General features: G+C 43.3%; 6 protein-coding genes and 1 long non-coding RNA gene across 19 annotated transcripts; 2 read left to right on the top strand and 5 right to left on the bottom strand.

The window, feature by feature from the left end:
* Nucleotides 1–814: 814 nt before the first annotated feature.
* LOC124401083 (scavenger receptor cysteine-rich type 1 protein M130-like) lies at nt 815–10,726 on the bottom strand. The gene is made up of 20 exons (XM_046873061.1): nt 10,507–10,726; nt 9,649–9,957; nt 7,600–7,914; nt 7,238–7,485; nt 7,145–7,166; nt 6,767–7,087; nt 6,286–6,618; nt 5,904–6,206; nt 5,776–5,817; nt 5,167–5,472; nt 5,020–5,076; nt 4,797–4,928; nt 4,565–4,663; nt 3,330–3,392; nt 2,960–3,025; nt 2,772–2,849; nt 2,507–2,569; nt 2,345–2,407; nt 1,907–1,972; nt 815–1,523 (listed from the first exon to the last, which is right to left on the bottom strand). The coding sequence occupies exons 1-20, from the start codon at nt 10,592–10,594 to the stop codon at nt 1,408–1,410; spliced, it is 3,090 nt and encodes a 1,029-aa protein (XP_046729017.1). The 5' UTR covers nt 10,595–10,726; the 3' UTR covers nt 815–1,407.
* Nucleotides 10,727–35,936: 25,210 nt separating this feature from the next.
* LOC124400868 lies at nt 35,937–38,156 on the bottom strand. The gene is made up of 4 exons (XM_046872695.1): nt 38,007–38,156; nt 36,900–36,990; nt 36,749–36,812; nt 35,937–36,658 (listed from the first exon to the last, which is right to left on the bottom strand). Exons 1-4 carry the CDS (start codon nt 38,083–38,085, stop codon nt 36,269–36,271), a joined length of 624 nt encoding a protein of 207 aa, XP_046728651.1. The 5' UTR covers nt 38,086–38,156; the 3' UTR covers nt 35,937–36,268.
* A 25,002-nt stretch (nt 38,157–63,158) lies between these two features.
* On the bottom strand, nt 63,159–66,357 carry LOC124401082. The gene is made up of 5 exons (XM_046873060.1): nt 66,250–66,357; nt 66,001–66,116; nt 64,095–64,378; nt 63,803–63,984; nt 63,159–63,191 (listed from the first exon to the last, which is right to left on the bottom strand). The coding sequence occupies exons 1-5, from the start codon at nt 66,355–66,357 to the stop codon at nt 63,159–63,161; spliced, it is 723 nt and encodes a 240-aa protein (XP_046729016.1).
* A 9,480-nt stretch (nt 66,358–75,837) lies between these two features.
* Nucleotides 75,838–85,454, bottom strand: LOC124400855 (myelin-associated glycoprotein-like). 8 transcript variants are annotated; one of them, XM_046872674.1, is made up of 12 exons: nt 84,119–84,785; nt 83,623–83,786; nt 83,316–83,490; nt 81,847–81,913; nt 81,278–81,634; nt 80,859–81,182; nt 80,519–80,776; nt 76,622–76,906; nt 76,420–76,519; nt 76,291–76,309; nt 76,077–76,155; nt 75,838–75,978 (listed from the first exon to the last, which is right to left on the bottom strand). In XM_046872674.1, the coding sequence occupies exons 4-12, from the start codon at nt 81,890–81,892 to the stop codon at nt 75,950–75,952; spliced, it is 1,497 nt and encodes a 498-aa protein (XP_046728630.1). In that variant the 5' UTR covers nt 81,893–81,913; nt 83,316–83,490; nt 83,623–83,786; nt 84,119–84,785; the 3' UTR covers nt 75,838–75,949. The 8 variants fall into 8 exon arrangements, with proteins under 8 accessions (XP_046728630.1, XP_046728633.1, XP_046728631.1 ...); XM_046872677.1 differs by lacking the exon at nt 83,623–83,786; XM_046872675.1 differs by lacking the exons at nt 83,316–83,490; nt 83,623–83,786; nt 84,119–84,785 and adding an exon at nt 84,799–85,454.
* Nucleotides 85,455–86,333: 879 nt separating this feature from the next.
* cpsf6 (cleavage and polyadenylation specific factor 6) lies at nt 86,334–98,107 on the top strand. 3 transcript variants are annotated; one of them, XM_046872682.1, is made up of 10 exons: nt 86,334–86,487; nt 87,920–88,129; nt 88,613–88,716; nt 89,039–89,178; nt 89,341–89,514; nt 89,597–90,083; nt 90,182–90,297; nt 90,472–90,625; nt 90,710–90,906; nt 97,192–98,107. In XM_046872682.1, exons 1-9 carry the CDS (start codon nt 86,428–86,430, stop codon nt 90,897–90,899), a joined length of 1,635 nt encoding a protein of 544 aa, XP_046728638.1. In that variant the 5' UTR covers nt 86,334–86,427; the 3' UTR covers nt 90,900–90,906; nt 97,192–98,107. The 3 variants fall into 3 exon arrangements, with proteins under 3 accessions (XP_046728638.1, XP_046728637.1, XP_046728636.1); XM_046872681.1 differs by having other exon boundaries at nt 89,039–89,184; nt 90,713–90,906; XM_046872680.1 differs by having other exon boundaries at nt 89,039–89,184.
* Nucleotides 98,108–114,955: 16,848 nt separating this feature from the next.
* On the top strand, nt 114,956–134,011 carry si:dkey-97m3.1 (fatty acyl-CoA reductase 1). The gene is given in 14 exon segments (XM_046872698.1): nt 114,956–114,976; nt 118,316–118,530; nt 122,453–122,628; nt 125,086–125,180; nt 125,183–125,227; nt 125,310–125,346; nt 128,158–128,335; nt 128,510–128,554; nt 129,272–129,390; nt 130,210–130,277; nt 131,913–132,084; nt 132,782–132,911; nt 133,010–133,137; nt 133,238–134,011. Coding segments are annotated over 13 exon segments (1,545 nt in total). The 5' UTR covers nt 114,956–114,976; nt 118,316–118,341; the 3' UTR covers nt 133,401–134,011.
* LOC124400893 lies at nt 125,523–129,559 on the bottom strand. 4 transcript variants are annotated; one of them, XR_006928477.1, is made up of 9 exons: nt 129,397–129,559; nt 127,257–127,354; nt 127,072–127,215; nt 126,988–127,029; nt 126,830–126,949; nt 125,986–126,503; nt 125,836–125,943; nt 125,692–125,793; nt 125,523–125,638 (listed from the first exon to the last, which is right to left on the bottom strand). It is a non-coding gene; the product is annotated as an uncharacterized LOC124400893 (long non-coding RNA). The 4 variants fall into 4 exon arrangements; XR_006928478.1 differs by having other exon boundaries at nt 129,401–129,559; XR_006928476.1 differs by lacking the exon at nt 129,397–129,559 and having other exon boundaries at nt 127,257–127,601.
* Nucleotides 134,012–138,638: the final 4,627 nt, after the last annotated feature.

Genomic DNA, 138,638 nt, shown 5'->3' with positions numbered 1-138,638 from the left:
GCAAATTAAAGCATGAAAATATAAAATATAAACTTTTTCTCATTCTGAAAGCTAAAAATCTTATTTGTTGTATATTTGCTTGTACTGTGGTTGTGACAAATAACATCTCGAATCCTGAATCTATAGTTTATTAGGATTTAATATTAAAATGAACCTTCAATAACTTATTTCAAAGTGAGATTATTGCAAAAGTGAGATAAGTATCCTGAGGAATTCCAAAGGAAATCTGAGAAAACGTCATGAAGCCTGTCTACTGTTAGACAAAGTGAAAACTGCTACATTTGAGTTTATAAAATAATAAAATGGAGTGGAAACTGCATTTATTTTTGACATATTCCCATGCTACATTTACACACATATCCCAGTGTTTGACTAACGCCTGGAAAGATTCGGCATAAAAAATTGTCAGTTTGCATGATCCCTAGGGCAGCATGCTCCACTTCATCATCAGGAAACAACTACGACTGGGGTCAACACTGATCAACTAATGGCCATCACTAAAACATTTACAAAACAGTCTTTTGTAAATATCTGACAGTTTTAGAAACTTCATCATTACATGTTCCATTACATGTTCCATTACATGTTCCATTACATGTTCCATTACATGTTCCATTACATGTTCCATTACATGTTCCATTACATGTTCCATTACATGTTCCATTACATGTTCCATTACATGTTCCATTAATGAATACACATATTCAATTTATGTTTATTTGTATTATGATTTTAATAATGAACATTGTCTCAGAGCAGCTTTACACAGATAAACTGGTGATAAAAATAAATAAGATGTTCTTTATAAGTGTCCCTGATGAACAAGTCAGTGGAGACTGTGGTAAAGGAAAAACTCCCTGAGATGCAGAAGGAAGAAACCAACGAAACCGACCTTGTACTTACGATAATAACATATATTAGATGCATCAAACAATGCAATATAGGAAGCTATTTAATTAGCATATTCAATAATAGAATTCTGGAATACAATTAATTTCTATAGTTTGGAGTTAAAAACACAGAATTGAACAGAAATGTAAATGTGTCTTTGTTTGAACTGAATAAAAAAGTATAGTTTTAAGGAATAAAAAGCTTTTTGTTAGTTGTGAAGTGGTTTATAGTCACTAACACATTTCTAAACACACTGAATAAGAAGTTGATGAATGGAAAACATGAAGATGAAAATCAGAGCAGTTTTGATGAAAGAATTGTTGTGATAAATGAGTTGTGGTGTGACAGTGATATTGAAGTTGACTTATAGCATTAAAAGTGTAGGAAAGGAAAAGCTGGAGATTTTGCATGAAGTCATATGAAAGGGGATTGAACTCTCACTACTCTATTTACTAATAACTAGGGGGAGAATCAACACCATTCAGAAAACATGACATTATTGGAAGTAGAATCAAATCATTTTTTGTCTTTGTAAAAGTTGAAATGTAATTTCCTGAGAAAAGGCCTTTGGTGGCGTGTCTCAGTCACATGGTCCCTGTTTTTCTGAGATTTCTCCTCCACCTCATCACATTCTGGAAAAGAAATACATTGAGCTCTTGAATAGATGGTTTGGATTGTAGTCATTGTGATGGAACACCTTCAGAATCCAGTCAATGAGGCACCGTGTAGGAACGTGTTTAAGAAGATTTTCATCATGTGTAAAAAAGGATCTTTATCAATTCAGCTTTCTTCATATAAACACAGGACATGTGTAGAAGATGGAGAAGGAAATGAGACAGAAATCTAGAACTTCTCTAAACTGTTTCATAAATATGGCTGCACTTGTTCAATGACAGAATGGAGATTATAAAACACAAAGCTGATCTTTATATTATATATGGTCTAGAATAAAGCCTCGCTTTAACTTCACTGCTTTTACACTCATGTACATTAGCAGAATAAACACCTCACTTACTTCCTGTCTCTCCTACATCCTGTTCCTCACTGATCACATCATCATCATCATCTTCATCTTCATCTTCTGGAGTGTGTAGTGAAGAAAGAAATGAAGAAGTAATAAATGACTGTGTGTGTTGCTGTTATAGTAAAATACTGAGTTACAGGGTGGTGTGATGAAGCTGAGTTACTGTTACCACACTAACGTTGATCATTTCACTTTAACTGCACGTCCCCAAGTCTTTTATTCCTCTTATACCAATTTACCAACAATTACACTTTTTCCACACAGGAAACAATTCAATGTGCTCATTTTGATCCATTTATAGTTACAGATGATGTTGTAGTTCTTCAGAAAAACAAGTTCCTTCCTTTTCTCACTTATTTCATAGCAGCTAGAAACAGTGGTTCCCTCATCAGCTTTTCTTTCCTTTTGTATATTTGCAGAAAAACTGACCTGTGATGATGTTTGGGTTTGTTTCAGCAGTAACTGCATCATCATAGTTCTCACACACGTCCTCTGTCAGAATGGAGAGATAAAAGCTATTCAATCCACATGAAGGTCATTAATGATCATTTGGATGCTTGTGGATGAAATACGCTCACATTCTTATCATACCTGTCAGTAGAACTGACTTCTGATCAGCTGTAATGGCGTCATCATAATTCTCAGCTTCATCCTCTACACCAAAACACAGAGATTTCAAGCTATTTCAAGTGGACTGAAGTGGCAGTTTGTACACTGTGGATTTGATGACACGATGCAAAATGACATGGTACATGTCAAAAATCTCAGTCCACACAAAGCAATAAACAAACGTATTTGCAGTGTGTGTGTTTCATTTCTACTGCTTTCTAAAACAAATCCCAAAACAGAAGCACACCATCCACGTTATCAGGGATCGGTCCAGCAGTGACGGCATCATCGTAGTCCTCTGGTGCCTCCACTCTTCCTGTAGCACCTAAATGAAAGAAAAGCAGAGGGTCTGTACAAACAGCTCCATCACATTCTGACCTCATGCTTTAATGTCAACTCACTACATTGATGTGATCAGTTAACAACTGCACCCACTTATGAAGTCACTGGTGTCGATGACATCATCATAATCCTCAGCCTTTTCTCCAATCCCAGACTTTACTGGAAAAAGAACAATTTGTTTGTTTTGGCTTTTATTTCAACACATTTCTACTCAATAAAATCCTGATCCAAAGAAGCTTTGATCCATTTGATAAGAGGATTTCAGAAGCTTCAAGTAAGATCAGGTTGATTGGGAGATGTGATGTGTCAGCATTAAAACACTGGAGTTCCTGTAATTCTTCTCTACAATACATCAAAATCAGACCTCAGAAAGGACACATTTAGTCATTTCTGATTTGGAATTGCAGTTCTAATAGCTTTCAGTTCATGGAGTTCCACAAACTCACACTCTGTTCTTTTTTACCTGAGAGAAGCTCATCATCCACATGCTCATACCCAGAATACTGTTCTTCAGAGAGGAGACTTCCTGTTAGAGGAGAGCAGGAGAGTCATGTGACGTGTTCAGAACAGCAGAACAGATTATCACACACACACACACACACACACACACACACACTCACATACACACACTGCGAGTGATTGGGGATGCACCTGTACAGGAAATCAGGCACACACACACTTTATGTGGCATCACTAGGTATCTTAATGCTACTGTTCATTTCCACTCATATATTTAGTTATTTGTGTCTTAAATGGCTTACACACACACACACACACACACACACACACACACACACACACACACGCACACACACACACTCACATACACACACTGCAGTGATTGGGGATGCACCTGTACAGGAAGGCACACACACACACACACACACACACACACACACACACACACACATACATTGCAAGGCACTGAGTTGCACCTGCACCGGAAAACAGTCACCTATAGTATATTTTGACTCACACACATTTAGCTATTTCTATTTTAATACACTTATCATATCCCCCACACACACACACACACACACACTTCCTCTGTTTTTCTCTCACACACACAAACATGCAAAAACACTATTTATTGGGACATTTAATAACCAATATGGTTTATTAGGACGCAGCCTTTTAATCATTTGTCCACAAACATACACGTCACACACGCACACACACACACACACACACACACACACACACACACACACACACTTGCATGTGCACTAACCCGAGTTTGAATAGATGTTTATCAGCAGAATCGTGTCTCTACACCACATGTACTTTACCTGCACATTTCCTCTCACACACATTTTGTTTATTTTGACTGATTTGTTGTAAAGAAATAAATTCACACTGAAAAAATATTATTTTAAACACATTGTGAATTGAGGTGTGTATTTTGCATACAGTGAATTATTATTATTATTAGTCCTTTTTTTTTTTGCATTAACTCAACTCAACTAAAGCTTTATTGTCATTGTTCAACATACACATTATACAAAAGTACAAAATGTCCTTGCGAACAGACAAAGGTGCATAGACTGTGAACAGTAAGAGTAAACATTAGAGATAAATAAAGAGTTAAAGTAATAGAAATATGAGGTTAGAATGTAAGTAGTCTAAGTATTAAATTTCAGCTCCAAGATGAAATGGAATACAATAAGTGGGATGTAGAACAGTCCACATATCACTCACCTCTTTGAGTGGAGCTCGTGATTCTTCTAGTGATGTATCTGTGGTTGATCTCCTCATAGACTGCCTCAGGCTGAGTCTTACGCCTCCTCTTAGAGACCACTGGGAGTGGAGATTAATAATCATAATCATAATAATAATAATAATAATAATAATAATAATAATAATAATAATAAATTTGATATAAAATGTATTTGATGTTGAACAGAAAAGAAAATGTGTGAATGTGCTGTACCTCTCCTGAGCACTCTGTTCTGGTAAAACAGTACCACCAGAAGCACTAAGGCCAGGAAGAGCAGCGTCCCCAACACAAAGAGAACCAGTGGAGGGGTGGATGGAGGTGATGTTGATGTTCCTGTTCTTCTGGCTGGAATGAAATTATAGAAGAGAATCTCCACAGGACAGTGTTTTCATAAAGATGTAGAAAAATGGTGAACAGGAAGATTGTAATATTGTACCTGTTGTGGTGGAGATTGTTGTTGATTTGGTTGTAGAAGTGGTGGATGCAGATACGTCTGTAACAGAAATCCATTTAAAATTGTCTGTTTTTAACCCTGGGAGAAAAGTGTAATGAGTGGAGACAGAATGCTGAAAAGTTAGCACACCCCTCTGACCTGCACAGGTGACTCCAGCATGAGAGCAGTCAGTGTGTTTCTTCAGGGAATGATGACAGTCCCACAGGTGAATCTCATCCCCTCGACACTTCACTCTGTTCAGCCAGACAGTCCCTTCACCAGGAACAAACCTATCAGCACTCAGCGCCGACCCACAGCCCAGCTGTCTGCACACCACCTGAGCGTTACTGATGTTCCACTGATCATCACAAACGGAGCCCCATGTAGCGTTATGATACACCTCCAACCTCCCAGAGCAGCTTCCCTTTCCTCCACTCAGCCTGAGAGACCAGTGTTCTACATCACACACATCACACATGAGGAAACACACCAAAGCTAAACAACATCTCCAGTCACACACCTCATTACAACACCATGATACATCAACATAAACGCATCATCTATTAAAGACTTTAAGTTTTACTCTTCAGGGCAGAGGAGTTTTGTTCACATTAGGTTTAGAAATGCAATCATGTCTTTGTTCTCTGTGGTATGAAGGAAATAAAGCAATACAGAACATGCTGTTATGGGAAATTTATGCATGGAATCAGTAAGAATTTCCTTGGCAACTGACTGATGTAACAGATTTTGTGTCCTTACTTGTGCAATGAGTCCCTCGAGTACGAAGAGAAGTTCCAACATCTGCAGAAATAAAATTAATTAAACCAATTTTTTTCTCATTCTTCCTACAACAATCTATAAAAGTAGTAGAGAGAGAATCTTCCTACCTCTGCAGGTGATATAAACAAAATTATGATTGTCACAGCTGTTCTGTCCCCAGGGTGAAGATGGACACTGCCACAGATTAGAGTCATGTTTCCTACACTTCAGATAATCCAGCCAGTTAGGAGCAGATTTTACTCGAGCTTCAGTGTTTTTCAGACTTCCACCTGTTCCACAGTTCAGCTCTCGACACACCATGTTTACTGTTTCATCATCCATCTGATTGTGACACACATTTCCCCAGGTTCCATTGTAGAACACTTCCAGATTCCCCTCACAGCCCCCCGTGAGTCGGATCTCTTTAAACTCTGGTGGGAGAAGGATGATTTATACACTTCTACATATTGAATATATTTAACAGGTTTATTCTCAGTCATCACACTGTACCTGAGCACACAACTCCTACGTCCTCCTGGTGTCCACATTCACCCTCTTCACACAGCTGAAATCTGCAGTTCCACAGGGACGTCTCATTCCCCTCACACTCCACCTCATTCAGCCATATGGACCCAGTTCCAGGACCAAACCAGGCTGGTGTGTGGGTACTGAGGGCCCGTCCACACTGCAGCTGTCTGCACACCACATCTGCATCCTCAATACCCCAAGAGTCATCACACACTGTTCCCCATGAACCACTGTGAAAAACCTCCAGCCTTCCTGCACAGTCTCCTCCAGAACCTACCAGCCTGATGGAGCTGTGGGTGGAGTTAAAGATTCCTGCTGTATGACCAAAAACATGCAAAAATGAATATATTTTAGCTTTTTATATTTAATAAATTACAATACTTTATTAAGGTTGTTAGCAGTTGCTTATTTGTAGCTGTTGGTGATTTGTAGGTGTTGTGTTTGTAACTGCTGTTCTGTTTACCTGAGCAGGTGATGTACAGATGTTCTCCAGAGGTACAGTTGACAGCTTGTGCACTGCTGCAGTTCCCCAGATGAGCTTCACTCCCAGAGCAGCTGAAAGCCGTTACACACATGTGTTTGTGTTCAGTGGTGGATGGAGATGAACGGTAGTTCAGCACAGAGCCACAGCCCAGCTGTCTGCAGAGCACAGACGCCTCAGACAGACTCCACGAGTCCAGGAGAACTTTCCTCCAGTCCTGCCTGAAATAAATCTCCACCTCCCCCTGACACTCGCTCCGTCCAGACAACCGCACTCGCCCCTCATGAAACGCCATGGATGATCCTGAAGCAGAAGAACATCACTGAAATATTCTAATGAACACTGACTTTATTCACTAACGTGGTGTGCGTGATGTTAATATCTCACCGTTACAGATCACTCCAGCATCGTGTTTATGAGAACATGCAGCTCGACTCCATGATGAGATGCCACATTGTGATAGGTGTGTCTCATTCCCTGACAATCAAACACATCAGCCCAGATGTGGCCACTCCCCTCCACAAACCAGTCCACCTCCACTACAGCCACAGCACTCCCACAATCCAGCTGTGCACAGAGAACATCTGCAGCTCTCATATCCCAGCCTACAGCACAAACTGTGCCCCACTCACTGAGGTACTGGAGCTCCACTCGACCAGAACAGGAGTCTGATCCGTTCACCAGCCGAGCCTCTGTGTGACCTGAACAAACAGCCGAGAGCTCAGTGAAAGAGGAACATCAACAAAGACACCTCAAAGTTTGATTGACAGGAACGTGGTCTCTATTTAAACAGAAGTTCAATCATGATACTTTACCAGAACATATTAATCCCACATCATTGTGATGGGAGCAGTTTGAGTGTTTGAGTGAAGATGATGATGGACAGAAGTAAATTTCAGATTCATTTCCTTTACACTGAAGCTCCTCTGTCCACACCTGACCCTCCCCTCGACCAAAAGCAGCTGATCCCAGAACCTTCACAGGAATCCCACACTCCTGCTCTCGACACACAACCTCTGCATCCTGCTGGTCAAAGTCAGCATCACACACTGTGGACCAGGAACCTCCATGAAACACCTCCAATCTTCCAGAACATCGGTGAGGACCAGCAGTGAGTCTGGAATTCCGACCTGTGTGTTATTTCATTCTGTAAATTTTATGCATGTTTTCAGGAAAATCAAGTATTAAGAAATCATTCCAATTAAATATTCAAATAAAGATCAATAAATATTTATTTTCAAGTTTATTTTCAGGTTGTGCAGTTAATAACATTGTATTAATAAATGAGGTGTTCAAATTCAAATCCATTAAAAAAACTTTAGTATAAAAGTGGAAGTGTAAATTAACAAAATATTCACACGGATAAAATGAACCAACTGTAGACAATAAACGCAACCAATAACAAATCTTTGAACTCGCACAGCACACTGCACTTTACATTTTATTTTACACCACACCATACCGCACACGGACACTTTACACCACACCATACCGCACACGGACACTTTACACCACACCATACCGCACACGGACACTTTACACCACACCATACCGCACACGGACACTTTACACCACACCATACCGCACACGGACACTTTATGGACAATCACAAGACCACCTTAAATTGTTTACTGTTTTACTGCTTACTGCCATACGCATTTTCTGTATATACATCTTTTCTCTCATAAATATCTTTATATATTCTTATATATTATATAGTTTTTATACTTTATTTATCTGCCTTCTTTTTCTTTGTTTTATGTTTCACCCTATTCTATTTCCTCAAGCCGGACCATCGTAAAAAGCATTTAACTGCATGTCGTACCCTGTGTGTGTGTATGTGACAAATAAAATTTGATCTGATTTGATTTAAAAAGGGGCATTTCCACATAAAATTGTCATGAAATAAGGCTCTCAGTGACAAGCCCAAAATGGTTTGTTAATAGAAATGAGACACAGCTATGTTAAAGTGACTTATGAGGCCTAGACACCAAAAGAATCTTGAAAAAAGAATCTCTGTAATGTAGTGCAGTCTCAGGCCAGTGCAAGTGAAAGGTTTTTTATTAATAAAACAGGCTGACAAATCCAAATAGTTAGGCAAAGGCATAAACATAGAACAAATCAGCAAAACACACGTCCAGGGCAAAAGAACAATGAGAATAAGAAAATTAAAGCAATATCAAAACCAGGACAACCAGTAAGGCTGGGTTTGAACCTGTAGCAAAACACTGAGCAATCAGTGAACAGTTTATAACCTCATAACCAACAATAGAGCTATAATGATTAAATGATTAAATTAAATAATTGGTGGCACCCATGTGAGGTTGCCTTCTCAAGATTTCTTTCATATACCATCTAATAGGCTTGCTCATTACAAGTCAAGTCAAGATAAGTTTACAGATACATTTATGGGGACTAATCAATGATGCAGAAACCCATATTTGTGATTATTTCTGTAAAGCTTTAGGACAATGTCCATGGTTAAAAGTTTACTATACGTTTATTTTTGTATATTGTATGACATTATATTATACAATTCCATTATATTTTTAAGTTAATTGAATTATACAATATTTACAGGGTAAAAAGAAACACAGGGGTATATGCACAAACACACACACTAATCAAATGGATAAATGGAAACAGCTGTCGACAATAAGGACATGTATGAAGACAACCCATTGCAGGACATGACATGAATCAAAGCAAAATCACCCATGGGTACATAAAGACAAAATTAAAAGTCAGAGGCACTCAGCATAGGGGGGATGAGCATTTATTCATTGGTACAATTCTAATTAGTCAATTAATTCAAAACAAAGATATAAATAATGTAATGGTTTTCTATAAATCAAGCAGTTTACCTGAGCAGGTGGCTCCAGCATCTTCGTTTAGACCACAGTCATGCTTTCCCCACCCATCTGAATTACACTCCTTCAGTGCAGACTCTGATCCACTACAGTGCACATTATCCATCCAGATTAGTCCTGATCCTTTTCCAAAGTAAGCAGAAACTGGTGCATCTACAACTTCCCCACAGTGCAGTTCTCTACACACCACTGCAGCATCAAACGTATCCCAGTAATCATCACACACTGTTCCCCACTGTCCATCATGAAGAACCTCCACTCTCCCAGCACAGCGACTTCCACCATCCACCAACCTCACACTGTCTGAGAGAGAGAATTCATTACACACACACACACACACACACACACTCACACTGAGAGAGAGATTTATTACACACACACACACACACACACACACACACACACACACTGAGAGAATTTATTACACACACACACACACAACACACACACTGAGAGAGAGAATTTTTACACACACACACACACACAACACACACACTGAGAGAGAGAAGTTATTCCACACACACACACTCACACTGTATGAGAGAATTTATTACACACACACACACACACACACACACACACACACACACACACACACACACAATAAATGATGTGTAAACTCTAAAGATGAATCTGGAGCTGATTGTATAAGTGAGTGGTGAGAAAAGCCCTGAGGATGATGTGTACGCTCATGTACAGCTTTTTCAATTCCATACAAATCAAACACTTTGACTGTTTCTAAAGTTGCCATCAGTCCAGGAACATTTCTCCCATTTGCTGATGAAAAATGGTGTGTAGTGTTCAAGTGAGAAGTGTGTGATGTTTTAGTGTGAAGAATCAGTGTGTACTTACCAGCTGCTGTGAGTGTGAGTGTGGATGAGAGAAGAAGAAAAGTCAGACACATTTCCATCTCCCTCCTCGTTCTACACCATGTGTTCATCTCCACTCGCCCAGAGAGACTGAGAGAAGTGTGTCCCCTCACTCAGCCCCCTACAGAGAGAGAGAGAGAGAGAGACACCAATCACACTCACTGTTACCTTATTAGAAAGACGAGAGGAAATCATCACACAGCCTCAATAACAAATCAGGCAGGCGTCTTTCACTTTCTCCATATATATCAAAAGAACATCAGCGCTGATCAACAGAGCTCCACCTCCCGTCTCTGAGGAGTGGGAGTGATGAACAGATCTCCACCTCCCGTCTCTGAGGCGTGAGAGTAATGAACAGATCTCCACCTCCCGTCTCTGAGGAGTGAGAGTGATGAACAGAGCTCCACCTCCCGTCTCTGAGGCGTGAGAGTGATGAACAGATCTCCACCTCCCGTCTCTGAGGCGTGAGAGTGATGAACAGATCTCCACCTCCCGTCTCTGAGGCGTGGGAGCGATGAACAGAGCTCCACCTCCCGTCTCTGAGGCGTGGGAGCGATGAACGGATCTCCACCTCCCGTCTCTGAGGCGTGGGAGCGATGAACGGATCTCCACCTCCCGTCTCTGAGCTGTGGGAGTGATGAACAGATCTCCACCTCCCGTCTCTGAGGCGTGAGAGTGATGAACAGATCTCCACCTCCCGTCTCTGAGGCGTGAGAGTGATGAACAGATCTCCACCTCCCGTCTCTGAGGCGTGGGAGTGATGAACAGATCTCCACCTCCCGTCTCTGAGGCGTGAGAGTGATGAACAGATCTCCACCTCCCGTCTCTGAGGCGTGAGAGTGATGAACAGAGCTCCACCTCCGTCTCTGAGGCGTGAGGTGATGAACAGATCTCCACCTCCCGTCTCTGAGGCGTGAGTGATGAACAGATCTCCACCTCCCGTCTCTGAGGCGTGAGTGATGAACAGATCTCCACCTCCTGTCTCTGAGGCGTGGGAGTGATGAACAGATCTCCACCTCCCGTTTCACACCTATTCATGTTCTTATTATATTATTTAAACGACTTGTTTTTTACTACATTTTAAAGAATTTCTGAGAATTATGCAATAATTTTTTTTCTATTTAAATATCTGTACTTGCATTTTGTGTGCACACAAACACACTCATACATATTAATAGTTTTAATAATAAAACATTTCTGAATTATTTCTGAATTTCTGAATCCATAACAGAGCAGTAAAGTTTCCAAACTGAGTTTTCTGTTCAGTGAAGTAATGTTCTTCTCGTAACTGACTTGCTGAGGGTGCTGTTAAGACATACTTCTCCTCACCCTCTCTGTGTTGGCATTCAGAAAGTGGAACTAGGTGAAGAGTCAATGGTTAAGATGGCTGAGGTCCTTCATTATCTCCTTGGTCCACCAAAACTTTCTGTAAATAAACTTCAGGTCAGAGATCTCAGTGTGAATAGTATGCTCAGCTGATTGAAGAACCCTCTGGAGAGCTCAACTCTCCTGCTTGGTGTATTTCTACACCAGACTGTAATGTTTAGAGTCAGGCTGCTCTTGATGGTGCAGGAGCAAATGTTCCTAAGCACCTTAAGGGGCATTCCAAAACCTTATGGCAGCTAATGTAGAACAGATGCTGGTGGCTTCTTTGCCATACTGTTGGTATGACAGTATTATGGCATGTCTTGCATGATGATAGCACCAAAAACTGTTCATTATTTCTACTGGGGTTCTATTAATCATCAGTGAGTGGTAGATCCTTTCATGTTCTGTGCTAAAGTACAAACCCGATTCCAAAAAAGTTGGGACACTGTACAAATTGTCAATAAAAAGTAATGCAATAATTTACAAATCTCATAAACATATTTTATTCACAAAGGAATATAGATAAAATATCAAATGTTGAAAGACATTTTGAAATGTCATGCCAAATATTGTCTCATTTTGGATTTCATGAGACACATTCCAAAAAAAGTTGGGACAGGTAGCAATAAGAGGCTGGAAAAGTGAAATGTACATATAAGGAACAGCTGGAGGAGCAATTTGCAGATTATTAGGTTGATTGGCAACATGATTGGGTATAAAAAGAGCCTCTCAGAGGGGCAGTGTCTTTCAGAAGTCAAGATGGGCAGAGGATCACCAGTTCCCCCAATGCTGCTGAAATAGTGGGGCAACATCAGAAAGGAGTTTCTCAGAGAAAAATTGCAAAGAGTTTAAGTTCTCATCATCTACAGTGCATCATATCATCCAAAGATTCAGAGAATCTGGAACGATCTCTGTGAGTAAGGGTGAAGGCCGGAAAACCATACTGGATGCTGGTGATATTCAGGCCCTTAGACGCCACTGCATCACATACAGGAATGCTGCTGTAATGGAAATCACAACATGGACTCAGGAACACTTCCAGAAAACATTGTCAGTGAACACAATCCACCGTGCCATTCGCCGTCACCTACTTAAACTCTATAGGTCAGAAAAGAAGCTGTATCTAAACATGATCCAGAAGCTCAGGTGTTTTCTCAGGACTGAGGCTCATTTAAAATGGACTGTGGCAAAGTGGAAAACTGTTCTGTGGTCAGACGAATCAAAATCTGAAGTTCTTTTTGGAAAACTGGGACACCATGTCATCCGGACTAAAGAGGATCAGGACAACCCAAGTTGTTCTCAGCACTCAGTTCAGAAGCCTGCATCTCTGATGGTATGGGGTTGCATGAGTGTGTGTGGCATGGGCAGCTTACACATCTGGAAAGGGACCATCAATGCTGAAAGGTATATCCAAGTTCTAGAACAACGTATGCCCCCATCCAGACGTCGTCTCTTTCAGGGAAGACCTCGCATTTTCCAACATGACAATGCCAGACCACATACTGCATCAGTTACAACATCATGGCTGTGTAGAAGAAGAATCCAGGTACTGAAATGTCCAGTCTGCAGTCCAGATCTTTCAGCCATAGAAAACATTTGGCACACCATAAAGAGGAAAATGCGACAAAGAAGACCTGAGACAGTTGAGCAACTAGAAGCCTGTATTAGACAAGAATGGGGGAACATTCCTAATCCTAAACTTGAGCAGCTTGTCTCCTCAGTCCCCAGACGTGTACAGACTGTTATAAAGAGAAGAGAGGACGCCACACAGTGGAGACACGGCCTTGTCCCAACTATTTTTAGATGTGTTAATGTCATGAAATTTAAAATCAACTTATTTTTTCCCTTAAAATTAGACATTTTCTCAGTTTAAACATTTGATATGTCGTCTATGTTGTATTTTGAATAAAATATTGAAATATTGAAACCATTTCCTTCTGGTTTTATTCACAATTTTTTACAGTCTCCCAACTTTTTTGGAATCGGGTTTGTACATAACCAGCTCTTTTGTCTTGCTGACATATATCAGAAGGTTGTTCTCATAATGATGGATAAACCACTGAATGGTCTTACGCTGCCAGTGTATGGCTCTCAGGTCCAGCAAAGCCTTCTCTGTTGGCATGATCAGAAACACTGACTTATGTATTTCTATATTTTCATACTTAATTACATTTTAAACACAGAAATACAGTGAGGAAAATAAGTATTTGAACACGCTGCTATTTTGCAAGTTCTCCCACTTAGAAATCATGGAGGGTCTGAAATTGTCATCGTAGGTGCATGTCCACTGTGAGAGACATAATCTAAAAAAAAATCCAGAAATCACAATATATGATTTTTTAACTATTTATTTGTATGATACAGCTGCAAATAAGTATTTCCTGCATCCTCTACTTTCTGTTGGTTCCAACATGTTTAGTCAGTTGTTCTCCGTTGTTAGCGATAATCTTATCTGTAAGAAGTGTAAGTTAGTTTGCTTTTTGATGGAGAAGATCTTGGCTTTATAGGAGTGCATCCAGAGTCTAGAGAGAAGTAGTGAGTGCGAGAGCAGTCCAGGTTCTGCAGGGGAAAGTCTGGAGGCCATAGGTGGAGTTGGCATTCCCCCGGTTTTGGCATTAGAGCCCTCTCAGCTGGGCGATTGGTTGACGACTCTGCGGCATACTCGCAAAGCCAAGCTAATGCTAAGGCTCGTCCACGGGAGCACCATTCCTCTCCGCTTCACGTGTCCAACAAGTTTGCTCTCCTCAGTAAAGCACCCGCTGAGAAACCTGAAAAAACTCTGGTTATAGGAGACTATATTCTGAGGCACGTGAAATTAGCTAGACCTTTAGGGGTACCAGCAGCACAGGTTATGTGTATACCGGGAGCCAGGGCGCCAGACATAGCAGGTCAGTTTAGGTTTTTAGGAAAGCACAGGTTATCTAAGTTTTTCACACAGAAGCTAATGATATACGCCTTCGATAGTCAGAGGTTACTAAGAGTAATATTATAGAGGTGTGTATAGTAGCGAAGGCTATTTTGGATGCAGAAACATGCTCTGGCCCCATCCCAATGCTATGTGGCAATGTAGCCTACAGCAGGTTATGGTCGCTGAACTGCTGGATGTCTGAGTGGTGCTCCAAAAATAGTGTGGGCTTTATAAATAATTGGAGCAATGAGGGCAAGGCTGGTCTGTTAGGGTTCCATCCCACTCAGGAAGGCGCTGCTCTCATTTCTTGTAGTATAGGTCATAGTCTCAAAACAGCACTAGATTTTAATATAATGTGTTTGACAGAAACGTGGAATAAACTGAATAAATATGTAGATTAAATGAGGCGAGTCCTCCTGGTGTAGTTCCATACACCAACCCCGTCTAAATGGCAGAGGAGGCGGAGTCACAGCTATTTATAATAATAATCTAAACGTCACACAAAAGACTAAACACAAATGGAAAACATTTGAAGCTCTTTACACCAACATAAAATATTCAGTGTCCGAAAGCAGGTCCAGTCAGTCAATTCCACTAATTATTATTTATAGACCCCCAGGGGCCCGACTCTGATTTTCTGATAGAATTTGCAGATTTCATTACAAATTTAGCTCCTTCTTTACACAAAGCATTAATTGTTGGAGACTTTAATATTCATTTTGATAATCAGGAAGACTCCTTAAGAGCAGCAGTTGTGTCCATTCTAGATTCAGTAGAATTAATCAGAATGTTATAGGAGCCACTTACAGTGGAGACACACTCTCGATTTGTTGTTAACATTTGGATAAAAAAGAAAAAATTTATTCATAATTCCACAGTCTGAAGCTATTTTAGATCATTGCCTCTTTTTTTTTTAAACTGCCTCAGTCTGCATTAGTACCTCACCACTTTACCGTGTTAAACACATTCACGTCAGCTACAGCATCGAGTTTTATCAATAATCTTCCAGAAATTACGGTATTAGATAGATCTCCGTCAGACCCCGCAGAGCTCGACTGGGCCACTGAATACCCAGAATCAACGTTACGTTACACTCTAGATGATGGAGCTCCACTCAAGACCAAAATGATCAGGGAGAAAAAATCAGCACAGTGGTATAATGATCATACACACACCTTAAAACAGACCACTCGAAAATTACAATGTAAATGGAGTCAAACAAAATGAACAGTATTTGAAACAGCATGGAAGGAGAATCTCCTGAGTTCTAGAAAATCTCTTAGTGCTGCTGATCAGCATATTTCTCCACCCTCATAGAAAATAACAAGCAGAATCCTAGATTTTTATTCTGTACTGCAGCAAAATGAACAGGAAATAAAAGCACTGCACTCACATGCACACCATCAATAGGTAGTAATGATTTCATCAACTTTTTAATAATAAAATTAAAAAAACATCAGGCAAGAAATCCAGAGGATTAAAATAAATCTAGAGTATTTTATAAATAACCCTGTAGACAACAGTGTCAGATAGATAGATAGATAGATAGATAGATAGATAGATAGATAGATAGATAGATAGATAGATAGATAGATAGATAGATAGATAGATAGATAGATAGATAGATAGATAGATAGATAGATAGATAGATAGAACTTTATTGTAATTGCATAGTACAGGTACACAGCAACGAAATGCAGTTTGTCATCTACCAGAAGTGCAAAATGTAGCAATCGTGCAAAAGTCCAGATAAACATCTAGCATATTTACAGCAAGTGGTATAAATAAAGCATATGTACAGTGAATAAATATAAAGGCTATTACAGTGCAGAGATGTGTGGACATCATTAAGAATTACAGAATTACAGAAATAGTTCTAAGGCGATGGCATTGAAGAGAAACTTAAAGCTGAAGACTTGTTCTACCTCAGTTTCATTGATGTTGACTGGTAGATGTCTCCTGCTGTTGGATTTCCGAAAGTCCACAATGAGCTCTTTGGTCTTTGTGGCATTGAGGGTCAGGTTGTTGGTGGCCTGTAGACCGATTCGTTGTTGTTGTTGATCTTGCCGACCACGGTGGTGTCATCGGCATACTTGATGAAGATGTTGGAGTTATACAGAGGAGCACAATCGTGGGTAAACAGGGAATAGAGTAATGGGCTCAGAACACAGCCCTGCAGGATGCCAGTGTTCAGAATGAGGGTGGAGGATACCTGGTTTCGCAACATAACAGATTGAGTTCTGTTGGTGAGAAAGGCCAGAATCCATCTGCAAGTGGAGGTGCAGATACCCAGGTCACTGAGCTTAGTGATCAGTACAGTGGGGAGAACTGTATTGAATGCAGAGCTAAAGTCAATGAACAGCATTCTGATGTTGGTGTTGCTTTTATCCAGGTGGGCTGAATGGACAGCTGTGGAAACTGCATCCTCTGTTGACCTGTTCCGGCGATAGGTATACTGGTGTGGGTCCAGTGTGGGTGGTAGACCCACAGTGAGGTGATTCAGGACCAGCTTCTTAAAGCACTTCGGCAGCCGAGTAGACGAATAGATGTCCATTGTTGGGAGTGAAAGTGGGCTGTAAGCAGTAGAAGAGTCTGTGGTTGAGGTCAAATGTCCTGTGCTTTGGTCGAAATGAGCAAAAAAAGTGATTGAGTTCATCCGGTTGGAAGACACTGCTGGTTGGTTGAGTGTTTGTAGTCTGTGACGGACTGGATGCCTTTCCACATGCATCTGGGGTCAGAGTTGTGGAAGTGCTCTTCTATGTGGAGTTTGAATATGAGTTTTGCTTTCCTGATGCCTCTTTTCAGGTTGGCCCCTGTTGTAGTCCTCTGCACTGCCAGATTTAAAAGCAGCATCTCTTGCTTTCAACAGGAGACGGACTTCAGAGTTCATCCACGGCTTCTGGTTAGGAAAGAATTTCACATGTTTGACGGTAGTGACATTGTCAATGCATGTGTTAATATGGTTTAAAACAGATGATGTGTAAATGTCCATGTCTGTGTAAGAGTCCAGTGTGGCCTGTGAGGCAAACATGTTCCAGTCAGTATCCTGAAACTGTTGCTGTAGAGAAGAAATGGCCCCCTCTGGCCATACCTTTACTGTCCTCATAGCTGGTTTTACACGTTTGATCAGTGGTGTGTATTTGGGTAGCATGAACAAAGAGAGGTGATCAGACTGACCCAAGTGGGGGAGGGGAATAGCTGTGTATGCCCCAGGTATGTTAGTGTATACCTGGTCCAGTGTTTTGTCCCCTCTGGTAGAGCAGGAGACATTGCTGTGAAATTTTGGAAGAACAGATCTCAGGTTGGAGTGGTCAAAATCTCCAGCAACAACGATAGCTCCTTCAGGGTGTGCAGACTGCTGTTTGCTGATAGCTGCATGCAGTTCCTCCATAGCTAGCTTAGCATTAGCATCCAGCGGAATATACACCGAAGTCACAACAATGGCTGAGAATTCTCTCGGTAAATAAAATAGTCTGCACTTAATCATCAAATACACTAAATGAACAGAGGAATGACTTTCAGTAACAGTAGAGTCCGTGCACCATGATGTTTTGAAATAAATGCAAAGACCTCCATCTCTGCGCTTAAAAGAGTTCTCTGCCGTCCTGTCCGCCCGGAAAACACTACGACCCACGAACTCAATGGCGCTGCTGGGAATGTTGTCGTTTAACCATGTTTCCGTAAAAATCATGATATTACATTCCTTAATCCGCTTGTTTGATGTTATCCAGAGCAGCAGCTCATCCATTTTGTACATTAGCAAGGAAGATCCTTTGTTTACGATCTCGGCGCCGGCGCTGTGTTCTCGCTGTCGGCCGAGCTGGATCAGCGGTCTGCAGTGTTCAGTCAATCAATTACAAAGTTTTACTCCTAATCAAGAGAACGACTTAATTTCATTTATTTCCTCATCAAAATCATCAACCTGCATTCTCGATCCCTCGCCTACAAGTTTCCTCAAACAGATCATTCCAGAGGGATTTGAACCTGTTTTAAAATAATAAACTTTTCCAATAAGCACTGGTTTTGTACCTAAATCCTTCAAACTGCAGTTTTCAACCCCTCTAACATCACGCTATTCACCCTCTTTTACAAAATCACAGCAAAAACCAAAAATACTAAATAAAAAATATTAATTTGGACTTATCACAATAAAGGACAGTTTTCTACTGATCTAATGTCCATTCCTTGTGTTTCTTGGGCTAAGCAAGTCTCTTCTGCATCTTCTAAAAAAGTCTTTGCCACAACTATAAATATGAAGGCCTGACCATGAAGTTTTCTCTTGAAGTAATGATGCTCTGTCTTTTCTTTTTCCTTCACAGAGTGTTTCTTGCAATAATGTGAATTGGTAAAATTGATTGTCTGAAGCACATTAAAAATGCAAGAAATGTCATAAATGAACTCTTGACATGACTTACCTCTGAACTTAAAGCTATTCCAGGTGACAACTACACTATAGGATTCAGCATTGATGGGGCCTTTCCAAATGTTCAGGCTGCCCATTCCAGAGTCACTAATGCCCTGCCATACCATCAGAGATGCGGCTTTTTGAAATGAGCACTGATGAAAAGCAAGATGGTCCCTCTTCTCTTTAGTCTAGAGGACATGGTGTCCATGGTTTACAAAAAAAATTAGAATTTTGATTTGTTTTTGTCAGCCCGCTTGAGCACTTCAGGCATTACCGCCTCAATCACAGAGGAAACGCCCACTCCCAACCAGCTACACGGATATGGCGTCTAATTTTCTGGCACTTATAAGGACGCCTGAATCCTCCAGACAGTGCCAGATTGTCTTTAGGCTTGCCCTGATCACTCTCCAGCGTATTCTCTGTTTTGTTTGTTCTTTTGTTTCTGACCTGATCATTCTGTGCTCCGGTTTCCGAAAATGCCCGTGCTGAACGCGCTCCGGTTTCCGACTCGGCTCTGATCTGCTCGCGCTGAACGCGCTCCGGTTTCCGGCTCGGGTCTACTCTGCTTGCACTGAACGCGCTCCGGTTTCCGACTCGGCTCTGATCTGCTCGCTGAACGCGCTCCGGTTTCCGACTCGGCTCTGATCTGCTCGCTGAACGCGCTCCGGTTTCCGACTCGGCTCTGCTCGCTGAACACGCGTTCGGTTTCCGGCTCGCGCTGAACGCGCTCCGTTCCGGCTCGAATCCTCACCCTCCGCACATCGGCTCCTGAATCGGCTCCCTGAATCGGCTCCCTGAATCGACTCCCTGAATTGACTCCCTGAATCGGCTTCCCAATTCAGCTCTGCACAGCTTTTCTCCCCTGCTTCTTTTGCATCTGCCTTGGATCCTATAACCTGAACTTTCTGACAGAACAATCTGGCCAACATGGATCCTGTGGATGTACCTGCCTCTAGCGCCGCTTTAACGGCCTTGTCTCGCCGACAAGCGGCGCAGGAGCAACAAATACAAAACCTCTCTACTGGTGTGCAGGAAATCATGGGATTTTTGCACACACGTTTTGGTGACCGACTCACCACAGGTGCTTCGCCGCCATCATCATCTGCTGCCCCGGCCCGGCAGGCCCCTGCTCCTTCTACCGCCCCTTCAGCTATGCGTGAGCCTCAGCTCGCGCAGCCAGCCCGGTTTTCGGGCGACCCTGACTCCTGCCGATCGTTTATTATGCAGTGCGACCTGATTTTTAGCATGCAGCCCTCCCAATTCGGTACAGAGCGCTCCAAGGTGGCCTACGTCATTTCCCTCCTGTCAGGCCGAGCCCTAAGGTGGGCCACTGCGGAGTGGGAAAGCCAATCAGCCAACTGCAGATCGTTCGCCGCCTTTTCTGCTGAACTCCGTAAGGTCTTCGGCACGTCTACGCCACGCCAAGATGCCGCCCGCTCCCTGGTCTACTGACAGCAGATGGGATTGCATCGCCCTTTATGATACTTTCCTCCAGGGCCTCTCCTCTGCTGTTAAGGACGAACTTGCCACTCGTGATCCACCACAGGATCTGGATTCACTGATCTCACTGGCTACACGCATCGATCGGCGCATAAAGGAACGCCGCCGGGAGCGTGGTTACCCCGCTCAGAGCCTGGATCCTCACAGTCCTTTAACTGCGAGCGGTTCCCCACCTCGTGTTTCGGGTTCTGGCACCCGTTCTTTCTCTCCGCCGCAAGACATGGAGATAGGACGCCACCACCTGACCCCCGCTGAGAAGGAGAAGCATCGGTCTTTAGGTCTATGCCTCTACTGCGGAGGTAAAGGGCACATGGCCGCATCCTGCCCAGTAAAAGGCAAGGCTCGTCGGTAAAGGAGGGAGCACCCACGAGCCATTCCTTCCCCGCTCCCTCCAAACCCATTATCTTGGTCCACCTTCGGGTTGGCCCCGTAGGCACGGAATTGGCTGCATTCGTCGACTCTGGGGCTGATGCCGAATTCATCGACCTCAAGCTTGCCCAGCAACTGCTGGTTCCCATGGAACCCCTACCTGAAGCTCTGCTGATCAGAGCCCTGGACGGCAGCCTTTTAGGCCGGGCAACGCACTCTGCTCATGTCGGTGGGGGAACGACATCAGGAGTGGCTTTCCTTCCTGGTCATCTCCTCTCCCCAAGCCCCCATTATGCTCGGGTTCCCTTGGCTTCAGAAACACAACCCACGTGTTGATTGGATGACAGGGCGTATTCTTGATTGGGGTGTGCATTGCTTCGGCCACTGCCTTGCTCTCCCTCCACCCAAACCACTGCCGGCTGTCACTCCTGAGCACTCTGATTTAGCATCGGTTCCTGAGATCTATCATGGCCTTGCGCGCGTGTTCAGTAAGGCCTTGGCTACCTCCCTGCCTCCCCACCGGCACTTCGACTGTGCCATCGAACTGCATCCTGGAGCCAGTCCCCCTAGGGGGCGCCTGTATCAGTTATCAGCCCCGGAGAGGACTGCCATGAACCAGTATATCTGGGAGTCCCTGGCAGCAGGTATCATCCGACCATCCTCCTCCCCAGCTGGGGCGGGTTTCTTCTTTGTCGAAAAGAAGGATAAGTCCCTATGCCCATGTATTGACTACCGGGGTCTTAACGCGATCACTGTCCGGAACCGTTATCCCTTGCCGCTTATGGCCTCGGCTTTCGAGCTCCTGCATGGTGCCACGATCTTCACTAAGCTGGATCTACGCAACGCGTACCACCTGGTGCGTATCAGGGAGGGGGATGAATGGAAGACCGCCTTCAATACCCCAGCCGGTCATTACGAGTACCTTGTCATGCCGTTCGGCCTTACCAACGCTCCGGCCGTCTTTCAGGCTCTAGTCAACGAGGTCCTCCGTGACATGCTCAATACGTTTGTGTTTGTCTACCTAGATGATATTCTGATCTTCTCCCACTCCATAGATGAACACGTCCGGCACGGGCGTCAGGTTTAGGAGAGACTTCTCAAGAACGGGCTCTACGTAAAACCCGAGAAGTGTGAGTTCCACACCTCACAGACCTCGTTCCTGGGATACCTGCTTTCAGCCGGTAATATCCGGATGGACCCTGTCGGCTCAACCCCCGACAGGCTAGATGGGGCCTTTTCTTTGGCCGCTTCCAGTTCTCTCTTTCCTACCGGCCTGGGAGCCGGAATGTCAAGCCTCTCTAGGGTTCATGCCCAGAGACCATCCTTGCCAAGTCTGTGTCGGTCCACACCCTTAGTCTCGCTTTGGAGGAGCGTGTCAAGAATGCCCAAGACAGGGGCCCTGTCCCCGAGGGTTGCCCCACTGGTCTCCTGTTCGTCCCCAAAGGGTCTCCGCTCTGGAGTTCTTCAGTGGTGTCACAACTCCCTGTTCTTCTGTCACCCCGGTCAGCCACGCACCTTGTCTCTGGTCAAGGCACGCTTCTGGTGGCCTTCCGTAGTAAAGGACACCCGGGACTTTGTCGCAGCCTGCCCCGACTGTGCCCAACACAAGAACCCTCGTGGCCACCCCCAAGGTCTTCTTCGGCCCCTTCCCATTCCGAAACGCCCGTGGTCGCACATCGCCATGGACTTTGTTACCGGCTGCCCATTTCCAGTGGCAACACGGTTGTCATGACGGTCATTGATCGGTTTTCTAAGATGGGCCACTTCATCGCTCTACCCAAGCTGCCATCTGCCAAGGAAACCGCCAAGCTGGCCCTCCAGCACATATTCCGCCTTCATGGTTTCCCCAGAGATATCGTCTCGGACCACGGACCCCAATTCTCGGCGCAGTTTTGGAGGGAGTTCTGCCGCTTCCTGGGCATCTCGACCAGCCTCTCATCTGGGTTTCACCCCCAGACGAACGGACAGACCGAGAGACTTAACCAGGACCTTGAAACCGGTCTCTGCCTCCTTTGCAGTCGGGAACCCTCCTCCTGGTCGGACAAACTTTTATGGATTGAGTATGCCCATAACACTCTTCCCACTGCTGCCACGGGACTTGCGCCCTTCCAGGTGGTCCGCCATTTCTTCTGCCGCCCTTTTCTTCCGACGCTGCCGTCGAGGCTGAAGAGTGGCCCGAGAAGCCCTGCTCAAGAATGGCATAAGGCTTTGCCAGGGGGCCAACCGTAGGCGGCGCCTAGCCCCCCGCTACCGTGCCGGGCAACGAGTGTGGCTCTCTACTCGGGACCTTCCCCTTAAGGCCACCTGTCGGAAGCTCGCCCCACGCTTCATCAGCCCCTTCCCCATTTCCAAGGTCGTCAATCCCGTGGCCCTCCGACTCAGGCTCCCCAGGGCGCTCCGGGTCCACCCTACGTTTCATGTGTCTAGGGTTCGACCCGTTCAGGCCTGCTCCCTGGTGCCCTCCGCCAGACCCCCTCCGCCCGCCCGGGTCATTGATGGGGTCCTGCCTACCGTCGCCGCCTGCTCCGCTCCCGTCGTCGTGGTCGGGGCCTCCAGTACCTTGTGGATTGGGTCCTATGGTCCTGAGGAACGCTCCTGGGTCCCCTCCCGCTTTATCCTGGACCCTGACCTGATTGCTGGCTTTCATCGGGCCCACCCGGGGCAGCCTGTTGGGGCGTCCAGGGCCGCCCTGGACGGGGGGGTACTGTCAGCCTGCTTGAGCACTTCAGGCATTACCGCCTCAATCACCGAGGAAACGCCCACTCCCAACCAGCTGCACGGATATGGCGTCTAATTTTCTGGCACTTATAAGGACGCCTGAATCCTCCAGACAGTGCCAGATTGTCTTTAGGCTTGCCCTGATCACTCTCCAGCGTATTCTCTGTTTTGTTTGATCTTTTGTTTCTGACCTGATCATTCTGTCCTCTGGACGCGCTCCGGTTTCCGACTCGGCTCTGCTCGCGCTAAACGCGCGCTGAACGCGCTCCCGTTTCCAGCTCGGAATCCTCACCCTCCGCGCACATCGGCTCCCTGAATCGGCTCCCTGAATCGACTCCCTGAATCGACTCCCTGAATCGGCTTCCCGATTCAGCTCTGCACAGCTTTTCTCCCCTGCTTCTTTTGCATCTGCCTTGGATCCTATAACCTGAACTTTCTGACAGTTTTAGCAGAGAACAGTTTTCCACTTTGCCTCAGTACATTTTAAATGAGCTTTGACCCAGAGATGATGGCGGTCTTTCTGGATTAATTCACACATTCCTTCTTCTTTGAATGATTTAACCTGCATTAGTGGATGACATGGCAAAGTGTGTTCATAGACAATGAGGTGAGGTGTTAATGAGCCCATTTAGTGATTTCCATTACAGAATCATGACTGGAAAAGCTCCCTGAGATGGTATGAGGAAGAACCTTGAGAGGAACCAGACCCAAAAAGGAATCATCCTCATCTGGCTGGCATCAAAAGTCTATTCATTACATTTCCATTATTGTTGAGGTGGACTGTTCAGTGATGGAGATGTGAATGCAAACTGTGGCCCTGAGCACATTGTAGCAGACTATTGATATTATTTAATTGTGGCTGTTGCTTCACCTATCTGCTTCATTGGCTTTGCTCCACACTCTGGACTCACCACTGACATTACACTATTCACCATCTTTATGACAACAAAATCACAGCAGGTAAAACCAAAAATACAAAATTAAAATACTAAATTTGAACTTATCACACTAAAGGACAGTTTTCCACTGATCTAATGTCCATTCCTTGTGTTTCTTGGCCTAAGCAAGTCTCTTCTGCATCGTCTAAAGAAAGTCTTTCTTTGGCACAACTATAAATATGAAGGCCTTGCCATGAAGTTTTGATGCTCTGTCTTTTCTTTTTCCTTCACAGAGTGTTTCTTGTAATAATGTATACTTTCTTTCGGCTTCTCCCATTAAGGGTCGCCACAGAGGATCATCAGTATTCATGATCCGCATGTTCGATTTGGCACGTTTTTACGCTGGATGCCCTTCCTAACGCACCCTTCCCCATTTATCTGGGCTTGGGACCGGCACTAACAGTGCACTGGCTTGTGCAACCCGGGGATCAAACCTGTGTAATCATGTAAATTGGTAAAATTGATGGTCTGAAGCACATTAAAAATGCACGAAATGTCATAAATGAACTCTTGACATGACTCACCTCTGAAGTGAAAGCTATTCCAGGTGACAACCTCCTGAATCTGATGAGTTTGCTGAATATGCCAAGCTGGAATCAAAGCTAAAATATAAAACATGTTCTGGGTTATTTAACAAGTTTTTGTTTACTACTTAATTATGAATGTTAATTTCATAGTTCATAATGTTCAATTTCACAAAGGTTATTTCATAGTTTGTACATTAATACTGTAGAATCCAATGTTGAAATTAATGTAGAAAAACAGTGGAGAAGGTACTGTACTGAGTTGTACTGTAGGAATACATATTAAAGCATTTTTCAAATGGCATAGTATAATTAGATAGATTTAATAAATTATAAAAAGGAATTAAATTTGAACTAATTAAAAAAGTCATTAAAATATCACTAAAATGATGTTAAATTAATGTGAATTTTTTTGTTTATAAAAAAAAGAATGATGTATAAAACAAATGTGTATATGATTTCAATTAAATAATGACAACTCATTTTTATTTAATAAGAAAAATATAATATCCTGCTTTTACTTTTTAATCATAAAACAGAAATATACAAAAACACAATTTATAATTCATCTCTACTTTTATTCTCCAAATGAATGTAAATGGTTATTTTGTTTTGTTTAAAAACAAAATCATTCTAAGCCAGTGTAATGTGTTGCAGTTACATCAAACTGTTCACACTGCTCCTCACTGGAGTCAAAATCACAGTAAAATCAGTTTAAGAAAAATCTCTGGCCATTATATAAACCCCACCTGTCATACCACACCCCGAATATAAACCACACTCTGATATAAACCACACCCCGAATATAAACCACACCCTGATATAAACCACACCCTGAAATAAACCACACTCTGATATAAACCACACCCCAAATATAAACCACACTCTGATATAAACCACACCCGAATATAAACCACACTGATATAAACCACACCCTGAAATAAACCACACTCTGATATAAACCACACCCCAAATATAAACCACACCTGATATAAACCACACCCTGAAATAAACCACACCCTGAAATAAACCACACTCTGATATAAACCACACCTGAAATAAACCACACCCTGATATAAACCACAGAATATAAACCACACCCCAAATATAAACCACACCCTGATATAAACCACACCCTGAAATAAACCACACCCTGAAATAAACCACACTCTGATATAAATAACACCCCAAATATAAACCACACCCTGATATAAACCACACCCGAATATAAACCACACCCTGATATAAACCACACCCCAATATAAACCACACCCTGAAATAAACCACACTCTGATATAAACAACACCCCAAATATAAGCCACACCCTGAAATAAACCACACTCTGATATAAACCACACTGATATAAACCACACCCTGATATAAACCACACCCGAATATAAACCACACCCTGATATAAACCACACCTGAAATAAACCACACCCTGATATAAACAACACCCCAAATATAAACTACACCCTGATATAAAACACACTGTAATATAAACCACACTCTAATAAAAACCACACACTGATATAAACAACACCCCTAATATAAACCACACCCTGATATAAACCACACCCCAAATATAAACCACACACAAAATACAAACCATACCCATTATAAACCACACCCCAAATATAAACCACACCCTGAAATAAGACAAATCAAATCAAATCAAATTTTATTCATCACATACACATACATACAGGGTAAGACATGCAGTGAAATGCTTTATACGACGGTCCGGCAAGAGGGGAATAGGGTGGGGGGAAAGAAAAAAGCAGATAAATAAAGTATAAAAACTATATAAAGTAGAATATAAGGTATAAGGATATATATAAAAATAGGTATGTAATCAAAGAGAGAAAAATGTATATACAAAGAAAATCCTTATGGCAGTAGACGGTGAAACAGTAAACAGTGTGTACCAAAGTGTAAACAATAGACAATTTTAGTGGTGGGTTGTCCATAAAGTGTCCGTGTGCAGTATGGTGCGGTGTAAGGGTCCGTAAGTGTAGTGTCCGTGTGCGGTATGGTGTGGTGTAAGCGTCCGTAAGTGTCCATGTGCGGTACAGAGTGTCCATAAAGTGGCCGTGTGCATAAAGTGTCCGTGTGCAGAATGGTGTGGTATAAAATAAATAATATAAAGTGCACTTTGCTGTGCAAGTCCAGAGTTTAAAGTGACATGGTGCGAGAGGTGAGGTATGTACAGAGAAGAAGTGTGATGATGGAGAGAGTGGATCAGCTTTTAGATCCTGGGTGTTTCCTGGTTTAAACACCGAATGGCCTGCGGGAAGAAGCTCCTTCTCATTCACTCTGTGTTCGCTTTCAAGGAGCGGAAGCGTTTCCCTGAACGCAACAAAGAGAAGAGTCCATTGTTGGGATGGCTGAGGTCCTTCACAATCTTCCTGGCTCTGGTTCTGCACCGCGTGCTGTAGATGTCCTGCAGGTCAGGGAGCTTGGTGTGGATGGTACGTTCAGCTGAACGCACCACCCTCTGGAGGGCTCGCCTGTCCTGCATGGTGCTGTTCCCGAACCAGGAAGTGATGCTACCCGTCAGAACGCTCTCAATGGTGCAGGTGTAGAAAGTCTTTAGCACCTGAGAGGGTAGTTTAAAGTCCCTTAAGCATCTCAGATGGTACAGACGCTGCCGGGCCTTCTTCACCAGGGTGTTAGTGTGACAGGACCAAGACAGGTCCTGTGTGATGTGAACACCCAGGTTCCGGAAACTGTCCACTCTTTCCACTGGAGACCTATAACTTAGAGGTAAGTGTGGAGGGAATTATGATGTTAAACGCTGAACTGTAGTCTACGAACAACATCTTTGCATAATTCCCATTTCTTTCCTCCAGGTGGCTCATCATGGTGTGGGGGAGATGCACAATGGCGTCCTCAGTAGAGCGGTTCTGACGGTACGCAAACTGTAATGGGTCCAGTGTGTCTCTGACCAGTCTCTCAAAGCACTTCATCACTACTGAGGTCAGGGCTACAGGGCAATAGTCATTGAGGCAGGCGAGCTGGGGTTTCTTCGGGACAGGAACAATGGTGGACTGTTTAAAACATGAGGGGACAACAGACTGTTCCAGTGAGAGGTTGAATATCTCAGTGAACACCGGTGCTAGCTGGTCAGCGCAAGCTTTCAGAACCCGACCTGTGATGCCATCTGGTCCCGCTGCCTTCCTGGTATTCACTCTCTTGAATGCCCTCCTCACGTCATGCTCCGAGATGGTAAATGTGTTTACCTCTCCGGCTCTCTCGGCATGCACGCTGGTTGTGCCGCTAGCACCGCTAGCGTGGTTAGCTGCAGCCTCGAAACGAGCGTAAAAGGTGTTTAGCTGGTCTGCCAGAGAAGCGTCCGCATTCACCATTCTAGAAGATGGTGTTTTATAGTCTGTTATTGTCCTTAGTCCCTGCCACAGCTTCTGGTTGGGAAACGTTCTGATGGTGGTTTTCTGCACGGTATCATCCGCTAGTTTCCCGATGAATCCCACAACCGCTTCCGTAAACATGTTGACGTCATCAGAGCTGCGCCGGAACATGTCCCAGTCTGCGTCATCCAGAGCATCCTGCAAAGCGGCCACCAATTGGTCAGTCCAGCGCGCGACCTCCCTCTGAACCGGAGCTTCCTGTTTCAGCCTTTGTTTGTAAACAGGCATAAGGAAGATGACGGCATGGTCCGATTTTCCAAACGGTGGACGTGGTTGTGCCTTGTAGCTGTTCTTCAGTGTTGTATAGCAGTGGTCCAGTGTTCTTTCGCCCCTGGTGGGGCAGGTGATGTGCTGATAAAAGTTTGGGAGTGCGCGCTTGTGGTTGGCACTGTTGAAATCTCCAACCACAATGAGCGCAGCGTTTCGATGCTGTGTTTGGTGAAGAGTTAGTGTCTCATGTAAGTCCCATACTGCAGTGTCCATGTCCGCTTGAGGTGGAATATAAACGGCACTGACTATGACCGAACTGAATTCCCGAGGTAGATAAAAGGGCCGACATTTGATGGTCAGTAGTTCCAGGTTTGGTGTGCAGGAGCGTGAAAGAGGAACAATGCTCGCGCCGTCGCACCAGTGGTTGTTCACCATCAGACACACTCCACCTAAAAACGCAGTGTCCACGCTCTGAATCACGTGTAAAATACGCCCAGTAGGCAAGTCGTGATGTCATCAGCGGGCAACGTCATGTAAACCAGGAAGCTACAAAATGGCTGAGCGATGGTAGCAACATTAGCTTCTGATTGTTTAGGTAAGCGATTTGCGTGTGAGTCTGTGCAACCATGGCTAGAAAACAAACAAACTTTTCTTGTCCCTCCTTCCCCTGTTTTATTACAGGGGGAGACACACATGGGCTTTGTGTTGTTAGTTTGGGAGTAAAGCATGCTCAACAGAGACGATCCGTGCTGTAGCCATGTGGCTATACGCACTCTTCCCCTCCCGGAGATCACTCTTCGATGAGAGGGATCTCCCTCGAGGCTCAGGTACCTCTCTCGCCGAGGTGAAGCGGCGCCGAAGGTCGTGGGGCTCGCAGGCCAACCTAGCAGAAGGCATGAAGACGAATGAGTCCTCTCCAACCTCCCCTGTTGGGCCAAACTCCTGTTCCCCAAGGAAAGCATTCACTCTGGCGTTGTCTTCTCCCGGCACGTGCAACGCGGAGCTCCGAGTCTCTTCCTCTGAGGAGGGAGAAATCTTGGAAGCTAGCGAGCTCACGGACTCCTCGCAGCCTGTGTTGTTCGAAGAGCTCCTGGAGGTAATGACGCGAGACAATAGCTTGGCCCGGATCATGGGCCCATGGGCCCCAGGTGACGCTCTAGGCCCTGTTCCTACTGAAACTGAACTTGAGTTTCTCTGCTGTGTTTATTGATGCACTGGCTTCTTCTTCTTCTTCTTTCGGCTGCTCCCATTAGGGGTCGCCACAGCGGATCATCCGTCTCCATACCACCCTGTCCTCTACATCTGCCTCTTTTACACCAACTACCTGCATGTCTTCCCTCACCACATCCATGAACCTCCTCCTTGGACTTCCTCTTTTCCTCCTACCTGGTGGCTTCATCCTCAGCATTCTCCTACCAATATAATTTATGTCCCTCCTCTGCACATGTCCAAACCATCTCAATCTCGCCTCCCACACCTTGTCACCAAAACATCCTACATGCGCTGTCCCTCTAATAAACTCATTTCTAATCTTATCCATCCTCGTCACTCCCAACGAAAACCTCAACATCTTCAGCTCTGCTACCTCCAGCTCCACTTCCTGTCTTTTACTCAATGCCACTGTCTCTAATCCATACAACATCGCAGGTCCACCACAGTCCTATAAACTTTCCCTTTCAATTTTGCAGATACTCTATCACAAATCACTCCTGCTATCACTCTTCTCCACTCACTCCACCCTGCCTGCACTCTTTTCTTTACTTCTCTAACACACTCTCCATTACTTTGCACTGTTGACCCCAGGTACCTGAATTCCTCCACCTTCTGAAGCTCTTCTCCTGCAACCGCACCCTCCACTGCCCTCCCTCTCATTCACACACATGTACTCTGTCTTACTCCTACTGAGTTTCATTCCCCTTCTCTCCAGCGCATATCTCCACCTCTCCAGGCTCTTCTCAACCTGCTCCCTACTCTCACCACAAATCACAATATCATCCGCAAACATCATAGTCCAGGAGACTCCTGTCTGACCTCGTCCGTCAACCTGTCCATCACCACTGCAAACAGGAAAGGGCTCAGGGCCGATCCTTGATGCAGTCCAACCTTCACCCTGAACCAGTCTGTCGTTCCTACTGCACACTTCACTGCCGTCACACTGTCCTTATACATGTCCTGCACCACCCTCACATACTTCTCTGACACACCTGACTTCCTCATACAATACCACAACTCCTCTCTTGGCACCCTGTCGACGCCTTCTCTAAATCCACAAATACACAATGCAATTCCTTCTGTCCTTCTCTATACTTCTCCATCAACATTCTCAAAGCAAATAAAGCATCTGTGGTGCTCTTCCTCGGCAGGAAACCATACTGTTGCTCACAGATGGTCACCACTTCTCTCAGCCTGGCTTCCACTACTCTTTCCCATAACTTCATGGTGTGACTGATCAACTTTATTCCCCTGTAGTTACTGCAGGTCTGCACATCTCCTTTATGCTTAACGATCGGTACCAGCACACTTCTTCTCCATTCCTCAGGCATCTTCTCACCTTCCAAAATCCTGTTAAACAATCTGGTCAAAACCCACTGCCATCTCTCTAAACATCTCCACGCTTCTACCGGTATGTCATCTGGTCCAACCGACTTTCCACTCTTCATCCTCTTAATCGCTGCTCTCACTTCCTCCTTACTTATCCTATCTACATCCTGCTTCACCAACTCCACATCATCCAACCTTCTCTCTCTCTGATTTTCCTCATTTATCAGCTGCTCAAAATACTCCCTCCACCTTCTCAACACACTCTCCTCACTAGTCAACACATTTCCTCTCCATCCTTTACTGCTCTAACTTGCAGTACATCCTTCCAGCTCGGTCCCTCTGCCTGGCAATCGGTACAAATCCTTTTCTCCTTCCTTAGTGTCCAACCTCTCATACAGCTCCTCATATGCCTTTTCCTTGGCTTTCGCCACATCCCTCTTAACCTGCTGCCGTATCTCCTTGTACTCCTGCCTAATTTCCTCATCACTCAGTCTTCCTTTCTATTTCCAGATGTCACACCAAGTACTTTTCTAGCTGCCTCCTCATCACTCCTGCAGTAGTTGCCCAATCATCCAACACCTCCTTAACACCACTGAGCCTCTCTCTGACCTCTTCCCTGAACCTCACACTACACTCTTCCTCCTTCAGTTTCCAACATCTTATTCTTCTTTCAGTCCTCACTCTCCTCATCTTCTTCTTCGCCTCCAAAACCATCCTACAGACCACCATCCTATGCTGTCTAGCTACACTGTCCCCTGCCAACACCTTACAGTCGCCAATCTCCTTCAGGTTGCATCTCCTGCATAGCACATAGTCCACCTGTGTGCACCTTCCTCCACTCTTATACGCCACCCTATGATCCTCCTTCTTCTTAAAATAAGTGTTCACCACTGCCATTTCCATCCTTTTAGCAAAATCTACCACCATCTGCCCTTCCACATTCCTCTCCTTAAAACCATACCTACCCATCACCTCCTCATCACCTCTGTTCCCTTCACCTACATGCCCATTAAAGTCCGCCCTAATCACCAACCATTCTTTCCTAGGTACACCATCTACCACTTCATCTAATTCACTCCAGAATCTTTCCTTCTCCTCCATCTCACAGCCAACTTGTGGAGCATAGGCACTGATGACATTTATCATCATCCTTCAACTTCCACCTTCACGATCATCACCCTATCAGAAACTCTTCACCTCCACTACACTCTTACTGTACTCTTCCTTCAGAATCACCCCTACACCATTTCTCTTCCATCCACACCATGATAAAACAGTTTAAACCACCTCCAATGTTCCTGGCCTTACTCCCTTTCCACTTGGTCTCCTGAACACACAGCATATCTACCTTTCTCCTCTCCATCATATCAGCTCCCTCTCTCCCTTTACCGTCATAGTACCAACATTTAAAGTACCAACCCTAACCTCCACTCTCCTCCACTTCTCCTTTTCCTGCCGTCTCTGTAGACGTGTTCCTCCTCTCCTTCTCCTCCTTCGGCCAACAGTAGCCCAATTTCCACCAGTACCCTGTCGGCTAACGATACCTGTGGCGGTTGTTGTTAACCCGGGCCTCGACCGATCCGGTATGAAATTCTCATTTGTGATCCGTGATATTTGATTTGGCACATGTTTTACGCTGGATGCCCTTCCTAACGCAACCTCCCCATTTACCCGGGCTTGGGACCGGCACTAAGAATGCACTGGCTTGTGCATCCATAATGGCTGTGTTTTTATTGATGCACTGGCAAAAAAAAAAAAAGATTAACAAATTGTTGATCTTTTGTCACTTGATGAAACTGAATTTGCCAAATCTCTAAAGCTGCATCATACAAATAAATAGTTTAAAAATCATATATTGTGATTTCTGGATTTTTTTTTTAGATTATGTCTCTCACAGTGGACATGCACCTACGATGACAATTTCAGACCCTCCATGATTTCTAAGTGGGAGAACTTGCAAAATAGCAGAGTGGTCAAATACTTATTTTCCTCACTGTTTAAGTAAACATCTGTACAGTGAATAAATATAAAGTCTATAGCAGTGCAGAGACGTGTGGACATTGTTGAGAAGTACAGATAAATGGTTCTAAGGCGATGTATAGCCTCACATATATATATATATATATATATATATATATATATATATATATATATATATATATATATGTAGTAGACTTGTTTATTCAGCTTGCACATTTCTTTTTCAATGCCATAATCTTAGAACCATTTCTCTGTACTTCTCAACAATGTCCACACGTCTCTGCACAGCTACAGCCTATATATTTATATACACACACACACATTATATACACATATACGTGAATGTAAAATGTTGGGCAGAATGTACAGAAAGGATATAAAGATACACAAATAAAATAGTGCAGATGCATGTAAACCACAATATATGTGGAGAACGAGGAGTATAAAAGATATACTGTAATATGTACATTGTATGTATAATTGTATAGAAGTTATATACAGTGTTTATACAGTGATCTAACGGTGTAGTGTAGAGTTCAGTAGTGTGATGGTGATGGTGGATGGAAGGAATCCGTCACTGAACCTGCTGGTTCTGGTGCTATGTTCCTGTATCTCCTTCATGATGGAAGGAGGTTAAACAGTTTATGACTGGGATGTGAAGAGTCCTTGATGATGTTGTGAGCTCTGCACAGACATCTGCTGTGGTGAAGGTGTTCAATGGCAGGTAGTTGGTGCCAGTGATGCGTTGGGCGGTTTTGACCAGCCTTTGCAGGGCTTTGCGTTCATGTTCTTCAAACCAACTATAGAATTGTTTAGTGAAACCGGAAGGGAAAAATCTCTCTGTCACCGGTGGGTGATGTTGATCTGTAGCCAGTGATGCCTGAGTGCACTGACACGTGCTGTGTGTCACCGTTTTCTGGAAAATGTCTGTGGATTCAGCTTGCTATTGCCCTGCCACCATCCTGAATCGGAGACAGCTTGCCCTCTCTGATACGTATAATATGCTACATGATTGATAAATCTGCTCTCTCACATGCTCCCACACATGGCCTCTGATTTATATTCCTTCCTTTAAGAGAGAGTGATGACCTGCAGTACATCAGATGCAGACTGGGCTTTGGGTTCTGTCCGTCTTTCACCGAATACAAAATATGATGGAAAGATTGAGATTTTCTCAAAAGCACAGATGGATAAATAATTGGAAAAAGTAAAAAAAAAGGGAAAATAAAAAACAAAGTGAGATGTAATGAGACAGAGGGAGACACAGAGACTGACAGGAAGGCAAATATACAGAGAGAAGAATCATAAATGTGGAGATGGAAAGAAAAGAAGATAAATAAATAAATATTTACAGCATTTGTCAGAGGCCCACAGCGACTTATTTATACACTGAACTTGTGGGGGGTTTGGGGCCATGATCAGGAGCCCAACAGCAGGCCAGAGTTTAAACTCACAACTTTCCAATCAAATGTTCAATTTCTACAAATTACAAACAAACAAATAAACAATAAATACATTATTTCTTACCTTTGTGACTTCAATGGTCCACTTCTTCAGCTCAAGAGTAATCAGTCACAACCAGCAGGATCATAATCTCCCAACACACACACACACACACACACACACACACACACACACACACACACACACACACACACACACACAACTTCGTTTTCTTTGGTTTCTATTTTTTGTAGCAATTCTTTTTAAATGAAATAAAACTATATATATATATAATATTTTAGTACTTTAGTAGCATTTCTAAATTGTATTTGATGTGTAATTCTAGTCATTTTTAATGTGTAATAATTCTTGATAAAACTTGTTTTACTTTAATTTACTGATGATTCTGATCAGCTTCAGTGAAAGCACTGATCGATGCAGTACTGCCTCCTGCAGGACTATAGTTTAAATTACAGTTTTATATTTAATCTAGGTTTTTTGTATTTTCATATGATAATTATTTATTTTATAATCATACAGAATTACATGAATAATGTCCTCATAACGTATCAATCTGCACTCATGACCAAATCATAGAGATTAAAGCTGAGATTTGTATAAAATCTCAAAATGCATTCTGGGAATTTATTGAGAGGAGAAACTACCTGTTAAATAAACAAATAGACATATTTAAGGAAATATATATTAAAATGTAATATCCACATTAATTACCATAACATTCTTCATTAAATAAAGTTATTGAGAGCTTTTGTGTGTATTGATCAAAGCAAATTAACTAAAACGATAAACTATTGCAAATACATCGCTTTAAAATTCATCTTTTCCCTAAAACAGTAGGCGTAGTGATTAGAGCTGGAAAAGGTATTTGGTCCATAAAAAGTGAGGAGTCTTTATGGTTTTTGAGACACATGCTCATTTTGTTTCTATACAGCAAATTCAGCAAAAAAACAAAAACACAAGAATTGTACAGTGAATTTCAGGAAGAAAGTTCTGTGGAGTCCAAATGGGAGATTTGTGTTTCTACCAGAAGAACTTGTGTAAGTGGGAGAACAGGAGAGAAGATGTGATCAGACCCCCTCACCCTCACACTCACACATGGTTTGGGGTTGTTTTGGAGAAGGGAAGGTTGGAACTTATTCTGGGCAGTCTAAGGAATCCTCAACAAACATGGATTCCATTCCATTTTTCAACACCACACAATTCCATCTGGACTTTTGTTCTCTATTCTTTTAAAGTGAGCTCGAAGCATGAAGGAAATATATATATGTTATTTACTTCACCACACAATACATATAAGTTTACATCTTCTCCTTTGTTGACTTGTAAACCTGAGCAAGTGGTTTGAACATTAAAGGGTTTTATGTTATCAGGAATAATATCCTTTAAATGTGCTTAAAAACCTTCAAATTCATTCTTTCTTTCTCCAGTCTGTGGTTGTGTTTCTCCATCTTCATCATCCTCATTTAAATCCAGCTGAGTTTCTTCCATCATTGGCTGAAATGTGATGTTTCCATAAATTACCTCCTCATGAGTATTTTTACTGTCAATATTGTTTTTGTTTTCTTCCTGAACTTCTTCCATGGCCGTTTCCGTGTCCCCTCCCTCTGGTTGATGTTCCATGTCGGAGCCGTAGTTGATGGTCGCATATTCAGCAGTGAGAGAAGAAAGTCCTCGTATTTCACTTCCATCCCCATTTGGAAACACAAAAATGGAGTAAATAAGCTCTGATGATCCAGCTGCATTCTTATTCGCACACTGATCATCGTCTTCCTGATATACAGCCTGTGAAGATCAACGACAAATAAAATTCAATCAGTCAAGAAACACCAAAATATTTTCCAAACTCTGGGTCTTATAAAATTTCACACTAACCACATCGTGTCCTGCTGCTTCTCCTCGTCCAGACTGAGAAGGAGTCAGTTTTCTAAACAAACAACTGAACAACATCTCCATCTGTTATTATAATTTTCACTGAGTATTTAGTTTTAGTATTCCTACAGTAATGAAAGTACAGCAAACACACCTCACATACAGGAATACAGCACACAGCATCATCATTACTGATACACCAACAGCAGCACCAATCAGCTCAGAGACATTATTCACACCTGAAGCTACAATTAGAACACAATTGAAAATGTAAATTAGTGAATTAATTTTTTTATGAAATTATACATCAGTAGATTATGAATGAATATATTATCAAGCAAAAAAAAGTTGTTCAGACTGAACACTGAGTTTCTGCAGCAGGGGTGTGTATGCAGAGACCAGCTGGGAGTCGGGGTAAAGTTCATGGTATTTATTATAATGTCCGAAGCACAAAAGAGAAAAAAAAATACAAAAATATAAATATTCCAAAACAAGGAGCACAAAGTCCAGAGAAAACAGAGCACAGAAAACGTTCGCAACAAAACAAATGAAGAATAAATCCAGAAGGCAAACAACCACAGTCAGAACACAGGGTTTGACACGTCCAGCAGGAGTGTAACTAAAAACATACACTGTGGAGTTCTGTTCTGTCAGAAATGTGTTTGACTGGATGAATTCTCTATTCTGACTTGTATTGTCCTATTCAGTCTAAAATCTTTTATCCATTCCTACATCCTTCCTGTTATTCCCATCATGTCAACTTTTCTTAGCACTCCCTCTTTCCACTACATATCATAAGCCTTTTCAATATCTGTCAGGGAGCTACCTGCTCCTTCTCCTGTGCGGGCCACGCCCACTCGTAGTTCATCCCCTACATACTAGGCATACACACCTGAACCTCGTTTATCACGCAATCACCTATCCCATATAAACCCCTCACCTCCACTCACACCTTGTCAGTTATTGTTCATGGTTCTGCTGCCCGTCACACGCTTTCCCGTGGACTGTTCAACGCCGCGCTTCTTCCAAGCGCACCGTGGATCATACACCGACTACTTGTTTGTTGTGTTTCATGCACCGTGGACCGCGCTGCCACTGCGCCCCCCCGGATTATTCACCCTTTACGGCGAGTGTGTTTGGTTATTGCCCTGTGTCTCAAATAAACTGTCATTTGCTTTCACTTGGCTTTGCCTCCAGATTCCTCGCATAACAGAATAACTGACCTTACGAAAACAATAGAGAGCTATTTTCCGGCTCTTACCTGGAAATGGATACCGGACCCAGCCGCTCCTCCGACCCGGTCCAGGATCTCGTCGCCGCGCTGCAAGCCGCCTTCCCATCAGCCGCGGCTCGACCAAACCCCCCCGCGGTCACCGGCAGTCCCATGGCGCTCCCGGGAACGTTTTCGGGAGAAGCGTCGAGTGCCGCGGCTTCCTGCTCCAGGTTAACCTCTATATAGAGATGCAACCGCAGCGGTTTCCTTCCGAACGGTCCAAGGTAGCGTTCTTCATCTCACTCCTCACCGGGCACACAATCGCTGTGGGATTCGGAAAGCCCGGTACTAAACGCCTATGCTTTGTTTACCGCGCACTTCCTGGAAGTTTTCAGCGCCGCCTGGGTCCTAACCACCGCCGACCAGCTGCTCAGTCTGCGCCAGGGGAGTGATGACATCACGGCATCTAGTGGTTGGAACGAGTCGGCGCTTCTGAGCATATATCAGGTGGGACTTTCACCAGAGATTAAACAGGCGATGGCGATCTATGATGACAAAATGGGACTGGAGGAGTTCATAGGAAAATCCATCGGCCTCTCGCAGCGGCTGGCGGCATGCCCGCCCCTACACCATCCCTCAGGGGCCCATCCTGGACCCACCACGGATTCCGACACCGAACCGATGCAGCTGGGCTCGCAAAGGTTGTCCAGGAGGGAAACAGCCGCTTGGCCGCCGGAAATTGCCTGTACTGTGGTAACCCAGGCCATTCCATTGCCAGATGCACCAGACGTCCTGTTCGCACAGCGGTGAGTACAGTTGAGTTCCCCGCCGACATATCTCCCTTGTCTAAGCTCACTGTGATGCTTCTAACTCCAAACCTATCTGTCTCCGTATGTGCTCTGGTGGACTCTGGATCAGCAGGGAACTTCATCTCCCAAGCCTGCCTCAACCGCCTGCAGCTCCCCCGAGAGAGGGGCTCCCAGGACTTAGCCGTCCAGACCATCCAGGGCCGCCCACTGGGGAGGGGTTGGGTGAAGTACTGTGCGCCAGTGGTCACCCTCCAAGTGGGGCTATTCCATCGTGAAAACATCAGGTTCATGGTGCTCGATGACTCAACCGTCAGTGTGATCCTGGGACGGCCTTGGTTACAACAACACGCCCCGCGGTGTTCCTGGGACCCGTGCGACATTCTGGAGTGGAGCGCACACTGCAGGGAAAACTGCCTCTCCCGGCTCCCCACACGGGCCCCTAAGGCCGTGGTCGGTGCCACCAGGGTAGAGGAGGCCACTACTAAGACCACGGCGGAAATTCCAAAAGAATACCGGGCGTTCGAGGATGTGTTTTGTGCCAAAGCAGCCACTCGTCTCCCCCCTCACCGGCCCGGGGATTGCTGCATCGACCTGCTTCCTGGAGCCAAGCTGCCCAAGGGCCGTGTTTATCCCCTGTCCGCTCTGGAACACCGAGCTATGGAGGAGTACGTCCAACAGGCGCTCCAGCAGGGGTTCATCACCCAATCCTCTTCACCGGCGGCCTCAAGCTTTTTCTTTGTGGGAAAGAAGGATGGGGGTCTGCGACCATGCATTGACTACCGGCAGCTAAACGCCCAGATCGCCCCTCTCCCTTATCCCCTCCCGCTCGTACCTTCAGCTCTGGAGGACCTAAGGGAGGCGAGAGTGTTCTCCAAACTCGACCTCCGGAGCGCATACAACCTGGTACGCATCAGAAAGGGAGACGAATGGAAGACCGCCTTTATTACACCCTCAGGGCACTACGAGTACCGGGTCATGCCGTACGGCCTCTCCATCGCTCCAGCCGTGTTCCAGGGGTTCATGAACGAGGTGCTCCGGCCCTTCCTCCAGAAGTGTGTCATGGTCTACATCGATGACATCCTGATCTACTCACGTAACCTGGAGGAGCACCATCGTCACGTGCGCGACGTCCTAGGGGCACTTCGTTCCCACCAGCTCTATCTCAACCTCTCCAAATGCGAGTTCCACCTGGAAAAGATACAGTTCCTGGGCTACGTGATCAGTGCACAGGGGATACAGATGGATGAAGGCAAGGTGAGGGCTGTGAGAAATTGGCCCATTCCAGAATCGATCAAGGAGCTCCAGCGTTTCCTGGGCTTTGCTAACTTCTATCGTCGGTTCATCCAGGGCTACAGCCAGGTCACGGCACCCCTCACGACCCTCCTCAGGGGTAAAGCACGAACCCTGAGATGGACCCCAGCGGCTCAGGAGGCCTTCGACGAGCTTCGCCAGCGCTTCTGCCTCGCCCCTGTGTTGCGTCATCCTGATCCCCGGATCCCATTTGTGGTCGAGGTCGATGCCTCCTCTACCGGCGTGGGGCTGCCTCTCCCAGCTCTCAGGCGACCCGCCACAGCTCCACCCCGCGCTTACTTCTCGCATAAGCTCTCAGCTGCGGAACAGAATTACGACATCGGCAACCGTGAGCTATTGGCCATAAAGATGGCCCTGGGCAGTGGAGGCACTGGCTGGAGGGCGCCGAGCACCCATTCACTGTGATCACCGACCACAAGAACCTCCAGTACCTACGGGAGGCCCGGAGGCTCAACCCCAGGCAGGCTCGTTGGGCCTCTTCTTCACCCGGTTCCGGTTTCACGTCACCTACCGAGCCGGGCGCCAACGGTAAGGCCGACGCCTCTCCCGGTGTTCGGTCCTGAGGAACCCAGCGATCCGGACCCCATCCTTCCTCCCGCACTCATCATGGGGCCCATCGTCTGGGACGTGGACCGTGAGATTCGCTCAGCTACTCTCCAGGAGCCGGGTCCCGAGGGCTGTCCAGAGGACGTGTCTTTGTCCCCACCTCCTGCCGACGGGGCTCATGCGGTCGGTTCACGAGGGTCCTGGCACGGGCCACCCAGGGAGAAGAGGACGGTTCAACTCATCCAGGCAGCGTTACTGGTGGCCGAGGATGACGGAGGAGATCACCCGATTTGTCCAGGAGTGTGCCACTTGCGCCATGTCCAAGGTACCACGACACCTACCCGTAGGCAAGCTGGTGCCGCTCCCCGTCCCGCAGCGCCCCTGGTCGCACCTGGGGATCGACTTCGTGACCGACCTGCCACGGTCAGGGGGACACACGTGCGTCCTGGTAGCGGTGGACCGCTTCTCCAAGGCTTGCCGTTTTGTTCCCCTCAAGGGCCTGCCAACCGCCCTCGAAACAGCTGAGGCCCTGTTCACCCATGTCTTCAGGAACTTGGTCTCCCGGAGGAGATAGTCTCTGATCGTGGGCCCCAGTTCACGTCTCGGGTTTGGAAGGCCTTCTTCCAGCTCCTGGGGGTCTCGGTGAACCTGACGTCTGGTTACCACCCGCAGTCAAACGGCCAGGCGGAACGGAAGATCCAGGAGCTGAGCAGGTACCTGAGGACTTACTGCAGCCAAGACCAGGAGGACTGGGCTCGTTTCCTGCCCTGGGCTGAGTCGCCCAGAACTCGCTCCGCCAGGATTCCACAGGTCTCACCCCTTTCCAATGCGTGCTGGGGTTCCAGCCGCCCCTGTTCCCGTGGTCGGACGAGCCCAGCAATGTGCCCTCGGTGGGCGCCTGGTTTCGGAGAGCAACCGGGTCTGGGAGTCGGCACACACCCAGCTGCGTCGGGCCCTCCGCAGCACTCGCAGGCACGCTGACGCCAGGCGTCTGAGGCTCCTCATTTCCGCCCGGGGGATCTGGTATGGTTGTCGACACGGGACCTGAGGCTGAAGCTGCCGTGCCGTAAGCTGAGCCCCCGGTACATCGGGCCCTTCAGGGTCTCCAGGCGGATCAGCGACGTGTCCTACCGGCTGGAGCTGCCGCCCAGGTACCGCGTTCATCCCACCTTCCATGTGTCCCTGCTGAAGCCGTGTGTCTCGCCTTCCTCTCGTCCCCCAGGTGGCCCCGCGTCGTCCGTCCAGCCGGAGGTCGTGGCGCAGCCGGACGTTTACGCTGTGCGGAGGTCTTGGATTCTAGACGGCACAGGGGTCGCCGAGTACCTCGTGGATTGGGAGGTACGGTCCAGAGGAGCGGTCTTGGGTGGCCCGGCAGGACGTGCTGGACCCGGCTTTGTTGGTGGAGTTCCACGGCTCACCCACACCGCCCGGCGCCCGGGTAGGGGCCGTCCTCGTCGCGGGTCAGGGCGTCGGTGCCGCCCCTGGGGGAGGGGGTGGTGTCAGGGAGCTACCTGCTCCTTCTCCTGTGCGGGCCACGCCCACTCGTAGTTCATCCCCTACATACTAGGCATACACACCTGAACCTCGTTTATCACGCAATCACCTATCCCATATAAACCCCTCACCTCCACTCACACCTTGTCAGTTATTGTTCATGGTTCTGCTGCCCGTCACACGCTTTCCCGTGGACTGTTCAACGCCGCGCTTCTTCCAAGCGCACCGTGGATCATACACCGACTACTTGTTTGTTGTGTTTCATGCACCGTGGACCGCGCTGCCACTGCGCCCCCCCGGATTATTCACCCTTTACGGCGAGTGTGTTTGGTTATTGCCCTGTGTCTCAAATAAACTGTCATTTGCTTTCACTTCGGCTTTGCCTCCAGATTCCTCGCATAACAATATCAAACACCCCCTGAATACAACCTCTATATTAAATTGGGTCTTTCTAATCGCTGTCTCTAAACTAAGTGCGCAGTCCAGGGTACGCGTCCCCTTCCTTTTGATACACTAGTCTAGACATTACATTATTACTGTAATAACGAGGCACAAACACATCCGCTGCTGCTAATCCTGCTTTATTAGGAAGGATGAGGCGCCACTGAACAACATGCCGTAAAGCATTTCTGCTCCAAACAAACAAAAGTGTTGTGATTTAGATGGAATGCAAATATTACCCTGTGATGTAACATTTAACCGTGACTCAAATACATCTTATATCTGGACATTTATCTTGATACAGAATGAACTTCTTAAATCCCTGCCTATTAGCAATCAAACTCCTTTTATTGTCAGGACCATTAAGAAGCACAACATGCTGTCTGGGAGTTTCCTGCTTGTGGCTTAAGTCTATCGTATACTGTCTCCATACTGGTTCCTTCTAACTTCAAATACTTTGCTGCTGCTTTCACAATCATTTGGAATCTTTCCGTACTGCTTTCTGTTTGAGCTGAACAATTTACTACTGCAGCTATAAATTATATAAATGAGAATTTATTTACCTCCATTAGATCCTTTTCAGTTTCTTCCATGCTATTTTCTTTACATTTAAAGACTTAAACATTTAAAGTTTTTTCATTATGGCTTTTTCTACTGCTTGTTGTCTTTGCAGAACAATAACAGTTTTTCTTTCTTTTCCTGTTCTTAACTGCACTCCCCTCATTACCTCCACTGCCTCGATTTTCAATTCCTGCTGCTTTAAATCCATTTCCACATCGCTTCTGGAATCCTCCAAACTTCCCACCATGTGCACTCCACTCTTAATCCAGCTGTTGCCACCCGCCTTCATCTCCTTTCCAGACCCACACCTCCACCCGGTCGCCATCTTGTCTCCTCCATGTCCTGCCCTGATTGAACAATTTTCAGCACCAGCATGCATGTGAAATGTCACACTACGCCCTTATCGCCGTCTGCCCTGTCTTCTTGCACTGGGGCCTCCACCCTCCAGACAAGGCAGCAACCCAATCATGTTCCTGCCTGATGTTGACAGGATTCAGCTCCAGCCCAAGGCTGTGTTTATATATGACCCTTTGTGTCAGTTTGTTTTCTGTAAGTATTGTTCAGTGTGTAGAAATCTGCTGAAACTGAGCCTTTGTTCCATGTTTTCGTTTCCTGGCTGTTGATCTAATTTTGGTTTTCACATGTATTTATGTTGTTTGTTGATCGTCTAACCCTCAACCGGGGTTATGGATGTGATTTTGGATTTGATTTGAACTTGCAATATTTGTTTGATTTGTTAATAAAATGCTTTATAACTGCATTTGCACCCACCTATCCTGATATCACATGATATAAGTATTTATATAAAATGTTCCTGAGAGAAGTATCATCTTTGTTAATGTTATAAAGTTCATTTCAAAACAAATCACATCGTCTTGTCATGTTACAGAAAAACTACAAAGTGTAAAGCAGTCTCCTCTGTCCTGAAGATGTCTGACAATCTACAATTACAGATTCACCATTGACTGTTACAAAGACCTGACACCTTGCGCTCAACAAAAGGTTTCTTGTAAAGGGGGTCAAACCTCAAGGCTCCAAGATTTTCACTTTCCCTTGTGTGGCTGAGCTTCACTGAGCTTCCCTGAGCTTCACTGAGCTTCACTGAGCTTCACTAACAACCAAAACCTTATAACAAATAACATAAAACACAAACGTCTTTTTTTCACATGTACATTTCTGTATTACTGCATTGTGTACACACACACACACACACACACACACACACACACACATGTTGGAGAATTTCAAAACTTACAAAATGAGGACATAAAAACGTTTGGTATTTCCCTGTTATGTGGAAAGTACAGAGAAGTGCAAGAAAAATTCTGTGGTGAAGAAAATCAGATGGTAGATTTCATCCAGGTTTCTTGGAGACAGATACACTTCTACATATCTGTCTCTGCTGGTTCATAAGATAATATAATGAAATGTCACAGGGGCTGGTTCTACTAGAATATTGGTTGTAGTAAAATATTTGACAAATGATTTACTTTTGCCTTGTGGCCTCAGTGCTGCACTGTCTTTCCTTCCTGATTATATTTTTCAGCAATATCTCCCATTAGAAATGTGCAACCTGGAACAAGCCAAGATATACTCCTTACTGTTATCCTCAAGTGAGATAATAACTAGCATCCTGTTTCCTTCTGCTTTCTGCTGTCGAGTGAAACACCTGGTCTCAACAATCCTGGAAATCAGTGCAAGTGTTTACATGAGACATGAATCTGTTGAAAGGAACCAATAATACTTTTGTGGAATCAACCAAATAGTTTAGAAAGTGAATGACAAAGTTTTTGTGAGATCTCTTACATTGCTAGTTCCTGAAGCACCACAAGAGAAAAGAAATACTGGCATATTATGTAAGGTACTGAGGTCAAAATAAAAGGTCTTGTATCTACATTCTGTAAGTACTCACACAGAACATCCAGGTGGATAGAAGAGTTGTGATCTCCATGCTGGTTCTGAGCTCTACAGTAGTATAAAGCACTGTGTGGAGAATCAGTGGTGTTGATGGTGAGATGGTTTCCGGTTCCTATCTGCTCTCCGTTCTCTCTGTACCAGGTGTAGTTCAGCACTGCTGGGTTTCCATCACTGCTGCAACTCAGAGACACTGAACTGCCCAAAAGCACTGAAGCAGATGGAGATGCTGATACTGAGGTGTTTCTAGGACCATCTAAAGGAGAAAGATCAGGAAACTGTAAAGTAAGGTGTAATGATAGAGGGTTTTACACTAAAATGTGACAGAAACTTTAATGATTCCCAGGTGGAAGCCAAATGTAAGTTCATTGTGATATCTGTAAAGACTTGGAGCTTCCCAGCCAACATGTCCATGTGGCCCCCACATGGGTTTTATCTGGGTTATATAGGCATCACATGGGCATGGGGTCAGAGTGGGCACTTTAATGGGCTGAATGTGGGCCCCAGTTTAGTCAGGGTTGTGGGCCCCAGTTAGGTTGCCCATTTTGTTTATTTGAGGGCCCTGTATGGGTCACGTCTGGGCTATATTTAGCTATATTATTCAATTGATGATAAATTCAATTGCTATGTTTTTTGCATGTTTTATATGATTGAAACAAAAAATTTATATATTAACAATAACATATTAACTTTAGTTAAAAAAAAAAAAAATCGGTTGTGCAGCTCACAGAGTCTCCCATTGGCTCCTGTGTTCCCGCCTTCTGATTCTGAACAAACGGTTATCACTCACTACCACTGGAGCACCTGACCTGACCTGGAGCACCTGACCTGACCTGGAGAACCTGACCTGGAGCACCTGACCTGACCTGGAGAAAGTGACCTGGAGCACCTGACCTGACCTGACCTGACCTGGAGAACCTGACCTGACCTGACCTGGAGAACCTGACCTGGAGCACCTGACCTGACCTGACCTGGAGAACCTGACCTGGAGCACCTGACCTGACCTGGAGCACCTGACCTGACCTGACCTGGATAACCTGACCTGCCCTGACCTGGAGAACCTGACATAGAGCACCTGACCTGACCTGGATAACCTGACCTGACCTGGAGAACCTGACCTGGAGAACCTGACCTCTCTGTCACGGTAAGAAATGATCTTTTGTTTTAAAGTAAGCACATTTTACTGTTGTTTTTATTTAATGTAAACTTCTGAAAGATTGTGTGGTAATTAAAGTTACAGGCAAGATATAAAGAAGGTCAGTGTGGAGAGTGAATTGGTTTACCTCAAAAATAAACACCTGTGGAGAAACTGAACATCCTTAATGATTAGCAGATAACTGGGAAATTGTCTACTAAAATGTGGAAACCATTTTCACCCGTGTTTTCTCCATGTAGTGTCCTCATGATAACAGGAGGGTGAAACAGTAAAAGCACTGTGGAGTCTCTTTCTCTTTACTGCCTTTATAACATGTGTATAAACAATACACAGAGAAAAACTCTGAGGAGACTGTGACAAAACTTATCATTATTTTAATGTGATTTAGGTGAAATAGGTAGAGGTGATAAAAAAAGTGCATATTTATATCATTTATAAACATACTAAAAATTATACGTTATGATTATGCTAAAGATAATTTAACATCATTTACTCAGATCAGTTAACAGTTTGGGTAAATGGTGGATTAGAAGGTGTTTACAACCTTGTGATTTTTAGTCGTTTTGTTTTGGACTAATAGTCTTATGCTCATGTAACTTGCATGTATACAATTAATGGGTTGTGCCCTGGCAGTAGCGTGCTCTACTTTATATTAATTTTTGTGCTTTACAGGAAGCCTGAAGCAGAACCTTTTGCTGAAAACTGTCAGTAAGAAAGAGCTGGAGAAAGCGCTTGGTAAATGGTTCACAAATGCAAGAGACAGAAGGAACCGTGCTTTGAGAGCTCAGCAGGACCGTGATCCGAGTGCAGTACAGCCGGAAGTGTAAGTCATATAACCTGTAGCTAGAGCTGCACAATTAATCATATTATCCTGATCACTGTTTTTGCCTCTGTTTAATTAAAGGAATTCTCCACCCTGAAACGAAAAAATATCTTATAAATTACTGATCCTCAAGGCATCTATACAGTGCTGAGAGCTCAACACACTGCAACTGAAGAAAACACATGCAAATAGAAAAACCCACCATTATCAGTTTAACAACACACGTGCTGCAAATCCTCACGACACAACCAAACACGGAAACACGCCGCAAATCCTCACGACACAACCAAACACGAAACACGCCGCAAATCCTCACGACGCAACCAAACACGGAAACACGCCGCAAATCCTCACGACGCAACCAAACACGGAAACACGCCGCAAATCCTCACGACGCAACCAAACACGGAAACACGCCGCAAATCCTCACGACGCAACCAAACACGGAAACACGCCGCAAATCCTCACGACGCAACCAAACACGGAAACACGCCGCAAATCCTCACGACGCAACCAAACACGGAAACACGCCGCAAATCCTCACGACGCAACCAAACACGGAAACACGCCGCAAATCCTCACGACGCAACCAAACACGGAAACACGCGCAAATCCTCACGACGCAACCAAACACGGAAACACGACCTGAAAGGTGAAGTGTTTGTTTATTTGATCATTGTTTATTTATGATTTATTGGCCTTTTGGATATTATTATCCTAAATAATCTGATGAAATGCACAATTAACTGTAAAACGTTATTATGTTAACTGCCAAAGCCAGGAATCATGATCAGAATGTTCAAATAAACAAAAAACTCACCTTTCAGATCATCAACACCACCACTGATCAATAGACACTGAACAAGCAGTCCCGGGGTCGTCACCTGTTGGTGTTCCCATGAAACATTTATTTTGTGCTCTGTGCTGTTTGCGGTGTAAATGAATTGGTTGTGTTGTGAGGATTTGCAGCTCATGTTGTTTACCTCATAAAGATGTTTTCTTAATTTGCTGGTGTTTTTTCTATTTGCATATGTTTTCTTCAGTTGCAGTGTGTTGAACTTTCTGGACCACCCTGATCCGAGGTGTGACTTACATCTTTCAGCTGATCAGAATCATTGTTTAATCACTGGCTTTTGGTAATAGCCAAATATTCATTTAAGAGTCAAGTTCAGACGCAAGGTTGATATTTTAATTGTTAGATTCATAATTTTTGGATTCCATGACTGGTCCCCCGGCATGAGTTATTACTGTGTGAGGCAGAGGTGGGAACAATTCACTGATGAGATTCTAGGATACGTCTTAATTATATTGATGCATGTTTTTTAGATGCTGCTGTGAATGGTAGTATTTTAAAATGTACTAAATTGCCTTTTCTGTCTTCTCTTTCTTTACTGTTTTGTAGGTGAGCAGCAGAGGAATCTGCATAGACCCACCAGTGAACTATTCTACATTAGGAATTCTGTTATTCCTGTTTCCTGAGGTTTGAAATGAGGTTTGACAGTGGATTTTCCATAGTAAGTTTAAGCACACATTAAGTTTACCCACAGAAATCAATGATGAAATTAATAAATGGGACCCGAATCTCACCCACTGTCACCCAGGGTCCTTTTTGTAGCCCACTTGGGACACATTTTTAACACCTATTTGGGAATCAAATGGGCCCATATAAAGAACACCTATACAGGCCCCACTTAGAGCCCACCATGGACCCATCAGTCACCCTTCTGGGCTAACACGCATGGGGCCCATGTTGAGCCGATGGACAAATTTCTCTGGGCCCCATTTGGGTTGCCCTTGCAGGGCCCAAGTGACAGCTCATCAAAAACCCACATGGGGCCCACATGAAAATGTTGGCTGGGTTCCACTGTATTGGGTCTGAATATTTCTGCAGCTGTGATGTTTCAGCTTCCCTTTTTTCCAACATGAATACAATGAGATTAAAATACCCCAACCCAAAGCTAAAGATCTGAAGCCCTGTTTCTAAACACTAAAGAACATGGCTGAGAACAACATCCACATTTCTGTGTGACTTAAAATTAGCAAACTCCAGCTCTGTACTCACACAGAACATCCAGGTGGATAGAAGAGTTGTGATCTCCATGCTGGTTCTGAGCTCTACAGTAGTATAAAGCACTGTGTGCAGAATCAGTGGTGATGATGGTGAGATGGTTTCCGGTTCCTATCTGCTCTCCGTTCTCTCTGTACCAGGTGTAGTTCAGCACTGCTGCAACTCAGAGACACTGAACTGCCCAAAAGCACTGAAGCAGATGGAGATGCTGATACTGAGGTGTTTCTAGGACCATCTAAAGGAGAAAGATCAGGATTTAGGAGCCTCCATGAGTTATTAAACATGAGATGAATATGAAGTGAATAATCAGCACTTACACATAACATGTAGAGTAAAAGAGCTCTGTTCTGATTTGTTGAAGTTCTGGAGCTGGTATGTGACAGTGCAGGTGAAATCACGTCCATGATGAAGGTGAGTAGCTTTGAAGTTCAGCTGAGAGGAGCTGAAGCTGCTGCTGTGATTCTGCACTGCAAAAAATATAAATCTGAACAAGTGTATTTATCTTGTATTCCGACTTTAAATCTTATTATTGTTATTTTAAGATTTATTTACTTATCAAGCACCGAGTGTGTAAGACTATTTCACTTGTTTTAAGGGTGTCTGTCTTATGTTATCTCACTTAGATATAACATCTTACTGCAGGGCAATTTGTAAGTGAAACAAGTTATATTCTTGAGAGAAAAGCTGCAATCAACTTTGATGACAGGGAGTTCAAGATATTAAGTCTTGTTTTAAGAATAAGATTTGTGGTGATTTCTTAATATAAGCAACCTTATAAGTAATAATCTTAATACAAGCAGCCTTAACTTAGATTTAAATAAAACAAATCATAATCCAGATATGAATCAAACTGCTTTTATTCAGAAATTTATGAATGGTTGCATCACCATTAATTGACAAAAACCACAGACCAGTATTGTCTGAGGTCAATACATTGTGTGATAAGCACATAATTCATTGGTGTGTAATGATCACATTCTTTGTGTGTGACAAGCACATAAGTTCAACTGTACAGCAACAAAACAATTTTTTGACCACATGAAATATATGAGGCGCCCTTCAAAAATACATTTGCTTTCCCTCTCCAAATCAGAAGACTTGGAAAAAAAAAAAAAAACTTCTTACAGTAGGCATCTCTGATGCTTTACCCATTGTTTAGGAGTCATTAGTGGATCTGTGAAGTGCAATGACATCTCCAAGATAATATTTCACTGGAACGTACATACTGCTTTTGAAACTGAATGAGTAGTAGGATGTAAAATCTACTAGTTTTTCAGCATCTACCAACTCAGTTGCCTGGGCAAGGTTTGGGACGTCAACTTCATATGCTAGAAAATCTCTATTCAGGTGCAAGGTGTCATAGGGTTGATATTCAAAGCAATAGAATGATGAGTTTACCACTAGGATGTCTTGTATAAGTCCGAATTCAGGAACATTATCATTTACTTTGGTAACAATCAAAGACTTCTTGCATGTATACTTATTTCCATTTAGAACAAGCCACTTGACCGAAACAACATGTTGAATTTTGTCATCACCAACAAAGTCTCTTATTTTTCCCTGAACATGCTGTATATTTTTTACCTCCAAGACTGGGCCCAATTCCTCTCACTTGAAAAAATGGGGTGCTGTGGGCGTTCACATTTTGAGAACATTCAAACATCTGATTATGCTTCACTAATGATTTGCAGACATTTTGAAGTTCAACTGAAGACCATTGCTTAAAAAACAGTGTTTTGATTCAAATCGCATGCACATATGCCTTACCATTGGGCCCAGTGTCATAATTTGTGTGGGAAGATGAAGCAAATAATGTTGCTTAGGTATTATATTGTTATCTGGAAAAAGCTGCTTAAAATGTTTCAAATGCTGCTCAATTAGTAACCTGAGTTTTGATATGGTTTGAAGAGAAATTACTGGAGCAAAAGTATCTGGGTAATCTCTATAACCTCAAGAATAAGTTGCATATATACATTTCCTTCAACATTATTCATCAAAAAAGGCAATATTTTCAAGAGCACCAGCATTTGACCAGAAGACTGTTTAAGTTTGTTGTCATTTGATGCCAAGGTGTTGACAGTGATCGGGCATGGTCTGTCTCGAATATCAAGTGGTGAGTATGGAAAACTCAGCATGGCATCATTGAACAAGTCCAAGTCCATCTCCCCTGAGAGAATTAGATGTTTCAACACACATTTTATTTCCATGGGGGCAATGCCTTCTAGAACAATATGCATAATATCTTGTGGTGTTTGTTGTATAAGATGGAAAATCCACAAGTTTGCTTTTTCTATTAATCCCATAAGTAGTTTTGAGGCTATTTTTCAGAAAATCTGTAAATCTAAGTCTTTCTGTATTCTCTCCAAAATCACATCAACACCACACTGAGTAAGGTCATTTGCTTTAGCCATGGCAAGAAGTCTAATTGCAGCTAGCTTAGACCTATATTTAGGATCTATATTTCCCAATGTATAGTAAACCATTAACAATTTGTTTTTTGAAGCATGTGATCCAAGGGGATTACATATTTCAATTTCATCTGTATACAAAATCAACTGCAAAGCAGTGGGTCTGACAGAGAACAATGGGTGTGACTTGAAAAGCTCTCCGTCAACTATGTCGTACAAAAATCCATCTTTGCACTTCTGTGGCCCTATAGCTATCATGGAGAGAATCCTTGAGTCAGTAAACAACTGTTCCAGACTCTGGAGTAAGGGTACATAGTAAAAACATTTCTTTTTGATTGCAAGAACCCTTGAATTTCCACTTTTTACCCTGCATGCTGTGTGAGAAATTACTATTTCTTCAGGCTCGACCGGGCTGAATAGTTCCTGAATTGTGCGGTTCTGCATGTATGTAGTGGCAACTCTGAGAAAAGGATCTGTAAAATTGTCAAATGTTGCCATTGCCTCCGCTTGTAACTGCTCCATGCTCCCAGAATGCTTCTCAAACACCTTTTTCATTTGGTTCTTCAGGACATCCACTAGTGAAGCTTGATATTGTTGCACCCCAGACACGATGTCGTTGACACTCCTCTGAAACATAATGGTAAAAAACAAAACAGAAAACATTGAGAATTATGATGAATCGATCACATTAATTCAGTCACAAACACCCCCACCACCCCCTACACACACACACACACACACACACACACACACACACACACACACTTGACCACTTAAAACAGTGTTAAGTCTTCTAAAACTAAAAGTTCTCACTATTACTATAATATGGCCAAGCCTACATAATGCACAGAGGAATGACTGACTCAACATTAACCCCAGTTAATACAAACTCATGCTTAAAAAAATACCTGTGAAAGATGGCATTTCTCCGAATATTCAAGGCAAAGGCAGTTGCACGTCTGGTCAGATTCGCTTCACCTGATGCATGACACCCCTCCTGTATTGGCAGTTTTAAATATTTTAATACACATATTGGAAATCTGAGTTGAATTTATTAAAGCACATCTTGGTACTGGCAATCTAGCATTAGTTTTGTCATATTTCAAATTTTAAATATTGACAGTTTTAGACCAACACTGTAGCTAGTTAGCTTGCTACTGCTGATCACCAAGATGCACCTTTTATAGTAAAATAGCCAAACGTTTCTAGCTTAGTTATGTTCACTTTTCTAAGCTTTAAACGTTAGCTTTACATTAATCAAGCATACATTCCTCATATTATTAGCTACAGTACTTAGCTAGCTAGCTACCTACCATGTCTGTGTTTTGTGCCACCGAATCCGAATCCCGCTGCTTGTCGCCAATTGGTGGGACTGCGTCGCCAGTGGAATTTGATCCTTGTGGCTCTTCAAAGACGACAACTCCATGGGCTTGCTGATGAACAAGGTTTGTAGTCAGCGGTTCGCGTTTAGTGCGACCAGAAAAAATGGGTGTGTCAAAGTTCTCAAGTCCGATTTGAGAAGGATCTCTGTTGAGTTGCTCAGTTAACTCTTGGTTAGTCTCTGTAGTCCCGCTTCTTGGTGGGCATCCAGTTGACAGATATAAGGTATGTGTACGTTTTATATGATAGTAAAAGGAGTTGAAAACCCTGTACTCTTCTGCGCAGCCATCGATACCACAAATGACACGAAAATCAGGACTGCGACCATGTGCTCTGTTGATGTGGCTCAAAAGAGACTTTAAAGTCGGGCCCATAAATACAAAGCAAATCACACACCGCCAACTCATTGCAGCTGTCAAACGATTATCTAGCGTGTTGAGCCAAAAAAATCTATTAGCTAGTTCGGAAGGAAAACTTCTTGAAGTGTCCCTAAGCACAGTATGTACTCTGCTGCGCACTAAAGTAAAATTACTTATTCTCGATCTCGCGCGGATCTAATTGGCTTATACCACCCGTCACGAAGTGGGGGGGGGGGGGCAGTTAAGTAGCTGGAAATCAGTATAATGTATATATTTTTTTCAATTAGATTACCGTAATAAACTGTAAATAAAGATGGGAATCTACTTTTGAATTGTTATTAAATCTCATGAAATACATCCCAGAGCAAACAAATGTTGAAATGTGATGTATTGATGAACCCCTCCTCACTACAGTAGTTTGAATTTTAGCTACCCACATTCTCACATGCGCAGTTGTAACTGCAGTCAGTCACTGAAAAAGTCGTTGGAATCCAGTGGTCATAAGACGAAGTCAGAACTGTTTGCGTGAAATAGAAGTAGGTATTGAACTTCAGTTTGCGTAAGAAATTGTGTATTTTATATCGACTCATTTTTAAATTATTTTAAAATTTATCTGTTAGTTAAACGCTGCTAGCTAGCTACGAATAACAACCAGTCAAGGAGGTAACCTAGCCTTTTCTCCTCATCTAACCTTAGTCTTTCCGCCTAGATATCAGTGATGTCGGAGATGGGCACTTTCAAGAAGTTGGATGACACAACATTGACCATTTTAAAAGGTAAGATTTATTAGCGTGTGCTAACTGTAGTGCCCTGTGCAGTTAGCTAAATGAGCACAGGCTTTGCTAACGTTGCATTCTGTCTCATTTTGTCTTTAACAAAAAATATTAATCACAATACACATATTTTGATTTAAAATATCACCAACTCAATGATTATTGAAACAGGAAAAAATGATAAAAAATATACACTCAGATTTGAAAAAAAAACACATTTCAGTAAACTATAGTAATTGAAGAAATCATACCATGTGTAATTAACTTTTATTTTACTTGTTTATTTAATATATACTGAACTCAAAACACCGCGTCAGACAAAAATGGCTGCAGTGGCAGCTCAAAATGGCGTAAGATACTGCCACGTGGCCACGGTATAATATTTTTTAATCTTAATTCCGCAAGTCGTGCCTCAAATTTGAATTTGCGTGTTCACTAAAAAGCAGATCGTCTAAACTTTTCCATCTGGTCCGCTCTTTGTGGGTCATTTAGAAATGTGAAAAAATTAAAATTTGCTTTACGGTGACAGTAGAATCGTCATTTATTAGCAAGCGGATTGTAAAGATATGAGGGCGTTAATATAGTAAACATTTTGAAAATTTATATTATGGCGTTGAACCCTATGAAGGAGGACGGGCGTGGATGTCAGAAAATGGGCGGGGCTAATGGTGACACGCTTTTCTATCATAATGGCTTCCAACATCGAAAACGAGTCGTTAGAAAAATTCCAAATTTACATTATTTCGTACGTCTGACTCGTCATTTGGTAATAATACCCGTGGTGATACCTCCAAGTTAATCTAGCTATGTGTTTCTTACTTGTATATGACATGTAGAGGTAGCATTAGGACTGCTATTCCTGTTCATTATCGCATTTTGTTATTACTTTATGTGTAAGTTCAACTCTACTGTTTTGTACTAACAGCTGCAAACATTAGTGAAGGCTTGTTGCACACCTTCTCGCGTGATGATATAAGGGACCTTTTTCCAGGCCCTGAGCACTTTCTGAGGAGAAGAAGTATCTGGCAAATGATTCATCCTGAGGTAAGGCAGCAGTTTATCTAGGTACAACTCAAAGTAGATCCAGATCTTTGTATTTATATAGTAGCTCTTTTTTTCTTGTAAAGACTGGTCAACCTAGATTAGCTAATGTCTTAATGCCTGCTCAATGGTTGGCACAACAAAAATTGTATTTGGAGTTGGCAATTTCACAAATATGGCTTGTAATAGGACATGTGAAATATGACAAAACTGATGTTACGTTAGCAGCATCAAGATGTGCTTTGATAAATTCAACTCTAATTTCCTATATGCATATTGTTGTGGACTTGATTCTTTAAATGTGCTTATAATACCCTGTAATTGCTGGTGCATTGCCTCTTAGTAGGACATTTCACTTGCAATTATTTAGATGCTTATGGACCTTTTAAGGTAGTTTAATGTCAAAATGGATCCAAGTCCAAAACAAAAAGGTGTAAGAGTGAACCTGAAGAAGCATATGCGAAAAGCATCGTTTGTTCCATTTTTACTATGAAATTAAAATCAAGATTTGTATCTAAGGTCGGTCGTGGTCATTCAAGTGTGTGATATTCTTTTAAATTTTTGGATAATGGATCCAAGTCCCTTGTCATCTGCTTTGTAGCCAAGTATAATCCTCAACCTCAAATTAATGGGAAAGATGTGCACTATACAATCCAAACATGATTTTATTATGTGCTCATCATTTCAATTAATTTGGGGTTGATGCAGGTAGCTGGATCTACACAATTGAGGGCATGGGAATTGGACTCATATTAGCATTAGATAAATTGAGGTCGGAAAGCATCTGACATGGATTTATGAGTGAAATGTCTCTTATGTCTCTTAACTTTGGCTTTACATATTCACAGGAGCAGGCCTCAAACTCCGGACACCCACAAAGTCTTAGTGATGGAAGTTCTGCATCCCCTTCGAATGAGCCACCCCAAACAAACCTCCACGGAGCCACCTCCCTGAAAAGAGCAACTCCCAAGAAAGTTTTACAGCTACCCAGCCCTGAGTATGTAATCTACACAGACAATGAGTTGGAGCAAGTTCGCAAGCATTACTTTGAAATGAAGAACATTGGGAGAGAGGGGGGCTGCACTCTGTCAAAGGAACTTCGGTGCAGACTGGTGAGAAATACCATGACCAACATGGTCTCCATCCTGAGGGCAACTGTTGAGGCTGAAGATGTCAGGTATCCTTCAAAAGAAGAAATCACTGCAATGGCTAAGAGACTTGTAGAATATTATCCCATGCTGCAAGACAAGCCTGGTGGCTCTAAACATTCATGGGTGAGTAGATAAATGACTTAGTAAAATAAAATTCCTGATGTCTCCTTACACCAAGAAATACAGTTTAAGTATCTCAACTAACTAATTGAGATAACCCAGCCATTAGGGAGGCACAAGCCAGTACATTCTTAGTGCGGTCCCAAGCCGGGTAAATGGGGAGGGTTGCGTTAGGAAGGGCATCCAGCGTAAAACACGTGCCAAATCAAATATCACGGATCACAAATGAGAATTTCATACCGGATCGGTCGAGGCCGGGTTAACAACGACCGCCACAGGTATCGTTAGCCGACAGGGTACCGGTGGAAATTGGGCTACTGTTGGCGAAGGAGGAGAAGGAGAGGAGGAAGGCGTCTACAGAGGCGGCAGGAAAGGAGCAGTGTAGGAGAGTGGAGGTTCGGGTTGGTACTTTAAATGTTGGTACTATGACGGGTAAAGGGAGAGGTAGCTGATATGATGGAGAGGAGAAAGGTAGATATGTTGTGTGTTCAGGAGACCAAGTGGAAAGGGAGTAAGGCCAGGAACATTGGAGGTGGGTTTAAACTGTTTTATCATGGTGTGGATGGAAGAGAAATGGTGTAGGGGTGATTCTGAAGGAAGAGTACAGTAAGAGTGTAGTGGAGGTGAAGAGTTTCTGATAGGGTGATGATCGTGAAGGTGGAAGTTGAAGGATGATGATAAATGTCATCAGTGCCTATGCTCCACAAGTTGGCTGTGAGATGGAGGAGAAGGAAAGATTCTGGAGTGAATTAGATGAAGTGGTAGATGGTGTACCTAGGAAAGAACGGTTAGTGATTGGGGCGGACTTTAATGGGCATGTGGGTGAAGGGAACAGAGGTGATGAGGAGGTGATGGGTAGGTATGGTTTTAAGGAGAGGAATGTGGAAGGGCAGATGGTGGTAGATTTTGCTAAAAGGATGGAAATGGCAGTGGTGAACACTTATTTTAAAAAGAAGGAGGATCATAGGGTGACGATAAGAGTGGAGGAAGGTGCACACAGGTGGACTATGTGCTATGCAGGAGATGCAACCTGAAGGAGATTGGCGACTGTAAGGTGTTGGCAGGGGACAGTGTAGCTAGACAGCATAGGATGGTGGTCTGTAGGATGGTTTTGGAGGCGAGGATGAAGAGGAGGAGAGTGAGGACTGAAAGAAGAATAAGATGGTGGAAACTGAAGGAGGAAGAGTGTAGTGTGAGGTTCAGGGAAGAGGTCAGAGAGAGGCTCAGTGGTGTTAAGGAGGTGTTGGATGATTGGGCAACTACTGCAGGAGTGATGAGGGAGGCAGCTAGAAAAGTACTTGGTGTGACATCTGGAAATAGAAAGGAAGACAAGGAGACGTGGTGGTGGAATGAGGAAGTGCAGGAGAGCATAAGGAGAAAGAGGTTGGCAAAACAGAAGTGGGATAGACAGAGTGATGAGAAAAGTAGGCAGGAGTACAAGGAGATGCGGCAGCAGGTTAAGAGGATGTGGCGAAAGCCAAGGAAAAGGCATATGAGGAGCTGTATGAGAGGTTGGACACTAAGGAAGGAGAAAAGGATTTGTACCGATTGGCCAGGCAGAGGGACCGAGCTGGAAAGGATGTACTGCAAGTTAGAGCAGTAAAGGATGGAGAGGAAATGTGTTGACTAGTGAGGAGAGTGTGTTGAGAAGGTGGAGGGAGTATTTTGAGCAGCTGATGAATGAGGAAAATCAGAGAGAGAAGGTTGGATGATGTGGAGATGGTGAAGCAGGATGTAGATAAGATTAGTAAGGAGGAAGTGAGAGCAGCGATTAAGAGGATGAAGAGTGGAAAGTCGGTTGGACCAGATGACATACCGGTGGAAGCGTGGAGATGTTTAGGAGAGATGGCAGTGGGGTTTTGACCAGATTGTTTAACAGGATTTTGGAAGGTGAGAAGATGCCTGAGGAATGGAGAAAGAGTGTGCTGGTACCGATCTTTAAGCATAAAGGAGATGTGCAGACCTGCAGTAACTACAGGGGTATTAAGTTGATCAGTCACACCATGAAGTTATGGGAAAGAGTAGTGGAAGCCAGGCTGAGAGAAGAGGTGACCATCTGTGAGCAACAGTATGGTTTCATGCCGAGGAAGAGCACCACAGATGCCATATTTGCTTTGAGAATGTTGATGGAGAAGTATAGAGAAGGACAGAAGGAATTGCATTGTGTATTTGTGGATTTAGAGAAGGCGTCGACAGGGTGCCAAGAGAGGAGTTGTGGTACTGTATGAGGAAGTCAGGTGTGTCGGAGAAGTATGTAAGGGTGGTGCAGGACATGTATGAGGACAGTGTGACGGCAGTGAAGTGTGCAGTAGGTACGACAGACTGGTTTAGAGTGAAGGTTGGACTGCATCAAGGATCGGCCCTGAGCCCTTTCCTGTTTGCAGTGGTGATGGACAGGTTGACGGACGAGGTCAGACAGGAGTCTCCTGACTATGATGTTTATGGATGATATTGTGATTTGTTGTGAGAGTAGGGAGCAGGTTGAGAAGAGCCTGGAGAGGTGGAGATATGCACTGGAGAGAAGGGGAATGAAACTCAGTAGGAGTAAGACAGAGTACATGTGTGTGAATGAGAGGGAGGGCAGTGGAGTGGTGCGGTTGCAGGAGAAGAGCTTCAGAAGGTGGAGGAATTCAGGTACCTGGGTTCAACAGTGCAAAGTAATGGAGAGTGTGTTAGAGAAGTGAAGAAAAGAGTGCAGGCAGGGTGGAGTGGGTGGAGAAGAGTGACAGGAGTGATTTGTGATAGTAGGGTATCTGCAAAATTGAAAGGGAAAGTTTATAGGACTGTGGTGAGACCTGCGATGTTGTATGGTTTAGAGACAGTGGCATTGAGTAATAGACAGGAGGTGGAGCTGGAGGTAGCAGAGCTAAAGATGTTGAGGTTTTCGTTGGGAGTGACGAGGATGGATAAGATTAGAAATGAGTTTATTAGAGGGACAGCATGTAGGATGTTTTGGTGACAAGGTGAGGGAGGCGAGATTGAGATGGTTTGGACATGTGCAGAGGAGGGACATAAATTATATTGGTAGAAGAATGCTGAGGATGGAGCCACCAGGTAGGAGGAAAAGAGGAAGGCCAAAAGGAGGTTCATGGATGTGGTGAGGGAAGACATGCAGGTAGTTGGTGTAAAAGAGGCAGATGTAGAGGACAGGGTGGTGTGGAGACGGATGATCCGCTGTGGCGACCCCTAATGGGAGCAGCCGAAAGAAGAAGAAGAAGAACTAACTAATTGAGATACTTAAACTGTATTTCTTGGTGTAAGGAGAGTATTGCTCTGTACCATTTCTCCACTCTTCTCTGGAAGTATATGTACTTATGCCCACATGGATTAGAAAGCGAGGATTAGTCTAAGCATGATTCTCACAGCAGTCTAGTCAAATCTAAATCCAATTGGAGGATGCATTTTTCAGGAAGCATTATGTAATCATGACATAATATGCCATAGGTAACACTCTTCAGACAACTTTACAAGAGACTTCAGAATATAAGGTCTCCACAAAGGACACAGGGCCCAACACCTGAGAGGGGCCGTAGACGTAAAAGGCGGCGCATAGATTTTGGAACATCAAGTGAGCAGGGTGATGGGACATCAACAGAAGAATATGACGCTGACTCAAGTGCATCAACTGTGATATTAGATGCCTCTCCTGCTAGAAGCAGCACACCAGAAAGGGTAACCGCCAAACTGCAGAATCTTTCTGACAGAATCGGTAAGTGCACCACTTATTGTCTTGGAGAACTTGAGAATAATGTAAACTGTATTATTATTTAGCAGACGACTTTATCCAAGGCGACTTACAGAGACTAGAGTGTATGAACTATGCATCAGCTGCAGAGTCATTTACAACTAAGTCTCACCCGAAAGACGGAGCACAAGGAGGTTAAATGACTTGCTCACGCACACAGTGAGTCAGTGGCTGAGGTGGGATTTGAACTGGGGACCTTCTGGTTACAAGCCCTTTTCTTTAACCGCTGGACCACACAGCGTCCTGTAGCCTTGGCATATTTAGGCGCCTTGCCAAGGCAGTTACTTTAAGGTCTAATGTCTGAAAATGTACTTCAGTGGATTTTCCGTTCCGCTAAACACCGCAACACTTGTAAGACAAAACAAAAATGGTCTGACGTTTCTATTACATTTCACAGCGTGATGTACTTTAAACAAACAACCTGTTTTTTTCAAATCTTAATAGTCCTTTTAATAATTATTTGTTGAGGAAACTAAAGACATGAAATTTTTGGTATCTTCAAGTCAGTGACCTATTCAACAAAGGGCATTGTTTCAAAATATAAATCGCTTGGTGCGAGTCAAGTATAACGGTCGTGCTGTTGTAAGTCACTGACTGTTTGCATAAAGAGCATGTCACCGTGCCAGGGTTTCCATCTGCAGGAAGAAAGCAAATTTGATCCTAGTCTAAAAAATTAGAAGAAAGTGGGCACATGAAATAAAACAATAAATAAAAGCAAAATTTGCGATTAATCGATTAATTGAATAATTGTTGCAGCACTAGCAAGCACAATAACTCATCTTTCTCTTTCAAGATGAAAACAGATCTACAGACCAGGATAGCCAACAGGCTCAAGCAAGGCACTACAGAACCCTTCAGGAAGTGTACAAGAGACCGAAGCGAATAAAGACGCAGTTGCCCAACTGCTCGACTTGGAATTTGAGGCAAGAAGAGCATTCATCGATTCGGACACACTCAAGGACCAGGACAGGCCTGCCAAGATCATTGAAGCGTATCCATGCTTTAAAGACCTTAACCATGTAAGTAAACAAACCAAGACAAGAATTAGTCCCCTTAAACCAAATGTCAGAGGATGATACAAGGTGCTGGGTTACATACAGACTGTCATTCATAAACACATTCCCAGTCTCCTCACAGTGACAGTTGAGGCTGGCTGGGGTTGTCTGCTGTACTTATTCTGGAATTGATTAGGTCAGGGTTGAGTGGGGGGAGGATTGGTTTGCCATCTGAGGCATGATGGTGTGTGAGTTGGACACAGATACAGTGTGTAATTGTGTGTACATTTGTATTTGTGTGATCTGCCTAGTTGTCACAAGAGCCTCAATATTCTATGCAATTTCATTAACTTTTTGTGGTTTCAAGGGAGAACTGTATTCATTGAAAGGCTAACACTACTGTATAGGAAAATGTCTTTACTTCGCCTTCCAAAATCTGTTAGTTTAGAGCACCATCGCACTGTGATAGAACTTAAAGTTAAAGCGATGTTACACTCTATTTACATCTTATAGTTGTTTTGCACTTGTATTTGATATAGTCAACTACCTGAAGTAGTTTTTATGTGCATACCTCGCTTCTTTTGATGTTTAGATGCAGCTTTTGGTCAGCTTGTATTGCCCATTGAAGCCCATTCATTCCGTAAAGATATCACTCCAAACACTCAAATCAAGGCTATGTTATGCCAATGTTGCTTCTGAGTAATTTGTCCGTTTTACTTTTTTGATTCGTTATTTATAAACCCACTTTTGAACATCATTTTATTGCAAGAAGTTCCAATCCAAATTGCAAGTTTTCGGTTTCTCTGATAGCATTGCGTGCCTGAGGCAATGCATTGGACCGATTAGTGTCGTCAGCACGAGAGATCTACTTGCACATTTGTCAGGTAAATGATGTATTGAGTATGTTTAAAACAGAACAGAGTGTTTTATTTGGAAACTTAAACTGACAAATTTACAGTATGGTTGGCAAAGTATTTCAGAGTTGAGTTTGAGTGTTGTTATGGACTTTCTTGAAATATGGCGTTTCTTACATAAATGCACGTAAAAACTGTCTGGGGTGGTGTACATCGAATACTAGTGCTAGACAACTATAAGATGTAAACAGACTGTAACATCCCTATAATTAACCAAAAAGAGCTCTTGATTTTCATTTTTTCTACATGTGGAATCCTCCTGTTTTACTTGTTTATTTTGTGAGTGAAGAAGACTATTGTGTCATTGTTTTATTTGTATACTGAATGATTTGCAGGTTCTCGGTGAACTTTGCAGGATTGTCAGCAAAGACAACACTGCTTACATTAAGGAGGTGAAGGAGCTGGGACACCTTTCAGAGCCAAGCGATCTTTTACGGTATTATGAAAAAGGTGATGAAGCCACCGGTGACATTAAACACAGGTAAGATCTACATTTCCTTGCTTTTCATCAATGTAATACTGTTTTCATCACAATTTAGAGTAACAAGTGACGTGTATGACAATTTCTCTCATGCAGAGGAACGAGACATCTGTCTTTAGCCTTGTGTTTTGTGATTGTTTCAACACCCAGACTCTGTCCTGTTATTATTTTCTCTTATACCTTCATTTTTTTGATCAATTTATTTTCCTGTTTAGCCTTCAGAGGATCCAAACACTTATCTGCAGAGGAGGCCCTTTCTGCCCTGTCCTGATTGTGGATAAAGAAAACTGCATGGTGGCAATCGGGACCACCCCAGTAGCAACCTTCCCCAAGAACCATCTGCATGAGGGAGCCCTTTATTTGATGGCGTATTATTATGCCCTGCACTTGACCTACCCAAAGTGCATTGCTACTCTGCTCTCAGTCCTTCAAACCGAGGTACTGCAAGATGAGATCCATGAGAGGGACACAACTTCATCCTACAGGAAAGCCATGGCTGAGTGGAAGAAGTTTATTGGAGAGTAGGCTTGTCTTCGAAGCGCTTGCATTATGTTCCATTGTTCTGAGTTTGTTGGCTGATCTTGTATGAGAAGATGTATCTCCGTTGATAGACATTACTAAATAAGGCCTAGTTCATTTAAGTTTTTTATTTTGAAACTCAAGGACGCTATCCTCCTTTCTCCATTGGATTTTACCCTTATGAGCGTCTCTCACCCCAGACTGACTAATCTACCGTAGCCCGCCTATGGCAAAAAAAAAAGAGCTTAATGTAAAAAAAAAAGAGTAGTTTGAGACTCTTGCCAAACATTGTGTGTTGAATCATTGAATAAATGACCATCTGGGGGAATTCAGTGTTGTTGGGTTGTCATTTATAGAAAAGGATAAGTCTTAGGCCATTCTTGTTTTAAGTGGTATGACCTGATTTTATTCTATATCAAGGTGCTTGATACAAGGGTATATGTCTAGTTTTCAGCCAATCACAGTCTAATTGTGAGCCTTTTGTGCTTGTTTTTGTTCATTATGTAGCCTTGTTTTGAGACATTTTTCCAAATATTGAGAGGAACAAATTTAGGAAATAAGAGCAAATTGCTTGTTCTAAGGGGTTTTGTCCAATTATTGAATTACTTCACTAATCTATCCTTGCTTAAATCTAGACAAAATTGCTTGATATTGATCCCTTTTCACTTGTTTTAAGATTTTAGGGTTTTCTTTTAAACTAGACATTTTGTCTTATTTTAAGAAAACTTACCAAGTTAAATTATCTTACTGCACTGGCAGATAATTTTGCTTATTTTAAGCAGTTTTCGCCTAATTTAGGTATATTTTATCTTGTTTTTTGAGACTGATTTTTTACAGTGTGCTCCTGTCTTCCCCCCTCAGGCAGGAAGTTCCATGTGAAAGTGGGAGGATTAAAGGGACATGGAGATCGAGCTGAGCACATGAGCCTCACTGAAGTTCCCTCCAGCACCTGCTTTTGGTCCTCCAGCTTCTCCTGATCCTCCTTATACAGTGTTATTAATGGTCTGATTGGAGAGGCTGAGAAACACACAGTATCACATTACAGATGAGTTTGAAATGTGCTCCAGATCATCATGAGTGTAATTACAGTTACACTGTACACACACACACACTGCTGCAGCTCTCACCTCCAACTCTCACTGACACTGATGAAGATCTGTACGTGTTTCTCAGTGGTCCTGCAGCTTCTAATCTAAAGTAATAAACTCCACTGTCTTTCCTTCTAATGTTATAGAAGATGGTGGTGCAGTTCTTCATGAGGAGATCTCCTGTTATTTTCCCTTTAATCGTGTTCTCTGCAGGTTCTCCAGAGTTAAAGACTTTATAATAGTTATGATTAGTGCCGTCTTTTAACCAGATTCCTGCAGGATTTCCCTGAAGATCTTCATCATACTGCTCCTCAATCTCAAAACTGCAGGGTACTAGAACACAGAGTCCTCTCAGACCTTCTACACGCTCTGGTAGACTGATGGAGAATTCTCTACACAAAACAACTGCAGACACACACACACACACACACACACACACACACACACACACACACACACACAAAACCTTTATTGCAGTAAAACAATCACACACTGTTTAACACATTTTAGAAACGAACCGTTAACAGGTGTAGAAATGTTACTCTAAACTAAAGTTATCCTGCAGAATCACACAGTAATGAACAAATCACTCAGTTCTATAAATACCTGATCGATTTACAAAGTAAGATTCAATTCTACACCAACCTTGAAATAGAGAATAAATAATGATGATTGTCTTTACTGAGTTCATGTCTCCATTCAGGAAAGAATACCTGAGAAGAAAACCAACACAATGGGAAATGATCTTTTAAATGCAAAAATATGTATAACCTTAAATTGATAATAATTTTAACTCCATAAATATGAACAAAATTAAACACAACCTGATGAGGGATATCATGCAGTAGAATGTAAATATAATACGTCTTTATGTTTTTCTCTACTGTCAAAGAATTTCATTTCATTTTTCACATTTCAGGTTCATTTCAAACCCCTGATATTATCATTAATACTAAATCCATTACTAGTGAAAAGAAAAAAACTATAAATACTTATATTTATTTAGACATTTTAACCTGTAACAGTTTTTAAAAAGTAAAATGTGTTTAAATTCTATTTTTCAGTAAAATATATTTTATTTTCACTTCAGAAACAAAAACAAAAATATTAAACTGCTGTCTGAATTTCTCTCAAACACAGAAAAATCCTCCACCTTTTACCAGCCACTATTCCAGATATAAGTGCAGCAGTAGTGAGTCAAGATGTGAGAATCGTTTATTAAACAGAAAAATCCAAAATCAAATAAAAAAATGAATTAATGCAATTTTACCTGATGATCTTTCAGAAGACTGCTGATGAATTGAAATAAATAGGAATTAGAAATAAGTCAGGGATTTGAAACTGTAGAAATTAAACCGAAGATGTGATGAAAGGAGGAAGTGAAGTCAGTGACACGTGACTATAAAAAAATCAGGGAAGTGAGAAAAGAAAGGGAGCAGATTACTGCTAACAGAGATTCAGAAATACATACAAGAGAATAAAATACATGAGAACACAGTAATTTAACAATTACATACAGCAGGGCTGTCTGAAGGAATTTAACAATGGATGGATGGATGGATGGATGGATGGATGGATAGATGGATAGATAGATAGATAGATAGATAGATAGATAGATAGATAGATAGATAGATAGATAGATAGATAGATAGATAGATAGATAGATAGATAGATGTTTAACATATATTCATTATTAACACAATGTAAAGAGTCGTTCAGTGCACTAATTGAATGAACTAACATAAGTCATGGCTCCCTTGGACAATTTCTCTTCAAACCACCAGAAGGCAATCCTTGTAATGTATCTTTTTTGTTACTTTTCTTTCCGGTAAGGAGCTTCCAAACTCATTTGGTGGTATTAAACTTGATTAAAAATCAAACTGTGTATCTGTCAGTGGAAGAATTGAAAAGGTCCAGGAAAGGTGATCTGCTCCTTATTGCTGACCTTTCCAACCTCTCTATGCTCCTAGCAAAATGGAGGCCATGACTGAGCTGGGAGAGGCTGAAGCAAGTGGTGAGCAGCCTCAGGCCCGTACAGTAGATCCCGGTTGGAAGCCTGCACTAAAAGTGCCAGAGGTGGAGATTAAGCAGCAGGAGTACCAAACGCAGTTCTTGCGAATTCAGGAACGGTACTTTAAACTGTGAGCAAAACGCTCAACCTGGCAGATCAGCGGCGGAATCTGGTGCTGCTGACAAAGACCCCATTTCCCATTGCACTCCAGGCCACCGCCCGACCACCCCAGCCGAGTCTTTGACTGTGTCCATTTGCTTTGATGTTAGCCAAGCCGTCGGTTAGTGCCATTATTCCGTGTAGATGCTTATGAACAAGGATTGTGATTGACGTTTGGCCAAAAGCCAAAAAGTTTATGGACCTTGTTATTACAGTGTAAACTGTATGGTAAGGTACAGGAAGCGTGTTCAGTCCTCACTTTTGAGCAGAGTTTGAATTATGAGACTGTGAAAGCTACAATGCTCCATGCATATTAGCACGTACTGGAAGCATACTGGCAAAACTTTAGGAATGCTGTGAAGTCCACTCACCAGTATCTTGCATTATTTTTATTGGCCTGGTATTAAGAGTAATGTTACAAGGTACGACAAGACATGTCATACCTGTCAGTTAGTAGGAAAAACTAACCAAACTGTTCCGCCTGCTTCCCTAAAACCCCATTGTAGTTAACACAGACCCGTTTGAACGGATCATTTGTGGATTGTGTTGGACCATTGCCTAAAACCCGCTCTGGTAATTATTTGTTAACTGTAATGTGTTCTCCCACCCGGTTCCCTGAAGCTTTTCCTATGCGTACCCTCAAATCAAAAGCAGTGGTTAAAGCTCTCATTAAGTTTTTAACTACCTTTGGACTACCTTTTGGAGTACATAAAACCGATCATGGGACAAACTTTACATCCCAGGTTTTTCCACATGTTATAGGCATGTTGCAAATTTCCCACCAGCTTTGAAGTGCTTACCATCCAGATTCTCAAGGTGCTTTGAAGCACTTTCACCAAACTTTCAAACCATGTTGCAGATGTTCTGTGTAGAAACTGGTAAGTATTTGGATAAGGGCTGACTCTTTTACTGTTTGCCTTAATGTTTTGCTTCTTCATGTAAGTTTGGAGTTAGCGAAGGAAAAGGCAGGTGTTGCCCTGCGTTCTTCCCAAGAGGCTATGAAAGAGTGGTATGACCGAAGGCTCATAGCGTGTGTCTCCCGCTCCTTTTGCATTAGAAACTTAGTATTTGCATGATTACCTGTGAAGGGATTGTCTCTCCAGACACGGTTTGCTGGACTTTTATTAGGTGAAGCAGAAATTGAGTCCAACTAACTACGTTCCTCAGTACACCTGATCGTAGACATAGTACCCGTGTATGTCACATCAACCTGTTAAAAAAGTATGATGCTCGTCGCCAGTGGTGTCCATAGTCCTGCTCCATCTGTTCTGTCATTGATTACTTATTCGGTAGAGGGGCATTTTTCCTGCTGAGTATCAGAATCAGAATCAGAATCAGAATCAGGTTTATTGGCCAAGTGTGTTGACACACACAAGGAATTTGGTTCCAGCTGTTCGTTGCTCTCAAAAGTACAGACATAAATAAAAACCTATACATGACAAAACAGACACAACAAGACAAAAACAGACTATACAAGACAATACAGACATACAGACAATATGAGACAGTATAGACAGTGTGGGTAATAAATAGGGATACAGACCAGTAATGTACATAAAGTGTGGGAGTGCATGGTAGTGCAATTGACAGTATTGTGTGCCAGGTATGATGAAAGAGTTTACTATAAAACTTATAACTTAAAGCAATAGTGTGTGCAACATATACAGATAATGTGATGAGTGACAGTTCTGTGCAGTATTTATAGATATGAGATGTGAGCAGGGAATATAATTATGGTTAGTTGTTAGTGAGGGTGATTGCTTGGGGAAAGAAACTGTTCCTGTGTCTGGCAGTCTTAGTGAACAAAGTTCTGTAGCGCCTGCCAGAAGGGAGGAGCTGAAAGATGTTGTGTCCAGGGTGTGAAGGGTCATTAATGATTTTTTCTGCACGGTTTCTGGTTCTTGTATGGTACAAGTCCTGGAGAGTGGGCAGGGGGGCACCAATGATTTTTTCTGCTGTTTTAACAGTTTTCTGCAGTCTGTTTCTGTCCTGTTTTGTTGCTGCTCCAAACCAGATGGTGATTGATGAGCACAGGACAGATTCAATGACTGCAGTGTAGAACTGTATCAACAGCTCCTGTGGCAGACTGTACTTCCTTAATTGCCTTAGAAAGTACATCCTCTGCTGGGCCTTTTTCAGAATCGAGTTTATGTTTGATTCCCATTTCAGGTCTTGGGAAATGGTAGTGCCCAGAAACTTGAAGTTCTCCACAGGTGACACAGGATGTTGGATATTGTGAGGGGAGTAGTGTTGAAGGATGTTTCCTAAAGTCCACTATCATCTCCACAGTTTTGAGTGTGTTTAGCTCAAGGTTGTTCTGACTGCACCATAGCACCAGCTGCTTCACCTCCTGCTTATATGCAGACTCGTCACCATCTTGGATTAGTCCAATGAGCGTGGTGTCATCTGCAAATTTCAGGAGTTTGACAGTTGGGTCACTTGATATGCAGTCATTTGTATAAAGGAGAATAGCAGTGGGGAAAGGACACACCCTGAGGAGCACCAGTGCTGACTGTCCGAATACCGGAGGTAACACCTCCCAGTCTCACCTGTTGTTTCCTGCCTGTCAGGAAGCTGGTGATCCATTGACAGATGGCAGGGGGTATAGTAAGGTTTAGGAGTTTGGAGTGGAGGATTCCCGGAATTATTGTATTGAAAGCCGAACTAAAGTCAACAAACAAAATCCGGGCATATGTTCCTGGGCAGTCAAGGTGTTGCAGAATGTAGTTTAGCCCCATGTTGACTGCGTCATCCACCGATCTGTTTGCTCGGTATGCAAACTGTAGGGGATCCAGCAGCTGTTCTGTCACCTTCTTTAGATGGGCCAATACCAGCTTTTCAAGGGTCTTCATGACGACAGATGTCAGAGCGACAGGCCTGTAGTCATTCAGTCCAGTAATGGAGGGTTTCTTGGGGACTGGGATGATTGTGGAGAGTTTAAAGCAGGAGGGGACCTCACACAACTCCAGTGATCTGTTGAAGATAGAGGTGAAAATGGGAGCCAGTTGGTCAGCACATGCTTTGAGACAGGAGGGGGAGACACCGTCTGGGCCGGGAGCCTTCCTTGTCTTCTATCTCTGAAAGATACAGAAGTACTCCCCTATGGTTGATGACCTACATCTTGGTAAAAACTGCTTGTATTCTCTTTACTTGCCTAATTCTGAAGAAATTGGGAGGGTTGCCTCAAATGTTTAAAAAAGACATTAAATAGCTAATAAGTAAGTTTTCAAACTTGTTTGCTAATGTGCCATCCCTTACTACTTATTCTTATTCTTTTGTCTTCTCCCATTAGAGGTCACCCCTTGTCCTCTAAATCTGCCCCTTTCAACCCAACTACCTGCATGTCTTTCCTCACCACATCCATAAACCTCCTCCTTTGCCTTCCTGTTTTCCTCCTTCCTGGTGGCTCCATCCTCAGCATTTTTCTACCAAAATACCCCATGTCCCTAATCTGCACATGTCCAAAACCTCTCCCCTCCCTCAACTTGTCTCAAAAAGTCCTACATTTGCTGTCCCTCTAATAAACTAATTTCTAATTCTGTCCATCCTTGTCACTCCCAACGAAAACCTCAAGATCTTCAGCTCTGCTACCTCCAGCTCCATTTCCTGTCTTTTACTCAGTGCCACTGTCTCTAATCCATACAACATCTCAGGTCTCACCACAGTCCTATAAACTTTCCCTTTCACTCTCACAGATACTCTTCTATCACAAATCACTCCTGCTATCACTCTTCTCCACCCACTCCACCCTGCCTGCACTCTTTTCTTCACTTCTCTAACACACTCTCCATTACTCTGCACTGTTGACCCCAGGTACCTGAACTCCTCCACCTTCTCCACCTCTTCTCCCTGCAACCGCACCCCTCCACTGCCCTCCCTCTCATTCACACACATGTACTCTGTCTTACTCCTCCTGACTTTCACTCCAGGCTCTTTTCCACCTGCTCCCTACTCTCACCACAAATAACAATATCATCTGCAAACATCATGGTCCATCGAAACTCCTGTCTGACCTTGTCTGACAACCTGTCCATCACCACTGCAAACAGGAAAGGGCTCAGAGCCGATCCTTAATGCAGTCCCGCCACCTTAAACCATCTGTCGTTCCTACTGCACACTTCACTGCTGTCATACTGTCCTCATACATGTCCTGCACCACCCTCACATACTTCTCTGACACACCAGACTTCCTCATACATTACCACAACTCCTTTCTCCACCCTGTCGTACACTTTCTCTAAAACCACAAACACACAATGCCACGTTGCCTTGTACTTGTTCATGTGTAATGACAATAATGTTTAATCTTCTCATCTTCTCACCTTTCCAAATCCTGTTAAACAATCTTGTTAAAAACTCCACTGCATCTCTCCTAAACATCTCCACGCTTCTACCGGTATGTCATCTGGTCCAACCGACTTTCCACTCTTCATCCTCTTATTTGCTGCTCTCACTTCCTCATTACTAATCCTATCCACTTCCTGCTTCACCATCTCCACATCATCCAACCTTCTCTCTCTCATTTTCCTCGTTCATCAGCTGCTCAAAATTCTCCCTCCACCTTCTCAACACACTCTCCTTACTAGTCAACACATTTCCATCTCCATCCTTTATTGCTCTAACTTGCAGCACATCCTTCCCAGCTCTGTTCCTCTGCCTGGCCAATCGTTATAAATCCTTTTCTCCTTCCTTAGTGTCCAACTTCTCCTACAGCTCTTCATCTGCCTTTTTCTTGGTTTTTGCCACATCCCTCTTTACCTGCTGCTGCATCTTTTTGTTCTCCTGTGTAAGAATTACAGAATGCCTCAACCCAGATTCCACCCCACGCTATATCAAATTAAGCTCATCCGCAAAACGGCTTACATTTAACAAAAGTATTTATGTAGTTTGACATAGAATTTCAGTTGTATCAATCCTAATCATAGTCTTGATTGAATCTGTCTGGAAAAGACAGCAAGTCTTCAAGGACCATTTCTAACCAAAAGGTGTCTGAGAACATGATTATCATTTAAACAATACCCTATCCTGTCCTGCTGGGGGGCCGGCACCAGCAAAGGTGTCAACAACAGAGACCTCCGCCTCGATCACCCAGCCAGTTGTTTCCTCATGCATGTCCTATGTCTAATTTACATTTAAAGGATACTCTGGTCTATACTTCAAAGGGAAGAACAATATAAAATATCTGGGCAGAGTTTGCTCGGGGTTCTTTCTGACTCCGATGAACCCAAAGTGCTTCGTGTATTTTGTCACTGCTACGCTGTTATAAACTTCTTTATTACGATCTTCGTTGTCCTCTTCATTTTTTCTTACACCTGCCTACTTTTCTCATCACTCTGTTGATCCCAATTCTGTTTCTTCAACCTCTTTCTCCTTATGCTCTTCTGCACTTCCTCATTCCACCACCACGTCTCTGTCTTCCTTTAAATTTCCAGATGTTACACCAAGTAGCTTTCCAGCTGTCTCCCTTATCACTCCTGCAGTAGTTCCCCAATCATCCAGCACCTCTTCACCACCACCGAGCTCCTGTCTGACCTCTTCCCTGAACCTCACACTACAGTCTTCCTCCTTTAGTTTCCACCATCTTATTCTTCTTTAGTCCTCGCTCTCCTCCTCTTCTTCTTCACCTCCAAAAACCATCCTACAGACCACTATCGGATGCTGTCTAGATACACTGTCCCCTGCCAACACCTTACAGTCTTCAATCTCCTTCAGGTTGCATCTCCTACATAGAACATAGTCCACCTGTGTGCACCTTCCTCAACTCTTGTACGCCACCCTATGATCCTCCTTCTTCTTAAAATAAGTGTTCACCACTGCCATTTCGATCCCTTGCCAAAATCTACCACCATCTGCCCTTCCACATTCCTCTCCTTAAGGCCATACCTACCATCACCTCCTCATCACCTCTGTTCCATTCACCTACATGCCCATTAAAGTCTTCTCCAATCACCAATCTTTCATTCCTAGGAAACCCCTTTCTACCACTTTATCTAACTCACTCCAGAATTTTTCCTTCTCCTCCATCTTACAGCCCACTTGTGGAGCATAAACACTGATGACATTTATTCAATTCAATTCAATTCATTTTTATTTGTATTGCGCTTTTAACAATGAACATTGTCTCAAAGCAGCTTTACACAGATAATGTGGTGATTAAATGTAAATATGTTCTTTGTAAGTTTGTCCCTGATGAGCAACAGTGGCAAGGAAAAACTCCCCGAGATGGCATAAGGAAGAAACCTTGAGAGGAACCAGACTCAAGAGGGAACCCATCCTCATCTGGGTTGCACCAAATGTCCATTTGAAGCATATATACAAAGTTGCGGGGTGCAGTGATGATGATCAGAAGCAAACTGCACTCCCGAGTCAGTGCAGCAGACCGCCGACACCAACTACAGTCCAATCCGTCCTCAAAGCACCTGCTCTACTCCGAATTATATGGAACCACCCAAGGTGTTGATGAGAAACCGTCCCAAGCTGCACAGAAGTGTGAAGATCCACGGAGGGGAGAGGGGCAGGAACAGTGGTCACTGGAGCCTCAGGAGCATGTTTAACTCGACCGAGAGAGAGAGAGAGAGACAGAGAGAGAGAGAGAGAGAGAGAGAGAGAGAGAAGGATATGGATTATTAAGTGTAACTATTGGTGTATGAAAGTTAATGTCACTGTGCAGTTTGGACTCCGGCAAGACTCGCTATGGCAGCATAACTAAAAGGGAGAACCAGAAGGTAACACAGACATGAGGGATCTCTGGGATAAGAGACGACCCACCACACCACCGTCAACAAACCCGAGTGAACCTGTGAATGTGAGGGGACGACAGCATACAAATATACCAGTTCACCAAACACTCTATATCCATGCTCCCTCCAGATCTGTGCCTTTACCTAAGAAAAAATGTACTGATAAAAGGCTTGACTAAATAAATAGGTTTTCAACCTCGACTTGAACACTGAGACTGTGTCTGAGTCCCGAACACTGATTGGAAGGCTGTTCCATAACTGTGGGGCTTTATAAGAGAAAGATCTGCCCCCTGCTGTAGTCTTCATTATTTGAGGAACCAACAAATAGCCAGCACCTTTTGATCTAAGTAGGCGTGGAGGATCATACTGGTACAAAAGTTCACTCAGATACTGCGGTGCGAGACCGTTAAGTGCTTTATATGTCAGTAGTAGTATTTTATAATCAATGCGAGATTTGATTGGGAGCCAGTGTAGACTGATTAAAACAGGGGTGATGTGGTCGTATTTCCTAGATCTAGTGAGGACTCTTGCTGCTGCATTCTGGACTAACTGAAGCTTATTGATGCACTTACTCGCACACCCAGACAGGAAAGCGTTACAGTAGTCTAATCTAGAAGTAACAAAAGCATGAACTAGTTTTTCTGCATCCTGTAACGACATCATATTTCTAATTTTAGCAATTTTATCATCACTCCTTCAACTTCCAGCTTTATGTTCATCACCCTATCAGAAACTCTCTTCACCTCCACTACAATCTTACTGTACTCTTCCTTCAGAATCCCCCTACACCATTTCTCTTTCCATCCACACCATGATAGAACAGTTTAAACACCTCCAATGTTCCTGGTCTTACTCTCTTTCCACTTGGTCTCCTGAACACATAACATATCTACCTTTCTCTACCTTACGCTGGATGCCCTTCCTAACGCAACCCTCCCCATTTACCCGGGCTTGGGACCCGCACTAAGAGTGCACTGGCTTGTGTCTTCCTAATGGCTGGGTTGTGTGCCATCCCTTACTAAGGTTTTTAAAACATGACATTGATTTCCTTCTAAGTGAGTTATTATGAAGCGGAAACAGATGAAAAATGGATTAGCTGTTCCAAGTGTGTGGAGGTTGGACTGCATCAAGGATCGGTTTTGAGACCTTTTCTGTTTGCAGTGGTGATGGACAGGTTGAAGGACTAGGTCAGGAGTCTTCATGGACTATATTTGCAAATAATAATGAGAGTGGGGAGCAGGTGGAGAAGAGCCTGGAGAGGTGGAGGTATGCGCTGGAGAGAAGGGAAATGAAAGTCAGTAGGAGTAAGACAGAGTACAGGTGTGTGAATGAGAGGGAGGGCAGTGGAGGGGTGCGGTTTCAGGAAGAAGAGGTGGAGAAGGTGAAGGAGTTCAGGTACCTGGAGTCAACAGTACAGAGTAATGGAGAGTGTGTTAGAGAAGTAAAGAAAAGAGTGCAGGCAGGGTGGAGTGTATGTTGATACTGACTTCGAGGTCTTGTTCCCTTACATAAAGGAGGTTTGTCCTTTTACCTTATATTCACATCACTTTGGGTTCCTTGTGCTTAAGTGGGCTATATGTGATAAGTTCACAAATTCACAGCTTGGACAGATAATAATTCCCTGACGCACATCTTGACCAAAGCGAGGCTTGATGCCTGTGAACAAAGGTGGGTGGCTAATCTCACCGCCTTGTATTTGATGTTAAATATTTTCCTGGGTCAAAGAACACAAAAGCGGAGACTTCGAATAGGCAACCTAACTAAGCGGTTAGCTACCGCTTAGTTGGGGAACACTATGTCAAGTTTGTAGCAGAGTCAGAGAACCATACCTGTGCTGCTGTGCAAGATGCTTTCTGGTTGTCAAATGCCAGTCAGTGAGTATCTGACAGTGTGGAGATTTCAGCGGGTGCTTGTGATTGGCAGAAGGTAAATTCTGGTGTGGATGTGTGTGGGAGTTTTTTTAAGTGCAGAAGTGGCTGTTGTCTTTTCTAACCATCTCCATTGGGATGAGGGAGCAAAAGTGTGGGCTACTCCCCTGTCTGGATTCGTCCAACAGATCACTGACGTTGGGTTTGATTGGTCAAATTAATGTACAATGTCCAGCTTTTCCTGAAAAGTCTGTCTTATAAATGTCCTTGTAATTATCTCTGCGACCGAATCAATTTCTTCACCATCAGTCGTTGTGGAATAAAAAACAGCTATTAGATCCACATGAATAGATTTGGGATTGTGCAGTTTGATACAGATGCGGGTTGTGAGCTCTGACTAGTGAAGCTCTCTGACCATCCAATTAAAGGATGTGAAAATGGCGATGGTGCTGGATGACTTCTAAAGGGCCTTTAAGCAACATGTACTTTACACTACGTGTCTGAAATCTGATTGGATAGAAACATAAACACATGATACTTAAAGCAGTGACACCAAGAGAAAAGCTATGCAATGAAGAGAATAGACTATTGGGAATAATTTAATAAATATTATTAATAAAAAAAGAGAAAAGATTAAAAAGTCAATGCTTGTGTTTAGGCCAGCAGAGAAGCCCCTGACGGCCTGCTACTGTCAGTAAACTGTAATAAAAGATAACGTGGTAACAGAGGACTCTTGAACAGGTTATGTGTCTACATGCAAGACATTTATGTGTGCAAAATCAAAAAATCAAACTATTTCAGGTCAAATACAGGAAAAATGTGTGTTTATATTGCTAGGCAAATTCAACAATTCAACCAATCAGGGGCAAGAAAAGGGTAATACACAACATATACAGAACATATACAGAACCAACTCCTCAGTTTTTAATAGTCCAAATGTAAGGGTTTTTATCATCCATGAGCTTTTTATAGTAAATAAACAGGTGAAGACTGACAAATGTTCATAATGTACAGGAGCACTGCGGGCTCTCAGCTTTATTCCTCAAAACAACTTATAAACAAAACAGCAATAAACAGACCAACAAATAAACTGTTTTAGGAAGCTTGTGCAGTTTTTCAGACTTTGTTCTCTTGAAGTCTTCCCTCTGAAACACAAAATACATTTTTATATGAATTCTTTCAGATGTTTCATGGAAGTTAATGATATACGTAATAATGAATGGTGTTACAGAGGCAACATCACCTCTGTGAGTCTGCAGAATTTCATACGTGTTTGGAGCAGAGAGCTGCAGAGAAGCATAAATATTCCCACTCTTGAGAACCTTAAACAGACACAATTTCATCATCATCATCATCATCATCATCATCATCATACAGAACATCACCATGCAGAACATTACCAACATTCATGAATACAACATTCTGCAGAAATTAAATCTCTTTTATTCAATACTCACCTTTATTTTTCCATAATATCTGTAAAAGATAATTGAATTAAATTTGGGTTTGTAATGAATATAATGCAACATTCTGACATCCAGATCAACTGGTAGAAATATTACTGAAAATGATCATGTGTGACTTACTGCTTTAATTTATAGATGAGAAAACTAATAACAGCAACACACAGAAGGAAAGCCACGGTAAGAAACAGTAGCAGATAATCTACTGCAGTGTGGATGCATTCTGGGAAACAACAACAAAAACATTTTAATAGATTTTGATTCATTTATACTTGATACAATATATTTAAACAGAAGTAATTATTACACCACTGTAGCTGTTCACCTGATTTGATTGGATTGAACAAGTGTGTGTCGACGCCTATCGTATTTATGCCAATACACTGCAGAGTGGGCGTGTCTATAAACAATTCATGGAATGTAATGAAGCTTTTTAAACCTGCGTCACCCACAGGCTCCTCTCGGATTGATGTGCTCTCAGAGGGAAGGAGAGTTTCACCAGAAAAATGCCACACAAGTTTAGGAAATGGATTTCCTTTAACTTCACAGGAACACATAATTAAATCCTGAGCACTGTTACAGCTGGATGTAGGTGAGACCTGAGGAGCATCTTAGAGAGCAAAAAGGGGGTGGGGTGGGGGGGGTTGGGTTGGGGGAGAGATTAGTGTAAAATCAAACATCTGCAGTAGTGTCAAACATATTGAAACAAATGTTCTTGTGTTGCGTTCCTTTGTGGTCACACACCTCCTTCTTGGTATTGCTTTTTATGGTGGTCAGCCACACTTCCCTGCCAGAAGTAGGATTTGAGTTTGGGTCTTTATATCATCACAACGGCCAACCATTATTTTTTAAAGAACAGTTGACACCTTCTGCTTCTACCTGAATATATCCAATCAAGATGATTCCCCATCCAGATGATGACTGCAGTAATGCTTGCAATGTCAGTGACTGACCATCTTTAATCCTGCATCTTGTTGTGTGCATTGCTGTGAGAAGAGTCAGATTGTGGCATATTGTGGCAGAGGGGGCATGAAAACTAAACTGATCACAGCATGAACGCTATGTGAACCGTATTAATTATTGAGGAAGATATTGAGGATTTATCATCCACAGACACGGCATCGTGGAGAGATTTAATCAAACTCTCAAAAAATTGACTCCGAGGATGCATGGAACTGGAATAAATGGCCGAGCCCCTATGTCCCCCATGAGGTCACAACGGTTTCCACAGGGTTTTCCCAGTGAGACCTACCTCTTCCTGAAACTCTTAAACTAGTACTTTTTCCCGATTTTCCTGAGTTGAAGGCTAATGGTATCCTACCAGTATTGATTTATTAATCGATAGAGACACAAAGCACTTATGTACGTCGCTCTGAAAAAGGGCTTCTGCTACATATCATAAATGTAAATGTCAATATTAAATGCTGCATGGAGTGCTAAATGTCCATAAAAATCCATACAAATTTGTGACCTTCTAACAGAAAATTATTTACACTTTGGGTCAATTAACAGTGTAGAATTTGCTGCAGACTCAAGAATGGCAGTCCTGGTTGTATAATGGGGCACGCAGCTGCATGAATATGCACCGGGAGAGAAGTTCTCATGCTACTACCGGAGTCAAGCTCTACATTACATGCAAAATGGCAAAGGATCCTTTGGGGTTACACAGTGAGTTGGAGACATCAACTCTGAGGTTAGGTGCACAGAGGGAGGTGACACACTCCAGGTGTACCACCAAAATCTCCTGAAACCATGGAGCGAGGTGGTACATGTGTCTTTAACAACGGTGGTTCCCAAGAGGTAGGAGCTGTGGGCCAGATGAACAAACACCATATAGAGACTTCAGGTGTAGTGGTGCGCAGTCGCCCATACTGACTACCCAAACACAAAAAAGGAACTCATTGCTATGCTTAGTCTTAGTGCCCAAGAGCGACAGGTTGGTCCAGTTCTGTGTGGATTATTGAAAAGTCAATGCAGTGTCTAAATTTGACGCTTATCCAATGACTCGCGTCGATGAACTGCTTGATTTGCTAGGCATGGGTGCTTTTACACTACAGTGTATTTAACCAAAGGATACTGCCAGATCAACACACTGACGCCACTCCATTTGCTTTTCACCAGTTTACACACTTCCGTTTTGTTCGTTTGGTCCAACAGCAACGTTTTAGCTTCTCATGGACCCAACTTTTAGCCAGCCCACACTTTCTGGGACTGGTTGGCTGTTATCTGTGGTTTGTGCCTAATTATTCATACATCACGAGCCTGCTGACTGATGTCACTAAAAAGGGAGCGTCAGATCCAGTGCAGTGGTCAAAGTCATGCCAGCAGCCTTTCACTCAGGTTAAAGCAGCACTCAGTGGTGGAGCACTTTTTGTGGGTATGTGGCAGAGGGGGCGTGGTCAAGTACTATTTTCTGAATAGAGGGCGGAGCTGGAGGAGACGAGCAGTGAGAAAGAAACACCTGTTTAGGATCTGACTAATCTGTGTTCTCTACTGCATTGAGTGTGGAAGAGGATAAAAGAGAGAAAAGGAAATGAAATAAATAAATAAATAAACAAACAAACAAATGCAAGAAAACCCACACAGAGATGTGTCGGTGTGTAGAAACTCAAGATAAAGCTGGTTCTGTGTGTAAATTGCTGCAGACCTCTGGTTCTTCATTCTCTAAGTCCAAAAGGTCTTCCACACATAGTAATACTGAATTATTTTTGGATTGTTTTTCAACCTTCCACCTTTCTGTCATGATGTAAGTGAAAGAAAGGGGTAGACTTGCTTCATTTAGCTGGTACTGTTGCCCAGAAGAGTTGATGTGAACTTCTTAATCACTCCATCTCATAACCTTAGGAATCTCAAGTCATGCAACCAAAGCAAATGCAGTATGGAATGTGATAAGAACAGAACAATGGCACGGTGAATAACAGTGAACACTGACTAGTGCACAGAGAGTGTGGAGAAAAGTGTTGCAAGACTTTCTAAAAACAAGGCAGTGTTTCAGCTGCCTTGGATGCTCTGATAGTCCTTGTGTAGGATATAGTGACTGCTTGGAGATGGGCTTTCCTCAGACTTTGCAGAAATTAGAGATGCTGCTAGGTTTTCCTACCAGTGGTGATGGGTTTGAAGGACAAGGAGAAGTTCTCTGCCATAGGAACACCTAAGACTTTGGAACTCTTAATGGTCTCCATGAAGGAGATGTTCAGCAGCAAGTGATTGCTCCTTGTCTTCCTCACGTCAACAACCATCTCTTTTGTTTTATCCACATTCAGCAATAGGTTGTTAGCTTTACACAGACAGTTAGCATCTCACTTTCTCTCTGTATGCTGACTTTTTGGTTTTGCTGATGAGACTTATAACAGTCATGTCATCAGCAAACTTGATGTGTTTGGAGGTACATTGCTGCACAGTTGTGAGTCAGAGTGTTAGCAGCCTGTGGGCCCTGGTGTCTCAGTCTGGTAATGCTGGAGGTCTTCCAGTCAGAGAGCCTAGGATTCAGTTACAGACAAATATTCAGGCCCAATGGGCTCAACTTCCTGATTAGGTGCTGAGAAATGATGTTGAATGCTGAGCTGATGTCCATGAGTAGGATGTGCACATATGTGTCCTATGTGGTGGAAACCCAGATGGAGAATGATGGTGATGGTGTGATCTGTAGAGTGGTTTGGACAATATGTGAACGGCTCTTTTGTGTCAGGACACTAGTTATTGAAATGAGACACTGATGGAGACCGTCTGTGGCCTTGAAGCACATTGGAATGATGTTTTATTTTTGCTCTTCAAAAAAATCATTTAAGTTGTTTAAAAGATGCAACACTGTCACAGACAGGTGATTTCCAGTGGTTGGTGATTGCTGATTTGTAAGTTTAGATTAGTGTAGGTCACCTGATCAGCAGAAGTTTGTCTGCAGACCTGGTAGATGGGATCACTATAATGGGTAAGTGTACATTTTTATCATTTTAAATAGATTTTTGTCTTTCTTATCCCCTCAGTTCAATTTGCCAAGAAAGGCTCTAGATGGAGCAACACATATCACAGGTAGTCAATTCCTCTGATATGGCCACAACAAGGCATTGATCAGTGGATAGGATTTGCACAGCTGAGCCAGGATACACTGCACCTTTACTAGCAAATAGAAATCGCAGAACCATGTATCCTTGTTTTGGCTTCTTTCAAGTTTGAAAACATGACTCCATTCTGATATAAAACTTGTGCATTAAACAGTACTCACACAGAACATCCAGGTGGATAGAAGAGTTGTGATCTCCATGCTGGTTCTGAGCTCTACAGTAGTATAAAGCACTGTGTGGAGAATCAGTGGTGTTGATGGTGAGATGGTTTCCGGTTCCTATCTGCTCTCCGTTCTCTCTGTACCAGGTGTAGTTCAGCACTGCTGGGTTTCCATCACTGCTGCAACTCAGAGACACTGAACTCCCCAAAAGCACTGAAGCAGATGGAGATGCTGATACTGAGGTGTTTCTAGGACCATCTAAAGGAGAAAGATCAGGATTTAGGAGCCTCCATGAGTTATTAAACATGAGATGAATATGAAGTGAATAATCAGCACTTACACAGAACATGTAGAGTAAAAGAGCTCTGTTCTGATTTGTTGAAGTTCTGGAGCTGGTAGGTGACGGTGCAGGTGAAATCACGTCCATGATGAAGGTGAGTAGCTTTGAAGTTCAGCTGAGAAGATCTGAATCTGGCATTGTGGTAACGTTCTTGTCTTCCCTCCTCAGGCAGGAAGTTCCATGTAAAAGTGGGAGGGTTAAAGGGACATGGAGATCGAGCTGAGCACATGAGCCTCACTAAAGTTCCCTCCAGCACCTGCTTTTGGTCCATCAGCTCCCCATGATCCTCCTTATACAGTGTTATTGATGGACTGATTGGAGTGGCTGAGAAACACACAGTATCACATTACAGATGAGTTTGAAATGTGCTCCAGATCATCATGAGTGTAATTACAGTTACACTGTGCTTCAGCTCTCACCTCTGACATTTAAATAAAGAGAAGAAGGATAAATATATTTCAAATTTCCAGACACTATTCTAAAGTAATATTCTCCAGTGTCACTCTCACTGATGTTGTAGAAGATGGTGGTGCAGTTCTTCATGTAGAGGTCGCCTATAATTTTGCCATTGATCTGGTTGCCTTCAGTAGATTTGGAGGAGAAGACTTTGTGTTTTGCCAAACTGTCACCTTTATACCAGACGCCTCTCGCGTTGTTTTGTAGTTGTTCATCATACTGTTCTTTAAAATCAAAACTGCAGGGTATGAGAACGCAGAGGCCTCTCAGAGCTTCTATACTCTCTGGTAGACTGATGAAAAATTCTCTACACAAAACAGCTACAAATAAACACACACACACACACACACACATTATTATAACACTTCACACATTCATTCTTATGCTCAGATTAAGATAAGATAAGATAAGATAAGATAAGATAAGATAAACCTTTATTCGTCCCACAGTGGGGAAATTTCTATGTTACAGCAGCAAGCCAAAGAAATAAAGAAATAAAAATAGATGCAATAATAATAAATAATTATCAAACCTTGATACAAACAACAGGTGATTACAAATTTCACTGCAAATTGCATATCTCGGGTCAGAGAGATCACCTAAAAATAAAAAGATAACACACACACACACACACACACACACACACACACACACACACACACACACACACAGCAACAACATTGAAGTTTTCAGTGGTTGAAGCTTATTAACTGAAACAGTCAAAACATTGCAGAGAATCTTGACTGTATCCATCAAAATGTTTAAATGAATTCATCAGCTACAGTTTTGAATCACAGTCAAGGAGAATCTGGATTTTACCACAGGAACACTGATGGGAAGCAGTCCAATACCAGCCTTCCCACAATCATTCACATTAATGTGACATTTTGTGTCAATCAGCTGCCAACCTCCAGAGTCAAAGAAAGAAAAAGAGGCTTTTACATTTTTTTGTATATCCCCAATCATTCGAAATTTAGGGGCAGAGCATAGGGTCAGGGTTAGGGGTGGGGTAAGGGTTAGGGGCAGAGCACAGGGTTAGGGGTGGGGTCAGGGTTAGGGGCAGAGCACAGGGTCAGGGTTAAGGGTGGGGTCAGGGTTAGGGGCAGGGCTAGGGGCAGAGCACAGGGTTAGGGGTGGGGTCAAGGTTAGGGGCTGGGTCAGGTTTATGGGCGGGTTCAGGGTTAGGTGCAGGGTCAGCAATCACACAGCGCACCTGAAACAGAGAAGGTTAAAAGCCCTGCTCAATGAGGCAACAGTGGCAGATTGGCGGTGCTGGGGCTTGAACCTCCAACATTCCAATAAGTAAGACCATTAAGCCTTTACCATTACACTTCCCTCTATTTAGTATGGACACCTTGAAGAGATTTTGGTGAACCTGACAGATAAGTTACCAGAATATTAATGCTCCCAGTGAATGCACCCTTGGTGAAGTCATGAAATTCAACAAAAAATGAATATAATGAATGCTACAAAATATATATAATTGCAGAGCATACTATACATTAAGTAGGGGTTCTGGTACCCAGGTTGGGGTGTCTTCATGTAAGCACATGGTGGGGAGGTGGGAGCTTCATGGTTAAGACATTGGAATTTGGATCCGGAGGTCATATCTTAAAATTACAGCCACACCAAGCTGCCACTCCTGGGCCCCTGAGCAAGGCACTTAACCATGTAGCTGCTCAATTGTATAACTCATAAAAATGTATATTGCTCTGGATAAGAGCAACTACCAAATGCAGCAAATGTAAATAGTGATAACACATGCAGGTGAGACACCAGTTTTGGTGGCAGTATTGTGAGGACAGTATTGTATTCCCCCTACCAGCATTATTATTATTATTATTATTATTATTATTATTATTATTATTATTATTATTATTATTATTTTCTTTTGATACTGGAATGAAATAATAATTAACTCTTGGACCTATACGATGTGGTCTCCAGTTTGGGAGTTTCTCTGTTCACAAAAAAGTACTTTATTTATCTACATTTCCACACCTTCAAAATAGTCCCCTTTCACAGCAATACAGTGCCCCCTGTGTTCTTCTGGAATGTGTCCTGGAAGTCTTCTTTTCTAAGCGTGTTGTGCACCTTCTGCGATTAACGCCGGATCTCAATGCTGTCAAAATGGTGACCTTTGAGCTGGATCCTCGGGAAGAGGGCGAAGTAAAATCTGGTGAGTAGTGTGGTGCGGAAGTGAGATCATGTGGATTGTTCTCTGACAATCATCATGCACAAGTTACCAAATGGTTTCGACATTTTTGGGGGTTAAGCTTGTCAAAGGTCTTTTGTCATGATGTTCTACCTTTTTTTTAAGTGAGCTTGTTGCTCAAAACACCTCAAACGACTCGCTGCAGCATCGATGTATGTCAAACTTATGTCTTGTTAAACGTCACTGTGGCAGATGTGCCCAGTTTCACACACAGTTTCATGTTTGCTCTTTCTTCTAACGTGCTGTCCGTGTTGAATCTACAAAGTTGGTAATGCACGTGATCAGAATAGCACAAGTTACATCATTAGTCTTAAAACTTTTTATACCTCCTCGTAAAGTGGTAGCGCTCCACTGCAATGCTCATTATATTTAAAATAAACATTAATTACAGGTAACCGAAACCACTTATCTTTTGGTGCATTTTAACATTATATCTTATAGACTTGGATTAGTATTTTACATTAAACAGTCCTACAGATTGTTGTGGGAAAGTCTGCAACCCCCCCCCCCCCACGCACCTACACACACACACACATAAACCTTTAACTTTCACAATTACATTCATATCCAATAGAAATGTTTTACTTACTCACACGAGGCAGAGTTGAGAAATCCTTTCATACTACACTGGTAAACTGTGTATATAGAATGATTGTATTGACAGTTGAAATGGTGGTAACGGTTTACCCTCTCCTTTATCCACGTCGCACTAAGGATTAATCACACCAGTGTCTCTGTGCTTTGTTTTGCAGTGAATGAATGAATACGTCTTTGTTAGTGTGTCCTGTGTGTTTGTGAGGTCTGTTTGTTGCCCAGGCATTGACCACCCCATCCACCCCACACACAAATACTCCCTGTTTTTTAATTTTTTTTATTCACCTCTCTAAAGATATAATATTGTACAAATAGAGATTATATACAGGAGATTCTGCATCTGATTGGATGATGCATGTAAGGAAGTTTTACATTGATGACTAAATGTCAGGCTCTTCCCGGTTCATGGTGCACTCCACCAGTATCCCAAGTTTCGGACAGTCGCATTTGGATCCTCTAGTCGCAGCACTGACAGAATCATCCAGACAACAATGGACCCCGTGGATCACAAGGACTTGCAGTCCCAGCTATATGAACTAAAAATGAATGTTTACTACGGCGTTCCGAGATCTGTGACAATGCTCTGATGAACTACCAGTTTCAGCCTTGGTAGCTGTTTTGGTTCCCATTTCGAGCCAATCCAGCAGCAAGCCTTCCCCCGCCTCTAAATCTTACTTAAAGTGCCGGTCAGCCTTGTTCCTCCACCGGGAAAGAATCACCTCTGTTGGGGGACTTTGCTGCCCAACCTCAGCCTTCCTGACTTGCTGAGGGTATTTCCCAGCTCTCTTGAGATGCCAATATCACCGCTCTGTCTATCTGCCGCTCCCGAGTCCTTCTGAGGACCTCACTCTGCCTCAGAGACCGGCTGAGGGCGTCGCTCCAGCTCAAAGACACACAGAGGGTGAGGGAGGCTTGCTCCATTCTTCAACTTGCATTTCCTGCCCTCCAAGGAGCCTCAAGTCCTGCTGTGTCTGCTGCTGGCACCCGACCTTCCTTATGCCCTGACTCAGAAACGGTCGTGTAAAAATATAAAAGTGTAGAAATACTGTATTTAATCAAACAGAGCTGCAAACCGGGGCAATACAGGTAATAAGCAAAAACACAGTCCAAAAAAGTCCTTAATCAAATACCAGGAAAGAAGTGCAGCAATGCAGGAAAAACTAAATCAGAATCCAAAAACAGTCCAAAGTTCTAAACCGAAATGCAGTACCTTTACAATGTGAATAACAACATGGACCTGATATGAACACCAAGGAACACCAAGGAATTTGGTGCTCTTGAAGATCTCCACTGAGGATCCATCGATGATCAGTGGAGAATGGCCGCTCTGTGCTCTCCAGTAGTCTACAACCATCTCTTTGGTTGTGTCACCGTTCAGAGACAGGTTGTTGGCTCCACAGCAGGCTGTTAAATGGTGCACCTCCTCTCTGTATGCTGACTCATCCTTCTTGCTGATGAGACCCACCATGGTTGTGTCATCGGCGAACTTGACGATGTGATTTGAGCTGTGCATTGCTACACAGTCGTGAGTCAGCAGTGTGAACAGCAGTGGGCTGAGCACACAGCCCTGAGGGGCTCCAGTGCTCAGTGTGGTGGTGCTGGGGATGCTGTTCCCAATCCGGACTGACTGAGGTGACGGAGACTCCTGTCTGACCTCGTCCGTTAACCTCACTTCCTCCTTACTAATCCTATCCACTTCCTGCTTCACCATCTCCACACAATACAACCTTCTCTCTCTCTCTCTCTCTCTCTTTCATTTTCTTCATTCATCAGTTGCTCAGGATACTCCCTCCATCTTCTCAACACTCTCCTCACTAGTCAACACATTTCCATCTCCATCCTTTATTTCTCTAACTTGCAGCACATCCTTCACAGCTCGGTTCCTCTGCCTGGCCAATCGCTACAAATTCTTTTCTCCTTCCTTACTGTCCAACTTCTCCTACAGCTCCTCATGTGCCTTTTCCTTTGCCTTTCTTATATTGAAGTTAAAGTTCTACTTAAAAAAAGATAAATAAATAATGTGCTTTAAATGTATCAGATTGTATTATGTGAATGGGAGGTACACTCTTCGTGTCTGGCTCTAAATTAGCTTCACCAAAAGATGAGCTGATGAAGATGATACTTAGAGTTGAATAGTGTTTGGTGTAAAAGGAAACACATCAGAGGCCCGCGACCCGCGGCGACGTTTGAACGTCATGACGTCACCGAAAAGGCGCATCGGCCCCGCCTTCTTCCACAGGTTCGCGCTCCGCCCGCGTCATTTCCGCCAGCGGAGGGAGGAGGAGGAGGACAGAGGAGCGGAAAATGGCGGACGGTGTTGATCACATCGACATTTACGCAGATGTAGAAGAGGAGTTTAATCAGGTATTAAATGGGAAATAAATAAGTCCGCGGCTCGGGTTGAGTTTCGGCTCCGCTTTAACTCTGATGTTCGGCGCGACGCGGGTTTACCTCAGGGCTGCTGCACGCGCGCGCTCTGTCTTTAGCGTCGCAAGCTAACGCGAGTGCGCACAATGAAAATGTCCCGCACGGAGGCCGCGTCTCAAATCGCGCGCTCGCGACTACAGAGGCGCACTTAGTAGGGAATGAGGTGCCGCCTTTCTCAGCACTCCGGAGTGCACACTCTATATAAATCCAGCTTGATTTGGGATTCGACTTTCCCCCCCCCTCCGTTTTTCGTATTAGCGCTACTACATGATAAATTTTTATAGTTTTTTTTTGCATTGATTTATTCCTCAATGTTTAAATACATTAAAATCAGTGTTTGTGCTCGAGGAAGTGACCTGAGGCTGTTATTGTGATGATCTGTGTGTGTGTGTGTGTGTGTGTGTGTGTGTGTGTGTGTGTGTGTGTAGTTTTGGGCTAATTAGCGCTTAGCATTCACTCTGCAGAATAATGTTGATCAGAAATTGTGGCATTTATTAAATATGTACGTTTGTTTTATTAAAGGTGTGTAATTTAGTGCTTTTAAAGCAGAAGTTTATACACGAGCTACAGAGGGGCGGTACTGTGTGTATTTATTGAGTGTTTATGTAAAAGTGCTCCATGTGGATTCATATAAAATAATAACGGTTTGTAGTAAATCTTCACTTAAACATTTATAACTCGAGGTAGTGATTTATTGTCTTTATAATTCCAGCAGGTCAGATTTGGTGATGAGTCGTTCATATCCGATTCATTTATTTCGAGTCCTTAATGTGACTCAGAAGAACGAGTCGACTCAGTGATTCATTCATTTTCTACTGCACGCGCATGAACAAAGCATCAGAAAATCTCAGTAGATTATGTGCAGGAAACAGAATTAAGCAGTTCATCTCTCCATCTTCTGCTCCGAGTCGCTCGTTCTTTTATCATCTAAATCCCCAAGACACTACACAGTGCAGTAGATCAGGGGTTTCTGTCACGTGACAAAAAAACTAATACAAACGAGAAGATATGAGGTGATGCTCCTCGTTCTGTTTATTATAATTTGTCCTGTTTCATTATTGGAATTATAGTTAAAGTTGGTGTATGTAAACGTGTTGATCTGATTATTGATCATTTTATATTTTATTTCTGATCAAAGGAACAAAATTAACTAAATGTTTAAAAAAAAAAACATTTGTTTTGATGGAGAATCAAAGAACCGAGTCACTAAAATGATGCGATCTTCCCATCACTGATCAGAACAAGCATGTCCTCACTCCTCACTCGTTAATGTTCTGGGTGATTAGACTGAGTTCAGTAGGATGGATAAACGGTTTAAACTCGAGAGTGTGTCTTTATGAGTGACGTGTTCTGCTCTGTGTGTTCACAGGAATCCGATTATCAAGTTCATGAGCAGATCGACCTGTACGATGATGTCATCTCTCCCTCGGCCAATAACGGTGATGCGCCGGAGGACAGAGATTACCTGGATAACCTGCCTGCACCCGGAGGCTCTGATGGGAATAAAGGAGCTCCGCCCAACGTCGTTTACACCTACACGGGCAAACGCATCGCTCTGTACATCGGCAACCTCACCTGGGTAAGTCACGCGCGCGCACACACCTTCACCTGGGTAAGACGCACACCTTCACCTGGGTGAGACGCACACCTTCACCTGGGTGAGACGCACACCTTCACCTGGGTGAGACGCACACCTTCACCTGGGTGAGACGCACACCTTCACCTGGGTAAGACGCACACCTTCACCTGGGTGAGACACACACACACCCCTTTACCTGTGTAAGGCACACACACACGCACCCCTTCATCTGGGTAAGGCACACACACACACACACACACACACACACACACACACACACACACCCCTTCACCTGGGTAAGGCGTACACACACACACACACCCCCCTTCACCTGGGTATGTCGTACACACACCTTCACCTGGATAAGACGTACACATGCACGCTCCTGGGTTAGGCTAACACACACGCACTATAACCTAAATTATAATGTAATTATTGAAAGCTTGTTGTGTTTGAATATGAACCTCTGCATGTTCTTCACAGTGGACCACAGATGAGGATCTGACAGAAGCCATTCGCTCCGTTGGCATCAACGACGTTCTTGAGATCAAGTTCTTTGAGAACCGAGCTAACGGACAGTCGAAAGGGTGAGGCCATGTGAAGGCTGTTTGTACTCACTGTCGAGTTGTGGATCACACAGCATTCTTCTGTACACTGCTCTGTTCAAATAATTCTACATTCCTGAAATCAAACAAATCAAAAGTCAGTCCTGAAAAGTTTAAAACAATTCTAGGACCACATCAGAAATGGTAGAACTTTCTGTACTGTTCTAGAATCTGTGAATCCTCATATCATCCTCCTTTGTGTCTTTGGATTTAAAAATGGCTGTGCGGTTTGTGTTGGTTGGTATATAACAGTGTACATGTAAAGTTTTTTTATGAAATGTTCTGTGCATGTGTTTTGTTGCAGGTTTGCATTGGTGTGTGTTGGATCAGAAGCCTCCTCCAGGAAGTTGATGGATTTGCTGTCTAAGCGAGAGCTGCACGGCCAAAACCCGATCGTCACACCCTGCAACAAACAGTCCCTCAGTCAGTTTGAGCTGCAGTCACGTAAGAGTGAGTCCTGTCCGGCCTCGAACCCCCTACATCACCACACACTGTCACTCTGTTCCTCACAGCACTGCAAAGAACTTTGAGTGTGTGCAGGGTGGGTGAAGTGTGTGTATGATGGTTGCACTTCAGGGATGAGTGTTAATAATCTTATGTTTTTAGGCACCCAGTCGGGGCAGATGTCAGGGGAAGGGAAGGCAGGTCCTCCAGGTGTAGGTCCCCGTGGTGGTTTTCCCCTTGGTAGGGGTCGAGGACGCTTTCCAGGTCCCGCAGGACCAGGAGGAGATCGCTTTCCCGGGCCAGTCGGACCAGGAGCGCCCCCTCCACACTTCCCTGGTACGACACTTTACTAATTATTTACGTATTAGTGTTTTGTATGTGTGATGATTAATTGCACCTTGTAAACCCCCCCCTTCAGGTGGTATACAGGGTCCTCCTCGCCCTCCACCAGGCCCCCCTGGTCCTCCGGGTCCTCCTGGCCCACCACCTCCTGGTCAAGGTTTAGCCCCACCCCTTTCAGGTCCCCCTAATCGAGGGGACCGCCCACCTCCCCCTGTCCTATTTCCTGGTCAGTTTGGCCAACCTCCACTTGGCCCGTTACCCCCTGGTCCACCACCTCCTGGTTATGGTCCACCCCCTGGTCCACCCCCACCTCAACAAGGTCCACCCCCTCCTGGGCCATTCCCACCTCGTCCTCCTGGTCCTATTGGCCCTCCCCTGGCCTTAGCTCCACCCCCTCACATGCGTGGTCCACCTCCGGGAGGCCCCCCGCCTGCCCCCCACGTCAACCCCGCCTTTTTCCCGCCACCCGGGAACAACAATATGGCTGCGCCGGATCGAGCCCCGCCCCCAAACGACCCTTACGGACGGCCTCCTCCTTATGACCGGGATTATGGACCGGGCAGGTAACAGACTTTCCAGAATGTTGTGCCTGTGATCTCAGGTGTCAGGATGTGATGCACCTGTGTGTTCTCGTCTTCAATTCTCTCGTACGTGTTGTCAGGGAGATGGACGCAGCTCGGGCTCCTCTGAGCGAGGCTGAATTTGAGGAGATAATGAACAGGAACAGAGCTATCTCCAGCAGCGCGATATCCAGGGCTGTGTCAGACGCAAGCGCGGGTGATCACACACATACACACACACACACACCTGACTTCTGAGAGAGAGAGATGACTCTGAATTCTAAGAGATCTTTTAGTAGGGAGGAATGGATGGAGGAACGGAGTATTTTGAAATGATGGATGGAGCACTGATGAAGTATTTTTCTCAAGTGTGTGTGTGTGTGTGTTTCAGGAGATTACGGCAGTGCTATTGAGACACTGGTGACTGCGATTTCGTTAATAAAGCAGTCGAAGGTTTCAGCTGATGATCGTTGTAAAGTCTTAATCAGCTCTCTACAGGACTGCCTACACGGCATCGAGTCCAAATCTTACGGCTCCGCCTCCAGGTACACTGCTCACCTGCCGTCAGGTCTGGTCGTATCCCTGTGCTCCACTCATCCTCTCCTCTCATTGACTTCCTTCCCTCTCAGCAGAAGAGAGCGATCGCGGGACCGGGACCACAGTCGCTCCCGCGAGAAAAGTCGACGCCACAAATCGCGCAGCCGCGACCGGCACGAAGATTACTACCGAGAAAGGAGCCGCGAGCGAGACCGCCACCGCGAGAGGGACCGGGACCGCGAGAGAGACCGCGACCGAGAGAGGGAATACCGCCATCGTTAGGACAGAGGTGTGTGTTCGATTTATTCATCTGTGTTCCTCACTTTCATTACGTATTTCTTAATGACCCTTTTTAAACCAGCTCTGCTACGCCACTACAGGACACACCAGGTAGGTAACAGTACGGTAAGGACTCACACACACACACACACACACACTTTTATTTTACACACTTAATACTTTATTTTTGTATTAATTTTGTATTAATTCTATGCTGAAATTTGATTGGTTCTTGATCTAATTTTATAATGATGTGATTATATATAGAGTGTGTGTTTATGGAGGATGAATTCTAGCTCCTGTGTTGCTGTGGTGTTTTTATATTTGTGTTTATAGATATTACAGCAGTAAATAATATTATCTTTTAAGTGCAGACTGTGAGAATATATTGTTTAAATGTTGGATTTTGTTTTATATTTAAATTGGCTGTAATGTCTTTGAGACTGAGTGTATCCTGAGAGGGAGTAAATAATGAATCTGCTTTATTCTGCGTTTGTGCAGTCCAGAATATTTGTCTTAAAATGGCGAGTGTAAATATTGTTCAGGACGGTTATTCAATTCACGAATAAGTGCTTATGTTGGGTGAGTGTGTCTCTGAAAGCCCATTCCACTGTTGTTGGTTATCCTGTGAAGACCTGTGATCATATTTTGTAGAAGTTGGTATAAAGCGGTATTTTAGCAGTAATTAGTGATTTAGCATTGTTTTAAAGCAAATACAGTTAGCATTATCATAATGTCAGATAGACTCTATTACCTGTAGTCCGTTTTTACACATGTACCAAAACCTTTCATTATTTACATCATTCTTCTACAGAAGTTTGCTATCAAATTAGGATCTCCTGATCCATGTCAGTAATTTGTCCAGGTGAAGTAGTAAGTTGTAATGAAGTATCTAGTTGAACCCTGCTATGCTGTGGGATTAACAGTCATTATTAATGTTCATTATTGTGGATGTAATTTTTGAATTAAAATAAAAGTGCTAAAAGTTTTATCCAGTAATTCCTTACAGAATTGAATATACTGTGACTGGGTGATGATCTAATGAGAAAATGTGATTTAAATCTCTGTACTCTATGAGCATTGACTGATCTAATATTGGAATAAAGTAGCTGTTTTCTGTCAGTAATCATGTATGTATTCGTGATTTTACGCTGTCAGGCCACTTATAGACGCAGTACCAAAACCTAATGTTACGGTGCTCTGTTCAGATATTTATTAGTACAGGATTTATTGCTTGAAGTTACTGTTTGTACAGAAAAACATGTAAATGAAATCCCATGTTAAATATGTAACGATCATGTTGAATGTTTTCATTGGTGAATCAGATTGGCTTTATTCTGTCAAAACTGCACAATATTTTAAAATGTCCAAACGTTACGGAAATGGTGTTTTTTTTTTTATTTTATTTATTTATTTGTATTTATTTTAATGAAAAGTTTTAGTATGAAGTGTTACATAAGATCAAAATTTTGGTGTAACTGTGATCACATTTCATTCTGTCAGTTAGTTTCTAAAATAACATGTTGGTCTTAAACTGATAAACCTGAAGTGCTGCATGGTTGTGTGGACTTGTATTTATAGACTTCAACTGATTTGATCATTTTGGCCTTATGTTTCATTAGGAAGAACTGTGGAGTGTTTTATGGGGTTTGAGACATGTGTAAGTTCCTTTTTTTCCCTCTGCAACAAACTCAGTAATGTAACAGTATAAAGATTTCCTTTGACCAAACAACTCTATAAATGTCCAGATGTTCCAGTTAATTTTCAGTGAAAAGACCAGTTTGTTTCTCATCTGAAATACTTTACCTGCCTCTTGTAAAACTCTCCTAAGATGCTCTTCACTAGTTGGAGATTTCATTCTGACCTTATGATCCACTTCACCCCAGAGTAGTTCAGTAGGATCTAGGTGTGGTGACTGGGCAGGTCGTTCCATGATAGATATCACTCCAGATGACTGTTTGCTCTCTAAATAAAACGTACGCTTTCACATTCCAGAACCTTCCCTGCTCCAAAACAACCACAATCCATTAAACCTCCACCCCCATGTGTGACTGTGGGGGTGAGGGAGTCTGATCACATCTTCTTTCCTGATCTTCTGGTAGACAAAAAATCTTACATTTAAACTCCAGAACTTTCACATTAATGTGTACAAAAGGAACCTGCATGTGACTCAAAAACCATAAGACTGTGTTTCCACTGCTGTGTATATTGTATCTGTTCAGCTCTCACTTTAATCCAACGCATTAAAATGTCTCTGTAAACACATCAGACGTTATTTATTAGTGTTAGATTTATTCAGCAGCAGTGATGTTTACTCATGTGATGCAGGAGTATCTAATCATGTAATCATTAGTGTAATAACACCACTTTATTATACACACTAATAATAAGTGACCAGTCACTTACTGATGTGAACACAAGGACCAGGCAAATCTGAGCTCAAAGTAACTCGAGTCAAAAATCTACACATGGGTCATCAGTGTTGTGTATATTGAAGATGTCGTCATGTTTTTCTGCAGTGGGTTTTAACTCTGATGCACTGATGTGTGGTTTAGATTGTGTTTAGTGTCACAGTTATAGAGAGAGAATGTGGAGGACAGTATCATTTCCATTGACGTGAAAATCTCCACAAACCAATCCATTACCATTTGAGTTGCCTTTAATGTAATGAGAGTAAGCAGTCTCTGTCACTACCATGGACATTTTCAGACTCTGTGATTGTTTATAATGTTTAATATGACAGTTCTTCTCCATCTGAATGTACTAGTGACTAGTGGACTCTGGTCCACATGACTGAGAACACAGTGGAGTAGAGTTGTTGTATTGCGTGAGAGTAACGTAACGTAATGTGTGTGTGTGTGTGTGTGTGTGTGTGTGTGTGCGCACTTATTCAACATGATTCTATTGTTGCCTTGTTACATCTGGAGTGAAAGTGATTCTCTGTAGTGTAACAGAGACGTGAGAACACGTTGTCATGGTCAGTGCTTTGGTCTTGTTTCTGATCTCCGTATTACTTGAAGGTGAGATGTTTGAAGATGACTGTGATTTATAGCTTGGGTGTAACTCATCAGTTAACTGATTGTTTTATGGTTATGAATGTGAAAGAAATTGTTCATAAATAGTTGTAAGAGTCTTTAAAAAATAAGTTGAGTTTTTAGGGGAACAGGGCAGGTGCATCAAGTAAAGGTTATAAGTCATTATTTATTTTAATGCTTCATTATTCATTCATTCTGCTGAGAAATCTAAACTCTTGTACTGTGGTGTTAAATTAAATGGACATGAAGGGTTTTAATTTGCTAGTTTTGTAACTACACATGTTATACACTAACCTCAGTCACAGTAGCTGCTGGTCAGTATTTCCTCCTGCAGTAAGGGTTATTGCACAGTGAAACTCTGTAGTACATTCACCTCCTTTAAGCACTAAACATTCTATATACGTTTGTGATCATTCACACTGTCATGATTTATTGTCAGTATGCTGGAAGTTGAAAATGTTTTATTTATTGAGTTGATGTTGGTTGTTCAAAGCAAAGTGTAAATTTCAGTAAGTTTGTGAGGAACGTTTTAGTGCTGAAATTTGTGTCTGGTTGAATTACTGTGAGTTTTAACTTGTTAATGAAAAGTCACTTCAAAGTAATTCAACTGCAACTTTATGACAAGTGAAATTCCAAATATATCAAAAGCATATCATATGGATTTTAAGAGCATGGATCATAACATTTTATACAATGTTTTTTTTTCTTTTCTTTTATTATGAATTGCTTCACAGATTTGTGTCCTTTTTGTGTAAACTCCACAAAGCATGTGCCGATAGTCAGTTACCCAGTGCCCAGTCTGTACCTGATTTCAGGATGCATCTTTATGTATTTATTATTATTCCATACACAGTGGTACCTTGACCTCGGAGTTTAATTCGTTCCGTGGTTGAGCTCGTATCTCAATTTCCTCACACCTCAAATCAGTTTTCTATATTAAAATACTTAAAATCTCATTAATCCGTTCCAACCCTCAAAATGACCCGGTTTTTTTTTTTCCTCTCACTCCTGTACACTACGTATCCTTAAACTTTTTTTACATCTTTGCTTATCTTAATTTTCGTCACAATCGTCGCTTTCTGGCTTCGCTTCTCCATCTAGCAGCGGCGTCTCCTCAGTTTTTTGCTCACGTAACAAAGCAAAAAATCGACCGAGTGATGACTTGTACCTCGGAAAACTCATTATTACATTAATGCACTCGCAGGTCAGCGTACCACTGTATTTATAAATAAATAAAAATCAGAGTTTCCATTAAGAAGTTAAAAGTTTACTGGGCAAAACTGGGAAACAATGTGCTTGTTTATTCTGCACTGTAGTGTATTGGTCTATGTACAGTATGTGATTAAATACATCTATCAGATCTAATGGTTAGATCATTTTGCACAGTATATAAAATAAACAAGTCATGGAGTAAAGCATCTAATAAAATAATTGTTAAAATAAACAGGAGATAGTGTACACGTGTATAAATAACACAAGGCCTGCTGAATGTCTGTGATCGTTTCTTTTTCTTAGCTTTTCTTTTCCAGTTTAAACACTTATGATGGAAACTCTGTGATATAATAATGTAATCTGATGATAATTCTATTCTATATGATATTCATGTTCGGTATCGGCCCATGCCTTGACTTCTGTGTTCTTTGTTTCTTTTTTTGTTCTCGTGTTTTGCAGCTCATGTAGGTTTAGTTCTATGAAACCGTACCAGTAGAATATTTATGCTTTATATTTTTACTGGTGAAAGAAGCTGATCTGTTATTGCATTAGATCTTGTTTGTTTTATTTGTTGCCTTTCTCTTCCTGTTACAGGGTTGGACAAATTGTGTAGGAGTTTAAAAGGTTGACACTCAAACCTGCAGTTTTAACAGCCCTGTGTACATTTTTATCTTCAATGAGTTTAAACCATTTTAGAAATGAGATTTTTATACATCCAAACTTAATAGTAATAAATCAATGTCCTTGTAATTCAGTTATTTATTACTTCAGTCATTACGGCTCATCAAACCCTGTTTGTCCAGCCCTGATTCTTATTCTTCTGTCCTGTTCCTACATCTCAGATCTTTAATATTGATCTGCTGCACTCACATTAGACATCTTTACCCATTGGTTATAAATCAGGAAAACAGTTTCCTCTTCTATTCACATCCCTTCATCTTCCCAGATAGAAAAGAACTAGCGTAATCAGTGCAGTGATGACCGTCTCCATGGGAATGTTCTGATTTGTGTTCATGATTTTAACTGAATGAGTATTTTCTAGTTGAAGATGAGTAATGAGTGGTGTATTCTGGGAAAGGTTCAGTGATCAATTGTGACATTAAACTAAATAATTGCTGGATTTATTTGATCTGTATAAGTAATTTTTTGTAGACAGTGCAGATAAATATGTAATATATAAATGGTTGGATATACACTGCCTGGCCAAAAACATGAGTCGTGCACATATTACACATTGATCGTAGCTCACTTTGTCTGTGGAATTGTTTTGACTATCTATCTCTCTATCTCTCTCTCTTTCTTTCTTCACATCCCAAAGGTTCTCAACAGGGTTAAAGTGTGGTGCCTGTGGTGGTCATGTGGGGTTCCTGAACCTTTCTTTCACAAGTTAAACACAATGAATTCTGGCGTGATCATCATGATTAAAAACCCTGGTCATTCAGGTAGACTACTGACTGCATATTTACGTGGCACACACTGTTGCTGAACCTAAACCTGACCCCCTGAAACAACCCCAGATCATAACATCTGCACCACAGATGTCTTCCTACATGTTTGTGTAAGAAATGAGAAGCTCCTCACTACATCAGTTAGAGTTCAATAACTAGAAACATCTTAATCACAGTGGGACACTTTTTTTGGCCAGACAGGGTATTAATACACAATTTAATATTTTGCTGCATAAAGAGTCCAAGAAATGAGGTCCTATTTTATCAACATGTTCGTTCCCTAGAGATGTGAGTGTAGTGTTTCTGAGACGAGTGATATATCAAATACTATATTTATATAAAGCCTTGAGGTGTGTGTGCTTTGTGTTATGGATGTAGATTTAAACAGTGAAGATGAAGAGATGATGATGGTGTTTGGATGTGCTGCTGTAGGTCAAACTGTAAATGATGGTTTCTAAATTTCTCATTCACACTGTGTGTGTGTGTGTGTGTGTGTGTGTGTGTGTGTGTGTGTGTGTGTGTAGATAAAATGTATGTATGTATGTATACGGGTTTGAACCCCCAAACCAAACTGCCACCTTCGTTTCTGACAAATTTCAGCTGAATGGCAGAAGAAGAGGAGAAGGAGGAGGAAGCATCCCGAGCACTTCATACTCGTCCATCAGCACTCTTCATTCCTACATCGCCATGACGACTGGACTCGACCACACATGGCTCCAGTACAGATCTGTTTGAAACGTATATATACTTACTCACTCTTAATTCCCAGCAGCTTATTTTTTTTATTTTTGGCGTTTTATTTGATCTGCATAATTGGAAGAAGAAAAGTAAGTTTTTTTCAGCGTTAAACAGTTTGCTTGCTCGGGCCTCCACCAAAAACATTGTTTTGACGCCTGTAATGTGTAAATTGTTAGATGATGTTTTTATAGGGAACTTTTTTTTTTTTTTCTTCCCACCCCCCACCTCTCCCAAAGCGTGTGTCTGCATCAGTGTCTGTGAATGTGTCTACATTGATTTATTAACTAGACTGTGTTGTAATAAAGTGTTTTCTGGGGTTGCCACTTGTTTATACTCTGGATTTTTTTGATGCGTTCATGTTGTACATGTTTGCTCACTGCACTATACGCAACAATGGACGAGACGAGCTCTGATTAGGCATGTGCTGATGCATCATGGGCTTTTCTGTTTTATTTAGAAAAATGTCACTCAAACATTTCTTACCTGTAAATCTGGATGTAATGTCCTGGAACTCCTAAAACATCTCAGAATATCATTAGTAGATAAAGAACAGATTATCAGCACATGCCTACATTTAATCCTTTTGCAGAAAATAAATATTTTTTAGGAATTTTAACTCCTACTTACACGAAGTGTCCGTTTTTTGTGTGTAAAATTGTATATTTTTGTATTTTTCATGTGGTTCATTTTTATTATTGGACTTTTTGAACTCATGCGCTAGCGTCCAAATGTTACACCAAAATTACATTTAAAGTAAATAAAGTGTGTATATACTTTATTTACTTTTTCATTGTGTGTTTGTGTGTGATGCTGTTACAGCAGTAACACTACAGAAACCTATAGATTTCATTAGAAGCTCGAGTTAACGGTGAGGTGGACATCTACTGGTGTACACTTCCTGTTCAGTTCTCAGGATAAAGGATTTGATGTGAATGATGCAGAATCTAAGTGACTGAATGGTGTGTGTTTTGCACTCACTCCCTGGATTGTAGCTTTACATTCATGTATTATTGATTATTTGTGTGGGTTTAATGTGCCTCAGGTTTTTATGATTGGGGAATCTTTTGACTCTGAATGTACAGATTTGTACTGTAACCATCAGGTATTTGTGTGTAGAATAAAGTGATGAGGTTCTGATAATTGGTAATGAAAATCGTTTCTCATCACGTTTGAACAATACTTTTACGGGGGGCTGTGAACCCTCACCCTGTTTTGGGCTGTTATTGGGCATTCCTTATTTAAAGCTTTTGATATGCACTTTTATACGACTGGTCATTTCTAATGATTTATATGTTTGGATGATTTTGAGGCAGTGAAGTTACTGGGAATCTAAACATTAGCAGCTCATTTTCTGCCAAAGTATCAGACATCGGTTTTTTCTTTTCTTTCTTTTTATTTTCTTTTCATTATTAGAAATATTTTTGCTTTTGGTGTGCAGATGTTTCACCCTTGTAACATTTTAAAGCTAAGAAAAAAGGAAAAGGTTTCAGAAGTATATCCAATTAACATATTTGTTTTGGCCAAAATAGGAAATTGTGTAATTATAAAATCATTGGGTTAATTGTGTGAAAATGTTTTTAAATGCTGAATGGAGGATTTGCTAAAAGTCTTGAACTATGTTGTAGATGTTCTGTAACATGGCCAATCATCTGCTAAAAAAAAAAAAAGAGTAAATAAAAATAAAACCATGATTCACACTAAAACTGAGGTAGAGAAGGTGCGCTGTTTGGGTAACCTGTCTTCTGTACTCAGGTGTTTCCATTGCAAGCAGGTGAAAAAGCTTTAACCCTAAAGGGTCTGTATGTGTATCATGTGACTGTGAGGGAGGAATGTCCCAGTTCTCATCTCTTTAAACACAACAGGTAAGTAGAGTTTATTATTTTATATACAGATGTTTTCAGAACATTCAGATTAATAATGATTAATGGTGTAGATTAATTTTAGTTCATGATTTTTTTTTTTTTAAGCTTTTGTTTTAAGTTCATGTAGATGTGCTTGTAAATTTACTGAAACTATTACAGAACATCAACAAAACATCTGTTTCCAAAGTCTCTTATTTTAATAAAATTACTATTTGTGGTTAATCCAAATTTAAATGCACATTAATCATTGCTCACACAAATGCACCTGCTCACCTCAGTTCATCCACACGTGATTACTGTGTGTGTGTGCGCGCGCGCTCTCGAGGCTGAAATAGAAAAGTTACACAATGTCATTTTATCTATTTACAAGCCACGTGAATGTAAAGAGACTCATGTTACTTCCAGTAATTGATGAATAATTGATGTGCACTTCAGTGTTACTGCAGTAAATTTCAGTGTTGATTATTTATGAAGGGCAGTGTTGTTAAATTGCAGCATCTAAATGATGTTTGTGTAACACGCCTTGTTAAATCGATCATTGTGGATCAGTTTTATTACTTTTATATCCCTGTGTTTTTAAGACTGTAGTGTAGGAATAATAACCAGATCTCATTCAAACCTGTAAGGTGTGATGGTGTAGTAACACATTGGCGTGTTTATCTCTGGCCAGCTGGGGGCAGTATTGCTCTGTGTGATTAACTGGAGCCCTGACAGCTAGCACCAGTTTCGCCAAGTTCGAGTGAAGAGAAAGTGTCATGCTCCCACATCCAAAGACGTCCTGTACAATTTTGTGCCTCTAAATTTGTAGAAACAGTTTGACGAGAAACCGCACATGGCCCCTGGGAAAATCAGGTGTTGCAATGCTTTGGAGGTGAATATGCAAAAATATAAGGTTCCTGAGACAGATAAAGCTTGTCTCCATAAATAGTTATCAAATTACACACACTTGCATTTATTCACACGAGGTTGGAGCACAGTAATAATGTCCTTCCCTTTAGCCAGGCTAATCTCCTGTATGCTAATGTCAGAGTAGCACAGGGCTACTGTACAGCAGTCAGTCACTACTGGAATGTGAATAAGGTACACATGGATACGGAGAGGTTCTGATGGGTCTGCTTTGAGGTTATAAAACCACATTTAGAGGAAACTCATGGACCTTTTAATGTGCACTACGGCGTGCCTTTAGAAGCAACAGACTGGCTGCTAAACAGATCAAATAAGAGGAATTCAGAAGCCCTGAACAGACACCACAGCTGTGTTAGCACAAATATAGAATTTACTAAACCAAGTTAAACATCCTGTTTTTCTTCACACCTCCTGACTGTAGATGGCATTCTGGGGAAGTGGAGCTCACTGGTTAAGTGTTGGATTTAAACTAAACATTTCAATGCAAAATCCAAGTACCATCAAGTAGTCACTGCTGGGCCCCTAAGCAAGGCCCCTCAGTGTATAAATGAGATCATTGCTAACACTTTGATAGTGGCTGTCATACTATAGATGTAGCAGCCTGCTGCAGGTAGTTTATTGTACTGTTTGGGTTAAATTCCATCACTTGCTCCAGGACGTGTAGAATGGAATGTGTGGAATGGGCTGAAGAGCATCACTGCTCTAACCAGTGCAGCTGTAAAACCTCGTTACCAAGCTGGGAATGAAAACAAAGAGGAAAAACCAGTTGAGCGAGTTTCACAACAAACCTTGTACTCACCTGCACACAAGTGCTGCTTAATCCAGGAGGTTCCGCTGTTCCTGTTTTCACTCATAGCTTTATAAACTATGTTCCTACACATCAGGAAGAACTGAGGAGAGCATGCAAAGCTTTCTGAACAAAACCACCCATCATTGCTCTAGAGAGAACCCTGGTCTCCTCCATAGAGCTACTTCTCTAACAAGAAAACAAAATCTTGAAAAGATTCCACTTAAATTTAAGAGTTTAAAATCATTTGTTGTAATTTCACCATGTGGTAAAATGTCATCATCAGTTTGTGGTTTTACTTCTGTTATTTGTAAACTGTCCCTGCGCTATGGTGAGGCAAACCAGGAACTTGTTCTAAAACTGTAGTTCCTTAAAACGTTGGGGTTTTTTTACCTCTACTGTAGCACACTGAACATTCCCTTCCCCCTCCATTCTAATCATTCAGCCTTCTGCACATCAAACGCCATTGTCCTCCTCATCTTCTGTTGGATCATACACGTCACTGCTCCACATGCTTCCTGTAATATGATGTGTTGAATGGCTTCATGTAGAGTAGGTTCCCCTCTGCACCCCTGACCATCTCACCCAACATTTCATTCTACACTTATTCATCCTTTGCCGTTTTATTAAATGTTATGCTTCTATTCTGTGAAGGCTTTCCGATAGATCTCGGGTTTTGGCCTTTGGAGATTAGTGTTCGTTCAGCTACAAGAGCACTATCGAGGTCAGGGGTTCAGTCGGCTTTCCACTTCCTCCCAGAGATCTTATTTAGGGCTCATAACGCACTTTTATAAGACACCATTAGAACATTTATAGAGAATGTTATTATGCACGCTTTAAATTCCACCACAGCTCCATTATGTTGCCTGACTGCTCCTTTGTTTAAGACTTTACAGAAGACACATGCTGATGTTTCTCCACATGACCATGATACCTGAGCACTGGCTGAATATGGCTGATTACTGAGAGATAACGGACCCCATTCTGGCACTAATTACTTCTCACATCAGAGCTGCAGGACAAATGATCTGGATTGCAAGCAGTTCTTAAGCTTCATCATTGGAAGTTGTGTGGACTCCAAGATTCTAGACTGAATACTGACCCGTAGCTCTGGATTTGGACATTGAAGACCACCTTTAATCTAAGTGTCTTTAAGAAAAACACATTTATTACTAATCATCCCAGGGGTCACTGCTCAATCTCCTGCATGGATTTAGTGTTTTCCTTTCTACATTTCCCATCATTTTATTGTACTAAATCAGACTGGATAAACTGACTTGCCCTGTGATCACCTGGGCAGATTAAAGGTGGAAGTAAAAATGTTTCCAGACTAACGGTGTAACTGTTGCTGTTCTGCCCATATGTGCAATTTCATCATGGAGAGCAAGTTGGAACAAAGAGCAAACGTGAAATTTTGCATGAATTTGGGCAAATCTGTGACAGAGCTGTTCGACGTCAAATATGTTTAACTACCGGTGATGCTGCAACGAGTCGTTTGAGATGTTACGAGCGTCACGTGTGCTTCAAGTGCAGAAGAGCATCACTGGTGACGAGAGATCAGGAAGACCTTGCGACGAGCTCAACCCCTGAATATGTCGAAACCATCCGGCAGCTCGTGCATCATGATTGTTGAAAAACAATCCACATGGAAATGAAGACTTGCAGGACACGTTTCAGACGTGGCAGGATCGCTGGCAGCACTGTATTGCTGTGCGAGGGGACTGTTTTGAAAGTGATTGTGTGGAAACGTAGATAAATAAAGATGTTTCTTGTAAACAGAGCACATCTCCAAACTTCTTGATACCAACTAATATTCTACTTCTGAGATGCATAAAAGGCCAATTTCAACTTACATTTCCCTGCGCTTTACAGAGTATCATGTCCATGATGTGTCTTTCACGATTAAAACTTCAAGTAAAGTAAAGGATTGAATGTTCTGCTGGTTCCCCAGTTTACCACACACTACAGTGTTGAGTCTTCCTGAAATATTTGGTGAGATGGTGGTGGTGAGGTCTATCAGGGTCAGACAGGATGAACAGTACATTTTAAACCAAGCCAAGGCCAAGTGGAACACAAACACTGCCCTGTCAGGGTCACGGCTGATCAGTGAGGGGTGCCAATACTAATGTGTGTGCTGTGAGTGATCCCTGCAGTCTGTAATTCTACACCTTCAGTGTAGCGTCATATAATGTGATTATTTTATTTTGTTACTATTAATGTATGGAATGTGGACTGTGATCATGGGAACTGTCATGTGATCAGTGAAATATGACTTTTGGACAATGAGAGGATTTGATGTTCCCAAGAGATGTTCCCAAGAGATGTTCTCCAGAGATGTTCTCCAGCGTATGTAAATGTACACAGATCGTGGGCTTTGGTCGTTCTGTTCAGCCGAGTCGTTGTGCATCAGAGGCTGAAGGCTGGACTTTAATTATAGAGCGAATCTCGATCACTGATCATATTACAGGCTTTATTTTTATATCGTACAGCTGTTGGAAGAATCTCAGCATGGTATTGTTTCTATTTAATCCTCAGCAGTGGGACGAGAAGGACGATGAGTCCAGTCTTCACACTTTTATTCTCTGTGTGTAGTTAGAGGTAGTGATGTGGAATGTCATGAGTCGTGTGTGTAAAATGAAAATAATTTCTTGTGACACTCCAGATTCAGCTTGTAGTTGAACTGATCCTCTGATTGTTAAAGTCCTGACACTGGAGACTTCTTACATACATGTGATGATTGTGTGGTTTATATAAAACATTTAAATATAGAACATCTGCAGTACATGTCCTTGTAACTATGGAAACCAAACCATATCAGTGCCTTAATATAAACCTGCACTGCTGTCAGATATGATGCTCTGAAGAACTAATCACCAGCTGCTGACCAATCAGGAACCAGAATTCAGAGAGCAGAGATGTGGTAAAACACTCCAATCAGCCTTCCTGCTGTCATCACCTGTAGCAGTTTTCTGAGAAGCACAAGCAGTGTGGATTAATGTACAGTATGTTCTTACAGATTCCAGCTTAAACAGGAAGTTATGACTACATTAGAACAACACCTGGAACAGTGGAGAGATCTACAGGAAGAGATCTAACAGGTGAGGATGTGTTTATTAATGATCTGAATGATTTAATGTGTGTGTATGGAAGGATGAGCAGGTGGGAGATGAACACCTGGTGTGAGATGAAGGTGATAAATTGAGGTGTTTGGATTGCAGGGTTCCTCTGGGGTTCAGTCTGCTGTGTAGGAGAGGAAGCTCGCTTTATTACCATGAGATGAAATACTTTTTTTGCATTTGTTATTTGTTTAGTGAAGCTGCTGGTAAAGTAAAAGCTCCAAACAAAGATGGGATTAAAGGGAAGTTGCAGCAGATGATTTGCAACATGTTTACTAATTTAAAAGCTGATTTACATGATCACATCAGATGGGTGAATGCTGGAGGAGAAGGTTCATGTCCTCTACAGAGTAGAATAAACCATGAGCTCCTGGTCTGAGTGAGTTATGACAGTTTGACTCTGGTCTAAACAGTGACTTCACTTCTTCCTAAGTTCTGTTTACGTCACCGATCCAGCATGATTCAGGAATCACGTTTCATTCACACGTTCTTCATGTCGAGGTGGAGATACGTTACATCGTGTTCCAGTTGTGCTGACCGTTGGTTTTAAAGGACAGATGTTTGTGTGGTCTCTTTATGGAAGGTGCTCGTGCTTCTTATTGCCTCGTCTGAAAGGTTCTGCCACGTGTGTGTTGAGCTCTTCATCATCTCCTAGTTACAGAACACTGGGGTTAATAACGGGCCGATGTACCACTTTATACTGCACTGATGATTTATCTGAGAGTCTGGGATTTCAGGGGTGTAGTGTGAGAGTGGAGCTGTGTGTGTGTGTGTGTGTGTGCGAGAGAGAGAGGTTGAGGGTGTGGATTGTTCTAGAATGGTTGGTATTTAAATGTAAAGACACAACCCAGCCTTTCCTCTGCTGTAATTCTCTGTGTGTGTGTGTGTGTGTGTGTGTGTGTGTGTGTGTGTGTGTGTGTCTTGGTGTTAGCATCATGCTAAGTCAGTCTTGTGTTGTAATCATTTTACAGATTGCCTCTGGCTCAGTTCAGTTCTTTGCTGTTTTGTCCAGAGGCTAACATCTGTAATTAATATCTGAGGGTTGTGTTTATTGGTTGAACCGAATCACATGACCACAGCTGCACGTTTAACCCTTTCATCACCACTGTATCTGCATGTCCTGGTGGATCTGTGTGAAGGGAACTTCAGTATAAACGTTCACTTCCTGTTTGTCCTTAAAAAGAGATTCTGGAACGACCCATAATGAAGGACTAGTTATAATGAGTTTTACCTCATAGTCTGTATATTCTATTAAATACTGTGTGGCCAAATGTATTGGGACACCCAACCTTCTCAGCCATGTGTGGTTCTGCTCAAAATGTTCCCACAGAGTTGAAAGCACACAATTGTATGAAATGTCTTTGGATTCAGGAGCATAAGATTTTGCCTTTACTTGAACTAGGAGACCTAAACCTGTTTCAGCATGAACATGCCTAAAGCCAGCTCCATTAAGATCTGCTCTCCATGGGTTGGAGTGGAAGATCTTCTGCTATAGAGCGCCAGCCCTAGTAACTCTAATGAATGTGAATGCTGACTTCACCTCAGGCCTCCTCACCAACATCACTACCTGACTTTAATAAGACCCTTCTAGCTGAATAAATCTAAACAAATCTTCACACAATCTAGTGGAACATCTGCCCAGAAGAGTGGAGCTTATCATAACACCAAATGGACACTACATGTGGAATGGGATGTTCAAAAACACAGCAGTCTTATGCCCAGATGTTTTTGACCATGTATAATGTTATTGTTTTGTAGATAGATACTGTTTTAATGTGTGCTTTAGCTCTGTCTTGAATCTACTCTCTTCTGGTAAGGTAGGATTCTAACTTTGTATATCTATTTAACTCAGTTGATTCTAGAGTTTAAGCGACGACTGAAGACCTACCTCTTCCTAAAATACCTACATTAGCACTTTCCAAGTTTGTAGAATTCGAGTTATATTTATATTGAGTTTGTAATCTTGCATACCAGTGTAGATTTATTCATTACTAGAGATTTAAAGCACTTTTGTACGTTGCTCTGGATAAGGGCGTCTGCTAAATGCCACAAATGTAAATGTTTTAAGGGATGTGTCTCAAACCACATGCTTTATGCTGGGTATATATCTTCAGGGCCACAGTGCATTATGGGTATTTCTGTCCCTGGTTTTCATCTTCTCTGAACTTGAAAATAATTGCACTTTGTTTTGTAGAGGTGCTGCTGCTGGTGGTGGTCATGCTGGTGGTGGTGGTGGTGCTGCTGCTGGTGGTGGTCATGCTGGTGGTGGTGCTGCTGCTGGTGGTGGTGCTGCTGCTGCTGGTGGTGGTCATGCTGGTGGTGGTGCTGCTGCTGGTGGTGGTGGTGCTGCTGCTCCTGCTGGTGGTGGTCATGCTGGTGGTGGTGCTGCTGGTGGTGGTGCTGCTGGTGGTGGTGGTCATGCTGGTGGTGGTGCTGCTGGTGGTCATGCTGGTGGTGGTGCTGCTGGTGGTGGTGGTGCTGCTGCTCCTGCTGGTGGTGGTCAAGCTGGTGGTGGTGCTGCTGCTGCTGCTGCTGGTGGTCATGCTGCTGCTGGTGGTGGTGGTGCTGCTGCTGGTGGTGCTGGTGGTGCTGCTGGTGGTGGTGCTGCTGCTGGTGGTGCTGGTCGTGCTGGTGGTGGTGGTGGTGGTGGTGGTGCTGCTGCTGCTGCTGGCGGTGGTGCTGGTGGTGGTGGTGGTGGTGGTGGTGGTGGTGCTGCTGGTGCTGTTGGTTTGGTGAATGTGATATTGTAAGAAATCCTCGCAGTGCACAGGAACGTCTTAATCTCAGTGTTGAGGTCACCAGGCACGATTTGGATTCCAAGTTTCAGGTCGTGCTGTTCCGAGTGTTGTACTGAGTGTGATAAGAGTCGTGTATCACACCGATGAGGTTCAGAACCCACTTGTACCCCAACTTGTTCCCTTTGTGTTCTCAGCTCGATTCACTAGTACAGAGTTTTTACTACAACAATTGTTGTTTTATGATTGTTTGGGTTAATTAGACAATAAAACTACTTTTCATTCAAATTTGAGATTAATTTTAAACTTAAACTTTACGTCTGAATGTAGGAGCAGCAGGGTTCCTCACAGGGCAATGGATAGGACCTCCATCACCATCTCAATCATGCATTTCCTGATCAATCACTAGTTTTATACATTATATATCTAGAGAGAGAGAGAATAAAAACTGTTTTGAGGTCACAGTGGATTTTACTGATATCAATAGCTCAGTTTATCATACCTGCTGATAACCGATTAATCAACCAAGAGTTCACCATGTACAATAGTACTGAATCATGAAAGTGTGTTCATTAAATAAATATATATATTCATGAATAAAATTACATAATTATAATCATAGTAATAATAATTAATGAATAAAATAGAGCTCTCTGTTCAGCACATGTGGTGTAAGTGATTCTAACTGCTTCCAATCTGTCTACTTATCTGTGAAGAGGTGGTGCAGTGATCTGTGAGGTAACTGTGAGGGGCTTCTTCAGGGTACTGATGATGTTCCCTGTAATATGAAGGAACAGATACAAACCATGTAGTTGATTAAAAGTAGAGACATGCAGTAAAATGTGACTCCAGTAAAATGTCTCTTTAAACTTTCACTTGAGTAAAAGCACAAGTTTATATCTTTAAATGTACTGAAGTTTCCACAGTAGTGATTTATTATAACTATAATGTTTCTATTATCATTTTATTACAAGACTCTTCACTGAATCACCTCAGTGTCTGTGTAAAGACTCGAATGTGACTCTCAGAACACTGATCTATTAATAGAATGATATTAATAACTCAAACACTGATTAATTTCGATTAAAATTATCATGAACACAAAACCTTCTTCTTTCTAACAACAAAATGAGGTCACGTGTTTTCGAGTCAGGGATCAACTGATTTCACTAAATGTAGTTGAGTAGAAAATCAGATATTTGAGTTTGAAAGGTAGTGAAGTTACAGTAAACGTCTCTGGAATGGAAACACTTGAGTAAAGAACAGATACGAGGAAAAACTACTTACAGTGACGGATTACATTTACTTCATTACTGTTCACACTGACAAATAGACTCTTTTCTTTTGGGAGAATTCAGTGGTTCCCTGGAGCTCGTGAGGGTTACGTTCTAAGACCACAACGGGATGCTATATAATGTTTTAAACATTTTCTGAAATGTTTACAATTTTTCAGTTTTAAATGTTATTCCTATCGTTCCTGAACATTCAGACCCGCTGCGGGTTTTTCCGAGGCACAAATGATCGAGTTGAGTGGAGTTTGGTTGTGTTTGAGTCTCTGTGACTGACGCTCTGAGGTAAAATCGATTTATTCCAGGACCCATTTTAGGTTTTAAAGCTAATTAAAACACCCCCTTTTTTAAATTTTTAATTTTAATTTTAATTTATTTTTTGCCCCTCACCCGCTCCACCTGCCCCTCAGTGAGAACACTTTCCCGCGTTTTTCCCCTCCCCTGAGTGGATTCACGTTACGGTGCCGCTTCCTCATATTTTTAGGCGCGCTACGCGTGCGCGCTCACGAGGGCGTGGTCGTGCACTCTGACGCACGCGCTCGACTGACAGCGCGAGCCCGAGTGTGAGGCGGTGAGAGTCCTGAACAGCCGCAGAGGCGGAACGTCACCACACACACACACACTCTCTCACACACTCACTCACTCTCACACCGGAGCCCGGACACGTTCATGATCAAGGTAATACGGAAATACTGTTTTATTTCAGGTCTTCGCGCTGATCACTTTATATGAGGGAGAGTCTGAGGGGAAAAGATCCGCATCCTCCTCCTCCTCCTCTACACGCCGGCGGGGATCAGCTCTCTCAGCTCTCTCAGCTAATCTCCTCCTCCTCCGTGTAGACCCGCTCTCAGCTCCGCGGCTCCGGGTTTGGGATCAGTCGTGTTGTGTTTGATACCGATAGATCGTAGCTCGTGGTGCGGATCTCTGCTCAGCTAATCCAGCTAACTGGGGCCGGTGAGATCCCGGGTTCTGATTTCCTCTCAGGCGGGGGGCAGTGAGCGTGGGGCCGGGGTAGTGATTCAGGGCACGTGGAGAGGGACAGGGCCGTGTGAGTCTGGACCGGTACCGGAACACTGAGAGAGGGGTATGTACTTTACACTGCTGTAGTGTGTGTGTGTGTGTGTGTGTGTGTGTGTGTAAAAGTTTTAGGTGTGTAAAAATGCTGTAGAGTCTGAATGATTTCAACAATAAAACTTGTAGGTTTGTTTACCTACAAAACATCAGCAGTTCTTCTAGTTCCATTTCCACACAGAAATGATGAGATCAGGACTGTTGGAGCAGAAACCATCACTTCCAGGTTTCCTTGATCTTCTCTACGCAGAACAAAGTTCAGAATGATGTTGGCTGTGTGTCTACGCTCCTCAACATCTCCTGCTTCTTTGTGTTTCTTTAAAATATCTTGAAGGAACATTGTGAAAGACCAGTCTGCTTTGAGATCTTTGCCTGGAAGAGACCTCGTTGATGCAGGAGCAGTACCGTGTGTCTTGTTGCTGTGCTCAGTCTTGCCATGGTGTAGGACCTGGGACATGAAGCTGTCTTCCACAACCTCACCTTAGTAGCAGCGTTTGGCTCCTCACCCAGTTAGAAGCTCCTACACTGTTTCTGTTTCACTTCATCACTGGCTTTTAGCCTCCATATGAAATTGATCATCTGCACCTGCTGATCTTAAACCTGACTGCAAAATCCTTCACTTTGTGCACGTGTAAGAACTGAAAGCTAAACGATAATCACACCAGATCTGAGTTGGATTTGTATCTGCTCATTTACTCTCCGTTTGTAATTGATCAGTAATTTCTGGAAGTGTTTTCACTGGAGCTGATCAGACCCGTCTACTGTGTGGAGTTAGATTTGGACACCTTCTGTTTCAGTGGGTTTTCTTTATTTGTATTCTTTTCTATATTCTACATTTAATACTGATAGTAAACAACAGCGTCTTAAAAGCCCAGAATATCTTTAATATTTTAGATTTTACCTCCATTTAACTTTGACATCAAACTCATGAGTTTTTCTCAAGTTCTCGAGGTCGTCACCTGGAATGGGTTTCAGGTCACAGCTGTGTCTTATGTAACATTTCTTACCTTCTTCATGTGCTTAAAAGCTTTACTTTGTGCAGATGAAAGTGTGAGTAGAGTCAATATCCCTCTTAGTGCTACTACAACGACTGTACAAATCCAGATTAGAGCAAGAAACTCAGTTCAGGAAAAAGAAACGTTCCAAAGATCTCAAGAACTTTTAAATACCAGTGAAATCAAACGCTATGATGAAACGGGCTCTCATAAAGACCACCTCAGGAAAGAAACACAAAGAGCTACCTCTGCTGCAGAAGATAAGTTTATTAGAATTACCAGCCTCCGAACCTGGAAGACATTTCTACAGCCACTGTTCAGTGGAAACTGTGAGTTAAGCCTTCATGGTTGATTTGCAACCATGAAGGAATTAATGCAAGAAACCATTAATTCAGAAGAAAACCCATCAGACGAGACTTATTTTTGGCTCAAGAAACGTGAGGAATGGACATTAGATCAGTGGAAAACTGTCCTTTGGTCTGATGAGTCCAAATGTAAGCTCGTTGGTTCTAAGTGTCATGTCTTTGTTAGAGGTGCAGAGGGTGAAGGAAGCTTCCTGAATGTGTGGTTTCCACTGTGAAGGTGGTGTGGAGATGCTTTGCTGGTGACACTGTTGGTGATGTAGCCAAAAGTGGGATTATCATTTGTTTTCCAAAAGGACAATGACCTCAAACACACCTCTCGGTCTAGAGCTATTTGTTCAAGAAGTATCAGATGACCTGACCTCCACAATCACCGCATCTAAACCCAGTTCAGATGGTTCGGGTTGAGTTGAACTGGAGACTGAAGGAAAAGCAGCCAACAAGCACTCAGCACCTCTGGGAACATTCCAGGTGACTGTTGGGAAGCTGAATGAGAGAACATCGATAGTGTTCAGTTTCATTAAAGAACATCGTCTGTGTTTACTGCATCATTCCCTACATGTTCTTTAGTTTCTTTAAACCGCTGTATGAGAAGGTGTTTAAACGTGTGACTGGTGTGTGTGTGTGTGTGTGTGTGTGCGTGTGTGTGTGTGTGTGTTAGAGACAGGAGCAGGTGGAGGACAGATCAGTTTACACTATTCTCTCTAATGTAATCCAGCAGAGTGAGTGAGGACTGGGTGAGGGTGAGGACTGGGTGAGGGTGAGGACTGGGTGAGTGAGGACTCGGAGAGGGTGAGGATTGGGTGAGGACTGGGTGAGGGTGAGGATTGGGTGAGGACTGGGTGAGGGTGAGGATTGGGTGAGGGTGAGGACTGGGGAGTGAGGACTGGGTGAGGGTGAGGACTGGGTGAGTGAGGATTGGGTGAGGGTGAGGACTGGGTGAGGGTGAGGATTGGGTGAGGTGAGGATTGGGTGAGGTGAGGATTGGGTGGGGTGAGGATTGGGTGAGGACTGGGTGAGTGAGGACTGGGTGAGTGAGGACTGGGTGAGGGTGAGGACTGGGTGAGTGAGGATTGGGTGAGGACTGGGTGAGGGTGAGGACTGGGTGAGTGAGGACTGGGTGAGGGTGAGGACTGGGTGAGGACTGGGTGAGGATTGGGTGAGGATTGGGTGAGTGAGGACTCAGAGGGTGAGGATTGGGTGAGGTGAGGACTGGGCGAGGTGAGGATTGGGTGAGGACTGGGTGAGGTGAGGATTGGGTGAGGACTGGGTGAGGGTGAGGACTGGGTGAGGTTGAGGATTGGGTGAGGACTGGGTGAGGTGAGGACTGGGTGAGTGAGGATTGGGTGAGGGTGAGGACTGGGTGAGGACTGGGTGAGGACTGGGTGAGGGTGAGGATTGGGTGAGGTGAGGACAGGGTGAGGACTGGGTGAGTGAGGACTGGGTGAGGAGGACTGGGTGAGTGAGGATTGGGTGGGGTGAGGATTGGGTGAGGACTGGGTGAGGGTGAGGACTGGGTGAGTGTGAGGATTGGGTGAGGGTGAGGACTGGGTGAGGGTGAGGATTGGGTGAGGACTGGGTGAGGTGAGGACTGGGTGAGGTGAGGACTGGGTGAGTGAGGATAGGGTGAGGATTGGGTGAGGACTGGGTGAGTGTGAGGACTGGGTGAGTGTGAGGACTGGGTGAGTGAGGATTGGGTGAGGGTGAGGATTGGGTGAGGACTGGGTGAGGGTGAGGACTGGGTGAGGGTGAGGACTGGGTGAGGACTGGGTGAGGGTGAGGACTGGGTGAGGGTGAGGATTGGGTGAGTGAGGACTGGGTGGGGTGAGGATTGGGTGAGGACTGGGTGAGGGTGAGGACTGGGTGAGGGTGAGGATTGGGTGAGGGTGAGGATTGGGTGAGGTGAGGATTGGGTGAGTGAGGACTGGGTGGGGGTGAGGATTGGGTGAGGACTGGGTGAGTGATTAATGTCCTGATCTCACTTCCTGTAGTGTACAGGTTTGTCACAGCGTGTGTGTGTGTGTGTGTGTGTGTGTGTGTGTGTGTGTGTGTGTGTGTGTGTGTGTGTGGACGAGGTTCAATCTGTGTACTGAGTAATGTGTGTTACAATGAGGTGTGTAGTACACGTGGAGTGTGTAGTGTGATGGACGTGAGCTGGGGTCATATCTCTTACCTTCTCAATTACTACACACATTCTCAAACTACATTACTGAGCGAACACACACACACACTATATACTCTACACACACTGTCTACACACACACACTAGTTTCTCTACACTCGTGTGATGTGAGATCTCCTCAGTGTTCTTCAGGTTGTGTTATTCTGTGTTATTTCAGCATGTGATGGGGGACGGAGGGTGAAGCATGAAGATCACACTCCATTTATATCCTCAGATAATTAGACTGAGGGACACGTTATTCCCTCTGCTGTCCCGCTTTACCACTACCCTACTATCACCAAGCCATATGAGACCTGTGTGTGTGTGTGTGTGTGTCTATATTATATACACACACACTTGTGGTGATGGACATGTTCACCTGTGTACCTGCAGAACCTGCTGGATCTGTAACGCTTCCAGGTGGCCATGTACAGGTAGATAGTTGGGTAAGTGGATGGAGGTGGTGAAGACATTAAAAGCTGTGTAGATGTGGTTCAGTGTGTGGTGGTGATGATGGAGCAGATGTAAGTGCTTCCTCGTTCTTGTAGTGCTCAGGAACACTCGATCCTGAACCAGCCGCAGTAACAGTGTTCAACCATCAGTAGTACCTCATACAGTGTAGCGCTCTCTCTCTCACACACACACACACACACACACACACACACACACACAGGCGATGGGAAGTGTGTGAATGAAACCACATCCTGTCATCCTGTTTCTTTAAGGCGTGGTTGCCTGAGACACAGACACACACACACACACACACACACACACAGCGTTTGTTTGCTGAACTGCTAGTTGTTATCAGAATGACATTTGTTCAGCGTGTTGAGTTCTGCACTTGTTCCAGCTTGCTGTACAAACTCCCACACACGCAGCAGAGCGTAACGTGGATTTCACAACGTTCTGAGTGTAGCTCAGGTCCCACCACCCTGCTCTCCTTCACCATACAACTGCCTCCAGGGCAGAGGAACTCTTCATCACCTCACTGCAGATGTGGGTGGGCTTGTGATGCTCTGAACATGTGTGTGTGTGTGTGTGTGTGTGTGTGTGTATAAGAATTCATTACTGTTAATAGTTTTTATATAAATGGTGGTGTGTGTCAGCGGTTTAGATCTAACACACTCGACTGCAGCGTTCCGCTCTCCGTTAGCATTTATAGAGTTGAGTGAAGTGGCTTTACATCAACAAATGCCACCGTTCACAGAACATGAGGAACATTACTGAAAGTTTTGAAGTATTTATAGATGATGAGGTGAAGTTATGGACATGGAGCACTTCAGTGTTCTGGGGTAAAAAAGGAAGCAGACTGCAACCTCACTACTCATCTATTTCAGCTGTGTCTGTGGTCTAATCTCACTGTGTTACTGTGGACATGGGACTAATGACTTAGCAGTGACTCTGGTACATCCTACACACCAGGACACACCATAGCTCAAATAGAAGGTTTCTGCTGCATCTTAAAGTCTAAATAAAAGTGTAAAATCTTTATTTTAAGCCTTAAAAAGTCTTAAATTTGCAGTTCTGAGTCTTAAAGGATTGGAAGCAGGTCTTAATGTTCGGATGTACGTGTCTCTAATTCTCACTGAACTGCTCCTGCTGCACTTTAGATTGGGTTTTTGTTTTAGTTTCCGTGGTTGTTGTACTTCTTTCTTTCTCGAGTCCAAATATAATTCATACATCTACAAATGAGACCAGCAGCCAATCAGCTTTCTGTTATTGGAGCGAATCTCTCGGGTCGTACCACAGATGTGAAACACCTTCTTTTCCAGCTGTGGGGAAGTGCGAGTTTAGTGATGATGGTTTGAAATAAATGAATTTAGGGCTCGGTTATGGTCAGTCGCTAATTACGTGTGTGTGTGTGTGTGTGTTTAGAAGTCGTGATATTGGTCTTTAAATATTTTATTCTTAATGTACTTAAAAGGTGTTTAATGTAATTTGTGAAGGCCTGGAAGAACAGTTACAGTTCCTCAGCCTCAGCTACATCACGTCAGTTCACAGAGGATTCTGCAGTGCACTCTGTCTCTAAGCAGCTTCACAGAGATGGAGCTTATAAAGGAGTGTAGACGTTTATTTGTTTTTAATTGTAAGTTTATCCTTTAAGTGTGATTGAGTGGTGAAGGAGAAACTCCCTGAGATGATGGTGGTACCTGCCTGCATTATTCCAGTTTCATTCCATTAGTACAGTTCTTTCATGTTGGGGTTCATCCTTTCTGAATAATGATCACCACTGGTCTCCACACTAATCCTACTCAGGTTCTTCTTCTCTCCTGTCTCCATCCTCACCTCACCCAGTCTCTGTCTCTACCCACAGGTCCAGCTCAGGCTCTCACGCTCTCCTCAGCAGACCCACAGAGCTTTGCGTATGTTTCCACTCAGACAGAAAGGCTTTTCTCGTCACATCGCTCACTTCTGCTCCGGATATTTTGCCCTCGTGTTTCTGAGAGATGTGAAATGATAAAAGACTTTTTTCCTCTCAGCAGCTGCAGTTCATGTTTGGGTGGAGCTGAGAACATTCCAACTCTTTTCAACAGAGCTGTGTGTGTGTGTGTGTGTGTGTGTGTGTGTGTGTGTGTGTCAGCATTTTAAGCTGCAGTGTGTAGTCTTGCATTTCGATCAAATGTTTGAGTGTGACGGGAGAACACACACACACACACACACACACACACACACACTTCCCTAATCCCACGTGAGAATTGTATGGGGTGTGTGTTTCTCTTTGTACCCATTTTGGAAGGATGGATCAGGTTCAGGAATCTTCTCCACGTGGAAGAGAAGTGCAGACTCGTGGCTTTTTCAGGCCGTGTGACTCACGAACAGGAAATGAAATGTGCTGGAGAATATCGGAGCATCAGCGAAGCACATGGCTGTACCTCAGGGTTCGTTACACGCCCACGTACACCGTCACTGAGCCTGAAGTGAGCTGGCAGCAGATCAATCAGTGTGACATCACCAGAATGGAGGTGCTGAAGGAGTCTCTGGGGATTTAGTGTACAATGCTGTGTTCTGTGGGTTCCTGGTTGTTTAATGTTGTCCTTCTGAACACACAGTGGAAGCCCTGAAGGTCATCAGGAGGTTCTCATTTCACATTCTCATGTCCTCCACCAATAAAGTTTGTAGGTTGCTGTAGAGTCACTAAACAGGAATGTGTGCTGCCTCTGACCTGAGAGGAATGTGTGTGTGTGTGTGTGTGTGTGTGTGTGTGTGTGTGTGTGTGTGTTCCCATGGAAGCAGGCTAATCCTCTCTCGTCATTCCTGTTCTTTTGGTCTCTCTATGGAAAGAGATCGTCAGGTGGAGGTAGAGATTATTCTCTAATACTTCCAAGAGGGTTTCTCCTCTTCACATGAGTACTCTGGGATCAGAACCCTGGTGGTCCAGCTGACTGGAACAGGACTTGTTAAAGGGGGAATGTGGTGATATGCAGGAGATTAACTTCACCATCTTCTGATCAGGATCTCAGATACTTACACGCTGAGTCAATACTGGGTGGAGACTGTGCAGCGTGTCGGGCCGTCTAGCCGCTCGTCTAGCACGTTATTTTTCTGTGATGACTTTAGCTTGAAATTCTTCCAAGTAGGAGCAGTAGATCAGTAGCTTCAGGTCTGCAGAACTTCAGCTCCATCACACAACAAACTGAAAACATTACCTTCAACTCATGACCTTTCATTTTTATTTGTGTAGTGCTTTTAACAATGGACATTGTCTGAGAGCAGCTTTACACAGTGTGTGTGTGTGTGTGTGTGTGTGTGTGTGTGTGTGTGTGTGTGATGAGGAGAATAATGTCTCTGAGATCTCACTGTGTGGGAAATATAATTATTACTGTAACAGAACGGGAACTCAGATTAAGCGTGTCTGTGCTCGTCTCTGGGACACGCCAGGATACAGCGCCGGTGCATGCACACACGTGCATGCACACGCGCACGCGCACACGCATACACGCACGCACCTTGTTTTTTGATGTCAAATGTAGACCAAGATGGAGTTTGTTTGAGTGAAAGTGAAATCATTATGGGATCCTAAAATCCCAGCTGCAGAAGTTTCCTCTTTGTGTTGTGAGGTGTAGATGTTCCTGCTGTGGGTCAGCAGGGAGGATCTTTATCTGATCCCTCACACACATCATGTACAAAATACAGAAGTACATCAGCCACTGATTATAATATTGATTGAAAGACATTGTGTAGTGTGTGGAGTTCTGCAGGTATCAGGGCTTTACCTGGATTTATTGGAATTAGGAAAAAACTCAGCATGGAAGGTGCTAACGAGTTATCCTCTGCTAACGAGCTGCTAACTGCTAACGAGTTATCCTCTGCTAACGAGCTGCTAACTGCTAACGAGTTATCCTCTGCTAACGAGCTGCTAACAAGCTGCTACCTCATCCCAGAACCTTCCTTTTCACACACATCCTCCTCTCTATCATCTCCATCCTCCTGTTCCTCTACCTCATCCTTCTCCATCCTCCTGCTTAATCCTCCTGTTCCTCTTCCTCATCCTCCTCCGTCCTCCTGCTCCATGGTCCTTCTCCTCTATCACATCCTGCTCCATCCTCCTGCTGCTCTTTAATAATACCAGGCCACATCCACACCTGAGTAAAGCTGCTGCTGTGCGTGCGTGCACACACACTTTTCTGTCTCTCTTCTTCAGACAGACATGATCTCTCTCTCTCTCTCTCTCTCTCTCTCTCTCTCTCTCTCTGTGTTTATTTCAGGTGCTTTGTTGTTGGTTTAGGGTACACTTGTATTGTCTCTCTCTCTGTTTTTTTATCCTGTTTTCGTGTGTGTGTGTGTGTGTGTGTGTACTGTATGTTTTATATAAAGACTGACACACAGCTGTGTGTTTAGATTTGTGTTATATTTATATTACGGGTGTAAAGATACACAATTCCCTCTTTGGAATGTATCTCAGTTTTTGTGGTTTTGTCTTTAATTAAAGCAGTTTATTATTGTGTTTAAAAGTTTACATTTGTAAAACTATTTTAATTAAAATGCCTACTTGGTTAAATAAAATATAAAATAATATTTTATAAAAAATAAAAAAATAAAAATGAAATCAAATAAATCAATTAAACACAATACATGTTTTATTATATTAATAACATTTAGTAATCAATTAAATTGCCACCAATTAAATAGTTTACATTTGTTAGACCCCATTTGGATAATAAAGGTGTGTGTGTGTGTGTGTGTGTGTGTGTGTGCTTTACATTGAATATAAATTTTTTTTTTTAAAGATATAATCATCTTGACTGTTCTACTTGTTTCAGGATACTTTAATTTAAAATGCTAAAGAAGCATTAGCGTTAGCATTAGCAATGACCAGGAAGTGGCTGAGATTTAGCGCATGTGCAAACGCACTATAAACTGCTACTTTATACCCCTGGTGGTGGTGTGCATGTTGTCCAGTTTAATAATAATAAAGATCGGGAGAAGAAACACACACTGACACTGTTTACAGTGCGAGGAGAATAAACACACTTTATATGTTTGTGAAGGAACACACACTGTACGTTTGTTCTGCATGTAAAAAGGATTGTGTTGGGTACACGTGCAGCGAGCAGAAACTCCTGGACCCACACGTGTCAGGACGTTACACCACTAATATATCTGTTTATGGGTTATTTGTGTGCACTGTGTATAGACTGTTCTATTATAATAATAATAATCCTGAGTGTGTGTGTGTGTGTGTGTGTGTGTCTCTGTCTCAGGTGGGACCTGGGTGTGTGCTGCGATCATGGCGTGTGTGTCGGAGTTCTACGCAGGGAAGTGTGTGTTGATCAGTGGGGCGACAGGCTTCATGGGGAAGGTGTTGGTGGAGAAGCTGCTGCGCTCCTGTCCTGAGGTTAAACTGCTGTACCTGCTGATCCGCACCAAACAGGGCCACAGCTCCCAGCAGAGGATCCACACCATGCTGCAGAGCAAGGTCTCACTGCGGGGGAGGGGTGTGTGTGTGTGTGACTGCTGTAGGACTCAGATTTGTTCTCCACTGTGTCCCAAAAAGCTGTGCACTAAAACAGTAGAGAAGTGAATGTAGAACAGGAGATAAAGACTGTAGTGATCTCACACACACACACACACACACACACACACACACTCACAGTACACTCTCACAGTACACACACACTCTCACAGTACTCACACACACTTACAGTACACACACTCACAGTACACATACAGTACTCACACACACTTACAGTACACACACTCTCACAGTACACATACAGTACTCACACACACTTACAGTACACACACTCTCACAGTACACACACACACACACTTACAGTACACATACTCACAGTACACTTACAGTACTCACACACACTCACAGTACACACACACACTCACAGTACACATACAGTACTCACACACACTTACAGTACACACACTCACACACACACACACACTTACAGTACACATACTCACAGTACACTTACAGTACTCACACACACAGTACACACACACACCTCACAGTACACACACAGTACTCACACACACTTACAGTACACACACTCTCACAGTACACATACAGTACACACACACACACACTTACAGTACACATACTCACAGTACACTTACAGTACTCACACACACTCACAGTACACACACACACTCACAGTACACACACACACTCACTCACTCACAGTACACTTACAGTACACATGCACACAGTACACACACAGTATACATTGTGCACACACTTGCAGTACACTCACAGTACACACACACACTCTCACAGTACACACACTCACAGTACTCACACACACGCACTCACACAAACACACACTCTCTCAGTATTCACACACACACTCACATACACACACACGCACTCACACAAACACACACACTCTCACAGTATTCACACACACACGCAGTACATGCACACAGTACACACACAGTACATGCACACAGTACACACACAGTACACATACACACACACACTCACTCACTTACAGTACACTTACAGTACACATGCACACAGTACACACACAGTATACATTGTGCACACACTTGCAGTACACACACACACAGAGTACACTCACAGTACACACACATGCACACGTTATACACACTCGGTACACACAGTGCACACTCGGTATACACACGCAATATTTACTTGATACACTCACACAATACATATGCAGTACTCACACACACACACACACGGTTGGAATAAACATGATACCCCATGACCGTATTTTTTTTTCTAAGTTGGATGGTTGCCGTGGTGACTGACCTCAGGTGTGTGTGAGTGTTAAGACTTCTGCATTACTATACACACCTCCCACACACACAGTTCAACAGAGTAAGAGAAGTGTGTGTGTGTGTGTGTGTGTGTGTGTGTGTGTGTGTGTGTGTGTGTGCGTGCATGGCGAGATCAGAGCAGGTTTAATAATTGAGGCTGGTGGGAGATGAAGAAGAGCAGATATGTGAGAGAGGAGATCTCTGGTTTCTCTGACAGGACCATGAGTCAGTGTTTCTCTTGCTTTGTCTCCTGCTCCACGTCTCTGTCTCACCTGTCCAGGGTGTCATGTTCATCATGATTACAGCTCTCCTTGTTCCTCACTGCTCAGCTCTGTGTGTGTGTGTGTGTGTGTGTGTGTGTGTGTGTGTGTGTGTGTTTGTTTGTGTGTGTCTCTCACTGGGTTCTCATCCACCTGGAACACTAGCATGAAGCTCTCTGCTGATTAAGCTGATGATACACTGGAGGGAATCCTGTATGGATCCTTCTGGTGCTCTTCAGGCTCCTTCCTGGATGGACTTCTAGAATCCTTGGTCTGAACTCTTAGATCAGGGGGTCAAACTCAATTGCACAGTGGCCAAAACTCACAGCACACTTCAGGTCACGAGCTGAACAGGATAAATATTTATTAAACACACTAAAACAATGTTTTTTAACATAAATATAAATAAAAACAGACAGGAATATTATTCCAGAATAAATAAACAGCTCTCCATAAAAATATCTCCTGTGGAACACCAGATGTGTCGCACCTTCATCATGCAGCTCTTCAGAAACTCTCCCTCAGTAAATAACCTGCTGATGAGACTCTGATTTCTCCTCTGTTTTCACACCAGCTTCACTTTGGGATTTTGCTCTGGTGAAAAACATCTGCTGAAATGTCAGATTCTTCTTTAACTCTTCTCCTTTCTGTATCTTCTGCTCTGCATTCAGGTTCTTCAGCTTCTCCTGATGTTTTGTCTCGTAGTTCCGTCTCAGATTCAGTTCCTTAATTACAGTCACATTCACTCCACTAATAACACACACACACACACACACACACACACACACACACACACACACACATGTTTACCGCCAGTGTCAGTAAACATCTACTCAGAGTCAACTTCACTCTTCACCACTGTGAGGCGCTGTTTCACAATAACTGTACAATAGGGTTAAATACATCAACAGAAGCTCCACTTGATTGACGCTGGAATGTTCTCAGGTAGTCTAGTGTTCGGTAAGGCAGCTGAAGCGATGCATTATGGGATCTGTAGTTTGTGTTTATCAGCGCTTCATATCGCCGGGACATTAATAACAATAATAATAGATCTTTATAAAATCATCTCGCGGGCCGGATATAATTGTACGTCGGGTCAGATTTGGCTCGCAGGCCTGAGTTTCACACCCCTGTTGTAGAGTGACATTCCAGAATCCGGTTCTTGGTCCTGGAATCTCTGCCGTGAGTTCTAACAATATGTGGCACCTTTTATGCTTCTTTGGTGAACACACTGTGGCATGTTTTGGATGTAGGTGTGGCCTCCTGACATCCTGACTGCAGCTCTGCAGGTTCCTGACTGTTTTACAGGAGTATTGCTTCACTTCACAACCACATGAGAGTCGTAGGTTCAGCTCTGGTTTCCTTCAGGTCCTTGTTGGATTGTTTAATGTGATGGAAATTATTAGTTGAACTCTGTCTGGGGTGTGTCTGGGATATGACTTGGGTCTGTGGAGTGTCTGGGAGATGTATGTGGTGGTGTTTGGGAGATGTCTGGGGCGTTTCCATGGTGATGTCTGGTTACTGTGTAGCACCTTACAGGGATGTTGATCCCAGATTCCTGGTTTGGTGGATCTTTCATTTAGGGCTCAGATTCCTTTAGGGAGATGTATTTCACATGTCTGGGGCGATGTCTGGGGCGATGTCTGGGGTGTTTTTGTGGTGATGTCTGGAAGATCTGGTTACTGTACAAACATTTTGGGGTTTCTGGTGTAGCACCTCACAGGGATGTTAATCCCAGATTCCTGGTCTGGTGGTTCTTTTGTTTAGGCCCCAGACTCCTCCATTGACACAGAGACTGAATAATTAATCAGTACTGACCTCTGCTGGTCTACACTTCCGGAGGATTGTACATTTAGTAGTTTCCATGGTAACCCAGAGAGCGTTGTGGTGGCTAATGAATATAGCTACTTATTTCTCCACTAAAGGCTGTAGCACAGTGTCGTGTACGTTTTGGTACGAAGCCCATAAGCATTCAACGGGTTTTAATAAACAATGTTCCCTTTCTTTTATATACACACACACACACACACACACACACACACACACACACACACACAAAGACAGACAGTTGGTGTATTTGTGCTGCAGGGCTGGGTGGAGGCTGGCACTCGGGCTCTGATGTCCTCAAATGTTCCCTGTTTGTTTCTTTACAAAGACCACGCATCTGTTTATAATATCTGAACAGGAGGTGTGTGTGTGTGTGTGTGTGTGTGTGCTGATTTTCCTGATTTGTATCTCTTTGTGGAAATAATTTTCAAATATTTTAAATTTCTGTGTGTGTGTGTGTGTGTGTGTGTGTGTGTGTGTGTGTGTGTGTGTGTGTGTGCGCGCACGTGTGTACAGCTGTTTGACCGGCTCCGGGAGGAGAATCCAGACTTCCAGAAGAAGATCATCCCTGTTAGCAGTGAGCTCACACAGCCTGGACTCGCTCTGAGTGATGAAGACGTACAAACGCTCACTCAGTCTGTCCACATCATCTTCCACTGCGCCGCCACCATCCGCTTCGACGAGCCGCTCAAGTACGACACACACACACACACACACACATGCACATACATGCACATACATGAGCACACAAACACTTGTGCTCATACAAGCGCACGCACATATGCACAAACGCGCACAAGGACGCGTGCACATACTCACACACACAAACGCGTGCACGCACACACACACACAGGTCTCCCATAGACCTCAACACACACACACACAGGTGTCCCATAGACCTGAAAACACACTCCCATCCAAAAAAGCAGAAACCATGGAAAATACAAATGAAATTCCATAATAGGGGAAAAACGGAGAAATAGCAAACGTGCCCTCGTTAAGCAGGTTATCAGTCCTGCAGGTTGTTTTCCTGACTGATCCTGGAGGATTCATCAATACCATTCTGAATACAGAGCAACTTTAACTTCTACTGTACTGAGAGAGAGGAGTGCAAAACACCACAGATCATCATGAGTTACATCAGTTACAGTGGAGAGGGAGAGAGGGCTGCTTATGAGACTTTATCTAGATCAACTTCTCCTGCTCAAGCTCCAGAAGCTCCTTCACAGTTCACACAAGATATAAAACCAGAGAGAAAAGTGTTCCTCTGTCTGGTGGACCTGAGATCAAGATACGAATCTTCTTACATTTTCATTTGTGGTATTTAGCAGACGTCCGTGTCCAGAGTGCCGTACAAAAGTGCTTTGGGTCTCCATAAATCTACACTGGTGCACTGGATTACAAACTTATTATAAATCTGACTACAACTCTGTTTAGAGTTTTTTTTATTTATTTATATTTTAACAAAGCAAACTAGGAAAGTGCTAATTTAAGTGTTTCAGAAAGATGAAGGTCTTCACCCGTCACTTGAAGATAGTCAGGGACTCTGCTGTACAGACATCTAGGGGAAGTTCATTCCACCACCTCAGTGCCAGAACAAAGAAGAGCCTTGAAGTGTACTTACCTCTAATTCTGAGAGAAGGAGGTACCAGTGGAGCAGTGCTGGAGGATCTCCAGTGTGAGGTGTGATGAGGTCACTGAGGTAAGATGGTGCTGGTCCATTTTTGGCCTTGTAGGCATCATCAGTGTTTTGAATCTGATACGTGCAGCTACTGGAAGCCAGTGGAGGAGCAGCAGTGGGGTGGTGTGGGAGAACTTGGGCAGATTGAACACAAGTCGTGCAGCTGCATTTTGGATCATTTGCAGTGGATGAATAGCGTTCAGGGGAAGACCTGCCAGCAGAGAGCTGCAATAGTCCAGTCTCCAAATCACAAGAGACTGAAGAAGCACCTGGGCAGCCTGCGTGGAGAGAAACAGTCAAATCCTTCAGATGTTTTAGAGAAGAAATCCACAGGAGCTAGCAACATTAGCAACATGTGGGAAGAAGAACAGTTGATTGTCCATAGTTACCCCGAGGTTACGAGCAGTGGCTGAAGGGGAGAGCAGAGAGTCGTGAAGTGTTATTTAGAGATCTTGACCTAGAGATGAATCACCTGGGATGATCAGCAGTTCTGTTTAGCTGGGGTTGAGTTTTAGTTGATGAACACTCATTTATGAAGATATGTCTGTTAAGCATGCCGAGATCCGAGCGGAAGCTGTGGTATCTGATGGAGGGAAACAAAAGATGAGTTGAGTGTCATCTGCATAGCAGTGGTAAGAAAACCCATGTGAAGATATGACTTCACCAATGGAGTGGGTATAGAAGGAGAAAAGGAGGGAACCAAGTACCGAGCCTTGTGGGACACCAGTAGTGAGTCTTGATACCGAGGCTCTTGAGTGTAGATAAGAGAGTCTTGTGGATGACTGTGTCGAATGCTGCTGAAAGGCTGAGGAGGATGAGTACAGATGACCGCTTGGCTGATCGAGCAGCGTGCAATTTCTCAGAAACAGTCAAAAGGGCGTCTCTGTGGAATGTGCTGCTTTGAACCCAGACTGGTTCGGATTATGGAGGTTGTTAAATTTAATTCATGTTTATTTGTATTGAGCTTTTAATAATGAACATGGTCTCAGAGCAGCTTTACACAGATCGTGTGGAGATAAAAATTAAGATGTTCTTTATAAGTGTAAGTTTGTCCCTGATGAACAAGTCGGTGGAGACTGTGGTGAAGGAAAAACTCCCTGAATCCTGTGCAGAGGCCTCAAGCTTTTCCATCCAATAATCATCTTACATCATCTTGCTTTATCTTAGGAGGATTAGACACACTGCTTCTGTGATCTAGAAAAGAGCATGATTTATACACCTGCTATTACAGTCTGTGTGTGTGTGTGTGTGTGTGTGTGTGTGTGTGTGTGTGTGTGTGTGTGTCAGTGTCAGTGTCAGTGTCAGTGTCAATCCAGGACTGTGTGTGTGTTAATCTTACAGTACTGTTGCTCTTAATGATTAATGCTTTTATACCCGGAGTGTGTTGATTGTTGTGTGTGTGTGTGTGTGTGTGTGTGTGTGTGTGTGTGTGTGTGTGTGTGTGTGTGTGTGTGTGTGTGTGACTCAGACATGCTCTGCAGCTGAACGTGATTGCAACGCAGCAGCTCCTGTCTCTGGCGCAGCAGATGAAGCAGCTTCATGCGTTTATTCACATCTCCACTGCATCGCCAACTGCAACCGCCGTCATATTGATGAGGTCATTTACCTCCACCTGTAGAACCCAACAAACTCATCCACTCACTGAGTATACACACACACACACACACACACACACACACACACACACACACACACCTGTAGAACCCAACAAACTCATCCACTCACTGGAGTAAGTATACACACACACACACACACACACACACACACACACACACACACCTGTAGAACCCAACAAACTCATCCACTCACTGGAGTAAGTATACACACACACACACACACACACACACACCTGTAGAACCCAACAAACTCATCCACTCACTGAGTAAGTATACACACACACACAACACACACACACACACACACACACACACACACACACACACACACCTGTAGAACCCAACAAACTCATCCACTCACTGGAGTAAGTATACACACACACACACACACACACACACACACACCTGTAGAACCCAACAAACTCATCCACTCACTGAGTAAGTACACACACACACACACACACACACACACACACCTGTAGAACCCAACAAACTCATCCACTCACTGGAGTAAGTACACACACACACACACACACACACACACACACACACACACACACCTGTAGAACCCAACAAACTCATCCACTCACTGGAGTAAGTACACACACACACACACACACACCTGTAGAACCCAACAAACTCATCCACTCACTGGAGTAAGTACACACACACACACACACACACACACACACACACACACACACACACACCTGTAGAACCCAACAAACTCATCCACTCACTGGAGTAAGTACACACACACACACACACACACACCTGTAGAACCCAACAAACTCATCCACTCACTGGAGTAAGTACACACACACACACACACACACACACACACACACACACACACACACCTGTAGAACCCAACAAACTCATCCACTCACTGGAGTAAGTATACACACACACACACACACACACACACACACACACACACACACACACACCTGTAGAACCCAACAAACTCATCCACTCACTGGAGTAAGTACACACACACACACACACACACACACACACACACCTGTAGAACCCAACAAACTCATCCACTCACTGGAGTAAGTACACACACACACACACACACACACACACACACACACACACACACCTGTAGAACCCAACAAACTCATCCACTCACTGGAGTAAGTACACACACACACACACACACACACACACACACACACACACACCTGTAGAACCCAACAAACTCATCCACTCACTGGAGTAAGTACACACACACACACACACACACACACACACACACACACACCTGTAGAACCAACAAACTCATCCACTCACTGAGTAAGTACACACACACACACACACACACACACACACACACACACACACACACACACCTGTAGAACCAACAAACTCATCCACTCACTGAGTAAGTACACACACACACACACACACACCTGTAGAACAAACTCATCCACTCACTGGAGTAAGTACACACACACACACACACACACACACACACACACACACCTGTAGAACCCAACAAACTCATCCACTCACTGGAGTAAGTACACACACACACACCTGTAGAACCCAACAAACTCATCCACTCACTGGAGGTACACACACACACACACACACACACACCTGTAGAACCCAACAAACTCATCCACTCACTGGAGTAAGTACACACACACACACACACACACACACACACACACACACACACACACACACACACACACACACACACACCTGTAGAACCCAACAAACTCATCCACTCACTGGAGTACACACACACACACACACACACACACACACACACACACACACACCTGTAGAACCCAACAAACTCATCCACTCACTGGAGTAAGCACACACACACACACACACACACACACACCTGTAGAACCCAACAAACTCATCCACTCACTGGAGTAAGTACACACACACACACACACACACCTGTAGAACCCAACAAACTCATCCACTCACTGGAGTAAGTACACACACACACACACCTGTAGAACCCAACAAACTCATCCACTCACTGAGTAAGTACACACACACACACACACACACACACACACACACACCTGTAGAACCCAACAAACTCATCCACTCACTGGAGTAAGTACACACACACACACACACACACACCTGCTGGAGGTGTTGATGGTCGAGTGGTGAGATGGTCAGGACGGGTGTGAGGTGTGAGACCAGGAGTTTTAAATCTTCAGGTCATCAGACGGTGGCTGATTCCCTACAGAGCTGGAGGATGTTGTTCTTGTAGCTTGTGGTGTCCCTCAGGACCTTCCACACTGAAGCAGGGTCACTGGCTGAAATTTGATCTTCCAGCTTTTTAGAGTTGCTCCTTTTCTCTACTCTAATCTCTTGTGTGTGTGTGTGTGCGCATGTGTGTGTTACTTTACCCCTGGCCTGGTTGTACAAGATCCTGTCCCCATTCCTGCTCCTCTTTGGCCTCATAGAAATGCAGAAATCCTCACAGAAGCTGATATTAGATGTTACAGAGTCTGTGAGCTTCATTTAGATCAGAAGCAGCAGCTACAAAAACACTCCAATCAGTGCAGTAAAAACAGGCTTGTGATGCCGACTCTTTCATTGCGCCATCTTTTTACAGTCTTCACTACAGGTTCTTTCCCGTATGTAGGGAGAAGATGAAGCAGGCAGTGGTCTGAGTCCTAAAGCAGCTCTGCAGATGGAGTGATATGAACACTTTATCCTGGTGTAGCAGTGCACAGAATGTTTTTGACTCTGGTAGAACATGTAATATGCTGTGGTCAGTGCTGGTACTGAAGAGAGAATACAGCACAGGGTGGTGTGTATCCTGGAGGCTGTAATCCTGCAGTGTTTCAGAGATTCTGTCCACATGAAACCTGAGATGTTGGAGGGTATGTGTTGTTACAGTGTGTGTGTGTGTGTGTGTGTGTGTGTGTTGATAGGTGGATGGATGATTCGATCATTCGTGACATCACGCCGAGGCTGATTGGTGATTGGCCGAACACGTACACCTACACCAAAGCGCTGGCGGAGAGCATGGTGCAGAAAGAGAGCAGCAAACTCAACGTGGCCATCATCAGACCCTCCATCGTAGGGGCCAGCTGGCAGGAACCATTCCCTGTGAGATAGAACTCCTCTCTCACACACACACACACACTCCTGATACTCCTCTCTCACACACACTTCTCACAGCAATGCACACAGAAGGTCTGTTGTCTAACCCTATCTCTCTGTGTGTGTGTGTGTGTGTGTGTGTGTGTGTGTGTGTGTGTGTGTGTGTGTGTGTGTGTTTAGGGCTGGATTGATAACTTTAACGGTCCGAGTGGAGTCTTCATTGCGGTAAATATATTTGTAATGTTTATCATTAATCCAGACAGATGCAGGAATCATCTGGTTAGGTGGCAGTGGTGTGTGTAAGATCTGCAGATACCAGTCACTTCACTGAATGTTCACGTCAAACTTGAAGTCTTATGAAGATCTCAGACTTGGTTGTTGGTGGCAGATGTGCTGGTTTTAATATTTCCCAAACTGCTGATCTCCTGGAATTTTCACACACAGACGTTTAGAGATCACTCAGACTGGTGTTAAAAACTCAACACTGAGTACGTGCCAGTCGTGTGGTGGGACCACGGTGTTAGTGACTGAGATCAAAGGAAAATGACCACTGACTTGAGCTGTCATAAGGGGGTTAGTAACTCAATCATCTACAGGAGTCCACATCAGGTTGTTCTCCTCTCAGCCAAGAACAGGAATGTGAGATTTGCCTACAGTGGCTAGCTAAACATCACCTGGTCTTTTTATAAGTTTTCAGCTGGTCAGTGAGGGTGATACTGTGCCCATGGTAGCCCCGGACTCCTTTTCTCACAGCAGAGATTTTCTGTTCATTCTTTTCTTATCATCTGGTTTTAGATCAAATCCCTGCGTGTGTGAGTGTAACAGTGTAATACCACACTGTATCAACAGATAGATCAGGGGCCAGGGGGATGAGTAGAGGGACAGACAGGACAATGAATGAATACTGATTGTGTGTGTGTGTGTGTGTGTGTGTGTGTACAGGCTGGAAAGGGGATCTTGAGGACAATGAGAGCCAGTAATGATGCAGTAGCAGATCTGATTCCAGTCGATGTAGTGATCAACCTCACACTTGCTGCAGGGTGGTACACTGCAGTGCACAGGTATACACACACACACACACACACACTTTTCAAAGAAGTAGATGCCGACCCCACAAACATGGCGTACCAGTGCTATTTGAATTCCACTTCATGTGGAGTTTGGACGTTGAGTGTTTAAAGGCTCTGGCATGGAGAAGCTGGTGTTGGATTTGTGATGATCTCAGATGTTGAGTTGCTCAGTAGCTCCTGGCTCCATAATCTCAAATGACTGTAAAAGACTGTAGAAAGATCATCAGTCATAATCTCACACGCCAGTGCTCATGTTAGTTCTCACTCTCCAGTGTTCTGTAGTGTTTAAAGACTATAATCACACTCTTGATGTCACCCAGATGAGGATGAGGTTCTGCTTTGAGTCTGGTTCATCTCAAGGTTTCTTCCTCATAACATCTAAGGGAGTTTTTCCTTCACCACAGACTCCATGGTGCTCATCAGAGATAAACACATCGATCACCTTCACTCTGAAACTCTGTAAAGCTGCTATGAGATGATGTGTATTGTGCAAATTGCAATAGAAATTGACTGGCCAAAACATTCACTCTGTGCTAATGTGCAGGGTTGCCAAGTTTCAGATAAATCCCTACCTACACAGAAAGAATTTGCCCAAGTTGGGTAAAAAGAGGAATTTCACATTTTCAAAAAGTGTTAGTGAGAAACTAGTGAATTGTGGTGCACACACATTTCTAATTCACAGGAATACCGTATGCATCACCCTGCTGGCAAAACTGCTGTTTGTCACATGGGATGTTCTGTTATTGTGTTTATAATAAGAGTTATTATCAACAGTATTATTTACTTTATTCTGTGTTTGTGTGTGTTCAGGCCGAAGTCTGCTCTGGTGTATAACTGTACAACAGGAGGGATTAACCCTTTCCACTGGGGAGAGATCGGTACGTATGGAGCACTGAGTAGAGTCCAGGTCTACAGTGGTGAGGAAAAGTGCTGCATGTTTGTCACACTTTAATGTTTTAGATCATCAAACTAATTTAATTATTAGTAAAAGAGAACACAAGTGAACACAACATGCAGAACTACATGGCTCTGTGTGAAAAAGTGTTTGCTCCCCTGTTAAAACTGTGGTTTATCACACCTGAGTTGAATTTCTCTCGCCACACCCAGGCCTGATTACTGCCACACCTGTTCACCATCAAGAAATCTCTTAAATAGGACCTGCCTGACAAAGTGAAGTGGACCAGAAGATCCTCAAAAGCCAGACATCATGCCAAGATCCAAAGAAATTCAGAAACAAATGAGAAAGAAAGTGAGCTCTATCAGTCTGGAGAAGGTTATAAAGCCGTTTCTAAAGCTTTGGGACTCCAGAGAACCACAGTAAGAGACATTCACAAATGGCATCATGGAACAGTGGAGAACCTTCCCAGGAGTGGACCAAAATTACCCCAAGAGCACAGCGACGACTCATACAAGAGCTCACAAAAGACCCCACAACATCCAAAGAACTGCAGGCCTCACCTGCCTCAGTTATGGTCAGTGTTCATGACTCCACCATGAGAAGAAGAATAAAGAAGGCAAAAATGGTCTGCATGGCAGAGCTCCAAGACCTAAACCGCTGCTGAGCAAAAAGAACATAAAGGTTCGTCTCAGTTTTGCCAGAAAACATCTTGATGATCCCCAAGACTTTTGGGGAAATACTCTGTGGACTGATTCTATGAGACAAAAGTTGAACTTTTTGGAAAGTGTGTGTCCCATTACTTCTGGCATAAAAGTAACACCACACCGTGTGAAAAAAACATCATCCCAGCAGTAAAACATGGTGGTGGTAGTGTGATGGTCTGTGGATGTTCTGCTGCTTCAGGACCTGGAAGACTTGCTGTGATCAATGGAAACATGAATTGTGCTGTTTAATAAAAGATCCTGATGGAGAATGTCTGGCCATCTGTTCATGACCTCAAGCTGAAGCGAACTTGGGTTCTGATCCAAAACACACCAGCAAGTCCACCTCTGAATGGCTGAAGACTTTGGAGTGGCCTAGTCAAAGTCCTGACCTGAATCCTATTGAGATGCTGTGGCATGACCTTAAAAAGGGGGTCATGCTGGAAAACCCTCCAATGTGGCAGAATTACAACAATTCAGCAGAGATGAGTGGAGTAAAATTCCTCCACAGCGCAGAAACAGACTCAGTGCAGGTTTTCACAAACGCTTGATTGCAGTTGTTGCTGCTGAGGGCGGCCCAAGCAGTTATTAGGTTTAGGGGGCAAACACTTTTTCACACATGAGCATGTAGTTTTGAATTTAGTTTTCCCTCAATTATAAAAATCTTCATTTATAAACTGCATGTTGTTCACTTGTGTTCTCTTTTACTAATATTTAAATTAGTTTGATGATCTGAAACATAGTGTAAAGAAATCCCTCTTTCACACCACTGTACATCTGTTTCACCACACACATCACACATCAGTGGTGTTGGTGTGTGTTTACAGTCTGTACACAGGAACACTGGATTTTGTTAGGAAGTGTGTGTTCGTGATCTCACACACACTGTACTAACTGTACTAAACTGCCATCAGAGCATCACGTGATGTCGACGTTTAAGCGGAACCCTCTGGAGCAGGCGTTCCGGCGGCCCAATGCTAACATCACCTCCAACTACCTGATTTATCAGTACTGGATCCTGGTGAGCCACAAGTTCCCTGCTTTCCTCTACGACCTGTTCCTCAGGCTGTCCGGACAAAAACCCCAGTAAGAGAGCACTGAACTACTGCACAACAGCACCCCCTGCTGATAACCTCTACACACCTCTGCACACACCTGTACACAGCTCAACACAAAACTGTACACAACTAAATCCACACACACACACACACACACACACCTGCACTCATCTCTACACACCTTCAAACACCTCTGCACACACCTTCATACACCTGCACACACCTGTACACACACCTGTGCACACCTCTACATGAAACTGTACACAAATAAATTCACACACACACACCTGCCCCCACACACCTGTCTGATCATGTTGACACAGTGTTTGGGGGAGTGGTAGTTCAGAGGTAACTGTTATTGATCTGAAGGTTGGTGTTCAAGCCGTGGTATCACTAAGCTGCCGCTCTCTGGCCCTTGAGCGAGGCCCTTAACCCTCTGTGCTCTAGGGGTACTGTATCATAGCTGACACTGCGGTCTGTCCTCCGCTTCCCAACAAGCCGGGATATGAAAAGAAAAGAATTTCACTGTGCTGTAATGTTTACGTGACAAATACAATCTATTCTATTCTTTATCATCTTTAATCATTCATCAGAGCAGAAATAAAGATGTACAGTAAATACACATCTGTAAACAACTGCACACACACACACACATCTGTTTCCTCTTAGTGTCTTGGTTCTTCTCTAAAGCATTAAGGTCTGCTCCTGTGTTCCTGTGTGTGCAGAATGATGAGGATCTTTAACAGGCTCCATAAAGCCATTGGACTATTGGAGTATTTCAGCAGTCAGGACTGGGAGTGGAATTCAGACAACATGAACATGCTGATGAACCAGCTGAGCACTGAGGACCGCAAGGTACACACACTACACCGAGAGCTCATCCAGCTTTTCTTCTCTTCTTCCTGTCACAGTGATGTGTGTGTGTGTGTGTGATCTCATTGTTTCTCTCTCAGACGTTTAACTTTGATGTGCATCAGCTGAACTGGCCTGAGTACATTGAGAATTACTGCATCGGCACCAAGAAATACGTCCTGAACGAGGACATGGCCGATATTCCAGCTGCCAGACAGCACCTGCGCAAGTATGACACACACACACACACACACACACACACTTTACATTCTAAAGTAGCTTAATTTCCACTATTAAACTTATGACATATCTCTTTGTTGCTGTTTCAGACTGAGGAACATCCGTTACACGTTTAACACCGTCCTGCTTGTCTTCATCTGGCGTGTGTTTATCGCTCGCTCTCAGATGGCCAGAAACATCTGGTACTTTGTCGTCAGTTTGTGCTTTAAGTTCCTCTCCTACTTCAAAGCCTCGAGTACCCTCACCAACTAAACAGTGTTCTCCTGAAACCTTCTCCTCCAGAGATCCACCTCACCACATCATCTCCAGACTGTCTCACTGTACTCCACTTTAGACCAGGTTGTGTCTGGGCTCATTTACACACTTCCCCCGGTTTACTGCAGCATCATCCAGACTGACCCAGTCCACCTCAGTGTAGCCTCATCTCCCCCTGTCCTGGTCTACAGCCAGTCCACTGGCATCGACCTGCCCCAGTCCGGTACGCCTGAGGGTACCCTGGACCTGCCCATGTTATCTGCAGTCTGGTCTGACCGTCTGCCCCCTGGTCTGACCGTCTACCCCTGGTCATCTTAAACACACCCCAGTCACACAACCCTCTGTGTCAGTGTCTGTAACCCTGTTTTGCCCCATGTCTGTATGTGTCTGGATGTTTTTGAGCTCCTCACTTTTTCCACACTGTATCTGCAGTATTCACAATTTTCTCCTGGTCTGAATTTACTACTTTCTGTCCCCCCCTCCCAGTCTTAAACCACTGATCAATCTGTTAGCAAATCAATGGACTGCCCCTGTTAGTTACCCCGGGGTACTGAGGGTGGAGTGGTGTAATGCCTGAGCATGTCCACTCTTTTTACTGTTTCTTCTTTGAAAAAAAAATTATCTAAGGAAAAAGAAACGTCTATATATGCAACAGCCGCTCACTTCTCCTGCAGACCTGTTTCTTCTTCTTCTTCTTCTCCTCTTATTATTATTATTATTATTATTATTATTATTATTATTAGATAAAGACTTGACTTTTTTTAAGTTTAATTTTAATCATAATAGTGTTGAAAGATTCGGACTTCTGTTAAATATGTGAAGTTCAGAAAGGTGTGTGTGTGTGTGTGTGTGTGTGTGTGTGTGTGTGTGTGTGTGTGTGCACATACTTCAGTTGGGTCCAAAGATCTGTGTTCACCAGGAACAGTTTTCATTTAATCAGCTATCAAACACTAAACACTGTTCTCTCTCTCACACACACACACACACACACACACACACACACACTCGTGTGAACTCATGAGGATGTTAATTCCTTGGCGGTGTGTAATGAGCAGGTTGTTGATATCTGATGAATGAGAAGTTTTGTATTTGTGAGTGAATGATGATGATGATGATGATGATGATTCTGACAGTAATCTGTTGAAGCTGAAGCCTGAGCGTGTTCCTGTGCTGCTCCTATATCTATCTTTTGGTCTCCAGCTCTTGTAAGTTCCTTTTTACAGAGTGTAATATTTTTCTTCTTCTTATCAGAAATGAGCTCCATCAGCTTAGTGAGGACGTGACGAGTTCAGAACTAGAGATAATCTTTACGGTTTGTCCCTTACACCCAGCACATTTCTATTCTAGCGTTGAGCTGCCTGTTAGCTACAGTGTTCCTCTGGACAGAAGGAGTGGTGTAGGAGTACAGCGCCCCCTGCTGTGATCTCCTGTAGTCAGGTGGAGCAGGTGGAGCTGACTCAAACGTTTACTGACGCACAGACTGCCCTCTGTTCATGCGATGCCAAACCAAACCCATTTTTACATTTATCGTGTGTGTGTGTGTGTGTGTGTGTGTGTGTGAGTGAGTACTGTTCCCGAGTGCTTCGCATACTAAAGATATTTCCACAGCTGCCATATTACAGTACAGACCTCGTCTTCCTCCGTCCCCCTTCCCATCACTCACCACGTCTGATCCCAGTCTGATCTAAATGACCCAGAATGACTTCCTGTTTATTCTCCTTTCCTTCACCTGATTCTCTTCATCATCACTTCAGTCTCATTACAAATCACTGTTTCTCCTGTTCACACTTTTTTAAAAGTCACACACTCCATTTTTTACACACCATGAACACCTTCATGTCTTAAATAAAAGTGTGCAATTGGAAACCCGACTCTTATTCTTTCTTTGTGTTTGTACATTTACATTTGTGGAATTTAGCAGACGTCCGTGTCCAGAGTCACGTCCACAAGTGCATAAAGTCTCTAGTAATGAATAAATCTACACTGTACACAAGATTACACACTTAATATAAATATAACTCTTGAATTCTACAAACTTAGAAAGTGCAAAAGTGTTTCAGGAAGATGAAGGTCTTCAGTCATCGCTTGGAGATAGTCAGGGACTCCACTGATTAGACATCTAGGGGAAGTTCATTCCACCACCTCGGTGCCAGAACAGAGAGGAGCCTTGAAGTGTACTTACCTCTCATTCTGAGAGAAGGTGGTACCAGTGGAGCAGTGCTGGAGGATCTCAGACAGCGTGGTGCAGTGCGAGATGTGATGAGGTCACTGAGGTAAGATGGTGCTGGTCCATTTTTGGCCTTGTAGGCATCATCAGTGTTTTGAATCTGATACGTGCAGCTACTGGAAGCCAGTGAAGGGAGCGCAGCAGTGGGGTGGTGTGGGAGAACTTGGGCAGATTGAACACAAGTCGTGCAGCTGCGTTTTGGATCATTTGCAGTGGATGAATAGCGTTCAGGGGAAGACCTGCCAGCAGAGAGCTGCAGTAGTCCAGTCTCAAAATCACAAGAGACTGAACAAAAACCTGGGCAGCCTGTGTGGAGAGAAACAGTCAAATCCTTCAGATGTTCTAGAGAAGAAATCCACAGGAGCGAGCAACATTAGCAACATGTGGGAAGAAGAACAGTTGATTGTCCATAGTTACCCCGAGGTTACGAGCAGTGGCTGAAGGGGAGAGCAAAGAGTCGTGAAGTGTTATTCAGAGATCTTGACCTAGAGATGAATCACCTGGGATGATCAGCAGTTCTGTTTAGCTGGGGTTGAGTTTTAGTTGATAAACACTCATTTATGAAGATATGTCTGTTAAGCATGCCGAGATCCGAGCGGAAGCTGTGGTATCTGATGGAGGGAAAGAAATGATGAGTTGAGTGTCATCTGCATAGCAGTGGTAAGAAAACCCATGTGAAGATATGACTTCACCAATGGAGTGGGTATAGAAGGAGAAAAGGAGGGGACCAAGTACAGAGCCTTGTGGGATACCAGTGGTGAGTCTTGATACCTAAGCTCTTGAATGTAGATAAGAGAGTCTTGTGGATGACTGTGTCGAATGCTGCTGAAAGGTCCAGGAAGATAAGTACAGATGACCGCTTGGCTGATCGAGCAGCATCCAGTTTCTCAGAAACAGTCAAAAGGGCGTCTCTGTGGAATGTTTAGGATCATGGAGGTTGTTCTGTGAGAGATAAACAGACAGTTGGTTAAAAACAGTGCATTCCAGAGATTTAGAAAGAAAGGAGAGAAGTGATACCGGTCTGTAGTTATTGATGTCTGATGTGTCCAGAGACTCTGCTTCTTTAAGATGGGAATGACCCTTGCTTGCTTGAAGGTAAGACTGTACAGTATTGTACAGCTCTGTAACTCTAAGCACTGTAACTCTGCAGCTTTGTGTGCAAGAGTGAAGGAGAAGGTCTTCCTGAGTGGAGAACCTGACAATAACCGCGTGTTTGCTGCTCAGAGCAGTTGGGGAATCACCTAGTAAAGACAAGTTTGCAGGTGGAATTTGACCACCATGGAGTTCAGAAAAGAAGAATTACAGACTGCCTCAATCCAGATTCCACCCCACGCTATATCAAATTCAGCTCATCCTCAAAACGGCTTAAATTTGATAAAAAGTAGTTATGTAGTTGTTCCTTCATGCATGTCCTACATCTAATTTACATTTAAAGGATAACTCTGGTCTGTACTTCAAAGAACAATGGAGTTCTTTCTGACTCCGATAAACCCAAAGTGCTTCATGTATTTTGTCACTGCTGCGCTGTTATAATCTTCTTCATTACGATCTTCGTTGTCCTCATCAGTTTTTCTTACAGAGTGAAGACTTTTTCTCACTTATTCTGCGGTGTATTTTTAACCCAAAGCTGCTCGTTTTTTTCCCCCACAGCGTTTTCTTAAACTTCCTCCTTTCACTGACCACAGTTCTTGTGCTAATGCTCTGCAGATATAAACTTTGTTAAAAGTTTTACACAGATAATGTGAAGATAAAATTAATAAGTTCTTTATAAGTGTAAGTTTGTCCCTGATGAACAAGTCGGTGGAGACTGTGGTGAAGGAAAAACTCCCTGCGATGCAGAAGGAAGAAACCTTGAGAGGAACCAGACTCAAGAGGGAACCTCATCCTCATCTGGGTTCCACTGAATGTCCATTTATTACAGATAAACGATGTTGAGGTGCAGTGATGGAGATCAGAACAAACTGTAGTACTGAGTCAGTGTAGCAGACTGTTGATATTAACTACAGACCAAATCCATCCTCAAAGCTCCTGTTCGTACTCTGGAATTTCATGGAACCACCCAAGAATCAGGGTGTAAGTAGGAGACTCACTGTAGCAGCAGAACTAAAAGGGAGAAGCAGAATGAAACACAGACATGAGGATCTCTGGGATAAGAGACGAACCACCACACCACCATCAACAAACCTGAGTGAACGTGTGAAAGTGAGGAGACGACAGCATCCAAATATCCCAATTCATCAAACACTCTATATCCATGATCCCTCCAGATCTGCTCCTTTACCTCACAAACACCTACTGACTAAAGACTCCACTAAATAAATGTTTTCAGCCTCGACTTGAACACTGAGACTGTGTCTGAGTCCCAAACACTCATTGGAAGGTTGTTCCATAACTGTGGGGTTTATAAGAGAAACATCTGCCCCCTGCTGGAGTCTTCATTATTTGAGGTACCAACAAATAGCCTGCACCTTTTGATCTAAGTAGGCGTGGAGGATCATACTGGTACAGAAGTTCACTCAGATACTGCAGCATGAGAGCGTTAAGTGCTCCTTACAGTAGTCTAATCTAGATGTAATAAAGCATGAATCAGAAAGTTTGCTTCTAGCTGCATCTGGTCCTAGTAAAAGTACTTCCGTCTTATCTGAGTTGAGCAGAAGAAAGTTATCAAGCATCCACTGTCTAATGTTATTTACACACTCCTCAAAATTGTTAAGCTGATCTCTCTCATCTGGCTTTGCTGAAATATACAGCTGTGTATCATCAGCATAGCAATGGAAGCGAATCCCATGTTTATGTATAATTTCACCCAGAGGCAGCAGATATAAAGAGAAAAGCAGTGGGCCTAAAACAGATCCTTGCGGAACACCAAACTTTACCTCAGAGCGTGTGGAGAACTCACCATTTATATCAACAAACTGATAGCGATCAGTCAAATAAGACCTGAGCCAGGAGAGAGCTGTTCCCTTTATTCCAACAACGTTCTCCAGTCCAGCAAGCAGGAGATTATG

Source organism: Silurus meridionalis, chromosome 18, assembly GCF_014805685.1.
Source record: "Silurus meridionalis isolate SWU-2019-XX chromosome 18, ASM1480568v1, whole genome shotgun sequence".
Lineage (NCBI taxonomy): Eukaryota > Metazoa > Chordata > Actinopteri > Siluriformes > Siluridae > Silurus > Silurus meridionalis.
The sequence above is the reverse complement of the archived record's forward strand: the minus strand, read 5'-3'. Positions and strand labels throughout refer to the sequence as shown.

Excerpts from the sequence above, each read along its gene's own strand:
- LOC124400855 (XM_046872671.1), bottom strand. The coding sequence starts at position 82,280 with ATGATTGGGGATATACAAAAAAATGTAAAAGCCTCTTTTTCTTTCTTT. Across the intron at positions 81,183-81,277 it reads TCTTTATTTAAATGTCAGAG|CCACTCCAATCAGTCCATCA; the intron begins GTGAGAGCTGAA and ends TGTGTTTCTCAG. Across the intron at positions 80,777-80,858 it reads TTTTACTCTACATGTTCTGT|ATGGTCCTAGAAACACCTCA; the intron begins GTAAGTGCTGAT and ends TTTCTCCTTTAG.
- LOC124401083 (XM_046873061.1), bottom strand. The coding sequence starts at position 10,594 with ATGAACACATGGTGTAGAACGAGGAGGGAGATGGAAATGTGTCTGACT. Across the intron at positions 7,088-7,144 it reads ATTAACATCACGCACACCAC|GATCATCCATGGCGTTTCAT; the intron begins GTTAGTGAATAA and ends CTTCTGCTTCAG. Across the intron at positions 1,973-2,344 it reads AAACCCAAACATCATCACAG|AAGATGAAGATGAAGATGAT; the intron begins GTCAGTTTTTCT and ends TACACACTCCAG.
- LOC124400868 (XM_046872695.1), bottom strand. The coding sequence starts at position 38,085 with ATGGGAAGGCGGCTTGCAGCGCGGCGACGAGATCCTGGACCGGGTCGG. Across the intron at positions 36,991-38,006 it reads GGTCCGGTATCCATTTCCAG|CTTCAGGTGTGAATAATGTC; the intron begins GTAAGAGCCGGA and ends TTCTAATTGTAG. Across the intron at positions 36,659-36,748 it reads AAGCAGCAGGACACGATGTG|GCTGTATATCAGGAAGACGA; the intron begins GTTAGTGTGAAA and ends TGATCTTCACAG.
- LOC124401082 (XM_046873060.1), bottom strand. The coding sequence starts at position 66,357 with ATGGCACTAACCGACGGCTTGGCTAACATCAAAGCAAATGGACACAGT. Across the intron at positions 63,985-64,094 it reads AGTGTCAGTGAGAGTTGGAG|CCTCTCCAATCAGACCATTA; the intron begins GTGAGAGCTGCA and ends TGTGTTTCTCAG. Across the intron at positions 63,192-63,802 it reads GGGGAAGACAGGAGCACACT|GCGGGCTACGGTAGATTAGT; the intron begins GTAAAAAATCAG and ends TTTTTGCCATAG.
- cpsf6 (XM_046872680.1), top strand. The coding sequence starts at position 86,428 with ATGGCGGACGGTGTTGATCACATCGACATTTACGCAGATGTAGAAGAG. Across the intron at positions 86,488-87,919 it reads TAGAAGAGGAGTTTAATCAG|GAATCCGATTATCAAGTTCA; the intron begins GTATTAAATGGG and ends GTGTGTTCACAG. Across the intron at positions 90,084-90,181 it reads CGGGATTATGGACCGGGCAG|GGAGATGGACGCAGCTCGGG; the intron begins GTAACAGACTTT and ends ACGTGTTGTCAG.